Source organism: Megalobrama amblycephala, linkage group LG6 (genome assembly GCF_018812025.1).
Source record: "Megalobrama amblycephala isolate DHTTF-2021 linkage group LG6, ASM1881202v1, whole genome shotgun sequence".
In the NCBI taxonomy this organism is placed as follows: domain Eukaryota; kingdom Metazoa; phylum Chordata; class Actinopteri; order Cypriniformes; family Xenocyprididae; genus Megalobrama; species Megalobrama amblycephala.
This window is the reverse complement of record NC_063049.1, coordinates 28,115,017-28,259,195: the sequence shown is the minus strand read 5'-3', so window position 1 is coordinate 28,259,195 and position 144,179 is coordinate 28,115,017. Positions and strand designations below refer to the sequence as shown.

Sequence of the window (144,179 nt, the reverse complement as noted above, 5' to 3'; positions counted from 1 at the left end):
GAGAACGTCATTACCGTGGTAATAACTCAACGGCGTAAATGATTGCGGCAAAAATGGACGCGCCTCATTAGCCCCGTATCTCATTGCTTAACAAACATGTAATTGAGTGTAAACGTATTTGCCTATTGATGGGTCCATTTTCAGCTCAGAGAGCTCTCCCCAGCTTGATAAAGAAACTAAATGACACTAAGAAAAAATGGTGACAGTACATTTTTCAAATTTAAAATATGTCACTTGATTTCCTCTACAGCCATATGTCTTTATCACATTTTATCAGTAATGAATTTATAATCAACGTATACGGCAACATATCTGTCTGCATGTAAATGCATCGTAATAACTATTATGTTTTAAGGGTGTCTGCTCCAATTAGCTTCAAATAGAGCCATGAATCCAATAGAACTGCTGCCAAATGGCCCAACAGCCCTGGCAGATGCAGCCCATTTAAAAGCACATTTCTGTCTGTCTGTGAGGGGACCGCGACTACCGGGATGGACCCGGCTCACCGTCTTCAACGTTTATTTGGTCTCCATTATCTTTTATTTGCAGGCTGATGCTTTCACTTGGCACGCGATCAGCTGTAATTCAGCCTCACGGAGGCAGTGAGGGAATGCAGAACTGGTAGAAGAGCCTGTTGTCCCCCAAAAAGAGAAACACTGGAATAGATGAAACACAAACAGGTCTGTAAGGCTAAATAAACACTGTGGTTTTGTTTTCGATGATCCTCTAACTCACTCCAGATTGCCCCACTAACACCACATTGTAATTCATAAAACACACTTCATGATGCTCTTTTTTATCCCTCTTTTAGCCCACTGAAATGAAGTTTTCCCAGAGAGGAAACAAAGGTAAAATAAGTGCTAAAACTTCATGCACTAACATACTGTACTGTATATTTGAATATTTTATATTTGTATTCTGCCATGTGTAAAGATTAGGTTATTAAAAAAATGACATGATTATTTGTGCTCAAGAATTAAGCAAAAGACATCACAAATATCTGATTTCAGGAGAGCTAACATACATTTCAAACAACCAAAGTGCTAATGATCTTTATTTCTAGCATCTTGATGTTAAATCGACAAGTTTTCTGGATTAAATTATTTATTTATTTGTGCAAACATAAAACTGGCTCTTTGTATCTCAATGCAAGATAAGACTGGAATCAACAATATCAGCATAGGCTAGTTAATATTCATGAGATCATGGAGCCTTCTCTGTGCAGTGATGTCACAACAAGCATCATGTCTAGCTTATTCTAAAACTTATTCCTGCAGTAAATATACACATACAAAATCTCATGCACATTAACATAACAACATAGGAGATTGTGTTTGGAAACACACAATATGCAGGCATGTATGCAGTACATGATTTAGTTTGCTTTCCTGACATCCCACACATCCAGATATGACATTTAACACACATTCAGTGAGGATAAAATGCAAATCAAAGGACCAGAGAGAGAGAGAGAGAGAGAGAGAGAGAGAGAGAGAGAGAGAGAGGAGGGATGAACAATAAAGAGTGAGCAAAAGAGAAACATTAATGGATAGCAGTGAGTATCTCAGCAGCTCCCAAAAACATATTTAAGATATGCAAATGACTGTCATAGTGAGGCACTTGACAACATGTTATTATGTCTCAATATACAAACAGAACTAGACAGAGAGAAAAGAGAGTGAAGAACACGAAGGAGAGTAAGAAAAGAACAAACTGAGACAGAAAGAGTAGCTGTTTTTGATCAGCCTTACAGACACTGACCAAGCCACATTGCCCAGACAAAGTCTAAAAAACAAGTGAGATAAAAACTCTATATGATGAGGAGATGTGTTCAAATGTTTTCTTTTGGCTATATTATTTAGCTAAATCACTGTATCGCTGGGTTCTAGGTTTCGCTGGGTTCGCTGGGTAAATCACTGTATTCTAGGTTGTTGTAATGCAATTGCTAAGTGGTTGTAAGGGTGTTCGAAGTGGTTGCTATGGCATTGCTAGATGGTCAAAAGGGCATTGCTCGATGGCCTTAAAGGGATAATTCACCCAAAAATGAAATTTCTGTCATTAAAGGATTAGTCCACTTTTAAATACACTTTTCCTGATAAATTTACTCACCCCCATGTCATCCAAGATGTTCATGTCTTTCTTTCGTCAGTCGAAAAGAAATGAAGGTTTTTGAGGAAAACATTCCAGGATTATTCTCCTTACAGTGGATTTCAATGGCTACCAACAGGCTGAAGGTCAAAATTACAGTTTCAGTGCAGCTTCAAGGGCTTTAAACGATACCAGATGAGTAATAAGAGTCTTATCTAGCGAATCGATCGGTCATTTTCGGAAAAAATACAACCGTTTATGCTTTATAAACAAAATATCGCCTTGAACGTACTTTCCGCTTCCGCATTCTTCATAACGATTACGCTGAATGTCCTACGCCTTCCCTATTCTACTTACGGAACGAATGCGGCGCCAGTTTCGTTTTTTTACGTAACTTGAATAGGGAAGGCGTAGGACATTCAATACGTTCAAGGCGATATTTTGTTTATAAAGCATAAACGGTTGTATTTTTTTCGAAAATGACCGATCGATTCGCTAGAAAAGACCCTTATTATTCATCTGGTATCATTTAAAGCACTTGAAGCTGCACTGAAACTGTAATTTTGACCTTCAATCTGTTGGTAGCCATTGAAATCCACTGTAAGGAGAAAAATCCTGGAATGTTTTTCTCAAAAACCTTCATTTCTTTTCGACTGACGAAAGAAAGACATGAACATCTTGGATGACATGGGGGTGAGTAGATTTATCAGGAAAAGTGTATTTAAAAGTGGACTAATCCTTTAAGTACTCAACCTCATGTCGTTCCACACCCGTAAGTCCTTCGTTCATCTTCGAAACACAAATTAAGATATTTTTGAAGAAATCTGTTGGTATCTGATCCATACATAAGCAGCAACATCTATGTGCCTTTTGACATCCAGAAAGGTAAAAAACATGGTTAAAATAGTGAACGTGACTACAGCGGTTCAACCTTAATGTTATAAAGTGACGAGAATACTTTTTGTAAAAACAAAACAAAAATAACAACTATATTCAACAATTTGAACCATTGTCATACGTAGTGAACTCAGTGCAGGCTTCCTTGTTTACGTCCGAATGCCGGCTAATTATTGGCCGGATCCTGTGTTCAACTGCTCACGTGTTCAACTTTGGCCAATACTGAGTTGGCGTTCGGACGTAAACAAGGAAGCCTGCACTGAGTTCACTACATATGACAACGGTTCAAATTGTTGAATATAGTCATTATTTTTGTTTTGTTTTTGCGCACAAAAAGTATTCTTGTCGCTTCATAACATTAAGCACGTCCTGATATTGCTGAGTTAGATGCGTTCCTGGGTCAACATATTTTGTTGATCCTGGAACAACATTCTAGTCTGAAAATTTAGTCTTAACCCTATTCCTACCCCTAAACCTAACCCTACCCATAAGTTATCCCAAAAATCAGAGGGAAATGATAGATGAATAACACTGATGTAGAAGCACCAATTCATGATTTTAAGCCTAGACTTGACATAATCTGTAAACTTGTCCCTCAAATCTGATTGGTTGATTTGAATGTTGTTCCAGGATCAACAAAAATGTTGATCCAGGAACATGCTGAACTCAGCAAATCAGGTTATGCATAACATTAAGGTTGAACCACTGTAGTCACGTTCATTATTTTAACCATGTTTTTAACTACCTTTCTGGACATCAAAAGGTACAATGACATTGCTGCCTATGTGTGGATCAGATACCCTCGGATTTTAACAAAAATATCTTAATTTGTGTTCCGAAGATGAATGAAGGTCTTACGGGTGTAGAGGGACAAAAGGGTGAGTACTTAGTGACAGAAATGTCATTTTTGGGTGAACTTACCCTTTAAGTAATAAATTACTCACCCTGGTGCGTCATATATTCCAAGAGTTCTGGGGATATACGTATCGCATTTTTGTTAATCTTGATTTCTCACAACTTATGTGCTTTTTCTGGGTGAGATGGATTGAACTGCGGTGCTAACTGAGTCGAACACACGCATTGCATAGCCGTGCACAGAAGACCAAGGGCCAAGATCAGGATTTTCATTAAATAATACATTACATTTCATATTGTACGACATACAACAATGGGATAAATGTGATTTTTTGCCTGTTTTATCATTACAATAATAAATCTGATTGATTAGAAAAGTAATAGCGTACATAGAGAAGTGCACTGAAAGACAGAGACAGATCAAGAGAGAGGGAAAAAGTGTTGTGGAAAGGGTGCAAAACATGCTGATTCTGTAATGAAGAAATAATACAAAAAAAATTAAAATATACAATAACCAAAAAACATAGCTCTTAAGGCACTCTGGTGCTGGGCGGCTCAATGCCTAGTGGGCTGACCAGTTGCCTGGGAGACAAGCATCCAAGGGGGACAGTAGGGGGGACGGAGCAGCGCCAATAATGAAGCTCCAGCACCTGCCAAAAGCTTAAATTAGAAGGAAACGCTGCAGCCAAATCCAGCCATGGGGAAAGGTCACAGGGAAAATGTTCCAAAGCGCATGCAGAAAATGCTGCAACCCAGGAGTGTGTTAGATCTCCCTAACCTGATAATGCCGAAATGGATGGGACAGCACAGACAAAAGGACAATCTGCTGTACCTTGCCGCTTTCTTTAAGCCCTGTGTTTAACCCTCTCAGTAAAGCAGACGCTAGGCGGAGCTACTCAAAATGTCAAATGGTAATAGATGAGAGAAATTTGCTCCAGAAAGAAAATGAATGTGCCTCAGATTTGCTGGTCATTCTCAAAAGGTCACCAGAAAATATTAAACACTGAGCGATCAAAAAGCAACCGGTAAAGACTGGAGATTGTGTAATCAGTAGTGGAGAGCATCTTCGTCTTAAATGAAGGTTTGACGTTTATTAGGCGCTAAATTAATCAGATAATTAATTGATGCATCTTAATGGCTATTGGAATTACAAATAAGATTTTACGGCAGAATAAATGTCATGCTGCTGTTTGTTGGATTCTGACTAATGCTGGCGAGAAACCTGAATATCATTTCCAGGCAAGCTTTAGGAACAATACTGCATTCCCCTCTTGTTCAGCATCTTAATGCATACAACACCTATTTCATCATACTGTACAATCTTATGTTCATCAGTACATAAATACATTGAAATTGAAGGGATCATTATACAGTTAAAGCATAATGTGATCATTCAAAACTGAAACCTACTTCCCCAGACCAAAAAGACCATTTACTGAAACTGGCTGCAAAAAGGACTCATTCTAAAAGTCTCTATAAAGATATATGCAGTTGTAAGAAGAAGATAATAAATTAACACAAGATCATGAACATGTACGTGTCAACAACGCCTCAGAAACTTAAAATGTTAAACGCCATACTGTAATAACTAATAATATGGAAAATCGACCAAATCCTGTGTTTTCCTGGCTATGAGTCACATCTGCCAGCTGCATATTATTCCAATGGATACAACTGTTTGAAATAATTTTTAGGTACCTGACTGTTTGTGTAAACAGTTTGTGTGGTACATTTAAGTGTGGATTGTTTTGTGAACCTGTCACAATGTGATGCAGGCTTAGCAAAATGGCTACAATTGAAAAATGGAGCAGATTTGTCCATATATCAAACTAGATGTGATTTGACCCATCCGCAAAACTAAGTGGATCAAAGTTGATTTGTTGAAACTGCTAATCATTTCATATAAAAATGGCATCTACATAGAAGTCAGCAGTACCAAAAATGGCCCAGTTATTTCTAATGGTCATAAAAAAATAAAAAATAAATTATAATTGTTTTTGGTGCACATTGACTAACTTTGGTTAACATTATAAGTGGACCTTAGAAGGAAAAAAATGGAATAATGACAAAAGTATATGATCCCTTTAATTTATAGTGATGCTATAGCAAAATAATTTCACACTAATGATTTCTTGCAATATAATTTAGATTTAGACCATCTGAAATGTGGCTGGACATTTAACCAAGGCAGGGGTGGTCCGGCAGCGCTGTTTGTTTTGGTTCCTTGAGGAAGCATGTTGTGCTGATTAAACTCATTATTGTAGTTGTAAACTGCCAGACCTGAATGTTCTCAGTATTGATCGTCTGCTGAGTGAAAGTTTGCTCTAACACCCTCAGGGCTTTAGTCCAAGATTACTATTGTCCACAAACACTCTCTGTCTCAGTTTCTCTCTTGTCCTCTTGTGAGTGTTTAACTGACCATCACAGCAGCAAAAAAAATTAGCCACTGACCTTCATTGTCATCTTTCTCCCATCAGAGTTTGTTAAAGAAAACCAGCTCTATATCACTCAGGGTTACAGGCCTGTCTGCGAGCAACTTCATGTGAGCGTGACACGGGTGATCTGGGTCTTTCCGGACAATTAGCAACAGGCTGTTTGATGGGCTGTCTCCAGCGAATGTCAGGTCCTTCTTTAGCAGGGCGGTAGAAGATCTGGCTGTGGCTTCACAGTGTGCTCAAAACTGCAAAGGAGGTGTGAAGGCAGAATAAGAAGACGTGCTGAGGTGGGCACAGCAGGAGAACTAAAAACAGGTCATTCGCATCACCATGGGTCTGGACCTAATATTAGCCCTTGAGTCACGCCTGCACTGCAAAGCAATCCTGCATTTTTTAATTTTTCAAAACCTATGCTTCTCATTAATATGGCATAAGTGATGTTGAGCATCTTCCTTGAGCACTTGAAATTACATTCACTTGGAATCCAGCTGAGAGCGGGTCTATCAGGGCAAGGCTCTGGCAATGTGCCGGCTCTCACGGGCTGTTTTGCCGTATGGTTCTGCCATAAATAGCAAACTGAGGATCTTTCATTAAATTTAACTTAGTTGTATTGAGTGTGACCTGAATTAACATACCTAGAATTAAAGCATACTTTCTATAAGCAGATATGACATTAAAAAAAGCATCTTAAGGGGATATTTCCCCCAAAAACATGAATATCCTATCAACATGTACTAACCCTCGTGTCATTCCAAACCTGTATGACTGTTTCTTCTGTGGAACACAAAACACAAAAGATAATGTTATCTTGTAAAGTGATAAAGCTCAGAAGTAGCTCTTTCATAATGGGGTTTAAAACTTCTATATATCATATATAGAAAATAAAATTATTGGATAAAGTAAAACAGAAATATTGTGAAATATTATTACAATTTAAAATAACTTTTCTATTTTAATACATTTTAAAACATAATTTTAAGGCTAGCTGATTTGGTGCTCAAAAACCTTGATAAAAAATATTTTGTTTAGGATTCTTTGATGAATGAACAGCATTTATTTGAGACAGAAATCTCTTTATTGTCACCACTTTTGATCGATTTAATGCATCCTTTGAACTGTGGTGTATATCATTCACATCCCAAACTGTTAAATTTCAATTTTATTTCAGATGTTTGTCCTATAATGAAAAAAGTACAATTGTAGACAAATTACAGGCCAAAGTTTGGCCAAACATTTTACATTTTTCCTTGTTTTGTTCCAAACCTGTATGACTTACTTTCTTCATTGGAACACAACAGATGATATTTTCCAGTGTTGTTTTGGAACCCATTTGTTTTCACTGTATGGACAAAGTATTCTTCAAAATATTTTCTTTTGTGTTTTGCAGAAGAAAGTAAGTCAGAAAGAATTGGAATTACATGAGGGTGAGTAGAGATAAGTCCCTTTACAATGTTTTTATGATAGGACCAATGTTGATGTCACAGGAAATAAACGTTATATGTGTGAGGCAAGTTCTCTACAACTCTAGCTCCCAGAGGAGCCCAATCTTCTCAAAGTGCTCCTTATGGGACTGCACCTCGAGTCTGTGCTTGGGCAGCTTCAGTGACTATCTTTGCAGTCTAGCCCACATGACGCCACCAGTCTGCAAGCCTAACAAGGTCCCACAGGTCATAAAACATACGGGCCGTGAAAATGATGGGGGTGGTTGAGGGAGTAAGAACAATTCCAGTTGTAAATCTGAACTACAGCATAAAAGAGATGAAAGAGAATCACTGTTTAATTATTAGTTAATACTAAATTTTGCAGTTTGTTGGGTGCTTTGAGGTATGCAACATACTAAAAGAATAGAGAGAGCCTCATTTGCAATTTGTACTTAGCAATAAAAAAAGATTGCGTACTGCAAATAATGGCAAGGAAACGTGTCTTTATTTTGAGTTGTCCTTGCAGGCTGCACACAGTAACATACAGAATGACCAGTGTAGTCCAATTCACCAACAAATTACTCTTTTCAACTCTTTCTTTTCAGTAAATCAGAAACATACAACAGAATCAGTATAGCTACAGTATACATTCACAAAAAATTACCCTTACAAGTCAATACTTTTAATGAATCATTCAAAAAGACTCACAAACTCAGTATATGAATCAGTCCGATGCATCCTTGTGTAATTTATAGCATTAGCAGAGCGAGAATTTCTTGTAAGCAAAGTGGACATTATTTGAAATATACTAAATTGAAACAAATTAAATCTAGAGTCGGAATCAAATTGTGAAATCTGTAAGGACAGCCAGTCCTGGACATGAGGGTGATACGGCAGATGATGACAGAAATTGTATTTTAAAAAGAATGATGTGTGGTTTCAACCAAATTTAGATTAATGTGTGAACTCAGCCACACATTAATCTAAATTTTTTTAACCTACAATAATAGTTTTATTTAATTATCAAACATAGAATTTTGGGTTTTTTTTCACTTGACCCTCAGTTTTTAAATGGCACAATGCTTCTGTTTGTTATTGCAGCCATCGGCTGTTCAAACTCTAGCTCACCTCTCTAACTAAATGACCACTGCCCCAGTAAAATGGATAAGCCAAGAGCTCTCCTGTCTGCACTTGTCTTTGATGATTACTGCATCCAGTGTGGTTAAAATACAGCCATCTATTGTGATTTAGGTAGAACAGAAAAAAAAGTCAAAACCAGCCCAATGTACAGTACAGTCCAAAAGTTTGGAACCACTAAGATTTTTAATGTTTTTAAAAGAAGTTTCGTCTGCTCACCAAGGCTACATTTATTTAATTAAAAATACAGTAAAAAACAGTAATATTGTGAAATATTATTACAATTTAAAATAACTGTGTACTATTTAAATATATTTGACAAAGTAATTTATTCCTGTGATGCAAAGCTGAATTTTCAGCATCATTACTCCAGTCTTCAGTGTCACATGATCCTTCAGAAATCATTCTAATATGCTGATTTGCTGCTCAATAAACATTTATGATTATTTTCAATGTTGAAAACAGTTGTGTACTTTTTTTTTCAGGATTCCTTGATGAATAGAAAGTTCAAAAGAACAGCATTTATCTGAAATACAAAGCTTCTGTAGAATTACACACTACCGTTCAAAAGTTTGGGGTCAGTAAGAATTTTTATTTTTATTTTTTTGAAAAGAAATTAAAGAAATGAATACTTTTATTCAGCAAGGATGCATTAAATCAATCAAAAGTGGCAGTAAAGACATTTATAATGTTACAAAAGATTAGATTTCAGATAAACACTGTTCTTTTGAACTTTCTATTCATCAAATAATCCTGAAAAAAATATTGTACACAAATATTTTGTACAATTGTACACATTAAATGTTTCTTGAGCAGCAGATCAGCATATTAGAATGATTTCTGAAGGATCATGTGACACTGAAGACTGGAGTAATGATGCTGAAAATTCAGCTTTGATCACAGGAATAAATTACTTTGTGAAATATATTCAAATAGAAAACAGTTATTTTAAATTGTAATAAAATTTCACAATATTACTGTTTTTTACTTTATTTTTAATTAAATAAATGTAGCCTTGGTGAGCAGACGAAACTTCTTTTAAAAACATTAAAAATCTTAGTGGTTCCAAACTTTTGGACTGTACTGTATGTGATGCTATAATTCCTAATGTGTAATAACACTCATCCTGACTATATTACAGGAAGCCTGGCCATTTACAGGGCAAGGTTTAAAAAAATCCTTTTTTTTTTTCACAAATGATCCCTGACTTAACATTTTACGCAGACTCACCTTGTCACACTGATAGACCTATGAAAGCAATGAACAAATGTCATATGCTCATAAAAAGATGGTAAAATACCTGTCACAATAAAAATGGCAATGAACCAAGCCCCATTTCCTGGTCACTGTCTGGAAAAGGTCAAGAGCCATTTAAAATGCCCAGAAACCCACAGAACCTGAGCGCATGCAATAAACATTACTGACCATCGCAGTTTTGGAATGGCTGGATGGGCAAATGTCATTACTGCTGTCAAACACTATAAAGCCTGGTGTAATATGGTATCTATATAAAAATATATTGCCCTCAGGCCTTCAGCGGTACTGGCATTAAAAGTCCATTTTCTCAAAGATACTATTAAGGTTCAAATATTTTCTCAACTTAGTTCTGTGATACTTATTAACATATTCATTAGCGGAATGCCATAAAGACAGTAAATTTGAAGGATGTGGTTCGGAGATTAATACAACTTTCTCCTGCCAGTTTCTAATAGAGTATTTTGAGTCTTTAGTGAAAGCTAAAGCCTCTATATCTTTATGTGACATTAGCCTGATAAATCAGGGTTGAGCAGCATCCATAATCGATCGGAAAATGCATTTTAAAGGTGCCATCGAATTGAAAATTGAATTTACCTCAGCATAGTTGAATAACAAGAGTTCAGTCCATGGAAATGACATACAGTGCCCCCAATATTTGCATATGCCAGCCCATGATCGAGGCATTACACAAGGGCAGCCAGTATTAACGTCTGGATCTGTGCACAGCTGAATCATCAGACTAGGTAAGCAAGCAAAGACAATAGCGAAAAATGGCAGATGGAGCGACAATAACTGACATGATCCATGATTACATGATATTTTTAGTGATATTTGTGAATTGTCTTTCTAAATGTTTTGTTAGCATGTTGCTAATGTACTGTTAAATGTGGTTAAAGCTACCATTGTTTCTTACTGTATTCACGGAGACAAGAGCCGTCGCTGTTTTCATTTTTAAACACTTGCAGTCTGTATAATGCATAAACACAACTTCATTCTTTATAAATCTCTCCAACAGTGTAGCATTAGCCGTTAGCCACGGAGCACAGCCTCAAACTCATTCGGAATCAATGTAAACATCAAAATAAACACTGTACTTACGTGATTAGACATGTTGCATGACGAACACTTTGTAAAGATCCATTTTGAGGGTTATTTTAGCTGTGTGAGCTTTGTTTATGCAGTGATAGAGTCAAGAGCTCGGGAGGGGGCGGAGAATGCGCGATTTAAAGGGGCCACAGCATGAATCGGCACATTTCTAATTATGCCTCAAAATAGGCAGTTAAAAAAATTAATTAAAAAACATCTATGGGGTATTTTGAGCTGCAACTTCACAGACACATTCAGGGGACACCTTAGACTTATATTACATCTTGTAAAAAAACGTTCGATGGCACCTTTAAGTATTTGAAATAATATACAATTAAAATGGGTATTCTAAAGTGCAGCTTTATCATTTTAGAATTGTCATCTCAGTACACAACAAAATTGACAAATGCAACAGAATAAGAAATTTGTGTGTACATAATCGATGGGTTACAATTTTTATGTCAAAATTTATCTTTAAAGTTATTTAGTAACAATATGGTGGATATTGGCACTGTATGACAAAAATAATATCATTAATTTATCTGAATAAATTTATTTGCTTTGACAGTATTAAACTTGATGAAATATTTCCACTAATTTGAGAAAATAGATACTTTAATTTAGCTTTTCATAAACAAGGAACCATTGATAGCAGTAACACGTCTCCAAACTACCATTACTCGTAAAGAGCAAATAAATATAGCGAATAAAAGGGCATAGTTTGTAAAAACAAATTATGTAATTCTTGTGTTGGCACACAGTAAATTGTTTTTCTTGTCATTACCATTAAAATTTCAATTAAACATCCTGTGGGCCAGTTCAATTAATAAAACGAAAGGAAGCCAATTCTTAAATTCTGAATTTTGCACAACCCTGAAAGGTATACATTTTGATTGATATTAGTACATTATATTAGAAAGTATTCAACCAGTCTTATTACTCAAATAGCATGTTTATGTCTTTCAACAATCTAGTTTTCAAAATTATATCAAAAATTATTTCAATATATAAGCTACACATAAAAAATAAACTTAAATCTACGTGTATCTAAAAAGGTTGTCTTGGTTTCATAGTCCATTTGCTCACCTCCACTTCCTCTTAGCCAGATCAGAAAGTTCAGCTTCATTAGAAACTGAATGTTGCTTGTTAATGTGAAACTCACTTAGTGGAAACAGACTGTGGGTCTCAGCAGAGTTGCCACTTCCACAAACACTAAATCACCTCATTGAAACCTTGCCAGTTGTTCAGCGGTGAGAGACATGAGGTAGAGCAGCAAGAGAAAGAGGAGTAAAATAACTTGCCATGTTTTCTGATTTACGTGTTGAAGTGATTGCCTATTGCTGTCTCTGGTTGTGAGCAGAAAACAGAGAGTAACAGTACACTAATAGTGTTTGAGAAAGCAAGAGAGATGTGGGTGGGTGGATAAATGGAGCCTATACAGCATAAAACTGAAAGGGCGATTGATGGTCATAGCGATTAAGATGCTATAACACTCAACAGTTATGTCCCTTTAATGCATAAAAGCATAAATGAAAAAACAAAGATAGCTGTGCACTCATAGTAATTCCCTGTAATTCTCATTCATAAGAATCAAAGTGATATCAAATAGGGAAGAATACAGCTGAGGGAAAACAAAGACAGAGCAAAAAGAAAAGTGATACGAATAGACACGGCATGAAATGGAGAAAAATTCACCACTTGGATCTCATCACCTCTTGTCTCTTTCTTAAATTCACAAACAGACTAAAACGCAATCTCAAAAAAGAATTTTAATAATTGATTTCAAGATTTTATGAGGTTAGCATGTTGCTAAGCTAATGGATCAACAGTCCATTTTATTGATACTTTTCAGTAGTGAATGTAACACATTTATAATCGATATTTCTATCCACCTGGAATGAGTTTTTGAGCTTTTTATCTCTGGTATATAAGCCAAAAATGAGCCAAAAATTGTTTCTCAGCCTCATGTCATTCCAAACCTGTATGACTTTCTTTTGTGTAACACAAAAGAGAGAACTGTGAAAAATCAATCATATTTATTGTTGACTTAATAAAACCAATTAATTTAGATGTTACCACATGACACAGCACACAACACATTATTTGCAGTGCACCTTTGTGTAGAAGAGAGCATCTAAGATGCCTTAAAATGCTGTCTAGGTAGGTCTTCAGAACAAAGCTAATGCGATTTAGAAAAGGCTTCTGTGCACCATTCAACACTCCCACAAGCACAAGCACATCTTCAGCACCAAGGACAGTGAAAACACATGCGGCTGAAAGGCAGAAACTAGTCAGACACAAGTCATGATGAACAGCTTGGTCCACATGGAGTTCATCAGCGAGAGCTAAATAAGACATTCAGCCAGCCTTGAATGTTATACTGGCTAAAGTTAGAAAGGCTAATGTTGTTTTTCCTTTTGCTGTCATATAGACTTAGATTAACCTGGGCCACCGACATGCTGTGGCTGCTCGCAAACTAGCTGCTTCTTCTCATGCTGCAACTCAATGCCACCTGCAGTGACCCCCCACACACCTGCACCTATATGGATTTCATTTTTATGACACTGCTGGCATTGTCCCCGCAAACACTACTTGGTTCACATTAATGCAATTAAAACAGAAAAAAACAACATTTTGCATACCAAACACTTTGGTTTGATTTAATTTTCAAGGACATTATAAGCAATTCATTTTGTTTCCATGCTGCACATGCACTAAGAAACACACATTCACAAAGACATGCCAAAGCGATGCACAAATCACACGCACACACAATAGCACAAATATGCATATTCATGCTTTCTCACCCCTACACAATACAAAAGCCATAATTGCTCAAATATACCCTCCCTTCTCTAATTACAGGATTTTTTTCCCCTCAAAATTCCTCACAATTTGAAAAGCCAGAGTTATGAATTGTATCACCAAATGTTGGCAATCAAATGGTTGTGAAGAAACTGTTCACAAGAACAATCTGCAGTTGGCATCAGTCAGTCATCTCCTCTCCACAGGTGCACACATTTCTGACGGTGCATCCAAAGGCTGAAATTATGATCCGATATGATTGCATTACAAACATTTCCTCAAACAAGGGTATAGCCGCAGAGGTCAAGCACAGGATGTTGCAGTCTATCAGCGTTTACGTGGTGACAGCACACAGAAATGGTTATAAGACAAACTGTACTATTGATCCACTGTTGCCAACAAACACTGGCCTGGTAGACCATGACTAATGACTCGCTCAAATATAATCTAATGATTACATGCTCAATAATTAGATGTTTATAAATCTCTACCACGGCCTGTCTGTAAATACGGGCCAGTAAGAAGCCAGTAAAGGTTCTGTGGGGGGAAACAGAGAAACAAAGAGGCCTCGTACATTACGATGTAATTGAATATTTGCTGTCCACATGACATTTGGAGCCAAGCAACATATAATCAATTGTGAACTGTGGTAAATGTTGTAAAAAGACATTATACATATGTTTATGGCAACCTAATCTTGTGGTACAGCAATCTGATAGGCCATAGGTTAAAGTTCAGCTGCTCTCCTTGACAGTAAAATCGGGTGGGTAAGTTACAGATAAATGTCTTCCTCTGAAGGTTTTTCTCCAAAGGTCTTTCTCCATTGTGAAAGAAGAGGTGTCATATTACAAAACTGCTTTTTTTATTATATTATTCTAGCATGTGATTAAGATGTCTTTAAGAAGAGGAGAAATAAATAACCCAGAAGAGGCCATGTGTTACAGTGATTTTACTATGGGTAAAAAGTGTATTCAGGCACAACAAAAATAAGAGTGCCTAAAACTTTCGTAACCATATTAAAATTTTCACACATGGCCAATTGTCTGCCTGTTACTGCCTCAGATGAAAAAAAAAAAAAGTAATTGTAAAATTAAAATAAGAAATAAAGCCACAGTTTAATGTACAGTCACAATTGTGAAATGCAATTATAAATTACAATAATAATAATAAAATAATTTAATAATAAAGATAACAATAAAATTGTTATTGTTATTGGTAAAAGTAATTCACCTAACAGTATGAAGTTTATTGTTGGTGCAGTAATGCAGAATTTAATAGATGAGCGATCACAGGTATGTATATCAGCTTTGAACATTGCTATTCATTTTAAAAGTGTAAGATAAATGGAGAATCTGTTTAATTATTGCTATGAACAGACACTGATCTGCACATTGAGATTCTGATGGCAAATGCAGTTGCAATATTTCTTAATCAAGTTTCAGTGTAACTCCCATAGGCTATGAGCTCCCAGTTTCCACTGTACTGGTGCAGAGAGAGCGAGAGGAGGGGAGGAACACTACGTGATGAATGGAGAGAAGATGACTGATCGGATGACATGAGGCTTTAGGGTATATCTCCCCCCTCACTCTGGTGGGCAACTGAGCTCTTATTATCCATCCAGCTCCCAGTCCACACACACACACAGCACCGCAAGCACAGTCCAGATTACAGACAAGTATGCAGAAGTGTCATGTACCTATTTATTTTGAGGTGGCACCAGCGGCAGTTTTGACTCACTTGGTAGCATAGTTGAGGTAAGACATGACCTGAAGGTCTTTTATTTATTTTTAACTTTAAGAAAGAAAAGTCTAATGGTCTTGTTTAATGTGAAGGGGGGCCCAGATTGAAATCTAAACATGATGTATCAGCAAAACTAAACTTAACAGCCAGTGTTCATCACTCTTTTTAGAAGGCTGGAAGGTGCGACTTGACTAGACTGACCAAATTTAGATATGTGAATGTGTGATTTCTTACCTTAAATATAATTATATTTACATTTTAAATACATAAATTTAAAATCTGTATAAATCCATTGTCTCAAATGTGATTCATCTGCATGTACACACATTTCTGCGTTGAAGTCACATTTTTCATTTCAGTGAGTGTCCAGCTGTGCCTAAATCTTCAGTGCTCTTGCCTGTTCCCAAACACATTTTTTCCCACATCTCCACATCTGTCTTTGTCAAAATGGAAAGTTGATTCATCTCCTCCAAATCACTCATTCTTCTCTTGCTCGCCAAGCCCTAGGCTGCTCTGCAAAGACAAGAGAGTGAGAGAAGCAGCGAATGAGAGAAGTGACAGCTTCAGAGGAAAGATCAGAGGCCGGGGCGTCTTCACATCCGGAAAGGCAGCAATGCAATATCTTACCCATACAACCTCTCTGTCACAGTCCGCCCCAAATAGCACATAAAACCACTCAGCTGAGGAGAAATAAACTAACAACGGATGCAGCAAAAACAAGGTGTCAAGGGAAATGGTTTCATCAAGTCTAGCTCATAAAAATGGAATTTATGGACGCAAGGGCTTTTTTTGCACCGCAAGCGGTCTCGCTCTGATCATATGGACCCCCTGTACTGACCAGTTGGCCCGTTTGTGATATCACTGGGGTTGTAATCAAGGCCAGGGTCATAACTCACAGGCCAGCACAAAAAGAAAATAGGTCTGAATCCAGTAAAAATATATATAAAGAGAGCCATACGGCAAATCATTTCCACGTGAGGTTTGAGTCTTATTAAAAAATGTCCTGACAAACCTGTAACACCTGGTTCACGCTCCTTTTCATATTTTTCAATGTTCTTTGGTGCGGTCAAGATAAATACTTTTAGTCTTTACAAATTTTAAATGTTTGATTTCAGTCAGACTAAAACCTTTGTCTTTTTACAATGTCATGTAAATGCTTTAGTCAGGCTACAATAATGCCAGTCTGTTTGTTTTTGTGTTTGTTTTTTTTTTTTTTTCAAAGTCAAAGACACAGACTTTGTTCAACATGTAGAGTAGACGATTAAACTAAAATCACTATTGTGTACACGCTCTGAAAACCCAGAACGCAACACGAGCAAGGAAGAAATAACTGGAAACGTATATACTTCATGTATACTCAACTACACAAAAACACACAAACTCGATTATAACTGCACATGTAAATGTAATGTTTGGAATTTAATACAAGCGTATGGCATACTGCACAGTATATAATTTAGACTCTATAAAACTCTAACTCTATATACAGGTGCTGGTCATATAATTAGAATATCGTCAAAAAGTTGATTTATTTCACTAATTCCATTCAAAAAGTGAAACTTGTATATTATATTCATTCATTACACACAGACTGATATATTTCAAATGTTTATTTCTTTTAATTTTGATGATTATATCTGACAACTAAGGAAAATCCCAAATTCAGTATCTCAGAAAATTAGAACATTACTTAAGACCAATACAAAGAAAGGATTTTTAGAAATCTTGGCCAACTGAAAAGTATGAACATGAAAAGTATGAGCATGTACAGCACTCAATACTTAGTTGGTGCTCTTTTTGCCTGAATTACTGCAGCAATGCGTCGTGGCATGGAGTCGATCAGTCTGTGGCACTGCTCAGGTGTTATGAGAGCCCAGGTTGCTCTGATAGTGGCCTTCAGCTCTTCTGCATTGTTGGGTCTGGCATATCTCATCTTCCTCTTCACAATATTCCATAGATTTTCTATGGGGTTAAGGTCAGGCGAGTTTGCTGGCCAATTAAGAACAGGGATACCATGGTCCTTAAACCAGGTACCGGTAGCTTTGGCACTGTGTGCAGGTGCCAAGTCCTGTTGGAAAATGAAATCTGCCTCTCCATAAAGTTGGTCAGCAGCAGGAAGCATGAAGTGCTCTAAAACTTCCTGGTATACGGCTGCGTTGACCTTGGACCTCAGAAAACACAGTGGACCAACACCAGCAGATGACATGGCACCCCAAACCATCATTGACAGTGGAAACTTTACACTGGACCTCAAGCAACGTGGATTGTGTGCCTCTCCTCTCTTCCTCCAGACTCTGGGACCCTGATTTCCAAAGGAAATGCAAAGTTTACTTTCATCAGAGAACATAACTTTGGACCACTCAGCAGCAGTCCAGTCCTTTTTGTCTTTAGATGTTTCTGATGCTGTCTGTTGTTCAAGAGTGGCTTGACACAAGGAATGCGACAGCTGAAACCCATGTCTTGCATACGTCTGTGCGTAGTGGTTCTTGAAGCACTGACTCCAGCTGCAGTCCACTATTTGTGAATCTCCCCCACATTTTTGAATGGGTTTTGTTTCACAATCCTCTCCAGGGTGTGGTTATCCCTATTGCTTGTACACTTTTTTCTACCACATCTTTTCCTTCCTTTCGCCTCTCTATTAATGTGCTTGGACACAGAGCTCTGTGTCTTTTGCAATGACCTTTTGTGTCTTGCCCTCCTTGTGCAAGGTGTCAATGTCGTCTTTTGGACAACTGTCAAGTCAGCAGTCTTCCCCATGATTGTGTAGCCTACAGAACTAGACTGAGAGACTATTTAAAGGCCTTTGCAGGTGTTTTGAGTTAATTAGCTGATTAGAGTGTGGCACCAGGTGTCTTCAATATTGAACCTTTTCACAATATTCTAATTTTCTGAGATACTGAATTTGGGATTTTCCTTAGTTGTCAGTTATAATCATCAAAATTAAAATAAATAAACATTTGAAATATATCAGTCTGTGTGTAAGGAATGAATATAATATACAAGTTTCACTTTTTGAATGGAATTAGTGAAATAAATAAACTTTTTGATGATATTCTAATTATATGACCAGCACCTGTATATACTATTTATTAAAATAGTTGGTAAAACAGTAGACCATTTGAAATCATAAAAATGCCAGACAGAAGTATGCTAAATTGTTGTCAAATGATTCCCCTCCAACTGTCCTATAAACGTTTTTGGAAATGAAAAACAGAGTCAAGCACATTGCATTGTGGGATACAATGTTCCACACAGTATGCTGTGGTCGTATAGCACATATTTTAGAAAACGTAAGAAGGTCTTCCATGCATACAGAAAATTTGCATAGTGTACAAAGTGTAAATACTGCATATTGCAATAGCAGTACAAGTACTGCGGTAGTATGCTATTCTGAACATACCCCAGGTTTCTGAGCCCACAGTTTTGATAAGCCTCAAAGCGAGAGCTGCCAGCAAACAGGAAATCCCTCCTCTGTCGTCTTCACACCTCTAGTGAGGAAAACTCACATGCTCGAAACGGCTGTGACTTTTGCGTGCAGGGTCACATCCAATCAAGTCAGAGGGTGTTTGAATCTCAACTCCACACACCCTACAGGCCTAATATGTTGCTTCTTATTGATTGGACATCTCACCCAGTCAGACGGCCACAACATGGAGGAAACACATCACTCTCTGCTGGTTATCAATTGGTCGAGAGAGCAGCTGGGTCAGCTTAGGAACGTTAGCTGACATTAATGACGAAAAAAAGGATGAAATATTTATTTATTTGGTAACACTTTATTTCAATGGTCCACTATAGATATTCTACTGACAATAAGTAGAATTCAAACTACATGTCAACTAACTCTCTTTAGAGTATTAGTAGATTGTCTGCTTTATATCTGCTAACACTTTATGTTGATGGTCCCATAACAGACATTCTACTGACTATAAGTAACTTTGCAACCAGAGCTTGACATTAACACCCGCCAACCCGCCAAATGCGGGTGGATTTCAGCAGTAGCATGTAACGCAGTTACTCCTACAAGCCACTTTGGCGGGTTAAATTTTATATATAATACATTTTTCAATTGTAGTCTTTTAAAAGGGCATCTGAAATAATAACCTAAGTGCAAGTGTTGTCAAAAATATAAATTTTTCGATACATATCGATATTGAAATACCTGAAATGCTTCCAAGACTCATTTTCCACAGAATAGATACATGAAACCTGCTGCACTTTCTCGCTCTCTCATCTCTCCAACATCGAGTTGACACACAACTCGACACACAATGTATATATTAGTCTGCATCAGGTCAGTAACTAGTTAGCATGTCTGTTCTTCGTATTAAATTAATGAAAGTTTAAATGTGCTACTGTGAATAGCCTTTATATAGTATTGGTGTGTTTGTTTTATGTTTGTTCTGAGAATAGAAATGACTTTCTTTTCCTCACTTTCGGAATTCTTTCACAACTTGTTACATTCTAAAACAACATTCAGAGGCAATAAATGCTAAATTAAGGCAATACCAAGATAACATTTTATGCGCATGTTGTGTGTATTTAATGCCTGTCAATCAACATTAGAGCCTCCCTCAGGCTGAATAACGCAAGGACGTTAGACCTATGCCAAAAGTGTGTCTGCATGTGTTCAGCGATTAGAATATAAAGATATTTATTATAATCTTTATCATAAACTAGTGCTAAGAATCAGTATCTGTGCTACCTAAATTTACGGTCAGGAGCCGCTACTGTTTACAGAGCTTAAATTTTGGCATGGGATTGCATGCACTGTGCATAATTTTACTCATTCCTGCAGATTTTGTGGTCACACCCAAAGTGCACACACATAAAGCCGCCTCTCTACTAAATTTAATTCTTTTTCGCTGCTTATTGCACTTATACACAAAAATAATGTCAAAATGCCAGTCTTTGGCAAGTATTCATGTAAACTAGGCATGTGATGGTATAAAATTCATGTTGCGATAATTGCTGAAGCTTTTATCACGGTATACGGTATTATCACAATATTAAAATAAGTTGCAAAAAAAAAGTGTTGTCATAGTATAACAGGTTTAAGAACTCTTTTTCTCATAACAAAAAGAACTGAACATTTAAAATACAATAACGCAATACGCAATACACATATATATATATATATATATATATATATATATATATATATATATATATATATATATATATATATATATATATATCAACAAGTAACACTTTACAATAAGTACTCATTATTTAATATTAGTTAATGCATTAACTAGGTTAAGAATGAGCAATAGCATTTGTACGGTGACCGGGAGGGGACATGTTCAGTTCACTTAGTTTTATCGTGGCCACGACATATAAACTGGTGGGAACATGATAATATGTCGTGGCCACAAGATATTAATTCATGGAAACGTGATAATAAGTCGTGGCCACGAGATCGTTTTGTCGAGGTAACGACATCCTTATGTTGTGACCACGTGATGTAAAGTAGTGGCCTCGAGGTCATATGGTGAGGGAACGAGATATTTTTCTCATGGCCACGAGTTAAATGTGTAAACAACCTGCGCTACCATAGCAACCTGGAACTATACCATACCTACAGCAGCATTTGAATGAAGTTTATCAATAAATATTATTTCATTTTTTATTTCGTTTTTTTATTATGTCGATCCCTCAACATAATGAAGTCGTGGCCACAAGAAAAATATATAGTTCCCTCACCATATGATCTCGAGGCCACAACTTTACATTGCGTGGCCACGACATAAGGATGTCGTTACCTCGACAAAACAATCTCATGGCCATGACTTATCACGTTTCAACGAATTAACATCTTGTGGCCACGACATATTATCACGTTCCCACGAGTTTATATGTCGTGGCCACGACAAAACTAAGTGAACCGAACATGTCCCCTCCCGGTCACCGTACATTAGTTACAAAACATTTTTTTTTGTGTTAATATTAGTTAAGAAATACAACTGATATTTGTTCGTTTTAGCTCAAGTCCATTGAATAAGTTACAACCTTTGATTTTAGTAATGTTATTAAACATTAACTAACTGTGTGTGTCCCTTTGAAGAATACAGCGGTGTTGTGCATTTTATACGGTTGATGGGGAAAGTATTCTTAAAATGCATTATATATGCCCGCAATAACAATATCGTGCATATTCGTTATCGTAAATGACTGTCTATACACAGTCATTTATGATTTAAGTGAACGTAAACAGTTGAGAAAGTAAACGCATGTGTAACAGTATAATGAATCAGTGCGTTAGGTCTTAAAGTGACAGCAGCCTAATATACCTGCTGGCAAATTATGAGATAATATTAAAAATATCTATATGGCAGTTTTTCCCCATGGTATTGATGTCAAAATTGTGGCCAGTAAAAATGCTGAGTGGCTAGTAACTTTGGAAATCCACAAGCCAGAGTATCTGGTAAGCAAAAAAAGTTAGTTTTTGCAACTTCTACCTACCCAAACCCTAACACCTGACCCTAACCTAACAGTCTCATACAGTCAACTAATACATATATATAATTAATTAAAACTAATATGATAAAATGTGCTGCACAAGGAAATCTACCTTTTCATAGAACCCTCACTCTCACGGGCATTGTATCACTTGCAAAGACAGCCTTCCCAGCATGTCTGTTAGTTATTAATACCTCATTGTTGGCTTTTTCTTGAAAGAACCAAAGGAAGGAGATAAGAGGCACGCATTCGCTCAACACTCCCGAGCGAGAGGGGGGTGCATTAGCTCGTACTTCTGTCAAACCCCCACCCCCGCATGCCCCGATTTGACATGCAAATAAGAGCCACATTTGCATCTACCTGACTAAACAAACAGGAATTAGGAGAGACAATCAGCACACATAAGGAGTGAGAAATTAGATCTGAAAACACCTCTCCCCAGGCTTATAAATAATGCAGCATTGTGTGTTTTAAGAACTAGTGTGCTCATTTTAAGAAGAGCTCAGATTTGTGCTGACATGGTGAGATCCCTGCCGTAGTTTGCCTGCGGCATTATGGTGGTTAAGATTAATTCTGAAGGAAACCTCTACCTGCTGAGGTCACGGTTGGTGACCCCTCACAATGATCTGGGATCTTTCCGTTCGATGATTTTGCAGCAATGTGGTCATACGTATGAATTTATATGAGTGAGATCAGATGTTTTTTTGCACAGGGAAAGAAGCTGACCTGAAAATGGAGGTCCTGGAGTGACACAGCCGGGCAACAGCTCTTGTGCTCTTAATTAGAAATCAGCGTTCGTACGCCCGGTCTACCTTGGCCATGCCACAGCGGACTTTATGCTAATGCATCTCAACTTTAATGGAGCAGCTAACCCTCTCTTTGACAGAAAGCACATCCTGAAATGAAAAATCAGCAACAAGCAAGAGAAACTCACCTCTTTGAAACTTCAAGTAGGGCAAGTATTTTCAAACAAATGACACCACTGGGCTGAGGTGAAAGGTCAAAGACAGTTCCAGTCCATCGGAAACAAGGAGTACAGACCAAATTTCTTGATGACACGGGGGACTTGAAAAAGATAAAGCAGTGACAAAAAAAAATTAAATTAATGTTTTTGCAAGCTCACTTTGCTTCCAAAATCTTTGTACTGCATAAAGGCAATTTTACATTGCAACTGCAAATTCCCAATTGATTTTCAGAAGTGAGGCAGCACCGCTTGCCAAGCTCATGCACAAATATCCTGCCACTTTTTCGCACTGCAGAAAATAAGAAAAGATCTTTTTGTGGTTACTGTGTACCAATGACCATTCAGAGGTGATTTTAAACACACCCAATCAAATGGCATTTTGTTTAATGTGGTCAAAGAACAACATCAAAGATGTTTGATTGCTGATTTTCCTGAGCTCTGTGGTACATTTACTGGGGAAATAAATGATATTTTGTCTCAATTATATTTTTAGCTGTATTAGCTATCATTTGCGAGAAACATACAAAACAATATTTTAACTAATCACCTCATTCAGAGACACAGCATGCTTTTGCTTACTAGCATTGAGCTGAAGCAGTAGCAAGCAGGCATCGCAGTGTTTGTGCTGGTGTGTTCAATGTCTGTACACAGAGGAGTCAAGATCACAAGAAAAGCTTACTGCATAAAATGCCTTTAAGACCTTGTGCATAAATGACGGACAAGGTTTGCCAGGTGTAAAGCAAGCTATTAAATAAGTATACACAGTGGGATTGCTTTAATACTGTGCTCACAGCTACTACTGCTGACTGACTGACTAATTGCCAGCTCATAAAATTATTAAATTCAAAAGTAACCAACTAACCTTATAAGTCGCCTGTATTAAACCACCTACCTAACCTCTAACAGTGAACCTGCTGTTAAGTTTACATTAGTTTTAAACCTCCCAGTGTGAACAGAGAACCCTAAGCACAATCACTTCACCATCATTTCCTCTCTTTACATTACAGCAGGAGCTTTCAAGTCATGACAGCAAATCAATAGATTAGTTACCACAAGTAGCTATAGGAACAGGAAAGAGAGAGAGATAAGTTAAAGAGTTTTCGAAAATGAGTGCTCACTCCCCGATGAAGATGTTTTCCCTTCCGTCTTCCCACATTTGATGCTCCAGGCAGTGCTCGGAAACAAAACAGTCATTAAGGAGAGGAACTTGTCTCATGAAACTATGAGAATCCATCACACAATACATCCCAATTGTGCACCAGTCTGTCGTCTCTCACTCTGTCTCACTTTCTAGAAACTTCATAAACATCATGTGCTACATCAATGCATTTCTGCATAGGTCTAAAAGACCGAGACCACAAATCTCATCAAAAATCTAGGATCAAAAATAGATTTGAACAAAGTTTTAGATATTTGGGGGAAGAAAAAAATATCAATCAATCAATCAATCAATCTATCTATCTATCTATCTATCTATCTATCTATCTATCTATCTATCTATCTATCTATCTATCTATCTATCTATCTATCTATCTATCTATCTATCTATCTATCTATCTATCTATCTATCTATCATCTATCTATCTATCTATCTATCATCATCTTGTTACCAACATTCTTCAAAATATCTTTTTCAATGGCATAATGTGTAGTGCCTATTTTGGATTATTTTGCAACAAAGTGGAAGCTTGTTTAAGATATGGCTCATTGGTCTGTTCTTCAGATAATAATAAAGACATTAGCAGAAGCTTTGCATTGACTTTGTGGTTAGAATTTCCAGATCTATTTCTGTCCCTCCATAACAGAGACATGACTCAAAACTTAAAAAAAAAAAAAAACTCTGACCATTTGTGGTTCTTGCAAAACACTCATTATAACATTTTTCCATCTTCTAAACAAAACTCAAAGGGTTAGTTCACTAAAAAATTAAAATTCTGTTGTTCAAAACCTGTAGGGCTTTTTTTCTTCTTTTGGAGAAGGAACCAGGAAAAAAAAAGACTTTGTTGTGAAGCACACGTAACTATGAGTCACATTATCCAGAAAACCGACTGACCACCAGTGATTCAGGAATTTCCCAACCTGATGTAACCCACTGTGAAGCCACAGGCGGAAAACAAGTCACAGCTCTGAATTGCATTATGTATGCCTGAGCAAACATCCTCTCCTAAATTGAATTCATAATGCCTCCAATCACTGAGTACATATTTGAAGAGGAAAACAGCCTTTTGTGAATTATAGTGCATGCTGTCATAGCTGAGGACAGATGGTGTGTGAATGGAGGTCAGTTGTTTCTGTGGGAAAAAAAAAAGATGCCCCGTTGGAGAGGATGGGTAGCGCATGGCCTGCTCCGCTGTTGCAGCGATGAGGTTGTGTTCAAACATCACACAACATCTGGCCTGTGTCCTCACACACTGCAGGCTGGAACATCCTCAAGTGCAGAAGACAGACTGAGCAGAGGAAAAATTCCATGAGGTTGGACTGTGTAACTGTTCCACAAGATGGGGAAAGATGGGATGGCAAGAATTTGCAGCTCCACGTTCCCATCTGCCGTTTCTGGCAGGCGGAGGAAGCTTTAAAGCCACCAAGTGGAAAGAAAAGCGAACAGGAGATTTTAGGCAGTCAAGACGTGATTTAGCAATCTAAAGGTGGCTGATCTTTTCCTCTGAGAAGAATGACAAATGCTCAGAGTTTCTGGCAGATAATCTCTTTCAAAGAATAGCAGGATTAAAAGAAATCTATTTTGATTGGCCATATATGAAACATATCAGTATGCACTGGTCTATAACTAGGTGCATAGTGTTTTTCTTCTAGTAAATGTAAGTGTAGTATATCTGTTTATCGTCACACAACAGTTTCCATTTGGCTTCCATTGTATGGACAAAAAAAATACATTCAATAGGGATCACATACTGTATGTTTAGAACAGTGATAAAATGTTGGTAATTAAATGAAGGTGAGTAAATGTTTATAAAATCCTGAAGCTACCCCTGCCACCACCCATGACGGGTTAAAATTAAACCAGAGAGGTGGGGCTGGATTTTCAACAATTTCACTTGACATAAGCTAAAGTCTACCAGAAACCAGACAGCCACACTGAAAGGAAACTGAAACAGATACGCTTGCACACATAACCAACCATAATCATTTTGTGCCCCCCTCCCCACACTAGTCAAAACAAAACTAAGAAACAGCTTGAAAGCCACAGAGGACTTTTTACATTTTTTCCCCTTTGCTGCATTCCTTTCAACTGTAAGAAGCCAGTCATCCCAGCATATTTGCTACTTGACAGTGACAGAGTATTTCTTCAGTTTACAAACACACACAACTGGGAGAGTTTCAAAGCGCACGCCGCAGTCAACAGCATTGTTAGTGCCGAGCTCACATTATTCTGTGCATCTCCACCTCACTGCAACACTGCTGTCAATCTACCTCCTCTCTCTATGCCTTATTTATGACACCGGTTTGGGGAGCATGCTGCGCGGGGGGCTCGGGGACACCGTTCTCCCAACAATACACTGCATTATTTGCCTAATCAAACAAACGGGAGGCACCTTCATGCAATATGTAGCATAACTCATGGAAACAAATGTGGCTCTTGTTTCATCTGTTGCTACACACGTGTTTGTCAGGACACAGTGTGTCTCGCTGTCATCGACAAAGCTGCAAATGGAGGTGTTAAAGTCACTGCAGATGTGAAACTGACAGAGATACCCACACCCCTCCTCTATTATTTCCAAACAAGAGGCATCACAGCTGAGGGCGATGGCTAACCTTTCAAGTGACCACTTATCATACAACATCCAAGCTCCCTACTTTATGGCTCAAATCATCACAACACGTTTTTGCAGGCACCATTTTGCATTTTTACTTTTTTTCCATAGGGATTTAAAAAAAAAAAAAGTTTTTGTTAAATAAAAGTCATGAACCAAGCCAACCAGCTACAAGGTAAATCATAGTATTACAAATTTTTAAAAGCAAAAGAGTATTTAAAAAAAAAAAAAAAGGACCAACACATGGGACAAGACTGTGTTAATGGCTTTAGTGAGGGACTGTACAAAATTATGCACTGCACTGCACTGAACAAAATTATAAACGCAACACTTTTGTTTTTGCCCCCATTTTTCATGAGCTGAACTCAAAGACTTTTTCTATGTACACAAAAGGTCTATTTCTCTCAAATATTGCTCAGAAATCTGTCTAAATCTGTGTTAGTAAGCACTTCTCCTTTGCCGAGATAATCCATCCACCTCACAGGTGTGTCATATCAAGATGCTGATTAGACAGCATGATTATTGCACAGGTGTGCCTTGGGCTGGCCACAATAAAAATCTACTCTAAAACGTGCAGTTTTAACACACAGCACAATGCCACAGATGTCGCAAGTTTTGAGGGAGCAATTGGCATGCTGACTGCAAGAATGTCCACCAGAGCTGTTGCTCGTGTATTGAATGTTCATTTCTCTACCATAAGTCGTCTCTAAAGGCATTTTATTGATGGCATTTTGAATGCACAGAGATACCGTGACAAGATCCTGAGGCTCATTGTGTTGTGCCATTCATCCACGACCATCACCTCACGTATACGACAGTGCGTTCCAGTTCCTGCCAATATCCAGCAACTTCGCACAGCCATTGAAGAGAATCAACAACCACAATCAACAACCTGATCGACTCTATGCGAAGGAGATGTGTTGCACTGCGTGAGGCGAATGGTGGTCACACCAAATACCCCCCCCCCCCCCCTCCTTATAGTGGCCTTTTATTGTGGCCAGCCTAAGGCACACCTGTGCAATTGATATGCAACACCTGTGAGGTGGATGGATTATCCAGCAAAGGAAAAGTGCTCACTAACACAGATTTAGACAGATTTCTGAACAATATTTGAGAGAAATAGGTCTTTTGTGTACATAGTTTTGTGTACATAGAAAAAGTCTTTGATCTTTGAGTTCAGCTCATGAAAAATGGGGGCAAAAACAAAAGTGTTACATTTATAATTTTGTTCAGTGTATATATATATATATATATATATATATATATATATATATATATATATATATATATATATATATATACACATATATACACACACACACACACACACACACACATGCACACACATAGTGATACCGACTTGATTATGCCATCTGCGGTGCTTCATGAAGGAGGGTGTTTCCTGCAAGCTCTTTTGGCGCGGTTTGCTCAAAACAACTCTCTGATTGCTGTAATTTTCTGTACAGCATCATGGCTAATATTTTTCACCACAAATTCAGATGTTAATAAAATAAACTTAAATAATGCAAGCATATGGCTTCAACAAAAACATATACCATTGATTAACAATCTTGGGAACTCACAGTAGTAAGTAGTAATCTATTTCCCTATGGAGGAAATTAATGAATTTACTTCCAAAACCTGACTATTGCACTCTATGTCACAAGATCACAACATGCTTTTGAAAGCACTGGATAAACTTGAGCAATGCTTAACTACACGTACACCATCCCTATCTTACAGAGGACGTATCCACTCTATGTGTGGTTTCGCAAGTCTGTGTCAGCTGAGAAATGTTCAGGTAAGTTGCACCTGGATGACTGTGATTGCTAAAGGTGTCTGGCTGACTCAAGGCTTTGCTCAAGAGTACAGGCAGATGGGTAATAATATACCAATATACCACAGTCTGTGTTTGCTCAGTGTGTGTCAACCATGTTTTCGGTTCACTCCCTTTAATTAAAGGGGCTTTCTGATGCACTGTGCAATATTGCACAGATGTGGTAGGGTTTGAGTGTAAAAATAAAAGTAACTGAGGTGGGTGTTGAGGTTGTACAGGTAGAGACATACAATATGTATAGATACCGTGCATGCAAACAAACAAAGTGTGTTTAAGATTCTAAAGCTTTACTCAACTGTATGATTACTGTTGTAGACTAATTAGTGTACAACATCAGCATATATTATATACATATTTATAAAATAGATAGCTGTATTTTAATTCTTAATTTAATACTTTGATTATCAAGGGAATTTTTCACTAAAAATTCTATCACTCACTCTCATGTTGTACCAAATGTGTATGGCTTCACAAAAGATATTTTGAAAAATGTCAGTGTAGCCAATACAATGAAAGCCATATAAAGTTGTTTGGACCTCATCATTGTTCAAAATGTCATTTGTGTTCGGCTTATAAAGTCAAAGAGGTTTAGAAGAACATCAAGGCGAGTAAATGATGACAATTTTAATTTTGGGGTAAATTATCCCTTTAATTATAAGTAGAGTATATGCATGACTGTTTCATTCAAATACAGCCATATCATAGATAAACTACTTACAATAAAAGTCAGTCATACAGTACTGCAATTAATACTTTTATATATTAGATATACAGTACCATTCAAAAGTTTGTTGTCAGTAAGGTTTTTAAATGTTTTTGAAAGAAGTCTATTATGTTCAGCCAGGCTGAAAAAAATAAATAAAAAAAAAAACACACTCTAAAAAATGGTGCTGGCTCAAAGTAACCCAATGTTAGGTAGTCTGTGCCGATTAATACCAGTTGACAGGTTGAAACTTAAAATGTCTGACAACAAAAGTTTTCAAATATGAATATAAGATTGTCATTTAATGTATTGGAAAAGCCTACTGATACCAGTTGTCTTCCAACTGATTCTCATTGGCTGCTCTTGCTGCTCCTGTCAAGTCCTAAAACATTTACTAAATGTTTTTGAGTATTTTATTATTTTAAAAGACTGACTTGCCATTTAATAAAAATATTGTATATGAACTAGTCCTGTCCCATATTTATATAGCTGAGATTTTAGAGTGCAATTTTATTATTTAAAATTAAAAACTTTTAATCAGGTTGACTGACCCAGCACTATGTAAAAAACAAACAAACAAAAAAACAGCAAATGGGTTAATGCATAAAACCAAACAAGCTGGGTCAAAATAAACCAGCATGTGTTCTTTCCAATATTTACCCAGCACTGGGTTGCTAAATAACCCAGAAATAGTTGCTTTTAACCCAGCATTTCAATATCGTGAAATATTAGTGCAATTTCAAATAACATGTCTATTTTAAAATATTATTCCTGTGAAAGTAAAGTTAAAGTTTCAACATCTTTTACACCTGTTTTCAGGGTCACATGATTCTAATATGCTGATGCTTGGTGCTCAAGATTTCTTATTATCAAGGTTGAAAACAGTTCAGAATTCTAATATAAAGTTCAAATGAAAAGCATTTATTTAAAAAAAAAAATACAGCAGGTCGTATTTAACCCTGGAAAAAAAATAAGTCATTAGCTTCTTGAATACATTTGTGCTACTTTTAGCTTCCCTGCTTGTACGCAGGCTCCTGCTTATGGATGCCTGCCAAGCAGTTACATAAAATCGATGAGAACTTCGTCAATAACCCTTTAGACGGATGGTAACAGAATGTGTTCCTTATTTTCTGATTATTCTAGATTAATCTATCCACTCCATTTCTCCCACTTATTCATCATAGAGAAGACTGATGCTGTGTTAGTGGAAAGATCTGGGAGAATAATGTTTAAAAATGACATTCTTAGGGATTCAAGACTCATGGTCTCATGAAATTCAGCCCGAGGCCCAGCTATCTGCTCATAATGGCAAAGCCTGAAGACTACAGCATTCAGTTTTGTTTTTACTGGAGCTCTATAATTGAATATGCGCCTGACATCAAACAGCTCTGATCTAGGCGGTTGGAATTGCCATCTGGAGTTCTGAATCCATGTAGCGCTGCTCCTCTGAAATCTTGCTGAGGAGGCAAGACCAGCCTCTTACCAACTAGCTAGATCATCTTCTCTGTTCTCTAACATCAAATGGTCTGATCAGTTTAATTTGGTAATAGTGAGAGTATTTGTGATCCTGTGCACTGATTTATCAAGAGTACAGTATATGTGAGTACTGTATGTAATCTTGTAGGTTCATGGTGCAACCGGTTGATTATGAAAGCCACTGTGAAATGCAGAGCCATGAAAGAGTGGTAACAGCGTGTTTCAACATCATGTGCTGTAGAGCAGGAAGTTTTGCAGGATCTTTAGAATGCTGGAATGCTGGGAAGGTTTATGACTTCACCTCGCCCTAGGCTGAAACTCACACGCCTCGCCCACATTTCTGATTCAGCCTTCAGGGTGTGTGTGTGTGTGTGTGTGTGTGTGTGTGTGTCTGTGAGTGTTGTGTGTACGGTATGTGTGTGAAAGGGGCAACAGATATGTCAAGGAACAAACTTTAACCCTACCCTAAACATGTACTTTACCCTCAGCACCAGATGTCTAGAGAGGATGTATTCTGAGCACGAACCCAAATGCCTGTACACAAACACTCCCACTCACAAAACAGCAAAACATTCAGGGCACACATGTCCACAATCACCAACACGGCTGTATATGAGGAATGTTCACAAGGAAGGGTTTGCACAACCATGGATGGTAGTCAGAATAGACGCAAGGCTCAAAGAGATACATACAGAATTAAAAATTATGCATAATATGGAAGGAAAGTTCTAGAGAAATAAAAATAATTTAAATAAGAAACACACATTTTTTTTTTTTTTTTTAATAAAAGATTCCAATGCAAATAAATGGTGTTATTTTGAGATTTCTATTCATTAAAGACTCCTGGAAAAAATAATGCATCATAGTTTCAACTAAAATATTAGGCAGCACTGTTTTCAACATTGATAATAATAATTAATGTTTCTTGAGCACTAAACCAGAATATTAGAATGATTTTTTTCTTTAGTTTTGGTTAAATAAATGCAGCCTTGGTAAGAGAAAGAGTCTTCTTTCAAAAACCTTAAAACATAAAATATTTTCAACCACAAACTTTTGAATGGAAAATAAGACAAAGTAAATAATTAAAAAAAGCTCATAGTACTAATATGAAGACATTCTTCTAAAACACTTAAAATTAAAAATGTGACAAAAACTGTATTAAAGTAATGACAGGGAGATACGCCTTCCCTATTCTACTTACGGAAAGAACGCGGCGCCAGTTTAGCTTTTTTCCGTAACTTGAATAGGGAAGGCGTAGGACATTCAGCGTAAGCGTTATAAAGAATGCGGGAGCAGAAAGTACGTTCAAGGCGATATTTTGTTTATAAAGCATAAACGGTTGTATTTTTTTCGAAAATGACTGATCGATTCGTTAGATAAGACACTTATTACTCATCTGGTATCATTTAAAGCCCTTGAAGCTGCACTGAAACTGTCATTTTGACCTTCAACCTGTTGGTAGCCATTGAAATCCACTGTAAGGAGAATAATCCTGGAATGTTTTCCTCAAAAACCTTCATTTCTTTTCGACTGACGAAAGAAAGACATGAACATCTTGGAAGACATGGGGGTGAGTAAATTTATCAGGAAAAGTGTATTTAAAAGTGGACTAATCCTTTAATCTCATAATTCTGTGAATTAATTTTTTTAATTTTGACTTTATTTTAAAAATATTACTTAAATGTTGTAATGTTAAAAATCCCTTCTTTTGAGATATCTATTAAATTCTCATAAATAGAAAAAGCAAAAAAGAGAGACTTTAATCAGGATCATAACGTGAATATTTTATAAGTGTTAGTCTAAATTTTCTAGTTCCAGGCCTTCATGGTTCAATAGTTATTCTGCTGCCAGCAGAGCTCTGGCACGGTGCATCATCACCAACACATATTACCAGCCTCCTCAGCTGGCATCGCGCCTAACACTGAAGTGTTTCGAGGAATGGGTGGTGGGGGTGTGTGATGAAATGGGACGGGTACACATTTTCCCCTTCACTTGCCAAAGTGGGGTTAATGTCCACGAAGCACAGAGTTGTGTTTTTTGTGTATGTGTGTGTGTGGCGGATGTGAGCAATGCTAGTGCATTGTAGGAAAACTAGGTCAGCAATGAGGGCTCTCTGGAAGAGGATGTGAACTTGTCACCTTTGATTCCATTAGAGGGACTGAACTTGGTGGGAGAAGATGGGAGAGGGAGAGGATATAAGGTCAAGAGATTGTTTGGTCACTGTGCCGTTTCACCAAGAGGAAAACAAACACTGAACTCCAGCAGAAGGCACAACCTCAGTCAAACCTTAATGGACAGGAGATTATTTGGTGAAGATTCATGACCATAAACTTCAAAACAGATGTTGACATGGGTTAAAACACAGGTTTGGGTCATTTCTTAGAGTGCAACCTGTGTAGCAAATGCAAGTGTTTTGAAGAGTTTACATTATATAGGTGTTACTTCAGTTTAGTGCACTTACAAATCATAGGTCAATTTTTTTTTACATATGTACATTAAGTAATATATATACATATAGCCAAAATGATGTAGCATACAGAGGGCATATTTGTTTTTAATATACAAGTTGGATTAAAACATCAAAATATGAGGAAAATATTAAACATTTAAAGGTGCCATCGAACATTTTTTTACAAGATGTAATATAAGTCTAAGGTGTCCCCTGAATGTGACTGTGAAGTTGCAGCTCAAAATACCCCATAGATTTTTTTTAATACATTTTTTTAACTGCCTATTTTGAGGCATAATTAGAAATGCGCCGATTCAGGGCTGCTGCCCCTTTAATTGCTCATGCTCTCTGCCCCCTCCCAAGCTCTCGACTCTATCATTGCATAAACAAAGTTCACACAGCTAATATAACCCTCAAAATGGATCTTTACAAAGTGTTCGTCATGCAGCATGTCTAATTGCGTAAGTATGGTATTTATTTGGATGTTTGCATTTGATTCTGAATGAGTTTGATAGTGCTCCGTGGCTAACGGCTAATGCTACACTGTTGGAGAGATTTATAAAGAATGAAGTTGTGTTTATGCATTATACAGACTGCAAGTGTTTAATAATGAAAATAGCGACGGCTCTTGTCTCTGTGAATACAGTGAGAAACGATGGTAACTTTAACCACATTTAACAGTACATTAGCAACATGCTAATGAAACATTTAGAAAGACAGTTTACAAATATCACTAAAAATATCATGATATCATGGATCATGTCAGTTATTATCGCTCCATCTGCCATTTTTCGCTGTTGTCCTTGCTTGCTTACCTAGTCTGATGATTCAGCTGTGCACAGATCCAGACGTTAATACTGGCTGCCCTTGTGTAATGCCTCGATGATGGGCTGGCATATGCAAATATTGGGGGCGTACACCCCAACCGTTACGTAACAGTCGGTGTTACATTGAGATTCGCCTGTTCTTCGGAGGTCTTTTAAACAAATGAGATTTATATAAGAAGGAGGAAACAATGGAGTTTGAGACTCACTGTATGTCATTTCCATGTACTGAACTCTTGTTATTCAACTATGCCGAGGTAAATTCAATTTTCAATTCGATGGCACCTTTAATATGAAAGAAGAACCAAACATTAAACTTAGTTAAGGAAATTATCTGACAAAATTATTTGGCATGCAAAAATTTGTTGGCCATACAAAAAATGAATAAAAAAGATTAAAATTTCAATTAAATGTACATTTATTAGTTTAGCACTTTTCACAATCGTTTCAGAGCAGCTTTACAGAAAATGCATTTTTTAAAAATGAAATGAAAATGCAATAATACAAACAATGTATTAATTTAAGTCCTCGCAGGGGTTGGGGTCAAAAGAGTCTATTTTCAAAAAGTCCACAGTACCAAAAGTGCCCATAGTTGAACATATATACATATATTAATTTGACATCTAAGATTCTTTAAAGTTTGTGGCCTCGTAAACCAACCGTATGCTGGCAAGGAAAGCATCACTCACTGGTTATCTATTAGCTATAATACTGACAAAGATTAAAGGGGGTTTTGGAACATGACAAATCCATTTCCATAAAGGTCACTGGACGCCCAAGATAATGGATTTGTTATGTATGTAACCCAACCCAGCCCTTCATCTCACTGCATCGACAGGATACCGTGGAGACACACTCAACCACACGTAGCGTTCCCGCTAAGCGGCTAACACTTCATCAGCCGCCATAATTTCATACGGCAAGCCCTGCTGACAGCTTAGGGAAGTGCAGGAAAGGGAATGTGTCTCAAATGTGTGCTTCTTAAAGCTTTCCGTTTAGTTTGTGGCCACACACACACACACACACCGACTAATGGAAGACTAGTGCAGTCGTTGCGATGGCTCTCAGCCCATTGACGCAACCGAGCGCACTGTGAGCCCCTCGCTGGGCCAAGGACAAGCTCTGTCTCCACTTCTGCCAATAGCGATGAGTCTGAGAGCATACCTTCTGTGAGAAGGAGACTAGTGCGGGGGATTAGACAGCATCAGAACTTTCCGGAGCGATATCTAAAATTTGGAGTTGTGAGCTCAGACTTTGAGGGAAGCACAAATCCACAGCTGCTCGCTAGAGGATTAGCCCCCTTGCGCTCAAACTTAATGAGGACGAGTAAGCCCATTCCTACAGCTCCACGCGAGACACGATCATGAAGTGTGCTGAGGAATGACAGAGACAAAAGAGAGAGACCGGAAGAAAGGACAAGTCTGAGTGCGCAAAAGTGAGAGGACTTGTCTGCCAAAGGGGGACTCTTTAATTCGGTCTCTGTTGAGGAGCGGGTCGAGTGGAACGCTGGCCTGTCTGTCACCGCGAGGCTCCAGTGACCGCCTGACAGATCACAGCACAGCACCGCATCAGGGGGGCCAGTAAATTGGCCCGGGGGGCCTCCTTCGCCTCCTTTCTCCAGCTGAATCTGCAGCGGTTTATGGCAAGGCTGATGGGTAGTGTGGTACACAGGAGGCTATTTATGAGACATATTTGTCCACGGCAGCATTTTCAGCAAAAAGTGGTTTACATGTGTTCAGGGTTGTCAGGGGGGAGCGAGCTGCTCTGGGAGGAATACAGGTACAGCGCTTTATTCAAAACAAAGTAACATTATAGCCACAGCAAACTGTCTGATACAGGACACAAGAAGAAGCAGGCTATTTTCGGCAACTCTGAACTCTGAGATCTGCAATATAGCATTGCTTCAAAGGAAGCTATTTGCTAAAGACTTGGTTCTCGAATTGATTCCTGTTCATGGATGAAGAAACTAATTAGGCACTGGTCGGTTTACTGTCCACTGACACAATGAATAAAGCCCCCAAAGGACCCTCCTGTGCCAGACTTGGAGAACTGAGCTTTAAAATGCAATCATATTATCAAAACTAGACTTTTATAATTTATGAAGAAACTGTGCTAGGGTGTTGTGGGTGGATTCTTGCTGGGCCACCCACATGTATCTATCATATTCTGGCCCCTGGATATGGCTCGGGTTCCTCATTCAATTGCTTAAAAAACAATTATTTCTCTTCATTATTCACAAGCCATCATTCACATGGTGAAGTTTAAAGTCAGTATGAAATAAAAAATCATCTATTTAGTAAATGCATGTTATAGATCTCAGAATAATTCATCTACGTATGCATATGCTTATTTTTTTTTTTCAAACGATAGACTTCCTCAATCGTTTAGTCAATTTAGTCACATTCACAATCAGCTGCTTCGCATTCATGAGTGCAATGGCCACATCTTAAAATCCAATCAACAACCAATGGATAGAACAACCCAATCTCACAGCAAGTCGCACTTATTTTACAAGGTGGCTAATTTGTACGAATTACCCCTAAAAAACCTACCTCTCACTGGGGTTCAGACAAATCGTTTGAATTCGTACAAGTGAGGTCATACAAGTGAGGTTATACGAATTAGCCACCCCGTAAAATACACAAATTGGTCGTGAGATAGCGTTGGATAGAACCAAGTCCCATTCTTCCTTTTTTATTCTTTCTGTTAATACTTCGTTAGACCCGGATATACGTCACAGCATGGAAGAAAATATCTGTTCCGTTTCATCATGACTTTTATCATAACAGCTTAAATAGACAATATCAAATAAATAAAGAGTCAAATAAACATATATTGAAATTTTCTAACAAATATTGCAGATAAGAATGTTAACTCTGAATAAATTCTTAACACTACTAAACGTCAGCACATAAATGATAATGATGATTACATTATTAAGAACCAAAAATTAGTTGATAACCAAGCCACTTCTATGTGAAATGAGGTGGGCATTTGGATAACAATAAATCTGGCCAAGTGTAATGCCACTTAATATCAAGAAGTGAAAACATAAAATCAAAACATGTTAAACATGTTGCACTAATTTGACCCTACAAGAGCTCATTTGCTGGAAAAGCAAAGCTTAATGGTGTTCATTTAAAGTACAACTGTTTCTCTCCCACACAGATTATTAGACTGATGTCTGCTTTTATCACTAGTGCCCTAGATGTAAAAATTAGATTTTTGTTTTTTGTTTTTTTGTAGTCTGAACAGGAAAAAACACATGAAAATCGATTTTCAAAAAACAACCTTGATAAGTGGTTTGAAATCTGATTAAACATGGTTTTTAATGCATCTCTGTCTAAGCGGTCAGATCAGATTTCATGTGGTTTTTTCGTCATTCGTTGTGCAAAGGGATGTTACGTCAGGTGTTGCAACAAGAAGACTTACAGACATTTCAAAATTGCATTCATCAACCTTTCCTATTGTATATGTTGCTGTCTTCAACGAATGTGTTCAGATTTGGATACTGTCTTGATGAAAAACAATTTATGGCGAATAATCCATTGTTAAAGTGTTACACATGGTGAACCGTAACACAAGTTTGCATTCTTACAACCAGTTTGTACAAACTACAAAACGTCACTGCAGACAGAAAAGAAAAAAAAAATCAGATCTGTAACAAAGCCATATTGCACTTTGATTGTCTTTATCAAGGGCTTCACATTGCTGTTCACATAAAGTTCCTTGAAAGAGTTAAATTTCAAAGACAGAAGAGGCTGCTAGTACAAGATTTGATGTATGAAACTAAAATTACACAAATGACAAGCTGGAAAAGGAAAGTAACAAAGTGAGACATTAGTCATCAGTCATTAGGTAAAAACTCTAGAAAAGCACTACATCACCCTCCTTAACAAACTAGGATACAACTAATCAGAAGCGCTCTTTATTTGTATTGAAGAACTCACTTCTGCCATGTCATTTCCACAGAATGAGGCAGGCGTCCTGCTGAACGCTGCATGTGTGCACAATCAAGCCAAGAGCGAAGGGGATTCAATTCCAAGCAAAGCAACCTTTCCTGGAGCGTACCCATTCATTACAGACATCCCGAGGCAGGGCATGGAAGTGCATCTCCACTTGCTAAGACTCAATTTGAACAGTGGGGGATCTGAAACAGAGCCGGGACATATGGCTGAGTCACCGCTCTCCTGAGCTCCGTAACCTACAGCCGTGCAGCCTATCATAGCAGGTAGAGTGGCAGGCCGCTTCCACACGATTAAGTTGCACCTTTCTATGCGCAGGGCTATAAAAAAGACAGCGAATAACTGTAATCCACGTGATAGAGCCCAAAATAGCAGTCATAACGTTTATCACCTCAAGTGGTCCCTGCCTGCATACAGGAGGCGCAGAGATGAAGAAGGGCGGAGTATTGGGCGAGCTGCAAAACAAGACAGAGAGAAAGAAAATCTGTGACAAACGGGATGAGAAATCCTGACTGACAGGCAGTTTACTGTAGCAGAGAGAAGAAAAATTCACACTTAGCCACTGCTAAACTGGAAAAAAAACAGGTGACTAAAGTGTTTGAATCTGTCCAAATGGTAAACAGAGAAACTCTCATATCACACATAGAGTTGATCTGAAACGACTGGCTAAGTTTTGTGATTTTGAGTCGGTGTGAAAGTGGGTGAGAACGCGTCGGCATGTTGAAGATATAAGCTCTTCCAATTCTGCACTCCGTCGAGGACGGTGACTATTATATTCCATTGGGATGACAGAGTCAGCAGGGCTAGAACCTTTGCGAAGGGGAGAGGTGTCAGAGGGATTGGCCGATGCCGGTGAAGGGGACGGGTGCTGGGGTGACAGGCTGTCAGAGTGTCTCACAGTGAGGTGAGCAAAGGGAGAGATGGGTAATCACAGGTAGCCAAATTTCTCTTGAGTGATGGACAGGAGATGGGCACAAAGTTCACAAAACCAGATTCTGGAGGGATTTTGTAGTATAAAATGTTTGGAGTAGGGATGCACAATAGAAAAATTTAAGCCGATAATTCATTTCATATTATGTCAAATATTGAAAAGCTATACTATTTGGTCTAAAAACAAAAATAAACTAAAATCAATTCAAATAATCATACATGATATTCAATATCTATACAACTAGCTAATACAACAAAAATCAAAATATTTGCTGATTACAGTATGGTACAGATTGTGGATCCCTAGCTTGGCATGAGAACAAAATACATTACATTACAAAATACATACAAACTATTGTTTAAAATGTGATTTTTTTTTTTTTTTTTTTGACTGAATTGGTCAGGTGACATTAAAGACCTTCTAATTACTAATCAGCATATTAGAATGACTTTTGAAGGATCATGTGACACTGATGCTGAAAATTCAGCTTTGCCATCACAGGAATAAATTACATTTACTTCTTTTTAAAAGATGTAATATAAGTCTAAGGTGTCCCCTGAATGTGTCTGTGAAGTTTCAGCTCAAAATACCCCATAGAGTTTTTTTTATTAATTTTTTTAACTGCCTATTTTGGGGCATCATTAACTATGCACCGATATATAGGTTGCGGCCCCTTTAAATCTCCCACTCCCCCCGCCCTGGAGCTCGCGCTTGCCTTGAACAGCATAAACACAGTTCACAGAGCTAATATAACCCTCAAAATGGATCTTTACAAGATGTTCGTCATGCATGCTGTATGCATACATCGGATCATGTGAGTATAGTATTTATTTGGATGTATTACATTTGATTCTGAATGAGTTTGAGGCTGTGCTGCGTGGCTAAAGCTAACATTACACACTGTTTGAGAGATTTATAAAGAATGAAGTTGTGTTTATGCATTATACAGACTGCAAGTGTTTAAAAATGAAAATAGCGACGGCTCTCTTGTCTCCGTGAATACAATAATAAACGATGGTAACTTTAACCACATTTAACAGTACATTAGCAACATGCTAACATTTAGAAAGACAATTCACAAATATCACTAAAAATATCATGTTATCATGGATCATGTCAGTTATTATTGCTCCATCTGCCATTTTTCGCTATTGTTCTTGCTTGCTTACCTAGTCTGATGATTTAGCTGTGCACATCCAGACGTTCTGCCCTTGTGTAATGCCTCGATCATGGGCTGGCATATGCAAATATTGGGGGCGTACACCCCGACTGTTACGTAACAGTCGGTGTTATGTTGAGATTCGCCTGTTCTTCGGAGGTCTTTTAAACAAATGAGATTTATATAAGAAGGAGGAAACAATGGAGTTTGAAACTCAGTGTATGTCTTTTCCATGTACTGAACTCTTTTTATTCAACTATGCCAATATAAATTCAATATTTAATTCTAGGGCACCTTTAAATTATATTAAAATAGAAAACAGAAAATATTTCACATTATTGCTGTTCTTACTATATTTTTGATCAAATAAATGCAGCCTTGGTGAGCATAAGACACTTCTTTAAAAAACATTGATTTTTTATTTTTTTTTTACCAACCTCAAACTTACATTAGTGTAAACAAATTTTTTTTACACTTTCCACCAAATGGAAGTTGTGTAAAATCTTTAGCCTGAATAGGAGGGATAAAAAGTCATGCTCCAAAGCATTGCAGACAAAAAGTGCATCTATTATGCAATCACTGTGCACTTTAGTTTTATCACCCCACCATTAAGGGGCTGGCAAACACCACCTGAATGAAAGAATCAGCTTATGTCAGCCATATGCGTTTGTTATTAACAAAGCAACACTGTAACTGTCCACCATTTGATCCTGACCCCGCAACAGATTAGGCACTTCACAGTCAAAGAAAAAAGTCACTCCCACAGACACAAAAACATCATTCAAATTACTGTCCAAACAGCCAGACTATAGTGGTAATTGTGCTCAGCACTAAAAAGGAAGTCATTAAACACACACATATGCAGTACAATAATGTAAACTGTTTACACAGTAATGGCTGAGGACAGAGTACTGCAAAAAGCTGAATAATAATAGAGGATAATGTGACACTACAATCAGTGTAGAGGAAGAGGAAAAGAGGAAAACATCATATGGTACAGAAGAGAGTTATTCAGTACAAGACTATTATGTGCTATAACACCAATGAAAACTATATTGAATTATAGAGAAAAAATTTTTTTTAGTTTTTTTTTACTTATACAGTATTGGAAGGAGTCATGTAGTAACACGTTTTTTTCTTTAATGGGATGTAAATAAAAGGTTAAATCCAAATTTTAAATGGTCAGTCAACTGGTGATAGCTAAGACAATTAAGTGTGCAACAAAGTGAGAGTCCATTAAGCAATGGCACAATAACAAAAAAGAAATTAGTATCACATACAGTAAAGCAATTGTTACATACTGCCTCAAACAAAACATCTGTGGATTACTAAACCTGAGTGATTCAGTCAGCGCTGCTGCTGAGTCATAAATGCCCAAGAGATACCAGAGTGATCTTACAATTTACTGGTAAATGAAGAAGCTATAGCACGTTTACTGTAGAGCACATTTTGTTGTTTTGCAGTATGCCGTGATGGTAATTTGGTATTACTCTGAGCATGATGCAATTTCTGATAATTTATTGTGTGCCATCACAGGCTAATGGAGCATTTTGTGTTATAAGGCATGACAACAAACTAATACTGAATAAAAACATTTCTTTTCAAAAGATAAAAACAGAAAAGTCTATATTTGCTCCATTTAGATGCATTGCAAATGATGAAACAATCTTCAGTTCTTCCTGTACACCTGCTGAATGGCAATAAAGTGAACCTTATAACCTTGTATATATTTTTGTTTAATTTCAATCTGTTTTATACAAGGTTTAAGGTTCACTTTACTGCCATTCAGCTCTACAGCTATATATATTTCTTACGTTCAATATTAGAGTTGTTAATAGCCCTAGATTAACTTTCTATTAATTGAATTGCATTTTGATGACAGAAACATGCTCTTTAAAAGCCTGCTTTCTTACGTGGTCAGGAAACAAGGGTCAGCTACACTTTTCTAATGACACTCTTTAATTTGCATTTACTGCACTGTAGAGAGTGCGAAAAAATTATATATCAGAAAGTTTGTGTTATTAAAGCATATACTGACACAACCTGAGTTACACAGCTTACATTACGGTTAGTTCTTGTCCTTGATTCTGATTGGTCAATAGCTGTGTTTTATTCACGATAAAACAGCTATGACCGCTTCACCCAACAGTTCGATGTATCACTACACAACACCCTTAGCAACCACTCTTAGCAATGTAAACTGTATGTTTTCAATTGATATTGTTCGTTGAAACTTACTGTATTATGTAGAAGAGTATTGTGAGAAAGAGACTGAGTGAGCGAGTTTATTACCTGCATTCAGATTTAGCATTTTCCTTCAGGTCAGTCCTATGTTCATAATAAAAAATCTGTTTAAATGTCCAATGTATTATCTTGTCCTTTTAGCAGTTAAGGGGTTTTCCCGTGACTGACAGCACTAGTCAAAGCATTTGTCAGTTGCATCTTATTCACAACAATTCAGTCTTTTCAATGTAAAAGTCTTCGCTACTGACTGTGACACACTCATAAAGACAATCTTTGCCGCCATCTAATGGCATAATAATGTAACTTCTGTTGCCGTTCACTGTCAGGGACTATTTTTTCCGGCGGAAGGAAGGCTTTTACTAAGAGTTTACTTCATGAAAGTTGCATTGTTACATATTTTTGGCTTTAATATTTGTATTGTGTGGTAACCGTTTTATAAAAGCGATAAGGTACTCGAGGCTAGTGCTGTATCGTGAATAAGTCACGGCTGAAGGGGTTGCAGCCGTGACTTATTCACGATACAGCACAGCCTTGAGTACCTTATTAGGCTGCACAAAATGTATAACTGGTACCTATAAACGAGTAAAATATTAGGCTGTGATACTATCAATTTCATGATGTCCATTTAAATAATAATAAAAAATGGTTATTTATAATACTAAACAGGATGCTTTGATAAGAATAGATCAACAGTTGCTAGAATAGACTTCTGGCTGCTTTCACCTTAGTGTATAAAGACAGTCTGACCTTGTAAATGTTAAATAAACCTGCTCAAGCATACGTTCACACAGCAGTGGAATACAGATGTCAGTCCTGTATTTGAGTCCTTAATACAGTGACATTCACACACAGTCCAGTTATTTAAGGGAGTAACAACCGCATTATATAACCAAACTCACACCTGTAAATTTTCAGGACTCACAACCGCATTCTCTGAAAACCCGCGCTGTGCTGTCTCTACCATGTGATGTGGGTTTTTTTGTGTGGTTTCTGTTTCTTACAGTGACTGAGATATGAGCTGTGTGTCATCTGAAGGTATTAGATCCAGTCAATGTTCTCCACCGGAGCTGCTCCTGTCAGTTTTGTGTTCCATGCGCGACTCAAATGATCTACTCTCCGCCCAGATATAAAAGCTGCTGTCGGTTAATGAAGATTTGACGGATGAACTCATGGCTCAATTGGACTCTTGTCATGTCAAAGTAATAAGACTTTTCAGTTGTCGCCATCTTTGATATTACTTTGGTCGCTGTTGCTATGGTTGCTACAGACAGTATTCGAAACACTACTACAAGTTGCTGTATGAATGACATTTCGAGACTAGCATCTTTAAGTGAATGTGGTTGTCCATCCCATAAACTGACAGCGTAAACATAGCCATACAGACCGGTTGCTATGATGTCAACTCAAATGAACTTTGAAAAATGGAACAATCTAGGATTGTTTCAAATGGTAAACAAATCCAGCTAACTAAGCAATCCACATATGGAGAACGTAGTCCAGGTGCTAAATTATTGCACATTTCTCTAATTGCATTTTAATAAGCTGCAAATGTTTACAACGAGGGACATTCATAGATCGTGTCCCCAGTGCTCTCTCCATTTGGCTGGCAGGCAGAGACTGGTATGATGGAGAAGCATGCTTCATTGTAACACTCCGTTTGTAATTACTCTCATTTAGAGGGGGAAAAAAACATAAAAATGCGAGACGAATGAATTATGCGCTTCCTCCGTCTATATATGGCAGAAAGGAAGAACGTAAAAAGCGAGAAAGAGAGAGAGAAACTGCAGAAACTAGCTTTTTCTTTTCTATTTCTCAGGCTGCTTCATCGGACTCAACCCGGGCAAATGTGGAAATCCATCGCTCTGACAGGAGCCTGTCACATTCCATCGCTCCGGGCCGACAGATCCCTCTGTCTGATTCTGAAGGGTTGTTATGTATGAAAGTGCCGGCTGACTCCTCAGCCCCAGTGCCAACACTCTGATAAGCAGGATGACATCTGCACTACATTATTCTACAGCGGTTCTTTGTGCATGCTGGAGATTGGGAGATCGGTTCGGTATATAGGGGAGGAGGAAGGTGCAGGATGTGTTGGGGAGGAAAGCAATTACCCACATTTGAGGGGAAGTCTTCGTCTGGGACCCAGAGAAGGGATTTGATGTGATGGTCTTGCTCTCCCTTCTTTTTCTCTTTCTCATCTTCTGTCTCTCATCAACTTCACTAGCTGCATCTTCCATAGCAAGAGGCTCTAGAGTGGCTCAAAGCCTCCTGGTCCTCCCACAAGGCCTTCACTCTCGCCTCCAGCTCTCGGCACATATATAGGCGAAACCTTGTAAAGCTGAAGAAATTGAGTTCCCTCCAAGTGCCTCTCATTATTCATGTTGCCATATATGAAGCCTCGCAAACATCTGGGAGCTGGGTAGTTTATGGTATATTTAAAGGGAAATTTATGGTATCTTTAAAGGGTTACCACACTATCTTCTCCTTATGACTCCATACAGTTTCGCTACCCCTAAATCTGCTCTTACTCCTGAAGCTTTAATAAGCATAAAAATACATGACACAAATTTTAAGTTAAAGCCACAATATGTAAATTTTCACCGCTAGAGGTCGCTTATTCAAAACAAAGGCGTAGCTTGATGACACCTTGATTTCACGGAATCATGGGATGTGTTGTCTTCACATCTACAGCCGGTGGAAAAGAATCAGGATGGGACTCGGCAGAAATCATGTTCATGGATATGATTATTAACATTACTGTAGTATGAAGCAGAGCATGGCCAAGCGCTGCAGGAGTTGAACGAGGCAGCTGGAGCAATTGCTAATGAGAGACGATCGCGACACACATAGATTTTATTAAGCCACAGTCGCCGCTTCCGCTTCTTCCGGTCATGAGAGTATGTATGTGGGGTAAAGCAGTGCTGTTTTATCATACATAGATACATTTGTGTGTTGAAATTTATTATAATGCTACTCTGTGCGTTCACTCGGCAGCTACTATGAGATACTTTGTTGTACATTGCAGTAAGCTAGATTGATATTAGGCATGGAAAAACATGGTACTAATTATTTCTCTGGATTTAAACATTATTGGAAACATTTGGGATAAAGTACACAAGTCAGTAAATACACAAGTCAGACTGTCACAGTACACAAGTACACAAGTCAGCAAAATATATAACATTGTTCTAGTTGTTTTTGGATACTTTAATCCAAAAATCCTACATATTGTGCCTTTAAAAAGTCAATTTTTATTAGATTGCAACTGTTTGTATAGTCTTTTATATTGACATTTTTCTTGCTTTGTCTGTCAGCTCAAAGCAATGCATTATGGGACTGCCCTCTCAACAAAGCATAAATGCTTTGATAATCTCGGCCAGAGAGGAAGAGGCTTGGGAGTTGCTCAGAGAGAAAACAGAGGTAGTGAGGAGGCTCAAAAGCAACAGTAAAGACATGCATAATGTTACAAAAGATTTCTAATTCAAATAAATGCTGTTCTTCTGAATTTTTTTCTAAAAGAAAAAAGTGTATTATGGTTTCGTGAGCACTTAATCAGCATATTAGAATGATTTCTGAAGGATCATGTGACACTGAGAATGGAAAAATAGCTGCTGAAAATTCAGCTTTGCCATCACAGCAATAAAATATGTTTTAAAATATATAATAATAAAATTGTACATTTAAATTGTAATAATATTTCACAATATTACAATTTTTACTGTCTCAAATTAATGTAGCCTTAATATGTGTGTGTGTGTGTGTGTGTGTGTGTGTGTACATATATATATATATACACACACATTTAAATTAAGTAAATAAACTGCTAATAATTCTATATATATATATATATATATATATAATTGTATATATATATATATATATATATATATATATATATATATATATATAATTGTATATAATTCTGTAGTTTATTTAGTTTATTTACTTAATTTAAATGTGTGTGTGTGTGTGTATACCTAGAGGAAGCCACAAGATCATAGAGGAAGCCACAAGATCCCATTGCTGTTTGTGTGTGCATGAATGTGTGTCAGTGTGTGTTTGCACTAACAGCACCGGTCAATTTCTGTCAGAGACCTTTTTAACATGCACAGACACCAACAAATTAAACATACAGCTGTGCTTATCAGGGATTTCAAGGCCGCTGGGTTCATGAGCTCAGCTCCTGTTTAACTGTCAATTTTTATGCATTTCTGGCATTTCAGGCATTAATTTACGGCACAGTCATCAGAGGTAATCAGGCCTTATTACGGCCGGAAAGAGGTTTATCTCCTCAGCCCTTAATCCTGATTCACTTCAGCTGCTTCCACAATTCTTAGTTTTTTTACAACAAAGGCATTAACTTTACCCCATTTAAATAACTTCCCCATATTGCTTTACATGCATATAGACCATCTGATCGCTTTTAAGCTGCATTTCACGCCGTCGCGGTCTTCAAAAGGGCCAGTGACGAGGCCATTGCGATGAGATGAGATGCGAGTGTGGGTTGCTGAGCTGCTTGATTTGATTTGGGGAGATGATACTACACCCAGGAAGTGCAGGGGAAGGGTTGAATCAATATGCATGTAGTAATTAGGCCCCATTAAAAAAAAGAACTTCAGAGGAAGGAAGGTTATAAAATGTTAATGAGACTTCAACCCCAGATCTCTCTGAGCATGTGCGTCTCTGTATGTGTGTAGCATCCGGGTCAGTGCAAATGGAGCCAGCCATGCACGTCATACCAAACTCAAACTAACAATCTTCATTCATTTCTGAAGCATTTCACACAATGTGCACCTGAACAGGGTTTTGAGGTGAAACCGTCGCAGGTAAAGATGTTCAGTATGTGCTCTGATACACTGTTCCTGTGGCAGGCCCTGTATGGTAATTTATTGGCAGTGATAGCTCCCCACAGACATTCTGCCTCCTTCAGGGGCAGGCAGGGGCACTAATGGAGGCGGGTGCAGGCCCGATCAATATGAGGATGGCAAGCGGCCCAGCCTCACAGCTGTTGCCAGGCGAAAAGGCTCCAGTAATGGAGCTCTGTTAGACAACACTAGCGGAAGGTATGGGATTGTCTTTATATCCCGACGCTCTCAGCTGTCCCACTTTGTGACCTGCTGTGGAGGAATATGAAAACGGCTGGAGCAAAAGCCACTGCGCCCCAATACTTAAACCATCAGCACCTGATTACATCCACCTAGGCCACACCAGCCACCTACATCCAAACCCCTTAACCCTAATCATGCTCCTGTCAAAGGTTCTGGAGAAATGATTCCCCTTCACAGTCTGAGAAATGTGCAAAATTGTACCTTTAGTTTGTCAATGGGGCAGTGTTCTCAAAGGCAGTGGTCCGTGAAGAATTCCAAGTGGTTTGCGAGTTGATTTGCTGGAAAATAAAATAAAAAGCATAAGAATGATAAATAAAATGACAACAACAACAAAAAAAAAAACTTAAATTAACATTAAATGAACAACATTGAATTGATTAGCTAACAATTCATTTCAGTCAATTAGTGAACAGACTAATAGTAGTTTTCTGTTGCTAGCAAACCGTAGGATTATTCAGGTTCATTTAAGTAGCAGTCTAGTTATTTTTAAAGAAATAATCATAAAAAATAAAAATAAAAATCTGGGAAACAGGATTGTGAAACAGGATTGGTAGTGTACAGACTCTGGCGGGACAGTTGTACGATACAACCTTCCCACCCTCCAACTCCATGCAGATGAATGGCTGCCACACTCCACCAGCAATTGGATTATATGGAAAGCTTTCTCCTCAATGAGTGCTTTGGTAATGCAATCTGCTCACACTGCCCACTGCAAAGATGAGCAGAGTGAGCAAAATGCCGTGGCACCGAGCATACGTCCCTCTCGGAGGTGACGGATGACTTTGATAGCATAGTGCCTTTGGAGACAGGCACTTCCTCGCATGACAGCAGGGTAAGTGATATAGAATGGCATGTATATTTTCCCAAACACTGACACGTCTCCTTGCCACAATAGGGTTGGAGTTCTAGAAACCCTTGAGATCCATCTCTCACCTGAAAGCAGGCCATTTATTTAGTTGCTGTATAGTTTTGTTATGCTAGTGATTTATGATTCCAATTTGTCATTTAACTACATGTGGAAACAGGTAGCCAAAATGCTCTCAGGTATTTAACAGTTCAAGGAATCTGTGAACAAACCATAAAACATAAGCTTGGCCATTTTTGGTTCCTGCACAACAACATGATGCCAAAAACCACATACTTGTTCATGCTAACAACTTTCTAAATAACTTAAATACATCTGGAGATGCCTGAAATGCACAAAAATAGCTTTTTACAAAAATCATCATTAGGGATGATTAAACTACTTAATAGAACTGTTGCTTTCATGCTTGGTTCCTTAATTGCTGCTTGCAGCTATATTTACTTTCAGCTCAAGTAATACTGAAAGATTTGCTGATAAAAAATGACTATTAATAGCTGATGTAACATTTCAAAATGTATTTTGCAGCAGAGCATACTAAATACATCAAAATTATTAGTCAAAAATGGCCCAAAAATCTAAATTAACCTCTCATTCATTTAGAATTATTATGTGAAACATGAATATGAATTACTGTGATAGACTGGCCATTCGTCCAGGCTCTTTCCCTGCCTACAGCTCAAGGGATAGGCTCCAGCATTCCAGCAACACTACAAGACAAGATGATGGATGGATGGATGGATGGACTACATTAGGTTATACCAAGGGATTCCCAAAATTTTTTGTCAGCCAAACCCCTTAGATGTAAAATATTTACTTAATGTACCCCCTGACATTTTAAGTTAATATTTCAATAATTTATGACACATTTGCATGATCACTCTGATGTTGGTTATTATTCAAATGACATGGACATGTTAACAGATAAAATATTATATTTTAATATAATATTAAAATATAATTTTATTATAATGTTAAAATATTATATTTTTAGAAAGTGTTAGATTTTTATTTTAAATGTTTTGATTTTAAAATGATTTACATATATAGCGCTGCAAAAAACATTGATTATTTTGTAATTTATTGCAATTTGAACTGCAATTTGACATTTTTAATTTCATATGAAAATGTGTCATATTGTTACTGCTGAGACATCCAGACACAAAGAACAAAAACTTTTTAAGTTCACTCTTTACAATAACCAGCTAACACAAGTTACAATTCAAATATTTTTTTTCCCTAAATTCTTCGCCTTCAAATGTTCAAACCCTCAAGCTTTTATTTTGGTGAAATATTGGTGAAATGCTGTAAACTTCTGTCCACAGAAATATATGCAAATGTGAATGTAAATAAAGTGAACCTACAGTAAATGCATGTCACAATGCTTGCAGATATGAAGTTCATGAGAAGCAGCATTTACTGTGAACCGAGCCGCTCTGAAAACAGTATTATAAGCTGCATGTGTAAATGAACACTGTGCCACTTTTCAACACGCAGCGCAACAGACTATATTTCAATTTAATTGCCTTTGATCTGATAATTGTGATTTGATAAGATAAATTACTATTTCAGTTTTATTTCAATTACTTGTGCAGCCCCATTTGTTTATTTTAATGTTACATTCACTTTAATTAATTTTAATGAACTCATGAACACCCTGCAGTTCTCCCCCCATTTTGGAAACCCTTAGTTCTACCAACAAAAGTCATTTTTAAGGGTCAGGTACAAATCAAATTTGTACCAGATCAGGTACAAATATCACATTATGCTAATGAATGCACATTTTTACAAATATTCATTCATCCTGGAGCCGCCCTTGGTCACTTTTTTCTTTCCCTGAAATCTTCTGAACGGGAATAATGACTGTTGGATCTGATTTACAACACTACAAAAATGTCTAACAGAGGAGACAATTCTGCAGTCGTGACTTCCCCATCAACTCGTGTCCACGCTTCTTTCTGTCGCACTGGGACCAGCCTGCCCTCGCATGGTCATTTTCCCATTAACGTAAAAGACATTCTGACATCCTACGTAGAATACAGAATGACTGAGAGCTGTAGAATGAGAGCTTATTTATTCTCTTAAGAAAATCTGGCACATCTTCCTCTCCGGCAGCAGCAGATAATACGCCAAATCTCATTCTGCATCAAATCCCTGCATGTGTCAAATCTACACTCATGAATGGATTCTCCTATCAAGTCATCATCTGAGTTTTTTTTTTTTTTTTTTTCTCCCTAAATGAATATGATTTGACTATACAGGTGTCTGACAACATGGCTACAAATCTTCCTCAGAGAGTATAAGGACGTGGCCTGATTACTATCTACAGCTGGCATCCAGCTGTGTGGTGGGCAGGTAGAGACCTTTTATCACCCGGTGGGAGGTCCAAGTTGACCTTGATTTCCTTGCAGAGTGACAGGAGAGAACTGTGCAGCATCAGGAGTAAAAAAATAAAAGCCTCACTCTCCAAATAGCATAACTGCTCCAGAATTGTTCCTTAATCACAACTTTTCCATATGGAAAAAATAAAATACTAATATATTTATTATTATTATTTAGTCATAAAATTATATATATATATATATATATATATATATATATATATATATATATATATATATATATATATATATATATATATACTCTAAAAAAATGCTGGGTTAAAAGCAACCCAAGTTGGGCTGAAAATGGACAAACCGAGTGATTGGGTTGTTTTAACTCAGAGGTTGAGTTAAATGTTTGCCCAAAGTGTTGGGCAGTTTTATTTAACTCAACTATTGTTTAAACATTGCTATATGGCTGGCTTAAAATGAAATTTTAAAATCAGAGACATAATTACTAGATGCAACAATAATAATCAAAAGGTGAACATTTATTAATAAGCAATTTAATTAATTAAACTTATTAATAAATGTTCATTTATTAAATATTAAAGGATTAGTTCACTTTCAAATAAAAATTTTCCTGATTATTTACTCACCTTCATGTCATCCAAGATGTTCATGTCTTTCTGTCTTCAGTCGAAAAGAAATTAAGGTTTTTGATGAAAACATTCCAGGATTTTTCTCCATATAGTGGACTTCAATGGCCTCCAAACGGTTATGTTTGGACTATAGTGGACTTCAATGGCCTCCAAACGGTTGAAGGTCAAAATTACAGTTTCATTACAGCTTCAAAGAGCTCTACATGATCTTATCTACATGGTCTTATCTAGAGAAACCATCACTCATTTTCTAAAAAAAAAATAATAATAATTTTTATACATTTCAACCATAAATGCTCATCTTGAACTAGCTCTCTTCTTCTTCTTCTTCTCTATTAGAATTCCAGCAGTGTAGACGCTGCTAAGTGTATTACTGCCCTCCACAGGTCAAAGTTTGAACTAAATTGTCATATACAATATGCTAGTGCAAGTATATAACAATTACTTCAAACTTTGACCAAGAAGAGAGCTAGTTCAAATTGAGCATTTATGGTTAAAACGTATAAAATTTTAATATTTTTTTTTAGAAAATGAGCGATGGTTTCTCTAGATAAGACCCTTATTCCTCGTCTGGTTTTGCGTAGAATGCTTTGAAGCTGCAATGAAACTGTAATTTTGACCTTCAACCATTTGGAGGCCATTGAAGTCCACTATATGGAGAAAAATCCTGGAATGTTTTCATCAAAAACCTTAATTTCTTTTCGACTGAAGCGAGAAGGACATGGACATCTTGGATGACATGGGGGTGAGTAAATTATCAGGAAATTTTCATTTGAAAGTGAACTAATCCTAATAAATGTTAATTTCCAACATATATTGGGCTCATTTAAAGCAAGCAATACAGTAATTTTTAAACAATAGCTGAGTTAAATAAAATAACCCACATAATAACCCATTCGCTGGGTTAAAACAAACCAATTGCTGGGTATGTCCATTTTCAACCCAACTTGTTTTTTTTTTTAACCCAGCATTTTTTTTATATTTTCAGATAGGCATATATTTACATTTTCTAAACTATATATTTTTTTAAAATATACATTTGTATATATGTATATTTAGCCACAATGTATTTTAAGATTGGGCATATATTGTCTTGCCCCTTAAAGTACAGTGCATTTCCAGCCACACTGTTTACAACACATATTAAGCATATATCTATAATATATTTTGGCCAGAATATATATATTTGCATCAATCTAGTGGGTCATTCTGTTTTTTGGAGCTGGTACTGTCCTGACTCTGTTGTCCTCTTTCTGCCTGGCTACACACTCGCAGTCATGCACAGGAGTGGAATAAATTATTCACAAAGAGTCCATCCCTCCCTCCCTTTCTTCTTCCATCTGCAGGAAGGGCTGAGAGGCTGGAGAAGGTGGGCACCAGGAGCGGGAGTACACCCGTCCCAGAGCCCACAGCTCAGCAGGAGACCAGTCCAGAGTAAAGTCTTCCAGACATCACAGTGTTTTGGTTATACACTGTGTGCAGAATTATTAGGCAAGCTAACTTTCTGATCATATTTTTTTTCCAAACACATTTTACCAATTTCAATCCACATCAATCTTAATAACTACTATTAATAATGTTTTTAATCATTTATAAGTGATATATAATTGTTCATGAAGGCTGGAAATGAAAAATGCCTTATATTCAGGTGTGCAGAATTATTAGGCAGGTTTGCTTTTACAGGCAAAATGAGCCAAAAAAGAGATTTAACTTGAAATCAAAAATGATTAAATACTCACGAGAAGGACGCAATACTAATGCAATACTAGAAATTGCAAAGTTAAAGCATGACCAATGGACAGCAAAATGCTCATTAGGTCAGCGGGGTCATACAAAAACAGGTGGAAAAGAAAAGACACATGTTAACTGCAAAAGAGTTAAGAATTAAGGTGAAGAGTTAAGTGTGAAACCATCAGGAACCTTTTAGTCTCCAGCGCCACCATTTTCCAGAACTGCAACCTACCTGGAGTCTCCAGAAGTGCAAGGTGTCTCAGAGACTTAGTTAGGTTAGGTAAAGAATCCTAAAAAATGACCCGCTCTTAATAAGAATCACAAGCTGAAGTGTTATAAAATACATGAAGACTGGGTTTTTATAGGCCTTATAGACAGACAGATTGAGAGTGACTCCTGAAGGACCAGCACCACATCCTCTTTTCACCACTGTTTGAAGAATTTATCTTCCAGAATCTGGCAGTAAGTTTTGGAAGATCATTTTTAGTCCATCTCTGCAAGACGGACATTTCAGGATAAGAGAGGGACTAAAAGTGAACTCCCACACCTTACTGCCAGATTTTAGCTTGTGATTATTATTAAGAGCGGGTCATTTTTTAGGATTCTTTAGCTAACCTAAGTCTCTGAGATCCTGACACCTTGCACTTCTGGAGACTCCAGGTAGGTTGCAGTTCTGGAAAATGGTGGCGCTGGAGACTAAAGGGTTCCTGATGGTTTCACACTTAATTCTTCACCTTAATTCTTCAATCTTTTGCAGTTAACATGTGTCTTTTCTTTTCCACCTGATTTTGTATGACCCCGCTGACCCCATGAGCATTTTGCTTTCCCTTGGTCATGCTTTAACTTTGCAAATTCTAGTATTGCATTAGTATTGCGTCCTTCTCGTGAGTATTTAATAATTTTTGACTTTTCAGTCTGAGTTAAATCTCTTTTTTTGGCTCATTTTGCCTGTAAAAGCAAACCTGCCTAATAATTCTGCACACCTGAATATAAGGCATTTTTCATTTCCAGTCTTCATGAACAATTATATATCACTTATAAATGATTAAAAACAATATTAATAGTAGTTATTAAGATTGATGTGGATTGGAATTGGTAAAATGTGCTTGGAAAAAAAATATGATCAGAAAATCAGCTTGCCTAATAATTCTGCACACAGTGTATGGCTTCCTTTCTTTCAATGGCACTCATACTAATTCAAAACACTTTTAACATACACCTGTGTCAGTAGGACAAGAATGTTTATAACATTTCCACTTTCTTTCCTCATCCCTTTCTCACCCCCTCATTCTTAACTCTGGTGTCCCTAGTGGGGCCTCTGTCACTAGAAAAGCCCTGTTATTTTGGTGTAAGATGTCCCCTTAAGCGAGATTTTACAGACTGTCCCTGAGTATCAACAGCAGACTTCTGTCTAGCCCGGACGCCATCCCGCAGGTAATCCCATAATGTTTTTCTTCTGAGCTTAATGCACACAGATGCAAAAAACCCTTGAAGACTGTGCGTAATTAAAAGTGCATATGATCATGTGGTCTTGCTCACTGTTATTTTTTTTACATGCCTCTGGCCGTACTTCATCCCTCCAGATTTTCAGCTGCCGGTTGGTCGCAGCCAATTCAGCATGTATCTGCTTGGGGCCACAACAGGATTCCAGTAACACCACATCTCAGATCAATAGAGACATCCAGAAGACACAAGCTGACAATAACATGACTGGTAACAGCACTGTTCAGCATTGTGGGGGGAAGAAACAACAACAACTGGATGAGCATAAATAAAACAGGCTCCCTTCTGCACAGACTGATTTGTAATTATGCTGAAAACAAAGCATTTTTGTGCTTCATTCATTGTGTATTCATCAATAACAAATGGGACTGTGCTAATCACAGTTTTTTCTCTATATTTGAATTCTGTTGTAGAAAATTAACAAAAGCAATACGAGCACTCTTTATAATCACACAGTGCTTTATTGAGCGTGTTTGTATTCGCAATCTTATGCCAATTATGCTTAATCTGACAATGTGTAGAATCATGTAAACCCTGTGTTCTTTTATCATGTGAAGGTCATAAACAATCTAAACTTGATCATGCAAGGAACAGGAACTCAGAGGGTGAAGCTGCAATATCATGACAAAACTATTATTGTTGATTATTGCTCTTGATATAGTAATAATGATTATTGATGTCGGTTAATAGGAAGTTTTTCTTTTTTGTGGGGATAAAGTAAGTCATATTCTGGCTATAGATGAAACAAGCTAAGAACCGTTCATAAATTTGTTTATTGCTTTTTATGGATTAGAAAATCAAGACTTCACATTTGTTATTTAAGTAGCATGAAAAACAAAATGGTTATTCAAACTGGGAATAAATTATATAAAGAAAGAGAGCAAAGAACATTGAAGCGGTCCATGACTTTAGCAAAAACTCTGTTGTAATCACTGAAGCTGTCTGCAAAATGAATCTCTACTTATATCATTTCTGAACTTTGTTGTTTATAATGATGAGAGAATTCGCAAATGCAGATTCAGAATTTAGTCAGTGAGCATGCGCACTGAACAACTACGGCGTTCAAAAGCCCCCTGATTGGACACTGCATTCATAAGCTCAACAGAAACGTTTGTGATTGGTTATAATGATCAACACTGCTAAAAACCGCTTGTAAAAAGAAATGTGATGCACCTTAAAGGGTTAGTTCACCCAAAAATGAAAATAATGTCATTTATTACTCGCCCTCATGCCGTTCCACACCCGTAAGACCTTTGTTAATCTTCGGTACACAAATTAAGATATTTTTGTTGAAATCCGATGGCTCAGTGAGGCCTCCATATCCAGCTATGACATTTGTGACCCGTCACGGAAACCAGGGACACAAGTCGGCAGCACAACTATTGAGCAAACTGAGAAAGAAGCGGGGTTTTTTTTTCAAAATTGGTGATTTTCGTTTTTTTGCAGAATCTGTTAGTTGAGATCACGAAGATGCATCTCCGTGTTTTAGGTAGCAGTATTGGTTTATTTAAAAGCGTACATTTTGAGGTTGAAATCGGCTTGTTTTTCTGGGATTCTATCTCACAGTAGGGGCGTGTCATTGTCTGTTTGTATTTCCATACTGGAATCGAATACGCCGGCTTTTGTTTCTTTTGTTATTGCCGCTGCCCTCCAAGGGAAGCGTGGCTACTTATTTATGCAGCGCTCTGGCCGGCTCTAGCTGATATCAAAATTTAATGAAGATGGACGGCGCAAAGAATATCGCAGACGAGCTGAACCGTGGCCGTTACACCGAAAATGTTTTGAAGTACAACATACGGCTAGATTCTTTAGCTGCAGAAAAAAGAGTGGCAGGACATGCGAATTATTGGACATTTAGAGGCAAACAGACGCATAGTAGTGCAAACTTCTGAGATGGTTACATCCACAAAGAAGACCCCGACAAAGAGAAAGTGTGCCCGAACAACTTATTTCATTGGAGGCAACGAGATCTTTTCTGTTTGTCATGGGGTGAGTTTCCATAAACATCAAAGTTTGTCGTTTTGTGTTCATTCTAAGAACACGTAGGCTACACGTTATCTCATGTGTCTTTTGCTATTAGCTAGCTCAGGAGTTTCGTTTTAATTGTAATCGTTCGCATCGTATCACTTGCCAAAAACCCCCATTACTATAATGGGCTTTTAGATGGTAATGTTAGCATCTGCTATTAATTTGAATAACGCTTCAACTGCTTGAATTGACTGGTGTGAATGACTTAGCTCATGTAAACCTTACTATTCTTGAATTGAATGTGACGCTAATAATTTTAGCCAGTTACTACTTAATATTCTTAACAAGGATTTACTAATGTAATAGTAAATGTATCAGATTAAATTCCTACGTAAGTAAAAGTATAAAGTATCCGTAGCCGTAAAAGTCAAAAGTAAAAGTATTTATTGAAGAGTTTAATGTACAGGATTTTTTTAATCCTTTGACTCAAACCTGGTCTAACCACTAACTGAGGTCTAAACCAGGACTATACGGTTATCACAGAATCCTGTTAAAAAAGTCCTAATGTCAAAAAAGATAAATTACTGACATTTACAATGCACATTATCCTTTATTATTAATAGTATGCGGTCCGATTTTTCCCGTTGCGTCTGTAGTTGCTATGCAACCATGCAGCTTTACAGGGGGTATGGCTTATCTAAATGAGAAGTAAATGAGCCCTTTTGTCACTCCCAGCAGGTGAGAACAGGCGAGAACTGCAAAATTAGAGGTCATTTTCTGCCCTTTGAGCATTTTTGAGTGACTACCTTCAAATGGCCACAACTTCTCCAAATATTATCAGATTTCCATGTTTTACACATCGTTGGAAAGCTTGGAGACTACACTTTCAGAATCTGTGAATAACTCAAAACGCCCCAGAACCGACTTGTGTCCCTACTTTCCGTGACTGGTCACATTTCCTCTATCAAGATCCATTAATGTACTAAAAACATATTTAAATCAGTACATGTGAGTACAGTGGCTCAATATTAATATTATAAAGCGACGAGAATATTTTTCGTGTGCCAAAAAAACAAAATAATGACTTATATAGTGATGACCGATTTCAAAACATTGCTTCAGGAAGCTTCGGAGCATAATGAATCAGCGTATCGAATCATGATTCGGATCACGTGTCAAACCGCCAAACTGCTGAAATCACGTGACTTTGGCACTCCGCTGCCCCCCTTATCTTGAATTATCTTGATTTTGGTGGCATTTTTGTCATTTTGCCATTAATGTCCAACCCAGAACACCAGTGTGCTGGTGTTTTTTTTTTTTTTTCAGTCAAAACTAGAAGAAAAAACTTTTCAGTCAGTCAAAACTAGAAGAAAATCTTACTAGGGCTGGGTATTTATACAGATTTACAGATTGACAAGCTCTCGATTTAGAATCAAATTGAATCATTCTCATTCAATTATAAAATGTAGACTTTGTTTAGATATGAAAAAATTTCTCACTGCTAACACTGTGAATAGTACAGTCAGTGTTTCAGACTGATTCAAAATGGTAACTCGTCTTTTTAAACTATTCATTAAAAGGGCATGTGATGTACGCCACTGAAAATAGGCATAGAGTAAGAGATCAATCTTAGAATTTTAAGAATCAATACTAGTAAGTCCACATCAAGATCTATATTTTGATCCAGTCCTAAATATGACTGATTTCAAAATCTCATGCATTTGTTGTCAAAATAGGCCTATAATGAGCTGATTCTTCATACATTTACAAACAGTATAATATGTACATTTAAAACACTTGTCTTAAATTAAAATATTACAGTTGAGGGCTTAATTTGTATTCATTACAATAGATACTAACATTTTGTTAATAAACTATCATTCAAAAGTTTTTGGTCAGAAAGATTTTTTCAAATGTTTTTGATTTCTCTTATAGTCAAAATACAGTAGAAACAGCAATATTGTGAAATATTATTAAAATTGAAAACAACTGTTTTCTATTTTAATATGTTTTATATGGCAATATGGCAATTCTGAATGTTCAGCATCATCCAGTCTTCAGTGTCACATGACCCTTCAGAAATCATTCTAATATGCTGATTTGGTGCTCAAGAAACATTTCTTATTATTACCAATGTTGAAATGTTGTGCTGCTTAATAATTTTTGTAAAAACTGTGGTTGATTTTTTTCATGAATAGAGAGTTAAAAAGAACAACATTTATTTAAAATATTTTTATAACAATGTAAAGGTATTTACTGTCACTTTGAATCAATCTAATGCTGAATAAAAGTATTAATATCTTTTATTAATCTTACTGACTCCAAACATTTGAACAGTAGTGTATACTGTATTTCTCCCATGATAAAACACTGAATATTGCTACAAGAGTTTTCAAACAATTGGAGGGCAACAGTAGAAATCAAACAGCAAAAGATATAAGATATCTCTACTCAAAGCAAGCCATACCATATGCCCTTTACAATCTCTTGTGCCTCACTATAAATTTCTAAGGAACAAATGGTTGCTAATAGTTAAATGCTCATATAATACAACAAGTCATAGTGTCTGATGAGAGAGTGATAGATGAAATGAGAAAGGCTGTTCTAAGCTTTAAGGGTCTTATCATGTTGTCACATGGCAGGTAAACGCTGACGGACTGGTGGATTGGGCCCTCCAACTCGGAGATAACATTTCTCGTTCTCTGGTCTAGCACCGGATCTCATTTTCCTCGACAGGGCTAAGGTTCAGTCATTCGCTCAAACAAGGCAAACAGGACGCGATAGAATCTAAGAGGCTGTAGCTTCCTGCCTGGATGTATATCACACAGAGGAGATAAGAGAAAATCCAGGAGAGTGAGGAAGATGTAGAGACTCGACTACATGTGGAGAATTTGTCAGACAGAAGACAGTCTTGGTGGATGTGAGTAGAGGGTTGAGGGTGAAATACTTGATAAGAACATTTTGTGAGGATTTGTGAATGTTTGGATTCCACAATGAAACAATCCCACTCTTACAGAGCAGTACTGTGGCAGAAAAATGGTTCTACAAAGGTATCAGATGGTAAAATCATGGTATATCATATCAATATACAATGAAAAACAGTATGGTAAGGTATACCATTGTCTTTTCATCAGGTAGTATCCAACAAAAAATGGTAATACCTTGTATTTTATGATAATACTGTGTTATTTCTTAAGTGGTGTAGGATTAATTGTGATAAAATTATGAAAAAAGACATACTGACTAAATGTACTATGACTCAATTAAGTTTTTTCATAGTTGAAACAGCACATTATTATTCTAATAATCTATAATTCTAATAATAATCTAAAATGTGCATCACTTTGGGTGCAGAAGTACTTATAAAGTCAAGAAATGCCAAAATTAGCTCAAAAATATTAAATTCTATATAATTCAGCATATTAGAATGATTTCTGAAGGATCATGTGACACTGAAGACTGGAGTAATGATGCTGAAAATTCAGCTTTGACATCACAGGAATAAATTACGTTGTGAAATATATTCAAATAGAAAACAGTTATTTTAAATTGTAATAATATTTCACAATATTATTGTTTTTTACTGTATTTTTAATTAAATAAATGTAGCCTTGGTGAGCAGACGAAACTTCTTTTAAAAACATTAAAAATCTTAGTGGTTCCAAACTTTTGGACTGTACTGTACACACACACACACACACATATACATATATATATATATATATATATATATATATATATATATATATATATATATATATATATATATATATATATAAAGTATTCAGACCCCCTTAAATTTTTCACTCTTTGTTATATTGCAGCCATTTGCTAAAATCATTTAAGTTCATTTTTTTCCCTCATTAATGTACACACAGCACCCTATATTGACAGAAAAAACACAGAATTGTTGACATTTTTGCAGATTTATTAAAAAAGAAAAACTGAAATATCACATGGTCCTAAGTATTCAGACCCTTTGCTCAGTATTTAGTAGAAGCACCCTTTTGATCTAATACAGCCATGAGTCTTTTTGGGAAAGATGCAACAAGTTTTTCACACCTGGATTTGGGGATCCTCTGCCATTCCTCCTTGCAGATCCTCTCCAGTTCTGTCAGGTTGGATGGTAAACGTTGGTGGACAGCCATTTTTAGGTCTCTCCAGAGATGCTCAATTGGGTTTAAGTCAGGGCTCTGGCTGGGCCGTTCAAGAACAGTCGGAGTTGTTGTGAAGCCACTCCTTCGTTATTTTAGCTGTGTGCTTAGGGTCATTGTCTTGTTGGAAGGTAAACCTTCGGCCCAGTCTGAGGTCCTGAGCACTCTGGAGAAGGTTTTCATCCAGGATATCCCTGTACTTGGCCGCTTTCATCTTTCCCTCGATTGCAACCAGTCGTCCTGTCCCTATAGCTGAAAAACACCCCCACAGCATGATGCTGCCACCACCATGCTTCACTGTTGGGACTGTATTGGACAGGTGATGAGCAGTGCCTGGTTTTCTCCACACATACCGCTTAGAATTAAGGCCAAAAAGTTCTATCTTGGTCTCATCAGACCAGAGAATCTTATTTCTCACCATCTTGGAGTCCTTCAGGTGTTTTTTAGCAAACTCCATGCGGGCTTTCACGTGTCTTGCACGGAGGAGAGGCTTCCGTTGGGCCACTCTGCCATAAAGCCCCGACTGGTGGAGGGCTGCAGTGATGGTTGACTTTCTACAACTTTCTCCCATCTCTCGACTGCATCTCTGGAGCTCAGCCACAGTGATCTATGGGTTCTTCTTTACCTCTCTCACCAAGGCTCTTCTCCCCTGATAGCTCAGTTTGGCCGGACAGCAAGCTCTAGGAAGGGTTCTGGTCATCCCAAACATCTTCCATTTAAGGATTATGGAGGCCACTGTGCTCTTAGGAGCCTTAAGTGCAGCAGAAATTTTTTTGTAACCTTGGCCAGATCTGTGTCTTGCCACAATTCTGTCTCTGAGCTCTTCAGGCAGTTCCTTTGACCTCATGATTCTCATTTGCTCTGACATGCACTGTGAGCTGTAAGGTCTTATATAGACAGGTGTGTGGCTTTCCTAATCAAGTCCAATCAGTATAATCAAACACAGCTGGACTCAAATGAAGGTGTAGAACCATCTCAAGGATGATCAGAAGAAATGGACAGCACCTGAGTTAAATATATGAGTGTCACAGCAAAGGGTCTGAATACTTAGGACCATGTGATATTTCAGTTTTTCTTTTTTAATAAATCTGCAAAAATGTCAACAATTCTGTGTTTTTCTGTCAATATGGGGTGCTGTGTGTACATTAATGAGGGGAAAAAATGAACTTGATTTTAGCAAATGGCTGCAATATAACAAAGAGTGAAAAATTTAAGGGGATCTGAATACTTTCCGTACCCACTGTATATATAGAAAAATAAATGAATAGTCTATAGAGTGTATTAATCCAGGATCAGGACTGGGTTTCCCAAGCAGAATGTCAGTCACATAAAATTAGTACTTAATCTTTACAGCATGTTACCCAAAAATACATAAAACATTTGTAAATTAACAAGTCCCTCAGGCCACTCATAGATTTATTATGTGCAATTTAAACAGTTTTTCTCACACATTTCATAGTATATCATACAGAAATAAACATTATATAAAATATATTAATTCAGTATTTCCAAGAAACTGAAAAATGACTAAATTACATTGAAAAACAATACACTGCAGTCCAAGTGCATTCCAAGTGATAGGCCTGAATGTACATACTGTATTATGTAGGTCTACTTTTATAGGCATAAGTAATGGTTATATAGAGATATGTTGATAAATGATATTAAATGAGCACTTGCCTCTCTCTCTCTCTCTCTCTCTCTCTCTTCCTCCTTCTCATCATCCTCTTCCTCCTTGCTTCAAATTGTAGGTGAAAATCTGCTCCAAGTAGTCTGATCTGTAGTATGGCAGTCTGTAAAAGAGTTTTTGCTTATTTCTAAGTCAAAACTACACAACATTGACAATAACGAAATCCAGAACGTAGCGCTACTCATTATAACACAACTCATTATTAACAATTTCAAATGATTATTCCTGTATTAGATAGACTCACAAGATATTTCCTAAAGCTGTGAGGACAAAATCAGCTATGGCAAAAACTGGTGAGAATGTCCTTCCCATAAATGACAGCTATAGTCTTATAGATACCTCATTAATAATTTATCATGGATCCTTCATACACACAAAATGACTGAACCTACTTGCCACTGCTTCCGTTTCAAACGCAGTCCCGCTCTAGACTTGCACATCCGCTGATTGAATTTGATGGAGCTGTCTGCATAATAGCATTAGCATTACGGAGGAAAATGTTCATCATCATAATGCAATTTGTAACATATTTTCATGAACGCGGCTGGATTTCCGGCGGGATCGATAGATAAGCTGCTCGCAACAGTCAACCTCGGCCTCAGCATGAGTTAAGGGCACAGAAACGGACAAGGTGACACGGCCCAGGGGAAGCAGAGGCTAAAAGGGCTGTGTAATACACTGAGAAACAATGAGTTTGCAGGAGCAGCACAGACCCGGGGCTCTTTTTCTCAAGAAAATAAGAAACTGTACGGTCAAGGCTTAACCTAAAGCCCAATCCATAAGTGTAAGAAATGCTCCAGCCGATACCATTTGCTTCAAACGGCCTGCAGAGAGAAGTCAGCATTCTGCTACTTAGCTCAGACACGGTTTTAGTCATAGTTTGAGCTCTCTTTTCTTGGCGCGTGGTGGAGCCGTTCCCTCTGGATGCCGACTAACAAGAGCGTGAGAGGGGACGACACAAATTCATCTCAGCCTTGGATGGAGAACGTGGCTACGACAGAGTTCTGTCAATTTGTGCTGCCAGTCACCAAGGGCAAAGCTATGCTTCTCTTCCTCTCTTTTCTTCCCTCACTCACTCCCCACAACTCTCCTCCCTTGCCCAAAAACCCTCTGCCAGCCCTCCAGGGAGCAGCTGAGCCCCTGCTCTACAGCTTCCTCAATCTCTGCCATCTCTTTCGCGTTCTCTCTCTCTCTCTCCTTCCTCTCAACAGGCTTCAAACAACTCTCAGCTCCCCTTTTGTTTGTCTCTTCCTTCTGCAAGGCCAATCGGGAGGTTTTCACAACTTCCATCTCCCAGAAGCCATGCTGGAAACATCAGCGCTGCGCAGAGGAGGGGGGGGGGGGGGTGATTGTGGAGGGTTGGGGAGGAGTGAGGGATCATGGGAAGACAGGCAGTGTGAAGAGACATGAGGTGTGGAGGCGGAATGCAGTTTGGAAACGTTCTGCCGATGAACAGTAAGGAAAGTTGCAGTGGCTGTGGGTAGTTTGCTGGGGTTTTTTTCTTCTTTTTTCTCACGGATTGCCTCTCATTACTGTCTGCGAATGTGTGTGTGTGTGTGTGTGTTACAGCGAGTGGGTGGATTCTTCAGAACAGGCAGGGGCCTCCAAGGTTCACTAAACTGAAAAGACAGAAGCAGCAACTGAGACACACAAGCAGATGTGAAGCCCAGAATAATTAGGCTACACGGTGTCTGCAATAGAATCTGACTTAAATTTGGCCACTCGCCCTTGAGGCTGAGCAACTGCGCTGATCTCTCGCTGTCTCAATTAATTTGCCATATCTCATTCACTTTCTATGCAGAGGATGATCCATCGATGTCTAACATTCTGCTGTTAGGGTTATAAATACCCATGTTGCATGCATGCAGCTCTCAGCTATGTTAACTAACCAAACTACATCAGGAGTCATTTCTTGAATCTGTCTGACACATCATCAGTGTTAGGGTAAAGTGTTACAAGTAGAGCTGTCAATTAAACTCATTAATTAAAAAAACTACATGATTAAAAAAAATTATGCAATTAATCATGCCCAATACGTTCTTGTGTTCAAAGACAGCGAGATGATATGCAGCAGAATGATGCACAGAGGATCCATTTTAAAAACTTGACGCAGCCTTTAAAACGGGGCTCACAAGATGTAACACGACAGCCAAAGACATCAATATGCATGTGTATATAGACTAACTCTGGGAAAAAAATCAAGAATGATTTTGCAAGAATGAATTTTCTATGAAAAGCCCTAAGGCTTCCTCGGACATATTGACAGACGTGTCAAAACACGATATGGGAATGAAACAAATAATGTATTGCCTTCTACAGCCACTTTGCGTAGTCTATCCAATGAATTGCTGTTCTGACACAATTATAAAATAAATACTTAACATATAATAAAATAAAAATAAAATATTAAAATAAATATTACAATTTATCATTTTTCTCATATGGCATATTAGCAAATATAATTAAATTTACCAACTGACAGCCCTAGTTAGATGTAAAGTTACCATATTGCTATTTAAAAATAATATTACTTTTTGAATTTATTTCAAGATGCGGTTTCAAATAAATGCTTGATAAATACTGATAAACTTAACTGAAAGCTCTATGTATATGCTTGACACTGCGTCGACATTGAAATTCCCTTTATAATCAAAGCTGTCTGCAAGGCAAACCAGCTAAAATTCCACTATGAATAAAACACATACTCAACACTGCACATAATATGATAAATGCTTTGTTTTCCCTCTTCCCATCTGCTGCCAAACACACCTTGTCAGATCTTATACACCACAGAGATCAGTACTATATACAAGAGACTCCGACATGATAAACCTGCATATTCCAATTTTGTGATCTCAGAAGGCAGATGACACCAGTGCAATAGAAATGGCACCATGATGGCCATTATGTATCTAGCCAAATAATATGCTCCAGCAATCTGAGATCAATATGCCGTTAATATGAAAACACAGTCAGGCAATTGGAACGCATGGATGAAAATCTCATCACCATAATTGTTGTGTCGAAGAAAGTAATATACACTGTAAAATATAGCAGCATTATACTCGCCTTTCTACTGTAGATCATACTGACCAGACTGAAGCACTACACTGCAACATAAAATTGCAATTAGAGATTTACATGACAATTTTACACTGACTATAACAATCCAGCAATTAGTTCAGTTTATACATGCGATATACATCCCATTGTTGGAGAAAACAGATTCAGCTTTGAACTAGAGCAGCATTACTCAACGCACGACCCCTCAAGACATTCCTTTGCGTTTTATGTGATGTTTTCATCACTGTGGCAACCATAAGAACAATAAATCACAAACATGGTTTAATACAAAAATGTAGAATTTAAGAATTAATTTGAATTGGACACAGGATATTACATTGGAATTTTAATTTAAATAAATGACTGGAAGAGAAATTTGCTGTAATACATTCTGGAAAATAAACTAAATAAATTAATAAATCTATTCACCCATCCATCCATCAGTCTGTAAGGCCTATATATAAAACTTTAGGTAAAATGACACTTGTAGTTATAGTATATTAATATCAATATTAATATAATACAAACAAATTCAATTCAGATTTAGAAACTGAATTAAAATTTAAGGCACTCTCAAACCAATTCTGAATGGTGCGCAATCCTGCATTTATACTGTGGTATATCTGCGGTCAGTGTGATTTTTTTTTTTTTTTTTTTCAGAAACAAGTTATTAATATAAAAGACATACTATAAAAATAAGGAGTGCAGCCCTTGAGGCTAAAAGGATCTTGCTTTGTGGCCTCTAAGCTTTCCGAAGTAGTCCTGTTAACACTCATCCTGTCAAAATAAGACTTTGTACTCTCATATCCCAGCATGCTGTGTGCCCAGCATAGCTGTTGGATATCTCTGCTTCAATGTCCTAAGCGTGTATGAGTGGTTTAAATAAGCACTCATTAGCTAACAGAGTCAGGACGTTCCATGCAGACAGATCTTTCAGAGAAATGTTCGAGCTCCTCATGAGTAGCCTTTGAACAGCAAAAAAAAGAAAAGTGAACAACCCTTGATTTCTTTCACCCTGGGATGCTTTTCTAAAGCCTCAGCATGCACTGATAAGTCACGGACGTTTCTAATATGGGTTTGAGGCCAAAAGAAATCTGACTGTGGCAAAGCTTGTGACCGCCCTGCTGAGGATATTATCTGATCACTTGGATGTGTTTTTCTTTTACCCACCTTCACAGGTCATTAAATGCTCTTTTTTTCCAGAAAGCCTCAAAGCAAAGGACAGCGCTTAACCACAGGAACATTCTTCTCACCATGGCCTGAAACCTTCCTCTCTGCAGTGCTAGGTGGACATCCAGAGAAAGATGAAAATCTGACATTTTGAGGACACAGAGCAAAGAGCAAAGAGATCCCTACTGTGTGAAGGGTAGTGTTTCGAATGTTGTCATGGCTTTGATTTCATACATGAATTAGGCTTGGTGTTATTAGGCTGAACCGCTGACTGGTCTTGTAACAATGTACTCTATGACAGACCTTTACAGATAGTTACAACTTAACCTGTGCACATACATGCACACACACTCTCATTCTCTGCTGCTGACATAAAGGGCAGGTTTGAGAGATCTGACATTTAAAAACAGCACAATGCTAAGCCTGGATCGTTAACCTCTGAATCAATTAAATGACTCATTGTTCAGTTTGTGGCCAGTCCACTTGTGGGTTCATATTTGGGATGGAAGTTTAATGACAACTGGTTAATTTCTTATGAAAAGAATATTAATTTTAAAAAGTGTAATTCTATTAGAAGTAAAATATTGTCAAAGTTGTTTTCAATTAAATGGATTTGGCTTAAAGGGACAGTTTACTTAATGAAAATCCTGTTATTTACAACTTTAGACCCGCAGGACGTTTTCTTCTGTTGAACACTGTAAGAATTGAAAATATCTTAAGATATTTTAAAATGAACAAACACATTTGCTTTACTGTTTCAACCCCTCTCTCTTGCTACAAGGGCCATTTGGAAGGCACAAAGGTGCTGATATTGATCAAGCCCTGAGGGGCCAAGACATTGGGGGTCTACAAATGGTCACACCTTTAGTACAGTGGGGGAAGTTTAAATCTTCTGATTGGTCAGTTTGAATGTCTCACATTTGAGTTTTGGTCACATGGTCAAGGAAGGGATAAAAGAAGATTGTAACTGTTGCTCTGGTCTCTTTGATACTCTGCTCTTCTTTCTTGGATTCTTGGGCACTCTCTGGCCCTCTCTCTCTCTCTCTCTTTCTCTCTCTCTATCTTTCTCTCTCAGGTAACTTTTTCATACATGCTGTGTACGATTAATGGTATATGATTTTATCATCTCATACATCTATTTTGTAATTATTTTAAGTGTAACCATAATCAGATATTGTCATTAAACCCTTTCAATTACAATTGATGTGCTAACTAGTTTTGATTTAGTAACATTAATGTGCTCCCTATTGCAATACAATATTGTCACACTATAGCAACGCTCTCCCACATATTTTGCTATTATAACTGCGCTTATTTCCGTCGTTGGTATAAGTTGCAGTGGGTGGTAATAGACAAGAAATGTACAGTTTTCTAACATCTTACTGATAAAGTTTCTTTAGTCGCTCGGCAAACCTTACAGTCTGAACCGCTGTAGGAGTTCCACCCTTACAACACAAAAAGAAATGTTTACAATTAATATTAAATTGCTGCACTTTTCCAAAGATTTTCCATAATTAAATGGAAGTGAAGTGGGAAAAATTATGTTAAAGGGATAGTTCACCCAAAAATTATTCCATGATTTACTCACCCTCAAGCCATCCTAGGTGTATATGACTATCTTCATTCAGACGAACACAATAGGAGTTATTAAAAAATATCCTTGCTCTTCCAAGCTTTATAATGGTATGGCACTCCTGATTATGAAGTCAGTGCATCCATCCAAATAATCCATATGACTCCAGGGGCTTAATAAAGGCCTTCTGAAGCAAAGCGATGGGTTTTTGTAAAAAATAAATAAATAAATAAACTAAATAAACTATATATATATATATATATATATATATATATATATATATATATATATATATATATATATATATATATATATATAGGCATTTATATTATAGGGCTGGGAGGCGATTAAAATTATTAATCTAATTAATTACATGATGTGGCGATTAATTAATCTAATTAATCGCAAATTTATCGTACATCAAATTTGGCTGAGAAACTATCCCACAAAGATAATTTGAAGTAATTTTTATGTAAAGAATTAATAGACATTAGAAAAAGTAGATTAAGAAAGAAATATTTTATTTGATTCAACAGAATTTATTACACAAACTTTTGGACCATGAGGTTGAATAAATGACTGAATTTTAATTTTAGGGTGAACCATATGTTGATTATTTTTATCAATACGGAAATATGAAATTGAAAGTGAACATATGGTCAACTGATGTTTTATGAATTGTTTTCTTAGAGAAGTTAATTTAATGAAGGCTACCAAGAAAGCTAGGTTACTAAGTCAATTAATTTAATTCACAATACAGTTGTGGCTAGAATTAGATGACTGTAAAAATAAATCTGCATTGTTTATCCTTTTGATCTTTAATTTATAAAATTAGCAAAAATCTAACCTTTCACTGAAGGAAAAGAATTGAAAGTGGGGGGAAAATAACTATAAGAAATAAATGTTTTTCTCCAAAACACGTTGCCCACAATTATTAGCACCCTTTTATTCAATACTTTTTGCAACCTCCTTTTGCCAAGAGAACAGCTCTGAGTCTTCTTCTATAACGCCTGATGAGTTTGGAGAACACCTAACAAGAGATCAGAGACCATTCCTTCATGCAGAATCTCTACAGATCCTTCAGATTCCAGCTCCATGTTGGTGCTTCTTCTCTTCAGTTCACTCCACTCATTTTTTTTAGGGGTTCAGGTCAGGGGACTGGGATGGCCATGTCAGAAGCTTCATTTTGTGCTCAGTGACACATTTTTGTGCTGGTTTTGATGTTTGTTTTGGATCATTGTCCCGACGGATGATCCAACCACAGCCCATTATAAGATTTCTAGCAGAAGTGGTCAGGTTTTGATTTTTTATCTGTTGGTATTTGATAGAATCCATGATACGATATATCTGTATATATAAGTTGTCCAGGACCTCTAGCACAAAAATAGACCCACAACATTAAAGATCCAGCAGTATATTTAACCGTGGGCATGGGGCACTTTTTATCCATGTGTGCACCAAACCCATCTGGTGGGTTTGCTGCCAAAAGCTCTTTTTTTAGTTTCATCTGACCATAGAAGCTGGTCCTGTTTGAAATTCCAGTCTTTTCTGAAACTGAATATGCTGGAGATTGTTTCTGGATGAGAGCAGAGGATTCTTCTTGAAACCCTCCCGAACAACTTGTGGTGATGTAGGTGCTTTTGATAATTTTTTTTTAGGCTTTCTGAGATTCAAGACTCAACTAATCTCTGCAATTCTCCAGCTGTGATCCTTGGAGAGTCTTTGGCCACTTAAACATTCCTCCTCACCATGCATTAGCACGATTTAGACACATGTCCTCTTTCAGTCAGATTTGTAACATCTTTAGTTGATTGGAACTTCTCAATTATTACCCTGATAGTGGAAATTGGGATTTTCAATGCTTTAGCTATTTTCTTACAGCCACTTTCTATTTTGTGAAGCTCGACAATCATTTGCTACACATCAGAACTATATTCTTTGGTTTTTTCTCATTGTGATGAATGATTAAGGGAATTTGGTCTTTGTGTTTCCTCATGTTTATACTCCTGTGGAACAGGAAGTCATTGCTGGACAATTTCATGTTCATGATCACCCCGGTGAGCTAAAAAAATTTAAATATGAATGGGAATATACTTCAGAGATATTTTACTCATTTTTGCTAATTTTATGAATTAAAGATCAAAAGGATAAACAATGCAGATTTATTTTTAGAGTCATCTTTGATCATATTTATGAAGGGGGCTAATAATTCTGGCCACAACTGTATGTGCACATTTATTATTATTTATGTGGGGGGCGACGCATCACACAGGCACAATGACGCTGTATGACAGATGTATCACTTTTATTTTGTTTTTCATTTTTTATTAAGAATATTCACAAACTTGTTAACCATAGCCTATCATGAGCTATATAGGAGCTCAGCACCCAGGGAAAAATATGAGATATTCTCCATTCATTTTAACCAATAAAAAACGACTGCAGCTTTCAGACGCAAACTTCGTTTCATTTTTTATAGTTCACTTGAGGCAGTTATTATGGCATTTTTTAACGACGCATGTCGATGTAATACATTATAGTGAGTGCGCATCAATGTAATGTGCAGAACGAATCCACAAAACTCACGGCTCTCAAATATAGTGTCCTCATGCCTCTACTCTGGCTCAGATATTACGTGTGCGCGCTCGGTTATGGATGGTTCGGCTGTGGGCACCAACCGACAGAAACATAATTCGGCGCATAATATTTGAATGTGATTGTCATTTAAATCATATCAGTTGATCCTTAACGAGCGATGGGTGCAGCCAAAGCACGTTTGAATTTAGCAGTGAATGTTCTGATCTTACCGGTGTTGTTGTACGCTTCAAAGGGTTTTGCTTAACTTCAAGAAGGCCTTTATTAATCCATGTGGATATCATTTATGATGGATAGATGCACTTTTTGGTCTTCGAAATCAGGAGGGCCATTCACTATGATTATAAAGCTTGGAAGAGCCACGATATATATATATTTTTTAAAGGTCCCATCTTTCGTGGTTTTTTGAAGCTTTGATTGTGTTTATAGTGTGCAATATAACGTGTTCATGTTTCGCGTGTAAAAAAAACACAGTATTTTTCACATAATTTACTTATCTGTATACCGCTGTTTCCACATAAAAACGGGCTGATGACTTCCTTGTTCTATGAAGTCCCTCCTTCAGAAATACGTAACGAGTTCTGATTGTGCCAGCGGTTCCTGTGTTGTGATTCGACAGCAGCTTAGCGAACCTTGCCTGGAAAGGTCACGCCTCTTATAACGTGGAGATGCACGCGCTCAGTGTTATTGTAAACATGTCTTTAATTTTACCCTATCAATTTGAGCCGGAATCAGACCCGGTGATTGGACTGCGGGATGAAAATAACAGCGTTTCGACGACATGGCGACAAACACACTCTACAAACGCAACTCTTGTGTATTCCTGTGGGTGGAGGTTAGTCAAAAAACTGTTTTAGTGACGTCATTAAAGAAGGAAGTAGAGGGATGTAGTCCAAACTGGCCGTTCGATGTAGGCGACTTCTGTTAAATAAAATATCTCGCTTGGCATTGAACTTTGAGCTTTAAAATTTTACAGAATTTATTTATACTCTAACAACAACATTACACACTAACTAAAGTTTGAAACATGGGATCACGAAGAACGGGACCTTTAATATAACTCTGACTGTGTTTGTCTGAAAGAAGATAATCATATACACCTAGGATGGCTTGAGGGTGAGAAAATCATGGGATGGGATAATTTTAATTTTTGGGTGAACTATCCCTTTAAGCTCCAAAAATGTCAAATAAGCACCATAAAAGCACCCAAAAAGTAGGCCACATGCATCTATCTAGTGTGAGTATTTATAAAGTCTTATAAAGTATAGTAAATGATGACCTATTATTTTTGAGTGAACTACCCCTATAAAAAAAAAAAAAAACCTTCTCAAATGTCTTTTGTTCTGAAAAGTTCTTCATGCTAAGCTAAAAGACAAAGCTGTTACCATTTACTCATCATTTTGTTCCAGACCTGTATGTATGATACGGAGCCCCGCACATGACATGCAAGGGAATTACCACAGGCACCCTATCTTCTTTTATATTCCACAGAAGAAAGTAAGTCATACAGGTTTAAAACAACAAACAACGAGAGAGTGAGTAAATGATGACAGAATATAGATTTTTGGGTGAACTACCCTTTTAAACCCGAGTTTGCAGTCACCTCTTATCTGGATATGGTCTATCACTCATCTCGCTGTAATAATTTAAAGGTAGAACGTATGGAGGTTTTGCCCTCTGGAGACTACGCTTATTCATATTCTCATGCCATCCCCGAAGTATGCCTTGAGCAGGAAGTCACTGGATCCATCAGCCCAGCGTTAATTACAGCTGCCCCGCCACCCAACTCCCAACAGAACGGCAGCAAAATAATTACCACAGGCACCATGATTCCTCCAGTCCATCGCATTAAAGCGATACCTGAGACTCCATTGGTCTCCAAGCCATCCAATCACTCCTCTTCAAAACCTTCCCTTTGGATGGGGAAGAGGGATGGGACTTGGCAGCGCCTCAAGTGATGTTACCATTGCTTGCGCCAAATGGTCGTGTAATTAAATTTCCCATTTTGCTCAAATAGCAAGGACAGCCTCCTCCCAGCTCCATTTGAGGCACTAATGTATGTTTTATACTGAATATGCATCCCTAGCCCATTATTGTTGATGGACACGCATTCCTTTTGTTTTCTAAGTGGCTGTAGGCACATTCAGGCTCCTCTTATCAGCAGTGATTGCCATTTAATATCCACATGATGGATAGGGAACATTAGCATAGATCCACACCCTCCCTTTTAGCATGATCATGAGGTATGGATGCAATAAGAGACACATATCACAGATCTTGGACAAGAAGTCTCCATTGTGAAAAAGACAGTGGCATCATGCAGAGGCTCTTGAGGCAAATACCTCCATGAAGTCCATCTGTAAAAGGAGCTCCAGTGGAACACTTGCATCTGTACTAATCCAGCTTTGGCTGAGCGGCATTTTACAGTCATTGTTTTTCGTCTGCCCCCGTTCACAGAGGTTGTCAAGTGTATTGGGTTTCATCATACGAATCGGGCAGATTACAGGGAACACCAATTCTGTGGCACACTTGAAAAGGATTACGGCTTTAGGAGCGTGTGGTAGGGGGCTCTGGTGGCTCCTTGGATTCGATGGGACTTGCTAATCCCTTTAAATCAGTTCTGTTAATCCCTCTTCCACTCTCCTAGCCACTGCATCTGCACTAACACACACAGTCTTCCTTTGTACCCCCAGTGGTTGTCTAAGTGCAGCATTATTTGGTTCCCTAATTATCTCATTTTACCATCCTCCATTAGCACTACACTAAGGGAAGCACTGCCAAACCTCAACAACAAGTGTTGACAGCACAGCATCAGATTGCATTTGAGCTCATCAATATATGCACATGGTGGGACCCTCATGGACATTAGAAAGGGGAAAACACATTATGAATTAGTTAGATTTGCTTGCTAATTTGCCAACAGCTTTTTCCGTATTGCAACCACGACATATCTATTATACCAGCTGTTATTACTTAAATTCTTCCCTGTTTCAAGTTGAGTCACTGCACTCTATAATTCATATCATTATCAGATCATTTTTCCATATGTAAGCAAAATATAGACATTATAAATGAAACATAACAAAATTAAAACAAATTTAAATCAGAATCAAATTGATTTGAGAGCTTGGGAATTGGAGTCTAAATCGTAAATCTGCATCAGTACCCAACAGTACTGTGTATGTATTCATCACATAATAATAATAATAGTAATAATAATAATAATCATGACATTTTAAAATGCAAAACCTACTGTTTGTTCTTCATCAACAACAAAAAATAAATAATTACTAGGTACAGCAAGCCCAATGTATTGACTCACAATCTGCATGTTTCTTGTTTTTGAAGGCAGTTCTTGCACAGAGATAATGTCTGATGACCCTCAATCCATTTCCCAGAGGCATGCATTTCTGCATTAAGTCATATCCAGAAGCATCATGCGCTTCATGAGCCTGGACAACTTGATGAATTTGCAAGAAAACATCTGTTTGCCGAGCTGTGAACAAAAAAGTTGAAACAGTCACACCATTTTCGTGTTAATGGAATCCGTTGGCCCAGCGGGCCCACTCAATGGAGCTCTTCCCACTCATTACACTGCTGGACCGAAGATAAACTGTGTACATGGCCGCAGATCATTAGGCCTCAGATGGGTTCTTGTGATGGCAAGAAAGATCCAGAAAATTCAATAGGCAAAAAAAAAAAAAAAAAATCAAGCACATTGAAGGTAAAGTTCAGTAATTGTAGGTAAAAAGTTGTCTACTGTAAGATTCTTATTATTGTAGTAAAACAAAAACAACAACAAAAACAGTAACCAATACTGCACTACAAATATCAGGATGGTGTACTTAAACCAAAAAGTGTGGAATATTGGACACTATGCACTCAGCAGCAATAGCTTTTCCTATGTAGCAGAAAGGGAGGGGCTAAGTGCTAGTGCCAACCCATCATGAGCGTTTGAATCATCATTTCCTTTCTGAAATGTGAACACTCTAGTCAGGGGGCCTGTCTGTGGATAAGTATTTAACAGCCCATAATCCTTAATGTATACATCTATCAATAAGTAATCTAAACTAAGTCACACTTGCCAAAATTCAGTCTCTGAGCATGAAATAAACCACTACTTATTTATATATGGGGTCCAATATAAATTCCCTGAAATTGAGAGCTTAAAGGGTTAGTTCACCCAAAGGTTAAATTTCTGTCATTAATTACTCACCCTCATGTCGTTCCACACCCGTAATACCTTAGTTTATCTTCGGAACACATCAACATTTTTGATGAAATCCGAGAACTGTCTGACTCCATAGACAGCAATTTAACCACTGCTTTCAAGAAAGGTAGACATTATTAAAATAGTCTACGTGACTGCAGTGGTTCAACCTTAATTTTATGAAGCCACAAGAATACTGTTTACTGCATGTCAGAACGCCGACTCATTATTAGCCGGCTCCCGCTGAGGTAGAAGGTACACTGAGCCTGTGTTCTGACGTAGAACCTGGAAGCGCTAAACGTGAACAGTATTCTCTTCGCTTCATAAAATGAAGGTTGAATCACTGCAGTCATGTGGACTATTTTAACGATGCCTTTAGTACCTTTCTGGACCTTGAAAGTTGTGTTTAAATTACTGTCTATGCAGAAGACAGACAGCTCTCGGATTTCATCAAAAAATATCTTAATTTGTGTTCCGAAGATGAACAAAGGACTTAACGGTGTGGAACATGAGGGTGGGTAATTAATAAATTTCATTTTTGGGTGAACTAACCCTTTAATTTTTAAAAATACACCAATTCAAGCACTAAATACTATATACTAAGCATTAAAAATAATTAGAATGTAAAATAATAAAAGAATCATTTTACGGCCATAAATACATAATGGCTTATTTAGATACTGAGTATTGATCAGTAATATCTTATGAAGGTGATCAATATATAGTCCAGGCCAAATTAATTTCAATATACAGTACAATACATTATCATTCTGCTCACTGCATATTGCACAAAGAAAAAAAAATCATACTATGCAACAAAAACAACATAATAGCATATATGTGACATATATGTGATAACAGCATATATGTGTAGGTCATGCATGTTTTTATGCATCAGTATCATGTAAGAGCAGCACAAGTGTTGAATGTTGGGCACTCAATATAAATGTTAGGCACTGCATGAACAAAATTACCCACTGAGTTCAGTACAGGTTACCAGCTGCATCAGCAGCACTTACTATTCGCCTTTTCATCTGCTCATGTCAGTCGTGATTAACCTCCGCCAAATAGGTCTAATTACCACAAATTTCCATGGCTACACAGAGGCGCTTTTAATTTAAGACAGGGTCAGATGGGACATTGAAGTGGCTCAAAGCACGACTCTTGCTCTCAATGCTAGCAGTAAGGGTTCACAGTATAAGTCCAAAGAAAATGTATTACAGTCAAAGACTTGTGCAACCCATCTTTTATTGACAAATTCTGATTTGCATTCTAGGATGACATATCTTTGTCTTTGGGAGCAAAATGACATGTGGAGGAGAGGAAATGCAGAGATTAAGCCAATAAATAATTCACATTATATTATCAAAATGCAGAAATCCCTCCAAATTGAAGAATAAATAACAGAGGGGCTAATCACATATTAGATTGCAATCTCACAGATCCCGTAAATAGTGGGGAGAGGAGCAACGCATCCTCATGCGTGTCCCTCTTGCACAGTTATTCATTATAAGCCTGTCACCTAATCATCTCTCATCAAGCTCTAAATCACTGCAAACACTGTGTATGGAAATCAGTGAGGCCACTTTATTACCAGGCCACTACAATACTCCAATATCAGAGCCACAGCTCAAGCCCCCACAGAAACACATACATTAGCACTATTCGGACAGTAATTCTCAGGGAGACATCTGTAAAAGAAAATTTGCATGGCTCTACTGTGATAAAACGCAATCGGATGACAATTAATCCACAGGGTACGAGGGAGTTCTGTCTTATGAACTGGAAATTTGTTTCTGATGTAGTCAGCCACACGGCCATGTTTAACATGGCGGCGAGTCAGACATTTCTGACTTGGAGAGCAATAAAATCACAGACTAATTCATTTAAATGCTAAAATTACCTTACATCCCCATGTGCAACAATACCCATTCAAATAGGGATTGAAATTCACTTTCTATCTTTCTCAAACACAAAATACAGTAAAATACAGCCCTAAAATATAAATATGACCTGATGTTTTCATTCATCTATATGGATTTAGCAGAATTTAAACAACATGGAACCCAATTGGGACTGCTAATAGAAAACGAAGGCCCAGATGTACCAAAGTCAGCAGGGGGCTTTATCTAAATGAATAAACTCTCTGCTGGGGGGAGAGTGTGAAGGGGGTGAACGCAGAGCAAGGAGCCACTAAATGATCAGAACGAATGGCAACCCTTCCACGCAAGAACTACGATGATCTTTTTCCTTTCTTCCCCCTCTCTCTCTCTCTTTTTCCAGGGGATCTGTTTATCCAGGCAGGGTGGCTTTGAACCCTGGAGCCTTTGTAGTTCTAAAGCTTGCGGTGGCATCTGCTAATGTCAATGCTAATGAAATGAGCACCGTTCCCCTGCCTGTCGACACACTTTAAAAGAACAGCACAAAAAACAGGGGGGCACACAGGGAGCACAATTTTATTTTTGGGCAGGATCTGTGCATTTATTTATGAATGCATCCATGCACAAGAGAAAACAAGGACCAAAAAAAACCAGGCAAAAAGTACCACAAGAGTTGCCAAGTCTGGGACTGGTGCAGAAACCGCTTCAATTGACAGCACCACATTAGCACAGAAGCTAGGAGATGTGCGTCCCATGGGAGCGTACTGGAAAGCCTTTTTTCCTGAACACGGCTGCAAGGAACAAAATGATGAAATAAAGAATTAAAGAAATAAGCCTGGCTTTTGCTTTCATCCAAGAGCTGCTCAGAAGAGGGCCACATGTGACGCACACTTGCTAGGCCGTCGGGCTCTGAGGTGAAGTCCACTAAACGATTTTGTGGACCAGTAAAAACAAAGGTACAAGAGAGTCAAGCAGTGTCAGCAAAGCTTCTTGTCAGATGATCTCCTGCAGAATGGAGAGACAACAGTTCCCACTTGAGAATCATTATTTTTGTCATGCATTTGAAGCACTTTTCTTTGGATTGGAACAAAGCAAGGGCAATGAAACCCCCCTCCCTCACCCCACAGGAGAAAGAAGCCTTTTGATTAAGCCTCCTTTCTCCCAATCACACCTTGTTTCAGTTCTCGAGCACATCCGCTCTGCCTTGCTCTGAATTAGCAGCTGCCGCTAACTGGCTCTCATTTAGCAATTAGCACCAGTTTGCACAATGAAACTAACGGCAGGTCTCCCTCCCTAAAAATATAAACACATCAAAAGCGATTCAATTAGCTTGCCCACAAAACACAAATGGGAGATCATAGCATTAGGCAAATTAGAATGCGATGAAGGAGCAAAACAACACGCTGGAACATGTTAATTAGAAACTTTCAGGCATAACAGATATGGAGAGAGATGGAATTGACCTGAAACGGGAGGATAATACCAGGCGATTAGATGCTATCTCTGATGCAAACACCAATAAGTCTACCCATTCTAGTGACTTAGTGAGGTTTGGTTAATTGATTGTTTATTATGATATGCATGTGCTAATCATTGAAAAACAAGAGAATTTGGTTTTGAGAACTGCAAATTAAAACCAGAAGACGTCTGACATGGTCCTATTTTCCAACAATGCACAACTTGCTTAACCTTACATACCTATTTTAAAATAATGTGGCATGTTGATGGAACAACATTTCTGACAACCAATTAGATTTTATGGTTACAGTATGGGCTTGTATACCAGTCCTTTAATTTAAGACTCTAATCTGCCCCAACACACCAGCCTGGACACTTCTAGTAATCTGGAAGACTTTGATTAGCTGGTTCAGGTATGTTTAATTGGGGTTGGAGTTAAACTCTTCAGAAAGTTGGTCCTCCAGGAGCAGGATAGGTCTTGGTTTAAGTGTTAGGTTAACGTTAGGGTTTGGGTTATAGGTTAAGGATATATAGGGATTGGGTTAGAACTTATTATTTTTACAGGACTGATGTTCCAGGGCATACAAAACATGCTGACCATAGAACATGCTTTACTCTGCAAAATCAGGGCATGCTGAAGTGTTGATTTGGATGGTTTGCATCAGCCTGTCTTGCAGCAATGTAATGAGTCAACCTTACTTAATCTTGTTTGAGAAAAACAGATCCACATTGTAAATGACACCTAGGAAACATCCATTTATCACCTTTAAACCACAATGCAAGAGTATTTTTCCTGAGAAGCAGCAGTAATGCGTGAGAACCATTGTGCATGGAAGGAAACAAGCGCGGATGAGCAAAAGCGGATCTTTATCTGCCTCGTTTGTGCTGCTCCAGAGGCACTCAGCTGGACTGCAGTGGTTATCGATGTGGGCAGCAGCATTTGGTCGATACCTGAAGCAGTGTTCCGGCTGAGATCTCTACCGACTCATGTAACACCTATGTTCTGGGTGGGTGCAAGTCATGGTAGTCATTAAACAACAACAGCTTTAAATCTAGTCTTGACTGTATATGTTGACCTGACCTTTAAATTTTATAATTTGACCAAATGTAACTTGAACTTAAAGTCACTGTGAACCGGAAGTTGCAACTGACTTTACTTCAGCGTTGTGACTTATTTCCAAGTGAAACGGAATATTGAATAGAGGACAGGGTTTTATTTTAGCGCACCTCCTCTCCATCCCTCGCTCGTAGCAGACTGACGGTTGGAGAGGAGTGGTTAAGGATATTCATCCCAAGCTGTCAAACTGACGTCATCAGAGAAGGAATTCCATTCATTCATTAATTTCAAATTTTGATGAAAGATTACCATGACAATTTTTTTTCTGTATTAACGGATTAATTGTTCACCACAAGACTAGTAATATTCGCTAAAAGTAAATAGGGTCAATTTTGATTTCATGACTACTTTAAAGGGTTCCGAAAAATAAATCAAATGCAAAGTCAAAATTCTTAACCATTATGTGAAAATAGCATTCTGTGATCTTTGAAAATGTTGTTTTCCATAGATCTCTACTCACTCATTCCTTCTCTATTTCTTTTGTCCACCTGGCTCTAAGTACCTCAGTGCTCTAGGGTGAAAAACAAAGGTGCGATGACAAATTAAAGTTGAATCAAATCCAAACTGACAGTGGTTTTGTCTCTGATCAACGGGTGAGATTGAGTGTGATGGTGAAGAGTTACCTGTGGGCTGACAGTCAAAAATGATATTGATGGACTGCTCCTTTGATCTGGGCTGCTTCTGGGCCAGGGCTTCGGCAGCTTTTAAAGGTTCTCTACCAGTTATTGAGGTCGATACCTGGCAGCTAACATGCTGTGTGTTGTTGCCATGGCTCCCTCATTGAAAGACCAATCCTTACGCTATTGACCCCAGTAACCTCAGTATAGTACCAACGTTACCCATATTAGAATGGGAAATGCTATCTTCTGTTTGGATGAACCAAAAAAAAAAAAAAATCACAAATGAGAAATTTCCAATGAGAATCAATGAGTACAGCAAATAATGCTTAATATCCAGAAAAAGACCACAGTAATCTTGCGTGTCTCCACTAGAGTTTCATAAGGAAGTCTCTACAATTTCATACATTTGCCTCAAACACTTCTCATCAAATTCTTCCAAGACCAAATTATCTGAGCTATGGCATCCACATTCATTTTATAGCACTATACAAGAGGTATTCAATCAAAGTTCTAAGTTCTAAATTGGCTTCACACCAAAGGTCCAAACAATCATAACTTCATAATCAGGAGCCAATATGTAGGAAATTATACAAAACACATTCCAGGAAAATTAATTGTTGAAGTGATTACAGGGCATTGAATATTAATTGTAGGGGCGATTTCAGCAGTTGGGTGGGGAGTTCTCAACCAATTTTCAGTTTGCCAGACACAATACCAATCCTTGTATTCTCCAAGGACACGGATATTTTATGTGATTCTACTATGTAATCGAAATGCTGCATCAAACATTAAAGGTGCCCTAGAATTAAAAATTGAATTTATCTAGGCATAGTTGAATAACAAGAGTTCAGTACATGGAAATGACATACAGTGAGTCTCAAACTCCATTGTTTCCTCCTTCTTGTATAAATCTCATTTGTTTAAAAGACCTCAGAAGAACAGGCGAATCTCAACATAACACCGACTGTTACGTAACAGTCGGGGTGTACGCCCCCAATATTAGCATATGCCAGCCCATGTTCATGGCATTACACAAGCCAGTATTAACGTCTGAAGCTGCACAGCTGAATCATCAGACTAGGTAAGCAAGCAAGAACAACAGAGAAAAATAGCAGATGGAGCGATAATAACTGACATGATCCATGATATCATGATATTTTTAGTGATATTTGTAAACTGTCTTTCTAAATGTTTCGTTAGCATGTTGCTAATGTACTGTTAAATGTGGTTAACGTTACCATCGTTTCTTACTGTATTCACGGAGACAAGAGCCGTCACTATTTTCATTTTTAAACACTTGCAGTCTGTATAATGCATAAACACAACTTCATTCTTTATAAATCTCTCCAACAGTGTAGCATTAGCCGTTAGCCACGGAGCATAGCCTCAAACACATTCAGAATCAAATGTAAACATCCAAATAAATACAATACTCACATAATCCGATGTATGCATGCAGCATGCATAACGAACACTTTGTAAAGATCCATTTTGAGGGTTATATTTGCTGTGTGAACTTTGTTTATGCTGTTCAAGGCAAGCGCGAGCTCCGGGGGCGGAAAGCACGAGAATTTAAAGGGGCCGCAGCCTGAATCGGCGCATTTCTAATTATGCCTCAAAATAGGCAGTTAAAAAAATTAATTTAAAAAAATCTATGGGGAATTTTGAGCTAAAACTTCACAGACACATTCAGGGGACACCTTAGACTTATATTACATCTTGTAAAAAAAAAAAAAACATTTGATGGCACCTTTAAAGGATTAGTTCATTTTAAAATTAAAATTACCCCAAGCTTTACTCAACCTCAAGCCATCCATGGTGTATATGACTTTCTTCTTTCAGACCAATATAGTCTGAGTTATAATAAAAGTCACCCTGATGCTCCCAAGCTTTAGAATGGCAGTGCACAGAAACCATGTGTTTGAAGCTCAAAAAAGTGCATCCATCCATCATAAACGTACTCCACACAGCTCCAGGGGGTTAAATAACATATAAAACAATTAATTTGAATTAGGTTTCATCATTTATAACCTAACAAGAATTTTTTTATTATTTGAGTGTTTGTGATACCTTACACACAACCAATCCGAATCTAATATACTCTGTCTAATATTTTAAGCAATTTTCAGAGAAACATCTGAGACAACATTTAACTGAGCGATCGGTTAATTCTCCTGAGTAAAGAAAGAGGAACAAAATCTTTCTCTGGGGAAAATATGTACAAGTTAGAAATGATAAAATGAGATACATTCTGTATATGCTTTAAAGTCAAATTGTCTTGGTTTTGCAATTGACAAAATGTTTCTTAGAGCCCTTATTTTACAATACCTCAATCATACCTCAATCATGAATGCACAGGTGTGTGTTTTCTTTCTTCATGATTACTCTTACAAGACAGGTCACATTAGCATCAAATTCACATTCAAATGAAAAGAGGTTAGAGGAGAAATGGTCAAACTTCCAATCTTATCTATCTCTATCTGTCCTTCCCCTCCCTCCGTTCCTGTTTAATGCACTGTAAATGCATGCCCTTCTTGGCCCCCTGTGTGTACTCCATTGCCGTTTTTTCCACGTTCTTTCCTCTCTTTTTCTGCTGTTTATTCTTTTTCTTGGCACAAGAAACACCAACACAGCACTAATACTGACCCCGCTGAGAACGCACTTTCTGACTGTCTCTTTCTCACACTTTCTCTTCCCCCTCTTTCTTTCTTTCTTTCTTTCTCTCTCCATTTCTCTCAACTTCACCCTAAACCAGCCGGCGTTTTGCGATCTCGTCTAGGTTGTAGCCTGTGACCTTCGCTCTTACCCCTGGGGAGCAGTGAAAATGACTGGCTCCCAAATCCCTCCAGCTGAGAATCAGTGAGTGTATCTATAATGCTCTGATGAACTCCTCCTATGAATGATTTGTAGCCCTCTCTCCATCAGTAAATATAGGTCTTATCGACCCACGCACACCCCGTCTGCACGGCTATTTGCTCAAAGACTCCCCCCGCTCTGCTCACATTAGAAATACATTTGAGTTTCTGGTTTCTGATGAAAAACAAGAGTGATCAGATTGGCCACTCTCATGCAGCCTGATCTCATTAGTATTCATAATGTTTGCACATACATTTTTGTACATTTGTATAAACAATGAAATGTACAATACTGACAGCATCTTTGTAAATGTATTTATGTATACACATCTTAGGAAAACTAATATAAACCACTTCAAATACAAAGTACAAAGACACTAATTTCAGTTACATCATTGCATGGATATGCTTTAAAATTAAAAGACAATTGAGTAATGATTAAATTGATAAAAGCATTTTCTTTTATTTTAACATTTTTAAGTTTAAACTAAGGAAAAGTAATAAAACATTTTATATAATATTGATTAAATACAAAAAATATAAACCTATTAATTCTATAAAATCTTCTACAAACCTACAAGGATTCTTAAAGCAACAGTTCACCCAAAAAAATTGCTGTTAATTTACTCACCCTAAGGTCATCCAAGATGTAGGTGACTTTTCTTCAGTAGAACAGTAAAGATTTTTTAGATGAAACCAAGGTCCTCTGTGATTTAAATAATAGAAGTCAATGGGTGCCATCAGTTTGAGATAATAAAAAAAAAAACAACAACAACAAAAAAACATGCAGACAAAACAAAATTGATACTCGCGGCTCCTGGCGATACATTGAGGTCTTAAAAAGCAAAATGATCAGAACTGAACATTATATACAACATTTTTACCTCTAATCCACAGCCTTGGCAAACGGTCCTGAGCGAGTTCACGACAGTTTGGAGCGCAAGCTTCCTGTGTGAGCTGATGCTGTGTTTGTTTACAACAGCGAGAAAATACACATATGTTGTATTGTTCATCAAAGCGGTACTTACTTGTGCTTATACGGATGCCACAACCTATATACAAAGAATAAGATTACATTAGCTTGCACGATCTCAGTCGGGAAGACTCACAGATTCCCAACGTTTGAGCTCATACGTCATTATGCGACAGGAAGCTCGTGCTCCAGACTGCCGTGAATGCACTCAGTACCGTTTGCCAAGGCTGTGGATTACAGGTAATAATGTTGTAAATAATTTTCAGTTTCTGATTGTTTCGCTTCTTACGACCTAGCAACGATATTAATTTTGTTATGTCTGCATATGTTTTTTTTTTTATCTCAAACTGATGGCACACATTGACTTCCATTCTAATGAATCACAGAGGACCACGGTTTCAGCTAAAAATGTTCTTTACTATTCTGCCGAAGAAAAAATGTCAACTACATCTTGGATGGCCTAAGGGTGAGTAAATTAACAGCAAATTTTCATTTTTGGGTGAACTATCCCTTTAAGCGTATCTGCCCCTAAACTAGCTTATATGTCAGATGATTATGTTATAGATATTGTCAAAACATTTGTAACGTACGTGTGTTAGAACCATTTATGTACAAATATCTGATTACTAATGAGATTACTGGCTTTATATTAAAGAAAGGTGCCCTGCATATAGCCTACCATGCCTTAAGGTAAATGCACTGAATATTGTGTTTTGTTCTCCAGTGCTCAATGATATATAAAGAAAATGGCAATGCAGCCATTTGTTTTCCAGGTGTACAATTATCGACAGAGTAGACTTTAGGTTTAGGGGTTTGTCAAATTGTCAGGCAATAATCAGGACCCTTTCTCCAATGGACAACATAGTGAAAATGTCAAGCTGATGTGCTGATGGTCTCATTTGACATCAGTAATCAGTATTTAGAAGGTGTTGAACACATCCCTGTATCCTCCCTCTATTAGTGAAGCTTTAAAACAGTCCATGATCACTGCAGAAACCTGTGAGGAAGCCCTCCCGCAGCCCCGGACATACCACACATAACCCCTGCTGTTATACACCAAAAACACACAGAAAAAAATGCTAGAGACAAATATACAGCCTAGCAGCTAGAGCAAACCACACAGGCTCAGTTGCTAATGAGAGACGAGCGTGCTAGAGCTACATGCTAAGTTTTCCCAAGGCAACTGGGACTTCCTACTGCAACACTTCAGCATCCTTCTCCATCAAAAAATACAACGCAGGGCACAGTACAGCATCGCCACCACCAAGCAACAAACCCACAAAACTAAATTCAATCATTGGCGCAGCGCTTGTTTCCCAGCGTGAGCCCCGCGTCCAATTATGAATTCATTTATTTGCGATTTATTTTATGACAAACACGCGCAGCGCTCTGAACGTAATGGTGCACGAGTCTGTCGTGTGGTGAACGCCTTGCTGAGTGACTGAAAAGAAGCAAAGCGTGATGGGATTGCTCCAACCTCTAATGGGAGTTTGGGGATGCTGGGTGAGTTAATGCTGCGGGCTAATCCTGGAAAAATCGCTAAAAAAACAGTCAAAAGAAACAAAAATGGCTTTACTGCAATGAGATTTCAAGGCTGAAAATAGACTGAATAACCATGACTAATAAGGGCCTGGTTAATGCTTCGTATAATCTCGCCAAATTAATACGTTAGACACAATTGGCACGTAATTAATTCCTGTGAGTACACCCAACAAGAAGATTTATTTTCAAATGTCAATCATGCTGTAAAACCCACCCCACCAGAGGGATTACACTACATGGCCACATAATTCTAATTATATGGTTATGTGAAATTACATGGTTATATTGACCATATACACCATGTATGTATAAACAGCCATTACCTGGGCAGTAAAAATCACCACTGACAAGGGCCGATCATCAAAATGAAGGTCATTCTAATAGATGAACAGTCTGCCCGTATCTTTCGTTTTTATGACTTCATAAAGAACGTGTCTCAATGGGACCATCAGCATCCCGTCTATCTCACAGTACGATCTCTCGCCCTGTTTCTCCGAAGTGCCAGGCTGTGTGTCCGTGGTGGCGCGGTGGCCCAGCGTCTGGCTTGGAGTCAAGAGTCAAGGTTGGGGAGAGGATAGAGGCGAGGGGGACGAATGACCGGCTCTGAGGGGGGAGGGCTTTGATCAGGGAGCAGATTTAAGCTGGAGTGACAGTCCACCAGTGCACAGCTTTGTTCTGGCCCCAGCTCAAACGCCATCCGACTGCAAGCACAGGGTGCCAACGCAGGGCATGTGTGTGCGTGTGTATCAGTGTACCCAGACGACATGCTCCCACACGCTACCACTGACACACACACAAACACAAACATCTGTTGGTAAACAAGCACAAACAGTCAAGGCAAACAGAAACAGACTGAAAAATCTATACATACAAATATGATCATTCAATGTTTTTTCATACACAAGAGTTTGAGAACCTACTTAGAAACCGTAACTTGCCAATCTTAATTTAAAGTAGTTCACTACAATCAAACTAAAATGTACTTTGATGTTACTGAAAAAGGAGCAACGTGGTAGTTATTTAAAGAGATTCACCCAAAAATTAATATTCTGTTATCACCTGTATGACTTACTTTCTTTTGCAGATCAAAAAAGACAAATTCAATACAATGAAAGTCAGTGTTGTTCAATAATGTTTAGGACCCGTTTGACTTTGTCATTGTATAGACAAAAAAGGTTTGGAACGGCATGATGGTGTTTAAATAATGACAGAATTTTTATTTTAGGGTAAATTCTCTAGCACAAAAAAAGGCACTTAATGAAATGGTTCATCCAAAAATGAAAATTCTGTCATCATTTACTCACACTCAAGTTGTTCCAAACCTGTATAAATTTCTTTTTTTCTGCTGTACACAAAGGAGAATATTTGGAAGAACGTTTGTGACCAAGCAGATCTTGCCCCCCCGTTGACTACCATAATATTTTTTTCCTACTATGGTAGTCATAGGGGGCAAGATCTGCTTGGTTACAAACATTCTTCCAAATATCTTCCTTTATGTACAGCAGAACAAAGACATTTATACAGGTTTGGAACTGAGTAAATGATGATAAAACTTTTATTTTTGGGTGAACCATCCCTTTAAAATGAATCTCAACACTACTTAAGAGAGAGAAAGAGAGGACATTCTGCAGTACACTTGTTTGTATGTGTGCATTACAATGTCACATAAAAAACAGCAATCTACCATTTAAGCTACACTTCAACGATAACTGACAATGAAAAATTGTGTAGCTGCTCCATTAACAAACTATTTTCAAAGCTCCTGAGCTGCTGTCACCACATAAATTTTCCTTCTTATCGACACCACCTTAAAGAAAATTGGAAATGTTCAAGAAATGTTGTTGTTCAATAATGTTTAGGACCATTTTGACTTTGTCATTGTATAGACGAAAAAGGTTTGGAACGGCATGATGGTGTTTAAATAATGACAGAATTTTTATTTTAGGGTAAATTCTCTAGCACAAAAAAAGGCACTTAATGAGATGGTTCACCCAAAAATGAAAATTCTGTCATCATTTACTCACACTCAAGTTGTTCCAAACCTGTATAAATTTATTTTTTTCTGCTGTACACAAAGGAAAATATTTGGAAGAACATATGTGACCAAGCAGATCTTGCCCCCCATTGACTACCATAATATTTTTTTCCTACTATGGTAGTCATAGGGGGCAAGATCTGCTTGGTTACAAACATTCTTCCAAATATCTTCCTTTATGTACAGCAGAACAAAGAAATGTATACAGGTTATACAGGTTATATCGAATATATACAGGTAAATGATGATAAAACTATTATTTTTGGGTGAACCATCCCTTTAAAATGAATCTCAACACTACTTAAGAGAGAGAAAGAGAGGACATTCTGCAGTACACTTGTTTGTATGTGTGCATTACAATGTCACATAAAAAACAGCAATCTACCATTTAAGATACACTTCAACGATAACTGACAATGAAAAATTGTGTAGCTGCTCCATTAACAAACTATTTTCAAAGCTCCTGAGCTGCTGTCACCACATAAATTTTCCTTCTTATCGACACCACCTTAAAGAAAATTGGAAATGTTCAAGACACAAATGCATCTCTGAGGAGTGTTTTAAGAGGTTCACAAACACACAGAAGTGAGAAGACACTTAATGCTTGCACATTCCCAGGACATTAGCCCTTCCTTTTAATTCTATGTAAATACCAGTCGTAACAGCTACCATTATTATCACTATTCAGCCAAACGCGTCTCCCCGCATGCTATTTGCACTGCAGTGCCTCTATGACACTGGCTTATGCATCTTTTCTTTATTAAAATCTCAGTGTAGAATTAGCAAGAGAATATGCTTAACCTCATATACCTTCCACAGTAGAAGGATATATTGCCTCTTCTCTATTATTAATAAAATCACAAGCACAGGGGGGCTGGGGTGTAATATCAGTGGCTGTAGGCTGGATGAGCACTATATTGCTTTAAAGAATGTTTATGTGTGTATTTGAGGCAAGTGTCAGGTCTCATATCTAGAGGCTCAGTGCAGTCCTCATTGGTAACAGCACAAAAGTGAAGGGTGGGGGGTGGGGGGTAGTTATGACTGCTTTGAACAGCCTAAATCCCACCTCACTCTCCCTGAACATAACACATGATGACGATGGCAAGACTGTGGTTCTCTATGACTGCAAATTATGAGGTCTGACCCTCCTAATTAAAGCATGGACCCCCCCAAAGGAAGTAAAAACAAAAAGGTGGGAGGAGAGTCTTTATATAAGTACATGCTTAAACATGGTTTTTAAACTTTTCAATAAACAGAGAAGTTGAAGATTTGTGTTCGCCTGAGGTAACCATAGCAACAGCAGGCTGCTCGAGCACCTTAGGATCATTATTGGACTAAACCGTGACAAAACTATAAACACTGTCAGAATTTTTCATTAGCAACTATCAAATAACATTTAAAAAAAAAAAAAACACACACACATTTAAAGGAATATTTCACCCAAAAAATCCATTTTTTTACTCACCTTCATGTATGACTCTTTCTTCTGCAGAAAATGAAAGATGATATTAAAAAAAAAAAAATGTCTCCGTGTTTTTTGTCCTTAAAGTGAAAGTCACTGGGGTCCAGTGTTGTTTTTGATCACAAATGACTTTCACTGTATGGACCAAAATCATTCATACAGCTTTGGAGTAAATTAAGACAGCATTTTTATTTTAGGGTGAACTATCCCTTTAAAATTGTAAGCCAACATGCTAGGAGATGATTTAAATGAACCTAAACAGAAATTTCCTATAAAATTTTCTTTAAAAAGTCGACCACCCTGAAAGTCATTGTTAAATTTGCACACAGGGCTCTCCATCATATCGCCTATGGATAGTGTGGGCAGTTGGGATGTGGGGGTCTGCAGAGATGCTACCAGCGCTGCTCCTGGAGCCTTCTTTAAATATTTACACTCAGCAGAGCAGAGATAAGGCACTGAGACGATGCGATGGAGAAGGCAGCCACCTCCACATGGTAAAGCGAACATGCATAGGGAGGCAATTCGCCATCAGTGTGTTACTGTGTGTTTTTATCTTGATTCTCACACAGTAAGATTGAGTAAGAGAGACTGATCAGGATAAAAGGTGTGAGATAGAAAGCGCGAGAAAGAGGAGAGGTGAGAGACAGAGAGAAAGACAACATAGACGCTTTCAGTGACAAAGATGGAGTTAGTATAGCAATACAGGGGGATAAAAGAGGGAGAGATAAAAGTGAGATTAGATGCAAAAGAACAAATACCAAAAAAAAAAGAAGCTTCTAGATGAGCAGTTTGAATGTGATTAAGGGCTTGATATAAAAGGAAAAAGGAGGAGAATGTTTGAGGGGACAGTGTGAGGGAGTTCTAAATGTGTCAAATGGATGGATGTGATGCCGGGCTGTGTGGCCCACTCTCCTCTCCACCATAATGCCGTGAGCATGGCGAGCACTGCCGGGTCAGCCTCATAGCATACTAATGAGATTACAGCCCAGTGTGCCACATCAATAGAGCTGCACTGAATCCCCCTCACTCCGTAAATGCTAAACCAGAACACAGCTAGATGCTCCAGTGCGCTCTCTCTGTGTCGGATCCATTTGGAGGAATTCCAGACTACATTTGTATGGTCCCATTTTCCTAGTATAAGAAAAGACGACAGTAATGTTCAGCAGAATTGTTTGGCCAATAATTCAGGTAATAAACACAAGTTTCTGGAAGACATGCACTCATTTTTTAATTTGCGACTGGATTTACGCAATACCTCAAGGTTTCCTAGGCTCTCCCGCACGCAGTCAGAGACAACGGGATGAAAGCGAAAAGATAAATGTATTCTCTTTATCATCCAAAGTATTATTCCTTGTGCTAAATTAATCATTCTGTTCTCAAGCGGTCTGAATCTGAAAACCTTCTTTTCAAAGAGGACCTTTTTTGTGCCATAGCAGACCCCCCTCAAAAAAACCTGATAATGATAGTGAGGGACCGGGCAATTCTCTTCATTTCTCATCTTCTCCTCTAGCTCCTTCCATCCGAAGCCACATAAAAGGTGTTCTCTCATGCAAGAGCAAAGGTGCTATAGGTCAGGGTCATTTTGGTGTACTCGCCTAGAAAAAGAAGCGAGGCTGAATGAGACAAAACAACAGGGGCTGAGAGAAGGGGAATCTCAGCACGTCTACAAGAGGGCCAGTCTAATGCGAGTGGACGTTTTCATCTCTGTGGCAGAGCTCCAGTCCAACCTAATTGGGACAATTCCCACTAGTGATATAATTTCATTCCTACCTCAGTGTGACTCCTATGATCTCATGCTGCAACCTCTTACTTCTCCTCTGATTCCCCTTCCCGCACTCTGCCACGTAGGCGACCAATGCACTGCCAATTGGAGTTTGATCTATAACCAAAAGAAAGTCCGGCGTCTCGCATAAAATCAGCAATGACAAATTAATGTGCTCGTAAAACATCGCATGGCTTATGAAATACAACTTTTGGTATCGTCTTATCTTGGTAAGCTTGTGTTGTCACAACTGAGCAAGCAGGATTCATCATAACTAAAAATGAGTCTGTTTGCCTTCCTGTTTCATCTTACTAACATTTATGTTATGCAGCGAGCGACTCCACTGTGTTGTGAGCTTGCAGCCGTAAGCGCCCGCTGTGCAAGAACACTTAAAAGGATGTCAGAAAGTCGAGTGTGATCACAGGTCACAGATGAGAGGGTGGAGGGCTGTGATGTAAGTGCTGGAGGCTGGGTGGGATGTCGTTGATGAGGGGTACTGGGTGAAGAGCGCCCCAGGGTCGGCTGGTAGGGGTCGCTCTGGGAGTTGGACTGGCTGAGCAGACAGGAGTGGCGCCAGGCTCTCCCCTGTGAGTGTGTGGAGCAGCGGGGTGCAGTAATGGTACAACCCTGTAGCTGCTAGGATCTGTGAGAATCCTAGTGACACGAGGGACCGCAGGGGAGGAGAGTCAGCCCTATGTGTTTATGCAAACAGATCAGTTGCCATGACTATCCAAGCAGCGGCAGATTCACATGATGTCACCTTGACGGCGAGGGAAAAACAATAACACTGAAACTAGGCTAATTTAGGACCATGCACAGCAGGATTAACAACATAACACCCACAAATCAGAGACACTGGTGATGTCTTGATCAGTGGTGGCCAGGCAGGGGCCAGCAACCAGTCTGGGGTGGCACAGAAATCTTTATTTTTTTTCAACATAAAAATGACTATAAAGTACTGGACTGTTTTAGTGCCTACAACACAACAGAATACAATTAATTTGTACTTAATTGTAATGTAGATAGTGGTGGAATGATCAAATGAACTGTTTAAAAGAACAGTTTACTTTAAAAATACAATTCTAACATTGTTTGCTCACCATCATGTTGCTCCGAACCTGTATGACTTTTTCTTTCCTTCTCTCTTTTATGATCCAAGAATGTTCATGTTGCTCTTTTCCATACAACAAAGGCATACAGTAACCAGGGGGCTGCCTAGATACAAAAAAGCACCATAAAAGCAATCCATATGACGAGTGTGTAGCATTCCAAGTCTTCTGAAGCCATAAGATTGCTCTTAAATTATTTAAGGCTTAGCAATAACCTCGTTCATTGATCTTGTACATGCATTTTAATGCTTTGCAACCTTAAACGTTTGGTTTTCTAAGATGTTGTCTACATTGTTGTTGCAGATTCTGCCTGCAAATTCATCATGAACATAATGTAATCTAGATGGTCAACATAAATTAGGTTTTGCCAAAATTGCTTAAAAAAACTTGCAATATTCTAGAATGCATCAGTTTGATTGTGTTGAAAATCAGTTATGTTTTCCATTATATGCCATTTTCCAACAACAGTGCATTTCTGAAATGATGCAGTTAGGCTACATTATAGCTGTGTAATTTCAGCTTGTCACAAAATTTCTTTTTGCAAAGAAACAAAAATATATTTGTGATGAAAAAATAAAAGAAAACTTAACATTCAACAAAGAGAAATCTAATACAGCAAAAATAAAAAATGTGTTCCGTATATTTATTAATTAATTCATTACATTATTGCTCTATAATGGGCCAGTCAACGTTGCCACAGTAAGTAAAAACTGTGGGGAAAAAATAAAGAGTATTTTCTGGGAATAGTTAAAGAGCAGTGTGAGCATTCTTTTGTGTTATACATAAGAAAGAAATCACACAGGATTGGAACAGTAAGATTTTTAAAAAAAAACATTTTTTAACAAAATTCCCATTTCGGGATAAACCATCCCTTTTCATTTCTGAGTGTATGAAGTCAAGAAGAATAATTTCTTATGCGTAGACACAACTACATGTAATATCATGCATCTTACATGTAGTTGTGTCTAAGCATAACAAATTATTCCCCTGTTGACGTCATACAGCCTTTAAAATTGAACACTTCAGACTTAACAGTAAATGTGTGAGGTAGGAACTGGGGCAGCCTGAGTGTGTTTTGTTCTGTGTCCATGGCCCAGTTTGGAAGGTGCAGGGTTTGCCCCGGTCAGAGCTAGGCTCAGTGGGAACCAGCTGTTTCAGACTTGGTGAAACAGCGGGTTAGCCATAGGAGGGAGTGATGAGCCAGTCATCAGGGCTTACCCTGCCCAGCTGTGCCACTGAGCCTGGCAGACTCACACCTGCCCTTAACCCACCGCGCAATAACACCAAAGCACACACCTGCTTTTTCTTTCCAGCATCCTTGGTCCCTCGGTAATGCACTCTGGCCAATGAGGAAGAGGCAGGACTCAGCCATGTCCCCTCGGCATCTGTAGCTCAGGAAATCATATGCACTTCGACATTCAGCTGCAAATCTTTCAGTGTATATTTTTGATAGAGACAGGCTAGCATGTCTTGTGGAGCAGCTTCCACCCCTCCATCCAACCCCCACTCTGGCTAATTCTCTCTGGCAGGGAGACCTGTAAAAATCAATAGGGAAAATGTCCTGAAACAGTCAATCTAGCAACCATCTGCCCCAGTACTCCACTGAGACAAAGACCAATGTCCCCTGGGAAAGTGACGGAAGAGACAGACAGCACAACGCACATACAAACTCAATTACTCACTGCAACTAAAACACTTTCGCATTGCAAAGTCAGGCTTACACTTTTCTACTGCCTGTCACTAATTTTAACTGAAGTAGTGTTTACAATTATCTAAACATTTGGTGTTTTTGCCGTTTCAAATTTCACACATTTTTCTTACGAACGGTAGCAAACAAGAGCAGAATTAAGTTAAATTTTATGTGAACAATAAACCTGTGTTGGTCGCTGTTATGCTATCAGAACCGACTGAATGTAGCATTTGCTTTGTTCATCAAACATGTAATTAAATTATTCTTTATCATGGCATTTTCTCTCAGTCAGTCCACAGATTTTAGTAATTTAATTGCCACATGTTACTGATTAATTTTGAAAAGAAACTGTTTGATTTCCAATGTGATGATGGAGGCTTATAGTAAAACAAAAAAGCAAAGTCAGTACTGTTGATTCGTTACCTTCAAAACACACAAAAAATACCAGAACCACAACATGCCAAAAATATCTGGTTTATTATAGACGACTACTGAAAGAAAATTAGGTGAGTTTTCAGTGGGACACACTGAAAACTCTGAAAACTGGTATCTCTCTCTCTCTCTCTGTGTATATGTGTATATATATATATATATATATATATATATATATATATATATATATATATATATATATATATATATATGTGTGTGTGTGTGTGTATATTATATAATATGCAAAAAAAAGGGTAAACACTAAGCTTTTAATTGTCTTAACCACAAATTATTGGTCAGGAAATTAGCATAATTGCATAATTTAAGAAAATGAACTACTTGAAAAGCCATTGCTGTCTCAGAAAAACACCAAATACAAAAAGACAAAGTTTTTGGCAGAATACGGGAAGTAGTATGTGGGGTGATAAACCATAATAAAACACGAGTTGCATGGTGAAGCTCCACACTGGTGTCTTTGAAAATATGGTGAAATATTGGTGAGCTACTTCACTGTGAAGTGTCACTAAATGCTTTGGAGTACAGAAGAACATTGCAAAATGGCTTGTTTACCACAAATGAAAAGCTGTTAGAGGAATCATCAGATGTTATTTTTCAACAAGACAATGCTCCTGGAAGTCAAAATTTGAACCCTATGGTGAATTTTTGGTCTCACATTAAACTTAAACCAACTGGGAGACCATATGACTACTCATAAACTGTTTGAAGCCATTAACATTGAGTGGAACAACACTGACTCTTCTTCCTGTAAAAAGCTGTCTGCAAGTTGGGGAAGGCTATTCCGTGCTAAGTTACTTTATTTACAGTATTTGTGCAATTCTTCCTTCTATATATATATATATGAAGAGTTTCGTTGCAAAACGAGATAAATCCGTTTTTAACATTTTTGTCAAAACATGTTTATTATTATGTTATCATGTTATTATTTTGTTTTATGGTGCTACTTAGCTGTATTTTTTAAGTTATGAAGGTTTAAATCAAAACAAACCAACTGCAGTTGAATTGATATTAATTGGAATGCACAACCAAAAAACAAGATTTTTGAAAAATTAAAAAAACGGATTTATCTCGTTTTGCTACGAAACTCTTCATATATATATATATATATATATATATATATATATATATATATATATATATAGTATTGTATATAATCCAATTGTATATAAAGTTGAAAAAAGATCTGACTTGTGAAGTATGTCATCCCACACTTCTGTTCTGACAGAATTCAACATCACAAGTCTGTTCATAGATATATATTTAAATATATGGCTTTATTCAGTCGGCTTGATGGTTTGCTGGGTTTCACAATAATTGTCAAAATCTAGGATTCATCTATTAAAGACAGAAGTGTAAATAAGACTTCAGTGGGCAAAATAAATTTTACAAAACAACAAAATAGGAGAATTAATCTCCATGTTCTTCATGTTGTCAATTTAAAATGGTTTATCCATATTTCACAATAAATTAAGGATAATATACAGACAGACAGACAGACAGACAGACGGATAGATAGATAGATAGATAGATAGATAGATAGATAGATAGATAGATAGATAGATAGATAGATAGATAGATAGATAGATAGATAGATAGTGGTCACTTATACAGGTTTGCCATGGGCACCAGTCATTATTCAGAAATGAGTAATGTATTCATAGTATATGAATTTCAGGAACTAGCTGCTTATAGAAGCGTTTCTGGCTTGACCACATGGGTGAAAAACATAATGATGAGTCAATTACCCTTTACACAACAATAACCAGATCAGTACTGCAAATCAATGCCATCAATTGCTGAAATAGTTGCAATTATAGATGCTCTTTGTGGTAATTTGTGCCGTCAGAAGAGCTAAAACTCTCATTTCAAAGTGCTAAGCCTCTTATTTCAGAATTCAAATATTTATAAAGTATCCCTGATCTTGTCTGTGAACCTCTTAATCCTAGTGATTGTGGAACATCTGAGAGGATCTTCACAGACTTTTTTTTTTTTTTTTAGCACTTGCCTGTGCCTCAATATTACATCACAACATCAATCTAATTTTCTGAACTACTGTTTCTAACTTTATCGGCAGTCCTGTGGTGTAAGTTACCCGTAATGTATAATTTCCAACTGATATGACTTCAGAAAGTCGTCGAATTGCCTCACGTTACAACTGCAACTTCTACTTCTGTTTGTTGCGTTCTCCCCGGCCGTATGAGCGACGCCAGCGAGCTGCCGCTGCTATATAGCACTCTAAAAATAGCTCACCTTTCACTGCCTTCTACGGCCCGATTGACAAGTGTCATGAGCCAATCGCGCTACATTATTCAAATTCTACTCCTCCTCTTTGGCCATTTTAGCACCGCCTTACTTGGACGCCAGTGAGATCATCATCCCTATTTACCGTATATGGTCACGCACGGAATTGATTGACAACAAACCACGCCCCCTCAGTTCCCTTGGCTTCCTCTCGCTCGCGAGACAGCGAGCCCAGCAACTTGCCTTGGTGATCCACGGCATTCAAGATAAAGGCTACCTGGAATTTATAGCGCAAAAGAGACAGAGGCAATGCGGAAATAGGTGGACAATTCATGTCACCAATTTTGCATCCCACTCCAGGCTGAGGATCTGAGAGTTCGCGGGGATTGCAATTAAGTGACAAGAATTATTTTTTATTTTTTCTCCTTCCTTTTTCTCATAGCGCTTAAATTACCAGATTTAAACTACACTTCACGGAGGATTTGAAATATTCTTTTGCGTTTGACAGTGGGCTGAGAAGAAAACAAATTATACCCGAGGGTCAAAGCAACACTTTTTTTCTTGTGAGCATCAACATGGACGTGTTGGCGAATTACAGTATTTTTCAGGAACTTCAGCTGGTGCACGACACGGGCTACTTCTCGGCGATGCCGTCGCTGGAGGAGAACTGGCAGCAGGTGAGAGTTTGCACGTAACTATTTGGACTGTTAGTTCGCATAAATAAGCCGTGCGTATGTGCGCACATGTATCTAATGGAAACACTCACAACTTCACAGTGCACGCTTATGTCCAAACACGCTGCTTCCTTGTACAAGTTATTACGGGTATTGGGTTCTAGTGATGAAAGCGCTGTTTTGCTGCTTTCATACTAAAGCGTGGCTTGAACTCCGGTCTGTTTTATTTAGCCAAACGAAAGTGATTATTAGTCAGAAGAATAACCTATAATATGCTTTAAGGAATGAGACGCATATTTAGTACACTTCTCTGTCGTATACTCAAAGCAAAATAGATGTCAATGACAGAATGAGACACGAGATGATTCATGTGCATTATCGTCTACTTCTGACTGGAACTGACTGAATGGCGTTTTGTTAAGGCGCACGTAATGTGGCCAGAGAAAAGAAGGGCTTGGCTAACAATAAGCGACTTGTTATTAAATAATGCATTCGTCTGTCAGATAACTTCGTGTTTTTTAGCCCGACGATATCAAGAGCAGTTCCCGATAGTCATGTATTATGTATTACCTCCGCCGCGAGGGTGCGCGCGTGAGTGGATGTGAGGAGAATGCATCCAAATCACCCACTCCTGAGAGCTGGTGTGCATCTGTATGACAATTTGCTGACTCTTGAAGGGGTAGAAGTAATCAATGATAATAGTGGTGTTTTAATTTTTTTTTTGAAATCCCACTTAAGCCTTCTGGAAAATCTGGAGGTGATGCATATACATGCCATTGGAACATATCTGTCATAGTTATGTTTTTAAGTGACAAGGTCTTTATGTGATCAATGCAAATCAACTGTGTTGTGTTGATTGTGGTCTTAGGCAATAATTGTTTTAGCAGCCAAACAGAGTAATAATAGCACCAACATTTGGAAGTTTTGTAAATTAAAAGGCAGCGATTTAATGACAAGATTTATGATTCGAGGTAAGAAGGACTTCTGGTAATCAATGTGGCGGAGGACGCCTCTGCACGCATCCACCGGCTGTCTTCAGCTCATTGCAATTCCATGTGCTCAACTGCAGGGAAATGCAGAGAGTGGTTATTTATTGCTGGTGTGTGGACTTGAAACATATCTACCCCCACCAGCAATTCAACCAGCACTTCTAACACAAATATTTTTTGGTAGCAAATGCAAATACAGACAGATTGCCATGAGTATAGAAGGAAAATACAGGTCTGGCAATCTCATCTCTAAGATTAGTCATGCAGGAAGACAGACAGGTCTGGTTCATCTGCTAATTCTGGCATTAATTAACTTAAAGCACCATGGTCATATCAAACAATGGCCTGTGTGCCTTGTGTCAATTTTTATATATATAATTAGTTTACTCTTACTGTTTTATGAAGTAAAACAAATAGACAGAGCTAAGATTATCTTGCTGGCCTAATGATAACTCGGAAAAAAACAAGCTCATGTTGTGAACCTGCAGATGTGTTCACTGGAAAAGACAGTTTAGAGACAGCAGGGAGAGTATCAGCTCACATCAGAAGAGGAGGGGAACAACCACATGGAATCAGAAAAAATGAAAGTTGATTCTGAATGCAAGAAAATGAGCATGAGGAGAAAAAAGGCCTAGCTTTGTAGATAGGCTTTTTTCCTTGAGTAACATCATAGTTAAAGTTTAATTCTTTTACAAGTTGGGATAGTTTTAAAGTGTAGCCCTAGATCTGCCAGTGCAAGGTAAACAGCACCCTTTGAGAGGGAGACAAGATGGATAGCTGTGTTCAGCCCCTTGCGAGTGGAGCATGAATCAGAACTTAATGGATGCGATATGGGTGAATTGAGTTTCAGAGCTCAGGCTTCAACCAGGGATGGGGCACAGGGGCTACGGAGGGAAGAGTAACAGAGGTGATGTGTTTGGGGATGACGAGAGGTTGTCCACCGAACGTGATGAAGTCCTGACGTGCACTGCATCCATTCCCCACGAGGGACGCTGGCTGCTGGCACAGTCTCCCCCCAACTTGAACAAAGACACTATCTTTCACTGTCAAGTAGAGACACAGAAGAGAGAGAAAAAAACACAGAGGGAAAAGACAGAGCAGGCAGCTCGCTGTAATCACAGCTCGCCAACCTTTCTTGGGGTAGAGAAGGGAGGAATTATTTCAGCGATGACCCGTAAGCAAGGTTAATTCAAAGAGCGGCTGTTTGTGCAACAAGAGAGCCCCTGTTGGCTCTCACCCCCTCCCTAAACAGTGCCACCCAGTTTGACTCTCAGAGCTCCACACTGGAGGCTGGAAGAGCAGGTGGAGTGGCCTGGGGAATGAGGCAGAGGCAGTAAACACCACCATTAGAGGCAGTCAAGGCAGCCTGGCCAATTAGTAAGGATCACCTAAGAGACTGGTTGGGGGGCTGAGTCTGTTTGTCTGCATCCATCCATCTGTCCTCCATCAGCTAGCACACCACGTGGGCCTTTGTTGGTGTGTCCTCCTCTGACAAGCAGGCCTTTTTTTTGGGTCACATCGAAAATGGGTCACTCTCTGTCTCTTTGTCTACAAAGTCTGGCAGACCTGTCCTTACTGAACTCTTCTCCTCGTCGTCAAGTGTTTTGTTCGGAAAGTTTTCACTGCCACCAGTAATTCCAAATGACTTCATTCAAATTTCTAAAGCAGGGATTGATTGTTGCGCACCCATCCCAAACTTAGGACTATTACTGTAAGTGTTGCAGTCGGAAACCCATGAGACCTGGTTGTCCTGATAATCCCAGCAAAACCTAAGACCTACTCTTTTTTTCCTCTGTTCTATCAATAGCTTTCATGCTAAAGGTTGAAAAAAGGAATCTGAGAAGTGGTGAACTTCTCAAAGCTCGCTGGCAGCTGGAGGCCACACGACTGACCCACAGAAACGCATCACAGTCAGTAGAACTGGAACACGTCTGAGCAGGGTCATGTAAGCCCCTGAGAGAAGCTGCAGGAAGCAGCTATCTGAGACGAAGGCAGTGCAGCGCTCATATGTTGAGACCGGTCTGTCCCAGAGAAGCCCAGTTTGACAAGATAATGAATCGCACTGCATGCATATTCTGTGTTGTGAGTTTTTGCATTTCACAGCCCAGTAATTTTTCGAAACAAAGAGCTGGATGGTTAAGTCGGTGGATGGGGGTTGAGAAAGAGGCTGTGTATCTACATGATAACATTAAAAAATGGATTTCAATTGAGTCGGGCTACATCAGTGCTCCTGTGAAGGTTCCATACCTGACTGCAGGAGCCTAACATCCTTGCCCCTACGCTTTCTTGCTTTCGTGTTCCCCCTGCAGCCCATGGTGCAGGCAGTTGGTCTGCTTTAGCTTCCATCAATGCTTTTTATCACGTTTCTTCTCTGTCCACATTGAGTTCGCGCCAACTGAAGGCATTCAAGCTTTCTCTGGGCAGTGAACACTGAAATGTGCATTATGTAATACCCTAAGGAACACAGCTGCTTTCTCACAGTGTATCTTCTGACATCACAGAGGAATCTCAAGCCCCTTTTCTGGTCTCTTCTTGCAATTGGTAAAGCTCCAGGACTCCAAAGTAATGGGCAAACACATTACCTTGTTGACGGCACCAGAGAAAGCTCCCTTGAAGCTGTAGAGCGAGTGGTAACATTGCAATGTCTTCAGAGACCGAGATACTGTACTAAGCTCCTACTTATCTACTGGGAGACTTGCAGGTTTAGGCAAAGAAGGATCCTTGTGCTGCATTTTAGATTCAGCAACCTAAATTTTGTCAGAAGTCCTCACTTGTTGACCTTACTCTGGGGGAAACACCTTGGCATTCAACCTCAAACCTGTTCTACCGGCCCCTCTTTGAAGTGTTAACAGGTCTATCAGTACACGCTGATGCTCAGGCATGCGTTGAAATATAAGGACTCCCACGTCAAGATAAATAAGCCATCTCAAAGTTATCTTAAGCAGATATGCAGTGCCTCTGTGGAGGCTTGGCTACTCTGACACCTCCCTTCCCCTCCTACAGTTTTGACCTCAGTGGCCCCTGCTGAACCAGTCAACAAGCTCCATTAGTCATTATGTTGGCGGTACATACTTTGTGACCCACAATGGAAAGTGCCTGTCACTTTGTGTGATCCTATTGCTGATATGAACTTTTTATAACTTAATTGATCTCGTCAGCTGTTTGGTTTCCACTGGATTATCGACTGGCCCATATAATGGAAGGGATCAGCGGGCAGACTGCACTCATAAGTCACCACTGTGTTGGTATTAGTGTGACATCATAAACCAACCTCTTTGTTCTGGGCATTTCCTGTACACTGCCCTTGCCAGTGACTAGACAGGTCAAAATCAAGCACTGTCTGGGTTTATTATACAGTTTGAATCACTGTCAAGTCATCATCTGAGATTACAAAAAAGCTGTCTATTTTTTTTTCCCGCCCACCTATATCTCCCTCTCTTGTCGAAATGCACTTTGAAAGTTTGGTGTCAGACAAAAGCAATAATTTTTTTGAGAAGTTGGACTAACAGACCTGGATAATACAATTGTAGCTCAGCTTCATTCCAGTATATACTGGTTAATCCGACTACAATTGGCATCAGATTTGTGCACTTGCTCCAAAGGTGCAGGTGACATGCAAAGTGTACCCTTAAAATATTTGGTTACACTGTGTCATGTATACTTGGACAAATAGATGAACTACATAACTACTATTCAACTACACAAAAACCCACTCTAGCTCAAATATAACTGCACATATAAACATTCTTAGTGACTACTGCAAAAGCGGAGTTCCCAGACACAGCAGATCACTCAGCCCCCAGACAGCTGACAGTAATTAGGCAGTAGTGAGGTGCAGCAGAGGCTTTCATGTACAGGGCTGAACTAGGTCTCTCTTTGAAGTGGGGACCTTTCAGTCATGTTCTCCTTTTACGTTTGAGTAAAGTTCATACTATGCTTTAGCTTCTGACGCAACCTAGCAATTTCATGTTGAATTCCATCTCTTTGTTAAAAAAGCTGTAACCACAAGCTTGCTAACAGGTCTGGGCAAACTAATAAGCAACAAGGCTGTGGAAATTATAGGGAAAAAAACTCTACTATTATTCGGTGATTTTGAGTTACTACATTAAAGTGAAACGGCTTTCACAAGATCATTAGCATTTGAAGCGCAGCCCTAGCTTACCTTCATATACACGGTGTGCTCTGTTTACCAAATATCGTTCACCATGAAATCTGCCAATTGCTCTATAATTTATTCTCCGCACTAGAGGTAGATCAAAGACGGCATCAAACTGGCAGTTGGTAGGTTTTTGAACAGTCAAACATAGGTTTGGTGAAATGATAAACTGGAGGATAATTAGCATCTCCAGAGAACACAACCTTCAACAAAGTCATGGGCTGAAAAAAAATAAAAAAGTATATAATAATGTCATCAGTTAAAAAATATTCCATGTCTCTAAAAATTTTAAGAAAGGAAATTTTATGGGATGTGTTTCCATTAAAATGACTTGTAATGTGCAATGTCACAAGAGAAGAAACTGCAGCATTTTTTGCAAACACATATTATATAATGGTATGATATAAAACACAGAAGTGTATAGAAGGCATGTAGTATGCACACACAATCAGACACATAAAATAGCTGAGGAAATAAGTATGAAAACAACAGACTACTATTATAAGCTGGGGGAGCCGAATATTTAGCTTCTGACTACATTTCAAGGAAGCACTGTAATTTCCTTAAGTTGGAGCCAAATATATCCCTCAGCAGTCTCCACAAACCAGTGCATTAATGATGAGATCATGTAAATGAATGTTATGAGAAACACTGATTTGCTGAGTAATATACTGATTATGTTAAGCAGCCTACCCGTTTCCAGTAACCACTGGACATGATCTCGCTCTCGATCTGGCCACACAAGCTCTGAGGCACTAATGGGCCATGCTTATCTTCACTGAGGGTGTATGTTGTTTGTCTAACAGAGTGTCACCTACAATACGTAGCTTAGGGCACAAGGAAATGTGTGGTCGCATATGCTGCCTAAGGAACTGCAGATGATTCACAGCATGGAGGTTGATTCACAGATTCCACAGATGCTTTCCAGATCTTTCTGCAGGAAACATTTGCACAGAACCTATAGTTTCTGGGGTTAAAGTTTATGATTATTTGACCCAATAGTATTGCTTGCTATACTGAATATACCTACCGTCATCCATGCATTCAACATGCTAATTATCCCCACGCCTGCGAGTGATTGCTGATGGGGGTGGTCTTGTTATGGTAGGGATCAAGAGCTTTTCAGGGGCCATGATTAAGGAGTTGTTGGATGGTGGGGACGGTGAGGGTCATTTGTCTGCCGTCTCTCGAGAGTCTATCAGCCCATGGAGACGAGAAGCAGTACTAGGATGGACAGAGAGAGAAAAAGACAGAGAAAGATGAGTGTTTGGAATGCATCTTTATGCATGAGGCCTGTCGTCCCCCATGGTCTCGATGGAGAGGCAGTTTAGCCACTCAAGGATTTGATTAACAGGCTGAGAGGAACCAGCCATTTTTCTCTAAGTGCAAGTGCACACACAGGCATACAAACTCCGACTAACAGCCTGATGATATCTCTCACACCACTCTGAAAAAAAAAAAAAAAACCAAGGAGATTGGAAATCAATACTTTCCCATTGCAAATGGTACCTCAATGCTGTTTGAGACTGCAGCACATAGTTACATAAGCCAGGAGGGCATTTGATATGAATAATAAATATGATATTTTGTGTATTCCAAACCAGCTATAAGTAGCCCTGCAGAATGTCAAGATAAAAATAAAGAAATGGAGAGAGGAAAGCGCAGGAGAGCAAGGCAGAGGAGGAAAGTAAAGGATGTCTTATGTTTATTCAAGTGCTCCTGACGTGAGACGCAGCACTGATGGTCCTCCACTCCTTCTAGCCTCTTTTGGCCTTCTGGAATTTCCCTGCACTGACATTGTCCAGATGGGAAAAGCGCATAAGGCCAACCCAAGACTCCTGCCAAACTGTCTAATGTTCATATTCTGCAGTTAGCTAATGACAAATTCAAGCCACGTCACCTCGTTTTTATGAGAAATTTGTACAAACAATACAAAAATACACTTAGAACCAAAAAGCACATTATGCTCAAAAACAACTGACAATAATTGAGAAGTTAGTCAGTGCAAACAAATCTTGTCACGTCACCTTGTTTGACATCACAGCACTAAAATGTACACAGCCTACTCTCTCGTGTACACATCACAGTTCTTTGTATCCAGATATCTTTCCATCGATATCATATTGTCATTTTTTCCATGCAGATGTTGTAGCAACACTACTGGTTAATCCGATTCATATAATGCATTTCCTCTAGAGGAATTTGGAGTCTTTTGTCTAGTGGAGATTGTGATTTTAGATTAGGTTTCAGAGTGGCAGGAAGCTCAGGTCTGAATCACCCAACACCTGTTGTCAAGCTGCCAAACAGGAGTGGTGAGCTCATTGTTTGTTTTGGTGTTGGTGACATGGTCACAATAAGGACAGGTCACAAGACCCATTAAAACACTAGGACCGACAACAGGTACTTTTCCACTAGGTTTAACGTGCCTTTAGGGAATGTTTTGTGACCTTGAAACAACTTGAGGTAAAAATTTGTGAATTGGCTTGATAATGAGATGTAAGTTTACTAAAGTACAAAAGAACGAAACTGGGGTTTGAGAGATTTTGATTAATATTATATTTTGGTTAATAACAATACTAGTTTCGATCAATCATACTGCTGTAGTATCACAGTGCTGTAATCATACTGCATACTTACCAGCTGATACTTGACAGGCCCTTCACAGATCTGCGGAAGCAGCATCTAAAACACCACAATAGTAACATTTAGAAGTTTGAAAATCCAATTCAAAGCACATTGATACCTTTTAATAAAATATGTATGAATTTGGAACAATGTAGTCCATGATAAAACTCATCAGTGTAGAAGCACTTGTCTGGTATGATTATTGCCATGATTCTCAAAACTGCTAAATCCAGTGTTTCTGAAAGGAAATCAAGCTCAAGACTATAAGGGGAAACAAAATAATAATTCCAGAAAAATGCTCTTTTGTGCACAGAAATAAAAGTATAATAAAATGTAGTAGACACATCCTCATGGCCGCTGTGGGCTATGCAATAGTCTTATAGACGCAAAGAGACATTAAAGTTGCAATAGGACATTTGAAATGAAACATGGAAAAATATCAATTTGAATAAATAAATGTTAATAGTTTAAATTTCTTGAGGGCACAGAGGGACAGTTTGAGAACCACTGTAGCCTATCATTCCCAGTTTGCCTTTTTAATTTGGACTGAACTATATTGTTTCTGTATTGAGTTATAGAAAACAGAAAATACCATTAACACAATGAAAAGTCAATGGAAAGTTCCCACCATGGTAGAAAAACAAACATCTGTGTTTAAGTGCATATTTGCATATAGTCTCTCTCCTTTTGTGCCAGTCCAGTTTTGCTATGCTTGCTCATTTCCACTAGCTCATTCTTTTCCTCCTCTCGTTCATTCTCTCTCGCCCTCTTACTCATTTTGACCCTGTCTGCCATTGACCTTTTAAAGCACATTCACTGATTACCAGACATTTTGCATGATGCGGTCTGTTCAAATGTGAATATTACAACAAGATCTTATGCATATCTAGATACATAGAGTTGTATGTTGCAAAATAGAAGGCATGTCAATTCATAGAACGAACATCATATTATGCAATTGAGATATTTTATGCAAAATAATGAATAGTATTAAAATAGTAAAGCAGTAAAGCCGTGTGATGCTATCTGTTCATGTGGAGGTCAAAGCAGGTGGATGCTACTTATGTTGAGAGGTGTGCAGGCAGTGCAGGCAGGATTGGCGTACATCACCCTCGCAGAGCCCTCCACCTAACTAACAGCTCTGCACAGTAATTACATGGGGAGAAAATAAAAAGGGCAGATGCCCCCCTGGCACCGGGCACACAACCGGTGTGTGTCCAACCTGGCGGTGTGGAAGAGCATACTGCTCCAGCGAGCAGAGAAGCTTGACGTAAATACACTAGAGAGTTGACTTTGAGCACAGTTCGGAAGGCAGGACCGCCCCATCAAGCACACACAAAGAATGTTTGTGGTTCTGCTCTTCGAAAGCGAGTTTCTAAGTGTGCTGTTACCACTTCCTCTCTATTCGTTGCCAATTCAGTGGAGGAAACCAAGCCCTTGTTTACTGATGGGATTCTCCACTATAACCCCCCCCACACACACACACACACACACACACACACACACACAAGCCTCCCTTTCCTTCCCCCTGCCCCAAAAGTCGCTCCCTCCACATGGACAACTGCCAACATCCTCTCCATTCATCAACCCAACAGACGTACTGTTACAGTTACACTGGTTGCAGCCCCTTGTGATGGTTGCTAAGCTGGTGCAAGTGCCATATTGTGTAAGCTTTATTTTAAGCCTTTTATTTTAGGCAGGCCAGACCCTCTGTAAATTGTGCCAGGTGCCATACTGTATACCTGATATAGCTCTGGCTAAGGATCTGCAGGCTCTGCTTGTCTCTCCTTGAGGCGGCTCTGAGCTGCTCTGCTGTGAGACCCACCTGTTCACCATTGCTGGCATGCTCCAATTTTCTACCAAACTACCAAAAGCTGAATCCAAATAAAGCTGAGTAATTTTAAAACATAGTTGTTAGATTGAATATAAAATCACAGTGTGAGAAATGAAGTCAGAACACAAGTCGCAATTAGTATAAACAATATTACTGCTTTTTTATTGTATTTTTAATCAAATAAATTATCAAAAAAAAAAAAAACTTACTGACCCCAAACATTTGAACGGTAGTATTACAGTGGAATTAGGATTCTATGCAGTCCATATCGTTATGTATTAATTAAATACTCCTTAAGTTCACTAAATCGATTTATTGCAAAATATATATACTTATTACATAGCTTCCCAATTGTTCTTATAATTTCTTATATTTCTCATCTTATCAAGTAATGTGTTTAGGAGTCTTTTAATGTCTTAATTTGGAGCTGCCCTAACAAACACAATAACCTTCTCACCATGTCCACACTAAACTCAAATGTGCTTTCGTCCTGAATGTTGTGCAATGCGAGTCCTGCTGAGTGGTTTTGGGGAAGGAGACAGAACAAACATGCGGCTCTTAGTCCTTGCAGTTTGTTATGGCTCAGTTAAATGGGTCATGTGCTGAGGACCAGCGACCTTGGAGCATTTGTCCTGCTCATTGAGACATTCATCCTTCTCCCTTTGTTTTGCACAGAGAGACCCACTTTCGACCATTTGCTGCAAAGTCCTAATCATCGTAACATCATTTCTACAAAAATGCCTATAATTAACCATTCTCTTTAGTGTTTTTGGTGGAGTTAGCAAGTTATTTTAGCACCGTTTTCTCAAAGCACCTGGATGCTATGACAACGAAGTGCAAAAATGACAGCAATTGTGAGGTGTTTGCAGTCAAGAACGTAAAGTCTGCCTTCTCTGAAGGGGAGGCTGAGCCAGTGTACAGCTATGTGGGTCGGCTGCTATTTTAATCTGTAATGTTGCCGGGAATACCTGAGGGAACAGCCCGGCTCTGTTGGAATGGGGACTTGTCTGTGTGCAAGTGCCAGTTTTTTTGTGCATGCAAAGGTATGGCGAGTTGCAGCGTGCAGATCAGAAAGGTTGTTTAAAGATTTGTGTTAGTATGAGAGATGCCTACTGGGCACCTCTTGTACCCTCTTAGGTTCAGTGGAGCAGGCGGCGAATAAGTGTGCTTTTAAGCATGGGCCACTGCACCAGGCAAACCCAGCAGAGACTAGCCAGTATCTACACACACGTGAGCACATCACGCTGGCACTCCTGCTCTTACGGTACCCTCCCCCTCAGGCGATCCCTTAGACAGGCCAGCAGCTCAATTGTACATTTTGAGTGCCTGTGACTCATCTCTTGCGCTACAATATTCAGGATGAGATCACCCACTTTGTCAAATGCAAAGTGCTAAATGCGCCCGACTGGACTGTAGATTCCAGTTAAATGATGAGGTAATGCCAGAGATCCATCATGGAGTCAGTACCTAGTCCTAGCAATGATGCTGTCATTGCGTTCGTGACCTTGTGATTATCAGCAAAGGTTTGGGGAATTTTGGCAAGGTGTTGCTGGAGCTCCCGCACGGGGCCCCCTGCAGTGCAGACAGGTGTGGCGGCAGCAGGAGCACCTGCCGTTCAGCCGTCCCACCCCGTCTGCAAGCCCGGTAAGCTTCAAAGCGTGGCAGTCCCAGAGAGAAAAACTCAGAGTTCACAGTAAAGTGCAACTCTGGATGCCCACATACGCCATTGCACACTTGGCAAAGGTCTCCCTCTCTGCAGCTTCCATTGTAGTCAGGAATTAATAGACTGCAAAGGCATTCATCAAGTCCCAGTTAGGTTTCCTTTTATGTCACTGTAGCAGTCTTGTCAGATGCTGGTAATTGGGTTCAAAGTGCCATCACAGTAAAAGGCTGTGTGGGAGTGAGTCAGAAGGGGCGGGCCCTCGCCGTCTCAGGTGACCTCACTCTCGGCCCAGCTGCTCCAGAGTGCAGGGAGTAGGGAGGGAGGAGGTGGGGGATGAGGTCATTCTTTTTCTGGGAGTGTGTGGGCTGGATTTGCGTAGGTGTCTTTGTGTGCGTGTCTGCATGCATGAATGATAGACACTGGAAGAGATAAGGCTGGAGATTTCAGAGCCTACTTTTTGTGATATTGAAACAAAAAGAGAAAGAAACAAAATGCTAAATGAACCTGGTATCGGTCTGATATCGGTCAGCAACAGATTTAATTTAAAACACGTGCCAAGTCTTTGTGTTCATGTTGGTTTCATTTTTTTTTTTTTTTTTTTTTTTAACAAATTTCAAGAAAAGATTAATTTTAGTAATAAACTTAATTTAGAGTGTATACATCTAATATTTTAAGCTAAATAGTGTGTATGTGTTATATTCATGAATATCATGAATTATTAATTCATAAATATCATTACATTTTGGGTGAGTCAAAGCTAATTATATTTTACAACCTGAACTAATCGCCTTAAAATGTCAAATTATCTGATATTTTTATTATTTTTATTATATTGAACTTTTTTTTGCAGAAAATATACCAAAATTCATTTTAAAACAAAAATTAAAACATGCTTATATAAGAGGACAAAAATGAGTGTGACATCATTGACCCATATGCTCACACTGCAAAAGGTGCACTACAAAGAAAATAAATAAATTATTTTATAATTATTTCATAAAGACATTGTTTCATTGCAAAAAGAAAGAAAGAAAGAAAAAAAAAAAACACCGCCATCCCCTGGTTTCATTCCTCACAAAAAAAGCTTTTATGCATCAGTTCATGATCAAATGCTCCCTCCCACCTCACTCCATTTATGGCTGACTGGCAGAGTGGCAGGGCTTTGTGTCTGTTGTTAGAGAGATGAGCCGGGCTGATAGCCACGTGGAGAAAACAGGACAGCCTGCAAGGATTGAGACGTCACAACACAGTGGCGGCTTGCCATTGCATATTCCAAGCATGCACGGTAGCGCTATCAGATCATAGGAGGTATCGGTGAAACAGACATCTGATTCGAGGTGTCTATGATCGATGCCAGCATTTTAAAAGCTAAGAGAGGCTATTGTTTCATTGTAAATTCTCCCGTACACGTCAGTAATGAGACCTCTAGATGGAAAGGACAATTTCTCTGCTAGCATGTAACAAAGTCACAGAAGGCTTTCTGAGAGATTGCTTTTGCGATTTTTATTGCAGTCATCAAAGCTCTAACTCTCCACTCATGACAGACGACATCCTCATCACTCCAGCTTACATACTTCGGAAGTAACCAGCAAATAGCAATACTGTGATTTTCGTAAAAACATCCCCAGAGATGGGCTTTCAAAGACAGGATTCGTGTTTACCTTCCTCGTGCATGAAAGCAGGAGGAAGAGAGACTAGAAAAGAGCAAAGGAGTTTGTTGTCCCATAAAATACCAGTTGTGCAGAGTCTGTGTAATTACCACACTGCAGGATAATTATAAAGAGGACAGATGCAGGGATGAAAAAGCCATTTACGTGCACTTAAGTGAGCGATGGCAATTAACTGGGATGCCTATCCCGGTACTGAGAAATTGGGCTGGAAATCCTCGCAGTCAGTTATCACACAAACCAGAAACGACCGGCCTTCTCCTATCTCTTGGAGGTGAGCCTCGCAAACAGGCTCGAGCAAGTTGTTTAATTTTTTAAGCGGCTTTGCTAATCTGCATTCTTCATTTTGTTTTGGACCCTTTCGTGCGTGAAAAATCCCTGCAGCACAAAGACTGGTGGGGGCAGCTGCCGGGTTGGGAGGGGTCTTGAATTCCTGTTATCATAACTGCCTTTGTCCATCACTGCAGCCAGATCCAGGGGCTAAGTTGGAGATCGGACAGGTTACCATATCCATTCCCCTCAGGGTAGCGTGCCCGCACTTGTCCACACGGACCAAGCCAGAAAATTTGTCCTGGCCGATCTTTTTATGTGTGCTTATCAGCAGGATTGCAGCCAGAGGATGGAGGCCCAGTGGGGTTACATAACTTCTCTCTTCTCCAGTCATAGCATCTGCAGCAAGGCATGGACCCCTGCATCCCATCTATGCAATTTCCTTTTCATTTCCTTTCAGCTGGCTAGCAGAGCAGTTGTGCGTGCTACTCGCATCGGACAGGAAGCTCAGATAGATGTAGTGGTTCCTCTCTGCGAGGGCTGCTTGTAGAGCCTGCAGCTTACATCCTGTGGTTTATTACAAAGAATCGCCCAGGGTTATATATAGCATGAGGTTACAGTGAAAACCAAGCATGGTCAAACATATGGGTTTAACAGACTGATGCACCCAAATGAAAATTCTTGGCCAAAAATGAAAAGTCTGGATACATTGGGCCGAAACAAGAAACTGAAAATGGCAAAAATAAATAAATAAATAAATTTGTTTGGGGGAAAAAAATAAATAATTATCTATATAATTAAATAGTTTAATATTATAAATTTATTTATAAGAGATTACAGCTGTCATTACTTCAACAACATATTTTTTATGATATATTATGTCTGCATTAAATTGATCAAAAGTGACATTAAAGACTTACATGATTACAAAAGATTTAAAAAAGAATAATAAAGATTTCAAATAAATGTTCTTTCAAATTGAACTGTCTAGTCATCAAGGAATGCTGGAAAAAATATCAAGTTTCCACAAAAATATAAAGCAGCACAACATTGATAATAATAAATCAGAATATTAGAATGATTTCTGAAGGATCATGTGACACTGAAGACTGGAGTAATGTTGCTGCTGAAAATTCAGTTTTCCCATCGTATAAATAAATTACAATTTAAGATTTATTAAAATAGAAAATAAACTAATAATATTTCACTATATTACTATTTTTACTGTATTTTTGATCAAATAAATGCAGCCTTGGTGAGCGTAAGAGACTTCTTTCAAAAATATTCATAAATCTTACAGACCCCAAACTTTTGAACAATAATGTAGATGTAACAAATGGCTAATAACTGCATATCTGTACCCTACAATAATTATTAGTATTATTAATAGTAATTATTAATAATTTGTTTTCTTTTCTCTTTCTTTATCACTGTTTATTTGTCTTCAGTAAACTTGAGAGATTTTTAGGCTAGTATAAATTTTTTGTAATGATACTGAAATTGGTGATAAAAGAATTAGGAAATTTCAATGGTATGAAAAATTTTGATATCATAAAAATCTTATTTAAAGCAAAAATAACTATATCGTGATATAAAATTACTCATATCGTGATATAAGATATTGGTCATATGGCCCACCCCTAATTCCTAGATACATACATTAAATATGTTGATACAAGGGCAATGCAACGACACTGAATACGGCCTGTTTTTAGTAGCACTGCTTTTTTCTTCTTTTTTTTTAAACTTACCAAAGACATTTATCAGTCCATTTATCAGACAGTCCCTACCACTGAATCTGGTCAATGAATAAGACTGGGCGCTTCACTTCTCCCCTGCTGTTCCTTGACTAGATGTGAATTTCCCATGGTTTTATGCCACACTGCAGAGCATAGAATGCAGGGAAGCCTGACTGATAGTCCCCACAGTGGGATAGAGGTAATGAGAGCACCTGCTGGGTCCCTGGCTGAGGCTCTGTCCTGCAGAGACAGACAGACAATGTTAGAGAGCTGACACAGTGAACCTGAAGTCCTTGCAATCTGAAGTCATGTGGTCTATTGCTTTGCAGTGACATAACTGAGAATGAGAAAACACAACTCTTTCACACCAGTGCCAAAGTCATCACACAAGGGTAATTTTAATTGTCTCTCCATGTGGCTTCCCACTTGTAATGCACAGCACAGAAGTGCAGATGTGTGAGGTAGATCCAAAAGACAGATCTCAAAACAAGAATATCTGATCCAATAACAGCCTTAAATCCAAACAGCTTCCCTCAAGAAGTTTTATTTTTAATATGAGGACAGTAGGAGCTCATTTGCAAGAATTTGAGGGAAATATCTTCAACTTAATGGGCACAATCATTTATAGTGTTTGAAATACGTTCCTGCGTTTGTCGCCACAACAAAGATAGGAGACATTCTTGGTGAAATAAAGAGACCTCTTTATGTCTCCTAGGGGTATAGACCTTTACCGGTGCCTGATAATGGGACTGCAGCTGAAATTGACTCCCTTGGAGAACTTGGCCTATTAGTCATGTCTGTTGCCTGTTACAGTATGGTATGTAACCGGAGATCTCTATACAATACCCAGAGGGCCATGCATCTTATGAAACAAAACGCCCTCCAACTCAGCCCCCACTTCCAGCTCGCTCCTTGACGGCCAGCTCTCTTTTGTTTCCTCTTGTTCTCTTTTGTCTCCATGTGTTGTATCCCACCCTCCCCCCCCCGCACCCATGTGGCATTCTCTTTGCACTGAGTAATGAAGATTAGCCTGGCATCAGTCACAATAGAGCCCCCCCCACCCAAACCCATCACTAGTATCCCTTACTTAGACTCCCCAATCTTATAACAAGCTGTTAACCCCATTTAAAAATGTCCCCTTTCAATCGGCTTGTGACGGGGAATAATCCAGCCCGAGCGATTTAATGAAAATCGCTGTATCCTGATTAGATTACCCCAGTGCCGCCAGCCAGTGGCCATTAGCCGACCCCGTACACAGATAAACAGCAGCCCCGCTCCACAAATCCAGTTAAAGGAAGACGGAGAGAGGTTTTCTGAGGCTCAGCTCGCCTCTTACCAGCCTGCAGTCTTACTGCCTTTGTCAGTGGGATTATCCCCCATTTGGCACATCTATGGTAAGGGCTCATTCATGTCCTGTACCCACTCTATCCATTATTGCGCTTGTCTCATTGCTGAATCATTACACTGAGCATGATCTTCTATGGCATATCTGTAAGGAAGATTTAAGTTTTATGTGATTTGTAAAGAGCTTTTATATTGGTAAATCGTAAGGATGCATTGATATTGAAATTTTGACCAACGAGATAGAAGGATGTATATTTATTATTATTATTTTCTGTTAATTATGACCTAAATCACTTAATGCCCAATTTATACATATATTTAAAAAAAATCTTTTTGAAATCTGCTATAGAAAAACGTATAGTTTAAATTAGATACAGCTCTGCAATCCAACATGTTCACTGTATCTAACACCGACATGAGTTCTTTATGACCAACATACAGTCTGGTTATGGTTAAACAAGAATCCAGAATCTTTAAAATACTTCAGCTTGGTTATTTAACCAAATCGTACTTTGTCATCTCACAGACTTCACATTGTTGTACATAGCACAAAAGCATCTTCTGTGAACCCCTCCCCAGTGTAAATTCACCAGGTGTTCTTCACTGAGTTTTATGAAGAGTTAATAGTGACTTTGTTCATTTGGGAACATGATCAAGGTCGCATTATGTCCTCTTCAATCCTGTGCTGATGAAGTTATTGAGAGAAGTCATAGTGCCTTTTCAGTTCCTTCACAGCTTCTTTGTCCCTTTTGTGACCTCTGTTACTGAAGTTCCACAATACTTTAAAAGCTAAAGCAGTGTTTGTGTACACAGAAATAGCTCTCAGCAGCCCTATACAGCACACCCAAAGGCTGATTGGCAACCAAGCCGCCTCTTCCATCTTTAAATGGAGGTATTCATTAGCTGCAGCTGCACCATGTCAGGCTTAAAGTCTCCTTGTGCGGATGGATGCAGATGGAGAAGACAGCAGACACTGTCTTTCACTGTCAATCCTAAATTATTGAAAGTCTCCTATCAAGTAAAAGCTTTGAGAGACGTGGCACTGAAGGCTGGCTTGGAAGAATCTAGCCTAAAAGTTTTTCAAAACAACTAAAACAGAGAAGTATCCCAATAATGAGAACGAGTTGATGATAACCATGTCCTGGCCCTTTAGCAAGAATGCAGTTTCAAATGCAATTATTTAGTTAGCTGATGCTCAAAGTGGGTATGCACTGGACAACTAGCTTGCTAGTTGCTAGTAGACTTGGCATGTGTCATAATGCTCTCAATAACACTTCTTTGCTTGTAGTAGCATCCATCTGTGAAGTAATCCTGCCTCTAAGGGTACAGTGCACAGATAATGCTTGGTTGTTATCTTGCATGATTAGCATTGCTCTTTGTTCCGCATTACATGCATGCTCACTCAACGTATTGTGGAGAAATGGGCCATGTGTCTGTAGAGAAAAGGCTCAGTGATATTACCAGTTGTTTTGATGGAGTGGACGGCCACGGCTGAGTATTTCCTGTTCCTGACCTCCTGAGTGTTCTTGTCATAATAAAGCTGTCTCAGTTATGTCGTGAACCTGATCAGGGCCCTAATGTTCCGCCAAGAGCTGTCAACGAGGATAAACCCGTCCACAGCTATGGCTAATGAATGCTTTTTTATCCCTCCACTCCCTCACTTGGTGAAGAATCTGCCAAATATTTTTATTAGCTTGTATTTTCTCACCAAAGATGGTAAGGTGACTTCCAGCATCAATATAAGATGACTAAAAACCTTGCTATTCAGTGCAAAGAAATGTACCTAAATATTTGGCCAGCAGACATGTTCACAAGTCTCTGATGCAGAGTCTATTCTTAAGTGTTTTATGTCATGTCAAGTCAAGTCCCAAATCCAAGCATTAACTTGGGATTTTGCAGTTGGGAAAACCATATACCGTTCAAAAGTTTGGGGTCAAAAAGATTTTTTTTTTTTTTTTTTTTTTTTTTTTTTTATAAAAATAAATATTTTTGTTCAGCAAGGACACATTAAATTGGTCAAAAGTGACAAAAAAGATATAATGTTATGAAAAAATTCTGTCAAACAAATGCTGATCTTTTGCATTGCTGCAAAAAAAGTTACTGAAAAATATTAAGCAGCACAACTGTTTAAGATTAATAGTAAGAAGTGTTTCTTGAGCATCAGATCAGCATCATTTAACGATTTCTGAAGAACCATATGGCACTGAAGACTGGAGCAATGACTGCTGAAAATTCAGCCTTGCCATCAGTGGGAAAAAAAAGTACATTTTAAAATATATTAAAATATGAAAGAGTTATTTTAAATTGTAACAGCATTTGGCATTTATTGCTGTTTTTACTGTACTGGACTGCTGGACTTGGTGAGCATAAGAGACTTTAAAAACATTAAACCCCAAACTTTTGAATGGTAGTGTGTATATTGTAGCAAACATAAAAGCAAAAAGTAAATGATCAACCAATAAATAACTAAATAAACCCATCTGTTAATTGTTTACAGTGGTATGAATCATGTTTTTTGATTATCGTTATTATGCTCCTTGATTGGCGTTTTTTACTAGTCTCTAATTCAAGTCGAATCTAAAATAATTTTGGAGATGTGTGTCCGAGTTGCCATCTCTGTTGTCCAGTTACTTAGACATTCTACACTTCGCCAGACTCTGGTCTCACTGTTCTGTCCCTCACTTGATAATGAAAACAGGAAAATGTGTCTTTCTGATACAGGCAGCACACACAATAACGTCCCAAACCAGTGTCCTGCTGTCTTTTCACATTTCAAAACCCAACAATGTGGCTGCTATGGAAACAGCTGCCAAGCCTGTTGTGCTCATCTCTGGCTGAGTTCCTGTCTGTCTGTTTCCTCTCATTTCCCAGAGGAGCTGGTCTATGTTTACCAGCCAAAGAGAGAGACAGGAGCAGGAACAGCACTGGAGAGGCCCTCTCTGTCACAAGGTACAGCTGCAAAAGCAAGAAGTAAAGCTAGGAAGCAAAATGGAGGGCAGGGAAAGGATGAGGATTTCAAAACAAATTTGCAAATCGCATTACACGGTCAACATGTAATTAGCTTTGTGTGCGAGTGTAAATATTGACACACAGTAATGAGTACATGGAGTTTACACTAATCTGAAACCCAAAGCCAAGCTTAGCCTTTCTAGAGAGCTCTCTGTACGACCATTATGCTCAACGGGATCATCCTTACATTGTATTTGCATGGTGCTTTTTATGGTCTTCGAGAAGAGGGACATTACAAACACTTAGATGCGGTCTTGTGTCAAGTATCTGATTTCTCAGTGGAGTCACGTAATATTGTTTCTGAACAGATGTGAACATGCTGAGACAAGAAAAAAAAGACTCAACGGGAGCGACGAACAGAAGCCACATCAGGAGAACAGCTCCAGACATTACCTTCATCAATATATAATAAACCAAGATTGGAAACATGATAGAAATGAGCCAGACAAATGAACAGATCATTGAGTAGCACAGATACCACGTTTTGTTCTGGGTCAAAGAACTATAACGCGATGATCTTGATACTCCTGGTTCCAGATGACAGTATTAGTACAAGTATGCTTGCCTTCTTAAAATAGGACTTTGGACTGGCTGATCCTGTCAAATTTGTTGTGTCTAAATAATGGCAGATACAAAATACTCTGGGCACTGGGACCGGGCCAGTGATTCAATTACTCTAAGTACACATTTGAGCAAGGTCAAGTTCGGCACACAGATATTCAAGACATAATGGTTTAAACTGCAGCCAATGTCTTCATATTAAGCAGTAGCAGTTATTACGTAACAGAGCACTCACTTGTTCACAGGTTTGGCAGACATACAGGCCACTAGACATAAAGGAAAAAAATCTGTCTATAGCAGCGAACCCAGCTGGTAATGCATACACACACAGGCTATGTTTCCACCCAAGCTGCAAATTTAAAGGGTTAGTTCCCCCCCAAAATGAAATTTCTGTCATTAATTACTCACCCTCATGTCGTTTCAAACCCATAAGACTTTCATTCATCTTTAGAATGCAAATTAAGATATTTCTGTTGAAATCAAAGAGGTTTCGTTTAACCCAATAGACGGCAACGTAATTACCGTCATTCAAGGTCTAGAAAAGTACTAACGACATTGACGCATTTGACGCAGTGAATGCAATTCAGCTCTTCCTTGTTTACGTCCGAATGCCGGCTTATTATTGGCTGGCTCCAGCCTCACATGCATCACATGCATGTGTCGTGGTGCTCACGTGAACAGTTTGGCCAATACTGAGCCGGCGTTCGGGCGTAAACACGGAAGCACTGAATGACAGTAATTACGATGCTTTCTACTGGATAACATTTTTTTTTTAAAAACTCTTGGATTTCATCAGAAATATCTTAATTTGTGTTCCGAAGATGTACAAAGGTCTTACAGGTTTGGAACGACATGGGGGTGAGTAATTAATGACAGAAATTTCATTTTTGGGTGAACATTTTAAATAAATTGTAAACATAATTTGGAACAGGCGGCATTTCCATTGCTTGTGTTGAGTGGAACAAATATTAAAATATTATTATATTATTTTTCTCTGAATTAAATTAATTAAAAATACAATACTAAAAACATTTGAATGCAACAAGTGAATTTAGACATAATAACATTATAATGCAAATGGATATTAATTTTGAGATTTGCTAAAGATTATATTTAACCATTTAGATTAACCGTTAGATGTATTCAAAGGTCATCTACGTGTAAAAAAAAAAAAAAAAAAGGGCAAATGAACATGCACAATTAAAAAAGAAATATCCAGTAAGGGCAGATAAATTATAATAAAAACAAATTCAGTTGATATATGATATGGTACTGGCACATCATGCATTCCTATGCTCTGACGAGCTTCATGTTTTCTAGCGTTCTGTGACAGATGCCTTATGTCTGGAAGCAACAGCGTCCCAGACAGTTCTGGGAGGTAATAGTAGTCAATCATCTGACTTTTTTATGCACATTAAAGCATTTATTCAGTAAATGTGCTTATAGCATTGTTTATGTGCATGTTGTCCTATCAAATACACAATGTATCTATCCACCTCAAACGAGTGTTTATTTATATTTATCTATTTATCTTGGTGATTCCATCCAGCATTTTAATGAATATTCATGGAAAAATCCCTGCTACTGAAGCCAGGTTTAACTCGGCATAGCTACAGCATTGAAATGTTCACTGTAAGGTATAATTTAAAATTAGGATGTACAATTTGAAATGCCATAATGAAGAACTACACTGCTATTATATAAATGCCACTTGTTTGTAATCAAGTTGTGTTGTTTCTAAAAGAGCGACCCTGTGTAATGCAGAGGTGGTTTTGAACAACTTGATGACAAGCCTGTGTAGATGCATTTGCAGCGTAAGCCTACCGAATCTGGCTTTTTGTTTGTGCAGAATGCCTCCCTGACAAGCCATGCAAGTTACATTTGCAGATATACACAAGGGATTTAAATATCATCTGGTTCCCAGGCAACCACAACAATAATGAAACCTATATGTAAATGCATGACACAAAACTAAGTCTTTTTCTCCAGAGAAATCTGGGGCAGAGGTTCTTCCGTTAAAGAGCTGCTCAGTAAATCTGGCCCTGAAAATGTTCAGGCAGTTGGGTTGCCAGAGCCTCAGGCTTATTTGCTGTGGCCCATTCGTCACCGAGTGTCCAGTTTTGCCAACTCGCTAATAGGACACCATCCTCAGTGAGTAATTGGCCCTTTTTTATTTTTTTGCCATTATACCGCAGCTCTGCTCATTTTAATTTCACCACGGCATGAGCTGCATTGTTTTCTCCTGGGGTTTTTGGGTCTCTTTTGGCAGAAACAGGATATTAGAGATCTTTAAAATGGATCATTCTTAACATGTTACCAGCGTTCTCCCGATGACAGATAGTCAGCTCCAATCTATATAGCCCATCTCAGTCTACTCTTCAGCTATGCAGCAAAAGCAGCAGTGGAGAAATCGGTGGCAGGTGGCCATTAGCACATCACTGAAGAATGACAAATGGTTTAGCCATGGCATTCAAGCATCATACTTCTCACCAAAATTACACAATTTTCAAGATCGCTCTCTGCTGCTCAAACAAACAGATAAGCTGAAAGTATGTGATTTTACATGTGTAAATACACCCTCAAACTGCTGGCTGACTGGCAGAAATTCTCAGCCTGCTATAAGTAAAACGTTTCTCTTGTATCCTCTATCTTACATCTTTTTCCTCAGCAAACAAATGCTGCACACTGGAGGACAGGGACCCTGACTTGACAAACGACCTGCGATGAGCTTCCATCCACTGCAACAGTGGCCAAGGGCCAAGGGAAACGGGATTAAATTATCCACCCAAATTAAAAGAGCATATCTGTCTTGTCCCTGCTAACAGCTGTTAGCATTTATCTCCCACATGTGTCAGTGCCATTCATTCATTTTATAATCTGCGTTTATCAGACTGACTAGGCCGAAGTGGGGCAGAGGGGACCAAGGAGAGGCGCCCGGGCGCTAATTGCCTTGCCATGCTCGGGAACGTCTCTGTGTGTGTGTGTTTGTGTGTTCCAGAGGACCCCACCGTTTTGGCAAAAAGGGGGCGGTGGAAGTGTAAGAGGGGGTAGGGAGAGATGACACAGGTGCAGAAACAGGAAAAAAAGAGGGCTATTACACAGCGGGAGAGTCTGCAAAAAGTCACTCCATCACAGACCGCTGATTAAAATTTCATAGGAGGGGGCCAGGGGGCGAGTCTGCTGTAGGTAGTAGTAAAACAGTAGAAGTGGATGAAGGCCAGTAGAAGTAGTTGGATTTCCTTTATTTGTTTAGTGTTATGGGTCAATGACAAAGAAGTAACCACAATAAAAAAAAAAAAAGAAAAAAAAACGTTTAAAACAAATGTGCAGAGTTTTAGAAATGTACTCTTTGCATTATGTTGGTTTCATATGGTTTAGGATAAATAAATAAAACACTCTTATAGTATATAACTTATATAGTAAGTAAGTTATAGTATATAATTTAATAAGTTATAGTATATAACTTATTAAATTATATAATATATAATATAATAAGTTATAGTATATAACTTATATAGTAGTTTCAATTTTCTAAAAATGTCATGTTGTGTAACCACCAAGTAAAAATATTTTTCCTTATACCTGGAATACTTGTGAATGTGCAAATTATTAATTATTTAATAAAATATATATTTTTTTAAAAAACATTAATATGAATTATGGTATTAATTGTGGTAAAAACATTTTACAAATATCACAAATTAATTCATAAATATTATACTTATATAAATAACATATAAGTTTTTAGGGAGTCGCCCCACATGACATTTTACAAACTGAATTACAGTAACTTTGCCTCCATAAAAAAATGTATATTTGTATATTTTACTAAATTAATATATTGGACTGTAAAAAAAAATTATATATATATTATATCATGTCATTGACCCATATCCCAATGTTTTCTCTTGTTGTACTTCTTGGCAAGCAGCATACGACTATTTTCAGCAGGTGTCGGGTGCAATTGCTAGCCACACAAATTGTTTGTTGTCCAAATGTTGCAGTTTAGTGAGAGTGACGGGTTGTGGAAAGGCTAGGGCTACATTTTCAGATGCAATCGTGTCTCCGTAGACTCCTAACAAGTTGCTGACATCTCTTTTGTGAGAGTGAGGTTGCGATGGAAGCGGCCGTTTATTGACTGTGCTTGCTTTGATGGGAAGAATCACGAGCGAGATCAAAAGGAGGTGCGGCAGCCGCTCAGGATCGTACCACACTGATGTTTACTTTTCACATAAGGGCTCTTCTATTGGTTATTAACTGCTTTACTGAGACTCTTTTTCATGCTTTGGCCCTTTTGTTAGGATGTCTGCTTGTAAGAGATTGTAGTCATTGGCTTTATGGCCACTTATCAATTGGCCATCCTCAACACACACATGCACACCAAGGTCTGCAGTAAATCACAAACTCTGCACAGCCCCATGCTGTAACTGTATTGTCTAAATGTCAAGAGTCCAAGAGCGGGGGTGCAGGGGGATGGGACGATGACAGTAGATGAAGTGAAGAGATTCAAGCTTCACTCTAGTGTGTGTGTTTGACAGCTGTTTTCTTCCACACTCACTTCCCCCTCCCTGGACCCCTGTCAGCCTCCCCTCCATTATTCACCCCAACACTCCAGCACCAGGACAGCAGTGACAGCTCCCCTCCCTGAGCTCAGCCAGCGAGGTGCAGGAACCAAACAGAGAGAGCAGTTGAAAAGGCACGCAAGATCCGTGAAATCCTATCCATGACGGTGAGGGCCTCAGATGACTCTGATGTCCACCCTGCTGTGATGATGGTTTATATGTCATCGGGACAGATAGGATATGCCTCTGACTGCAAATTTGCAGGCGGCTTGGTATATCTCTCGGTACATGGATAGACAGATCCTGGAGGGAGGTCCTTATGGGCTATAGAGTTTCGAAACACTTCCTGAGGTTGATGGTGAGTGTGTGTCACTTGGCACAAGTTGTCTCCGAGGGTTCCCGGGTAATTGTTGTGTCATTACAGAGGTAATCATGCAGCAGCCATGGCGCATTCCTAAAAAAAAAAATACTTGAAATAATATAGATAAATGAATGTGGTGTGCAAACAGGCCAAAAGCCCTTCAATACATGAAGGACGCATATTCAGTCTAGCTTGGGTATGGTTATGGTCATAAAAGTGCTAATGGCCATGGTGGAATCACAGCACCCTGGGAAATTATTATGAACACTGCAGGGGACGGAATGATGGCATATAGACAGATTTCATCGCAAGATCATTGACAATGCTTGTGCTTTATTGAACAAAACATTGCGAGAGCTTAGGACAGGTTTTGCTGGAAGGAACAACTGATCTGCTCATATTTCTGCATGACATACAATCTTTAAAAATGTTAGGTGCTTCAACCCTTTTCTTGGTTTCCATTTGACTATACATGGTTCTTGAGCTGACTATAATTACGAAACAAAAATAAAAAACAAGTTATTGATGTTTCATTATAGGTCCTTCAAATCAGCATATTGGTGGAAAAGGGGAAAAAATGAAGCTCTTCTGGGTTCTTTGAAGCACCAGTAGAACCACAGAACCTGTTTAGGTTCTCCTGTTCCTATTGGTTTAAACCTCCTGGTTTAAAAGGGATTTGGGACACTTTTCAGCTGGTCAGCTTTGAAGACCAGCTTGGCGACTTGCTAAACTAGCTGAAAACCAACTTGTGCAGATTGCAAAACCAGCTAAGAACATGCTTGGGCTGTTTTAAGATTGCTTTTCCAGCAGGTATGAAAAACTAAAAGGTTCTTCTATTGCATTACACTCTAAAAACCCTTTTTGGAATAAAGCAGCAGCGCTTCATACGGTCCTAAAAAAATGTTAAATAAATGTATAAATATGGCACTTTTAACTCAAGTGTTGTTCTTGTGACTACATCTTACACACATACAAGCACACAGACGCACACATACACACTTAGGCTTCCCATCAGCAAATTAACTGAATAAAGAGCCTCTCTTTGCTGGGTCGTTTGAGTGGCTAATTAGTCATCAGCGCATGCTGTGTAGGGAGAGAGAGAGAGAGGAGCGCAGAAGAGAGATCGGTTTTGCATCAAGAGGTAGAACTTCAAACGACATCTGATGAAAGCCAAAATGCTTAATTAAAATCTATTTGTATGAGCGAAAAATCATCATAATTTCAACCTCAAAAATAGAGAGGGTGCGAAAAAAAAGTCTGTTTTGTTAGATGCGGGTGGAGATATAAACACATTAGTTTAGATAATGTGCCGACTTTATTATCCAAGCAGGGAGCGGAGACAGCGAGAGGAACTGACTCTGAGATTGGCGATAATTTCCCCTTTGTGTCTAACTTGGACTGCATCCACATTTGCTAATAACAGTTTTGCGATTCTCCCCCTCGCCTCTCTTTGCCTGCTCTTTGTCTGACATTGGCTCTTAGCGCTGCATGCGAACCCCCTGGCACTGCATTTATAATAGATGGAGCTCAGTGCGCAAGGGGCTTTCTACACTAGCAGCCAGTCCAGAAGAGTCAATTCACCTCATCTACATTTTCTTTTTCTTGTTCATGTGGTTGCTCAGATGTGTGTGAAAATATAGTGTGCTTATGCCAAGTTCTTTAAACCCTCTGCCATCTCTCAATGGCATGTTGCTTTAAGCTGCATTACATAAAGAATTTATCTATATGCTGCTCTGTGCTTATCAATGCAGATTGGGTATGTCTTTAGAGGATCTATTAAAGTAATAAGACCTACAAAATGCACAAGAATGGAATAATTTCAGAGATGCATGATCCCTCTTGGTTGCTAAATTTCCCCTTCGCTAAAACATGGCTAAAAAAATCTTCAGTGCATGGATAATTCATGCACTTTCCAGGTAGTGCTCAGAATCATAAATGAACGCAGAGCTGACGGGCAGAGCTTGCAGTGGTGAATTGTAGCTGCTGCAGTGGACTGTGTTTCAGTTATTTTAGTCTTCGTTGAAGGCTGTGCTGTATTGCATAACATGAGTCAAATTGTAGCTACAGTATTAGTGCCTTTCTTTCTGTGTCACCAGTGAGGTCAGAGAAAGTGCACAGGAACCATTTGGCTTCAAGTAAATTGAATGGTCAGTGTTTCACTTAAGCAGTAGCTGGGATTAGAAATGTATCCAGTACTGTTTCTTACACTTTTCTGTGTTTAGTCTGAAATAGTAACCTCAAAGAAATCCCTGTATGCACAGTGGTTTTCAAACTTTTTGATGCCGATATATTTTCATGTATTAATATATTTTCCATGTATAAAAACCCATTTATGCTGTTAGAAAATTATTAAGAGTGATAACACTTAGATAAGACAAAATTAAATAATAATTAACTTTGAAAAATACACATTGTAAAATATTTTTCTCAGTTTTTTGCAGACGCCCTAATAGCCCCCAAACCCTAGTTTGAAAACCCCCTGTATGCGTATACATATTTCAATTAAGTAAAATAGACTAAAAAGTGCAGCTTATCAGCAAACAACAGATGCTAGGAAATACCTTCATTTTGGACAAATTATTTAAGTCTGAGCTAAAGGAAATTACATAAGTTAAGATAGGGCATGTATAGCAACTGTAATTTACAGCTGAAATGAAGTAAAGAGCTGGAAGGTTTACTCTACTGCCATTTGACTGCCAAAGTGCTTTTACCGCAACACACTGAACAGAATTCTCTAATATCCAAACTGGCCACTGTGACTGGGGAACAATAATGTTAAACCACTGAAAAAGAAACTGCTGAGTGAGCAGTCAGTGAGCCATGATAGTGCCGTCTTTCTCTTCCGTCCTCCCTCTGTCTGCCAAAGTATTCATCAGAGGAAAAACCAGAGTGAGGGGAAAGGTATCTTAAGTAATAAGATGGTCATTTCTCGCTCAATAAGCACCGTACGAAATAACCTACGCTACATAGATAAATACTATTCCCTCAACCGCAGCAAGTGTAATAAAAATTCCACGGATGTTCAGCTTCTCTCCCAGAAAATCTTGCCCCCCAGCTGCACTCAAAAATTTTTCTGTGCAAAAGTCTCTATGTAGCAGATGTAGTCGTTTACAATTTCCACAGTGCGACCAACTGAACCAACACAAACTGGAAACATGTTGACACGCCACGTGTTTCACTGTGAAATGTTCAGCTGTGACTGCATTTATTAGATGATTAGCTTTCCCTTCATAAACGTCACTGGACTTATTCTAAGAGTATTCTAAGTCTTACTGTCTCATTTTTATGCATTTCTGTTTCTCCTGCAGACATGTCTGGAACTGGAAAGGTACCTACAGACGGAGCCCAAAAGGCTTTCGGAACTCTTCGACGAGGAACTTGACTGCCTCCTCACGCCAGCCTTCATGAAGGGAGACAGCGACGAGGACCTGATGGACCCTCTGCTGCCCAATTTATCGGATGAGCCCAGCCCCCCACCTCTGCTGGTATCCCTTCCCAAAAACCTCCATGCCCCAGCCAACACCAAGAGTACTGACGCAGGGCTAAAAGAAGCCAGCGGAGGAGTTAATCCCGCCCAGCTAAACGCAGTCACGTCCCTCACGCCACCTTCCTCCCCTGAATTGGGACGCCATCTTGTCAAGCCCACGCAGACTCTTACCGCCACAGCTGATGGCACTCTCACGCTGAAACTGGTGGCCAAGAAAGTCGGACTTGGGGCAGCAAAGTTAGTGGCGACGCATTCGCTACCTTCGCCACCAAATCGTGGTGCACAGAGCGATGGAGAAGGAGGCCAGGGAACGGTAGGCGGAGGAGACATCCCAGAGAACAAAAAGAGGGTCCATCGTTGCCAGTTTAATGGCTGTAGGAAGGTTTACACAAAAAGCTCCCACCTAAAGGCACACCAGAGGACACATACAGGTGATTAAATGCACCAATAACATCATATCATATACGTTTTAGCATTTAATACCACATATAGCATTTAGCTTTCCTGGAGAGAGGCTTCTGGTATTGAAAGTCTAATTCTGCATGTAACAAGATAGTTTCAGAGTTCAGAAAATCTTCTTTGCCAAGGTTCTGATACTATAGAAGGGTCACAAGAGATCTTGTGAAGCTAGATTTTTGCAGCACAGCCCCAAAGCAAATTATCTGGTTTTCTCTCTCCTGCACCTTAATCTCAGACTAAAATGTGCCTAGCCGCACCATTCAAAACCTGCCAGTGCAGTCAGTAATTGCAAGATGATTGATAGACTGACTGAGCTGAATCTTGTTTCCAAGCTAATTCGAGCTCGCACGCTCTAGTGCCGTAGTTTCTGCCCTCTCGCTGAACCTGAGAGTGTTTTGCACTCTGCTGTGGCCCCGAAACCTACTGTGACAGTGGCCTCAATGCAGCGTATCTGGCCCCTGTGGCCAGCTGTTGACTCGACAGGTTCCTGTGAGAGCTAGTAGTGCTAATCGCTTTTGGGCTGATTCTAGCGTATCAATGCTGCTTTCGCTTTTGAAGACCGGTGGAAATAAGCAATAAGCAGGAAAAAGTGGAAAATAAAAACCCTGAAGGAACATTTTGGCTTGCTGGATCATCACATTATGTATTTATTACAAGACTGATTTATTTTTTTTTAATTAGCTTAATCCTGTTCTTTCGGTTATCATTTCCTTATATTACTAAAACGGAGATTAAAATTACAACAGGATTTAAGAGAAACTTACATGCTATAAGACTCTATGCTAATATGTTTGTTTAGGACCACTCATGACCCTGAAAAGTAAATGAAAAATGTCTACAGAATTCAGAAAATGTTGTACCTTTTTTCAGTTTCAATATTTTAAGCTAACCTGAGAGATGGCAATAAACAACAGCAGACTTGACTGATGCCCATATGAATAACATTTGTCTTGAAAAAACATAAGGATAAAAATAGGATGCTTAACAGATTAGAAGTTCATGAACATTCATATCATAATATATATCATATCATATGAAATATTATATATATATATATATATAAAATATGAATGTTCATTTATACATACATACAAACACATATCACACAGTAGGCTTACCTTATTGGCTGAAAGACAGATGTTGTTAAGCATGCATTAATCACTTGGTGGAATAAATCTTATGGCTGGATTTGACTGGACACCCCCAAAGGGCTACCTACAAACATCTGCATGACCAAATTATTATACTCAGAAATAATTTCACATTATGACTCACATAATTTTGGTGAGAAATGGATCTCTGATTTGGCATACAAGGCATACATATAAGGTTAAATGCATTATGGAGCTTTTATTTTGTTTTAATTGCATTAGGGAGTTTTATTAATGTATATCAATACATCTGATTGTGTGTCAGAAGTCGCTAAAGTATTTTTTCACATTCACGCAATCATATACACTCATAAATGCAGCCGTGGAGCCCTGTGGTAATGACATGGTCCTGCTTTGCTTTGTCAACAATGTTTGCTGAAGTTAATAACACATCCCTGAATGGGATTTGGAGGATAAAAATGGGTTAGAATCAGAGAGCTCATTTTGAAATGCAACATGAGCCACTGGAGAAGACAAAATGAATGGATGATAATTGGGCCCTACCTCTCAAATCTAAACTTCGGAGACAATAATAGCTTACCAGCACTCTGTCCTGAGGAAATGTAATTAACCGCACCATACACACCTAGGACACTGGTGCGAGGGAAGGAAGTTGCAGTTTTAGAGGGGGTCCGTTGCTAGGAGACCATATCAAAAGACTGTAATAGGTTGATTATTTGCAGCTCTAGATACCAATTGAAGCTCCAATATGCCAAATCAATCCCACCTTTCCCCATCCCTCTTTGGGTACAGTTGGGGTTGCCAGGCAACTACATCATGCATATCTAAAGCAAGCAATAATTGGTTGGTATTGCGGAGTGTCCATAGGTTGCATACCGACTGAATGGCTCTTTCTCTTTCTCTTCTCTCCTTTTAACACTCTCTCTCCCTCTCTCGGCTGGTTGCTAGGCGACTCCATCATGCATCCATGACTCTCCAAGTTATAATTGGCCTGCGTTATGGTTGCCGTGGTTGCAGGTCCAAGCCTGCCTCGCTGCTGTCAGACAGCAAGAGAGGCAACGAAATAAAGAGGGGGAGGAAGGGGGCTACGGCATAAGGATGGAGCAAGCGCAAGGGGGTCTTTGGCCAATTATTGTGAGTGTAGTGCGAAACGTTTGCCGTCTCACACCTGCGGCCCCGCCACTCTCCAAATGACAGAGAGATGCTCTTCCTGCACACTTGTAGCAGTCACAGACACAAGAGCAGACATGGCAATATTTTCTCCAACTGATTTTATAAATTGAAGGAGCTCAAGGACAGGCAAACATAATAAAATAAACCTCAAGGCACTTTGACCTGCTGTTTGTCTGTGCGCGTCTTGCCTGGCAGAGAAAGATGAGAGATGTCAAAGAAGGCCCGCTGCTTGTTTGCAATATTCCCAGAGGTGAACTAGTGAAAAAAGGCCAAGTACATTGTATTATATTTAAAAATCCTCTTCTATTTGTTATCAAAAGTCAAAAAATGTCTATGGGGAAAGGAAAGAGGAACTGGTCAGGCATCTTACGTGGAATCGTTTTCCTCGTCACTACTGCTGTGTCATTCTTTACTTTATGTTGCATCATAAGAGACTTTCAGGACAGACTGAGCAACGTAGTGGTAAACCCGACATTATGTCATCCTTTACTTCATCTTGCATCATAAAGCTAAAAAACGGGACCTGATAAATAGATGAACAGACTTTGATTTTATAACAGTAATATGAGTGCTCATAACAACTGCATACATTTTTTGGGATATGAAATATTGCGACAGCGAATACCTTCCACTTTCCGCACATCTTATTGGATCATATTTTCCTTACAAAAGAAAAAAGAAAATAACAGTCTCTAATCATTTCCATTCCTCTCTATGATTTTCTTCGTCAGTATCAAGAGTCAGTCATGGAGGTCTAGGCACATCCTTGCTGAAAGACTAGCATGAATTTCTATGCTGGTCCAAACTAGTTTAAACTTGTTGGTATGGTCTTTCAAGTAAGGCAGGTTTCAAGTTTTCTGTCCAATCAAATGGTCTCTAGAATCTAAAGTGTCCCACCCCCACATTATAAATAGACGCTGAAGCTGCGGCTAAAATCGGTCACTTGTTCACACATTTACCATTTTCTACATGGTAAATGGCACATTTTAAAGCAAGGAGGAGATTAGGAGGAGAAACGGTTAGAGATTAGGAGGAAACTGCGGGTTTCCCGAGCTCAACGACTAAAGCCGAGCTGTGATATAAACGAAACACTATTGGCTGTTTTTAAAAAGGGGAGGGGCTGTTTGATGTCCCGCCCTATCTTCCTGTTTCAATGGAAATTACGTCAATACACTGAATAATGCTGCGCGTTCCAAGGCACTTCAGTGGGCCTTTAAATTATAAAGTAGCCTACGTGCAGAATATGGCATGCATGCGTTTTTATTCAACAATCAATTACAAAAACTCCTTTAAATCACCATCCCTATTTGGTGGTCAACTGAGTTTAGAAGTGTGGTCGGAATCAATTTAGTGAACAACTATTTCCAATGGAGAAACATCCATTTTAATGGAGCTTTACTCTAGTTAGGAAGATTGGTGCACTGCACACAGCATTTGCTGGAGTAGCTGGCAGCTCTTTTACTGTGAATATGGCATTGTTTCCCATTAAGTGTCATTAAGACCCCAATTATCATTACCACCTCCAGATCTGAATCAGTGCCATCAACACCCTCCCCATTCCCACCCAGGCCCCAGGCTGAAGCCAGTTCTTTTCCCCAGGAACATTGCCACTGTGCCGGGACCCTCTCTTCGGGCGTTGAAACCCCCCTTCCTCCCTCACTCATGGCCATATTTTAAATCTGAGGCATAAAAGTACAGCATGTGGAACAATTGGTATCTCCTTTCCCATCTGTTTAACTTCAATTGAATTTCAGAGCTCAATGGGAGGGTGGAGAACATTTAACACAAATGGCTTCATTTTGGATACTTGACTTTGGGTTATGAATTCATTCTGTTATGGTGACTGAGCACATTTAGGCAGCCCCTCTTCAATTTAAGAAAAGGTGGAAAATGACCCTTTGATCGAATCAATTTTTGTGAAAATGATCACCTCTGTATGTTGCCTGAGAAGGCAACATTTTTCACATTTTGACTATTGAGAATACAGGAGGTTTGCATTACAGACATGCGATTGGCTGACTGGGAGAGAAAGCAAGCAATCTGATTGGATGGCTGGGATGTGTGATTGAGAGAAACGGTAATGAATGATGTTCATAACGGAACTGCTGACGGTGCTCACAGTGGCACAGTGGCTGTTTCGCTCCAGAGGTGCACCATCTGTGTACAGGTGTGTGTGAATGGTGAAGCATGGATTAAATGATGTGTGTTTGTGCATGCAGGTGAGAAGCCTTACAAATGCTCCTGGGAAGGCTGTGAATGGCGTTTTGCACGAAGCGACGAACTGACGAGGCACTACCGCAAACACACTGGTGCCAAACCTTTCAAGTGCAACCACTGCGACAGGTAAGAGACACTGCAAAACCTGCAAAGCTAGCTCACAAAAAATGTATGAGCACATTTAACCCTTCTTAATTCTTTAACACCTCTACACGTTCAAAAACACTAGTCCACAGTCCTCAAGTGCCCATAAACAAATTCCTCTAGTTATGAGACCACAAGACCAAACTCTCCCTTCACTCTTGTTTTCTCTAATTTTCTCTGATGGCATGCACATAGCACTACTACATCGGGCTTATTGGAAGTTAGTACAGGCCCAGTTCCCTGCTGAATAACTCATTCAGAGTCTGGTCCTGTGATACCCATTACCGAATTACTGTGAATATCTCATTCTCACATCCTGTTCCACTTTCCTCCATCCTCCCATTGGTACAGCATATGCCCACAATGTGGCTTGAGTGCCGGGAGAAAGAGAAGTTAAAGGCATGGGTGTGCATTCCATGGTAAGAAAGTTATATAACACTAATATAAAAGAGCTGTGGAGGGCACAGGAGGAAATCTATGCACGTAGAGCTCTAACGGAAAGACAAAGCATCTTTGATGATTTTGTTTTTTCTTTTTTTTACTGCAAATATTGAAACATCAGCATACTGTAAGTTTTTGTTTTAGGACGTGTATAGAGTAACAGTAAGTCACACTTTACATTCTATTATGGATGCACTGATATTGAAATTCTGATCGATACAATAAACCTACAATTATTTTGATTTTATTGCAGATAACAGAAAAATTAGCAATATAAATTTTTTTATGAAAAAATATTAATTTATTTAGTAGAAAGAAAAAATCAACCATTTGAATTTGGCATCACAACATTTTAATGTGTGATGCCAAAAAAAATGAATATTAATTTAGATTTGTTAAAGATTACATTTAACAGTGATATTAAATTATTAGCATTTTTAAAGATTAATTTTAAATTAGAGTTAGATGACCTCAAAGGTAATCTAAAATCTAAAAATAGAGATAATGAGCATGCACAATTAAATATATGCTGATAATCTCTAATATCTGCTGATAACTGATATAGTACCAATATATTGTGCATCTCTACATACTTCCCACTTTTTAAAGTATGCATAATTAGAATTAGTGCATCCCAAATAATTATACATTTAAAACAGGTGTACTTGCCTGGATGGTTCCCCAAGCTGACAGCCACAGTTTACGGCAGCCATAACTTTTTCCCAACCAATGGCAGACAACAGAATGTCCAAGAAACCCGTTTTAAAATAGTACATTTTGTAATTTTGTGTAGTTATGCTAGTGGGACGGAAAGTACACACTTCAGTAGTAATGAACTACAATAAATGTAGCAAGATGTAAAATGCAAATGGAAACCGTATACAACAAAGTTTTCCGTGGACTAAATACTGACTTCGCAATCACCAGCAAAGTCCTATGCTTTGACTACATAGAAGTATGCAAATTGAGATTCTTACTAATTATTTAAAACAATGTTCTCACACATTTTGACCACTGAATGTTCATGATTTTGCCATGAATTTTCAATGAATTGCTCAGGATCGCGATTGCACTCACAAAGAGCAATTAAGCTGAGCATAAATATACTTATATTTAAACAGTCTGCATGTTTAACTTAGTTAAACACTCAGTCGGGGAGAAAGTCATTGAAAATTTCTAGTCTGGAAATCACAACTTCCCTCATGACTGTGTGAACCCTGTTTAAATCTTATGGGCTATATTTTAGCACGAGCACACACACGTTATGTAGAGGCAGCATAGTGAACGTGTGTTGTCATTGGTGATAAAGAGGTGAAGAGACACAGAAACAGCAGAGAAAAAGGGAGATTTGCATTAGCATGGGGAGAAAGAATGATAGCCTGTCAGGTGACAGTATTAAGAAGCTGTCACTCGTGCCTGGCATGCGGGCAGCAATTACACAGTGGAGGCCGCGTGCCCACTGAGCCAGCTCCAGGTGGAAGCACAATTAGACACGGCTCCCTGTCTCGCCGTCGGCATCAAACCAACCTTGCCGCAGCCTTTTGAAAGTTGTCCATTGAACATTTCTCTGCTGCTCCATCACAATGAAGCTCCACTGTTCCCAGCGGACAAGTTGCGGCTGGGACGGCCTCTGTTCTGCAGACTGCTGCCGACACCTGAACAGCGCCGTTCTCCCTCAGGCGCAGCCAAGCACATGAACTCTCTAGGGGAAAGCATGGGGAAATCTGTGTCCCTACACTCATTACTCAATGTTTGGCAGCTATTGCATGACAAAAGGAGGAGGAGCTAGCTTGGATAAGCAAATCTACATTGACAATTCTTTCTCCCTGTCAGGTATAAACAAGGGAATCTTCTGAATTTGGAGTCTAGCCTAAGCAATTTAGTTCTGCTGCAGAATCCCACACACAGATCCCCATCATTCTCTGGAAAGCATTTATAAATTGAGCCCTCCTGTTTCTCGCTTTTAATACTAAACCTTGAAGAACCTCTCGGGGAAGCACATCCATTTTTGGTTGTGCATTGCATTATGGGTGAATATAGAATGAAAAAACTAGTGTGAACAGTGATGCTGCTGGGATGTGAAAGAGTCCTTGTGCAGCATTATTACCCTTGACTGGGAGAACAATCAAGAGTAATGTGTAGCAATGGCAGAAGGAGACAGTATTGAAATTGTCCAATGGCAGGAAGGATGCCTAGTTGAATCTGGATGGAATAAGCCAGGGGCTAAAGTTGATTCAGAGTACACACCGTTGAAAAGATGTGCAAAACTGCCCATTATGGTCTTTAATTTTGGAACTGTCTTCTTCTCTGGCAATGCCTCCAGTCAGTTCAGGATGAGACCTGTTACAGAGCTGAACTTCCTGATCAGTTTGCCGAATGAACCCTTAAAACTGTCTAGGTGTCATTACAGTTGAGTTGAATAGCTAGCTACTGCTTTTTATTCAATTGTATTTAAATGTCCATGTGTTATTAAACTAAGGCAGCTGCAGATGCCATTAGAGAATAGAATAGAATAATCAATACATAATACAGCATTTCTTCCATGATTTATGGTATAGTGCCAGACATGTGTATCTGTCTTAAGTTACAGAGATGGTTACTCTGAGGCAACCTCAAGTCCACAACAGTAATTAAGAATTAAGTTTTCAAAGAATTAATCAAAAAGTAAAGCTGACTAAAATTATTGATACCAAACTTTGGAGAAAAAAACAAAAAAAAAACTATAGGTAAATTTTAGGGTATTTCTCAGCTAGGTGTAATTACACAAACGTGTTACCATCACAATGGGTTATGAGTAGCTACAGTCAAGGGCAGTCTAACAGTAAATACAGTCAGCCAACACATACACAGTCATACTGTCTCACAGTCACACACACACACACACACACACAAGTGTATTGGGCATCATTAATCCTGCCTAATCAAGCACAGCCCCCTGTTGGGTGTTGAGAGGGGTTGAGTGAGAGGTGGGGGGAGGGGTTATGAGATCTAAGGGTGTGCCAGCTGGTGTAGCAGCCACTTACAGTGAGTCACAGGACCATCTGTCCAGTCGCTCTACCCTACCTCACACACACACACACACACACACACACACACACACACACACACACACACACACACACACACACACACACACACACACAACCTTATTTACACCTAGATAAATGAAAAACAAAAAATTAACCAAGTGTAATATACAGTGTCTTCAGGCTCTGCAAAAAAAAAATCACATACCTAAAGTGAAATGTACATCTGTCATTCACATAATGCAAATCCACAGCCAGATGATGATTGGTCAACAAAGAGACAAATCACAATATTACACATTTTGTGGTTTTGTGGTTTTGGTTTTTATGAGGGAATGAACTACAATCCCATGAAGAACTGTGTATGGCAAAAACAATGGTACATTATATAAAAAAATGTATTTGTAGTCCAATTGTTGGCTCTGCCTCTTCCAGATTCATGGGTAGTGTGCTTCAATTTTTCACCTGGACAATGTCAAGTAATTGTAATATTTCAGCGGTTTTTATTTAACCTTATGGTATGTCTGTCTTAAAAGGTTTCTATGTAATCAATTTTATCAAACATATGGGATTGTTACTTCTAAAACCCAGCTGTTGCCTTCTATAGACATTATTCCCTCACTGGGCATACAAGTATTACTAATCATTGGAAATAAGCTTGAAAGATTTTCCTTGAAGAGCCATACAAAGAAAGAGAGAAAATATTAAGAGAATGATGTTAAATTTGTTCAATGTTCAGAACAGAATTCTGCGAAGCAACTGGGGAAAACCAGAAACCGTCCGACTGATATATAATGTAGAAAAACCTTAAGATGACTCATTTGAAAACCAGCTGTGTATACCTGTATATATACACACCCTCCACCCACCCCATTTTACATCTTGGCTGCTTCCCATCCAAAAAGCAACAGAGGAGTTAACACTCTGGCTCTCGACTAATTAATAATGGATACAGCCAGAGGCAAATTGAAATTATAATTCTCCACTCCTTTCCAACTCTCCAAGTTTTTATTCATTCCAGTTAAGATTCACTTTTAACACTTTTTTGGCTGTAATACAGTAATCCTCATAGCCATATAAATGTAAAGTAGAAATGGCATCACAACACTGTATTTTCTAAGCACGGTTATGTATTACTCCTACCAGCAGTGGTTACATGTGAGCTTAATTGATGATGACACAAAAAAGCCCATGGCCCACTACGAAAAACCAACCGCTATGACTCAAGTGCTACATAGCTAATGCAGCCACACAGTTTAAACAATACCATATCACCTCCAGCCTCGAAATAATTTCCTAATTCAAACAGGCTCACTGTGATTTGTGGTCATACTCCCAAAAAATTATTTCTTGCGCAAGGCTCAGCACAGGCTTTGCTGCTAACTGCATTGGCAAGATACGCATTCAAAACGATCTGTCACCAGTTTTAGAGCAAAAAGCTGGCTATGCTTAAAAATTCATTTTTTCCCAAATGCCAAATGTTGTTTTCTCTGTTCCATCTGCAAAGCTGTCACACGTCTTCCAAGAAACTTAGACCGTGGTCCTCTTTAGCACAATCATCACTCTCTTTCCTTAAGTGATTCCAAGCTAACTCGCTCTCTCTTTCTCTATTTACAGATGTTTTTCCAGGTCTGATCACTTGGCTCTGCACATGAAGCGACATATCTAAGGCCAAGGGAGACGGGAGAGAGAGAGAGTGAGAGAAAAGAGTGAGAATGAAGAGAAGAACATGTGTGCACCGCCCATTCGGGAACATTCACAACAGACTTTGGGTGCACACAAGGGGTCTGGCCGCAAACATCACCAGTAGGAACATGCGAGGCAGCGTGGGCAAGCGTTGTTGGATTCTACACCCTCTCAAGACAGTCCAAAAGCCTTTTCATCAGCGATTAGCCATGCCTTACCGAGCGTTAGCTTGGAGGTCAGACACTGCCAAACACCACCTTTTTTTTCCCCCCTCATTCTCTTTTTGTACAGTAAATCACCAATAGCATGGGACGGTAGACTAAACGCTACATGTACAAAACCGAAACGCACATGTCATTCATCACTTAACATAATGGTTCTACTAGAGAATCAACGTTCATTGTACATTCTGGAACTTCCTTCTTTTTCTTTTTCCAAGGACACATCACAATAACCAACCTGCAGCTATGTCGTATACAGCAAGCAACCAAACACGGAAAACAACATTGCCAATACGTTCTGAGGAGTGACCAATGGAAGTAGCGGCCAAACGCAATGCACGGCCCCCGGAGCAGTCTCTGCGTGGGAAAAATGAAAAACAAAAAATACGGCAACGCTCAGGATGTGTGCTGATTTCTCGTACTCTTCGCTCAGGAGCGAACTCTTCTCTGCTCTTCATGCCCGTCAACTCACGGGCGACCGAAATGATGCGCAGCGACACTTTCTTGCCTTTGTTGTTTTGTTGTTTTTTTTGTTTTTAAAAAGACTGTTAAAAAGATGGTTTGTTTTCCTTCTGAGCTGAAATGTCTTAAACTTCTGAAAAGTGAAAACTTTGCGAACACAAGCATTAATGTGCACATACGGGCGGGAACTGTGAGCCCTTCTCAGTATGCACAAGGTTCAGTGGCTGCTATCTGGCACTGAAATGAAACGTTTGAAGCATAAGATGGGAACAGAAAGACGGGGACTGCTGGCTTTGTATGAAAGGACAGAAGTCTTCTATTTTTCATTTTGCTTAGCTCAGACTTGATCCGGGAAAAGCGAACCAGAGCGCGTCGACACGGACCTTGTGTGATGCTCTTGACACTGGAAAGAGTTCTTTTGCTTTGTGTTGATGCTGGCACCCATGTAAGAACGTAGTAGTCCGGTGCACTGGAGGAGACCAACAGAGGAGACGTTATGGCGGGGAGGGACAGTTGGCAGGATGTTTGACTCTCAGATTAGAGCACCTGCTGGGATAGGGATCCAAAAGAACTCAGTGGCATCAGCCCAGACAAACTTTGCCTGTTTCGTATCCATTGTCTGCACTGATTTTTTCAATGTTCTCTGTGCTTTTTTTCATACAGTCAAAAAATAAAAACTCAAAAACAAAACAAAAAAAATCATAAAAACAAAAAACAACTTGGAGGGAAAAAAAGCAGAAAACAAAACAAAAAAAATACATTAAAAAACTCTTTAACACAGACACACACACCACAATGCAGACAGAATGGTTTCTTTGCTCTTGGCTTTTTCCTGAGAAAAACTCGAGGAGAAAAAAAGTAGAACAATAATTACCAAGTTAATGAACAGCGTTAAAACAAAACACTGCATGGCAGCCTCTTTCAGACAGATACACGCACTTGCACACATACATGCGCAGCTTGCCTCTCAGCATTATTTGTTTTGCACCGAAATCTTCACAGCAGGGTTTTAGCAATTGTTGTTTTGTAGGATTGCGTTCCATCCAGACGTCAGACGTTAAATCGAGAACTTGTTGATACACTTGAGTAAATTATGCTAAACCAGGCCTAGGTCTAGCTCTGTGTTAACAATCAGCTTCCAAATAGCGGGTACAAAAAATATATCATCGTTCCCAAGGTTGTGAAGCCTGCCGTGGCGTCGCAATCAAGGCGTTTCCCTGCCGGCCCTCCTCTTCTGCATTGATTTAATGGCTGTAAGGGTGGAGGGGAGATTGAAAGCCATTACGATTCAGCGGTAACATGTTCGTAGTCATCACAGACTCTACTAAACGATCCCAGAGTATCCCTCAGGGGACCGCCAGAGCTTAACGTTCGATACCGAAACTCTCAGCGCAGAACTGCCTAAGAGTGAAGGGTTGGTGCCTTTCTCTTGGTTTTAGGCCTGCTGAAGGCAGCTCCTCTATCACACATACACCGATTCTCACACACACACAGTCACTTTGGTTTAACCACAACTACACATTTGATTTCAGTTGCCGTTTTCAATTGATTTCCTTTTATTTCCAAGTCATTTTCTCCATTGAAATGCAAAGTCATGCCAAAATTTTACACAATATAGGGGATGAATCAGTGCATCTCCATTAATGTACAATCAGTTGTGGTTTGTGGCACTTTTTTCCGTGAGAAGCGGCTCGTATATGTGACGATTGTATGTATGAGTTTCTGTAAAGCAAGCAAGCAGGATGTATTGCTATAGTGTCATAATAACATTGTCTAAAGTCCCACAATTCCACAAATGGGGCAACTATAGACAGTGTACATCATTCTACATGTTACATCAATTATAAAGCTTTGAAAGGGTTCAATTTCCACTTTACTCACATATAGCAGTGGTGAAAAGATTTTGTTTCACACTGCTCGGCTCTCCTGTTTTTGCTCCATGACAAAACGACAATTCCGCTTATTCCTTTACTCACCATATGGGATATAACAGCAGGAATGCAGAGACCAAAAAAAAAAGCGTCATATATTTTTCTTTGACACAGACAAACAATGAAGCCAGTCTTCAAATTAACACTGAAGATATACATATAAATATTGTCTGTTTAAACACAATGCGAAGCAACGTTAAATGCAAAATTACAAACGAAAATCCTTTCTTTTGCCAACATGCTCCAGACGTTACTAAATGAATATGTAATAGGCCAATCAGACTCATTAGCAGGCAACATGCCATACATATCCCATCACATATCAAGTGCCATTTAAAACCCCCGATCTCTCACTCTCAGAACGACAGCAGCAGGCCAGTCAATTGCACAGGCGTCTGATACATACTTTGCCCAAAGATTTACACATTTGCAAATAAACTGCTGGGTGTTGAAAGAGAGAAGGAAGAAATTTGTGTTTGATTTTATTCTCACAGTATCTCTTCTACCCTTCACCAGCTTCCCATGATTCGTTCTTTAACGTCTAGGTGGCCATTGGCTTGGTCTCGAGTATGTGTGCTTGTAAAATATGGTTTGAATGCGAAGTTGAGGATGAGTTTAGAACCTAGCCTTGAAAATTCAAACAGCGAATTAGTCGCATCGGTTCTAGTGCTTCTATAGTCAATGCAGGTCACGCATGTCTTTAGAAATCAACATCCAGGCGATCGTCTCTAAAACGATCGTTCACGTAATTCCTAACACGATTTTAGCTGTACAGAAGTCCACCTTATCTACCACGAGTTATCCGTATGACTTCAAAACGAAGATAATGCTGTGGCTGAGTGTTTTCATGACAGTAAGAATGTTTGAAAACATTCTAAGGGAACAATTTTAAGTGTACTAGATATGGGCACTCTTCCAGTGAAGCTCCCTTCCCAAGCCGTTTGCTTTGTTGCTTCAAAGAGGCTTTTGGCAGCTTAAATTTTATACAAAAAGATGCTTGAAACACAACAAGGGGATTTTATGATAAATGGTCAGAGGTGACAACTTTTTCGTTTTTTATTGTCCGTATTGGAACAACATTTCACTGCATAACTAACACTCTTCATTGTTACCGTTAGCTTAGTCTGTTTAAATGACACTGCTGTCGATTGTCTACATAACATTTAGTGGCATTTCAAGATGCACTTATCACAAGATCATGGGAACAATTCATACTTCAGCTTATTAGATTTAGCTTGTAGATTCATGGCACAACTTTAATGGTCTTTTTCGGTCAACGATGCATCAAAATAAAGTCTGCTATTCTGTGTATACACTCAAATACTCATCTATATAGTTCCCAGTCACCCGCAAACAGATATGAGAACTCTAAAGGACTCATTTGACTTGAGATATACTGCATCTTGAAGTGCATCTGTAACCGTGTTTGTCCAAACTTGATATGTCAGTACGTAAGGTTTTCACCAGGTTTTTCCCTTTGGATTTTTGCGTTCTTCACCTCCCATCCCCATTCTATCCCACCCTGCACCTGCAGAACCACGGTCACTTCCCGAGAGCGCAGTCACTTCAGTTTCATCCTGCAGTTATATGTTACCAGCTGTCAACAATCTCTTACCTATGAATGTCCCTAGACATCACTAACCAGGGAGCAACCGGCCAACAACAGACCTCAATGCTTTTACAGGTGCTCTCTCTAATCCAAACACGGATCTTTCAGATGGCCACCAGTTGGTAGAGCAGGTACAAGTCTGAAAAAGAAAAAAAAAAAAGAAAAAATAGAACAGTTATGTGCCATCTTGATTTATCTGTATGGAAGTAGGACGACATTTTGCCATTTGTAGGCTGAAGCATGTAGTTTCTCGCTAGAGCAGGGACCCTCAAATTCACTGTCCTCTCTTTCCCTCACCACATCACTAACACTCCACCCCCTCACTTCCTGTAAACTTCACACTCTTCCTCTCCGTTTTTTTTTTTTCTATTCTGTTCTTTCCTTGTGTGTTTTTCTTTATTGGTTCTTTTGCTGTACAAAGTGTTTAAAATATTATTATTTGTATGATATAATGTTAGTATGGTAATGTTCTTTATTAAGGAAGAAGATGAAATTTATTTTTGTTACTGGTCTGTTTCATAATTCTTTTTTAAATTGGTATTGTAAGATATCTATGCAAGAACTGTTCAGTGGAGCATTTTTATTTAAGAATGTAATAAGTGTAATAAATGGTAGAATCTGAACACCTCAGACTGATGTTTTCTGTGACCAGAAAGAAGAAATATTTGAGAGATTCGCTGTCTTTTCATAGCCTTTCATAACCTTTGGTGCAGTGCTTTCAAATAGTCAAGACTCATTATGAGACCATTTTGTCCCAGAAATCACTACATTGTGACAATGGCTCTGTGTACATTGGCTCAAAATGACTTTTTTTGTGTGTGTGTCTCCACGGTTGACTGGAATTGGAAAGCCGAACACCATCACCAACAGAAGCACTGTGAAGGTCAAAGACTATCACGCATTTTTTGCAGAACAACAAAAAAATTTAAACAAGCAGTGATTTTACTATTGTTCACAGCATAATTAAATCAAAATTATAAAAATATAAAATTATTAATAAAATAAAAAAATATATATACAATTAAATTTAAAAAGTAAGTAAATAAATAAATAAATTCATCAAGAATGCAATTTCTGGTTGCTGCTTTAAAGGGTTAGGCCTAGTTCACTCAAAAATTTAAATTTTATCATTAAATACTCACCCTCTTGTCGTTCCAAACCCGTAAGACCTTCGTTCATCTTCGGAGCGCAAATTAAGATATTTTTGATGAAATCTGACAGCATTCTGTCCCTCTATAGACTGCCTTCACAACTAGAAATTTGACACTTCAAAAAGTTCATAAAGAGATTGTAAATCTAATCTATATGAATTGAGTGGTTTAGTCAAAGAGACTTGATCGCTTTATATGATGAACAGATTTAATTTAGGCTTTTACTCACATATACACACTGATCAGCGTATATGTGTATGTGTATATATATATATATATATATATACATACAAAAGCTCAACCAAACCTGAATGATGCACAAGAACAAACCTCTTTCGGAAGCTCAAACATGCTGTGTAACCAATGAGGTTCATTCTCGTGTGTTACACAGCACATTTGAGCTTCTGGAAGAGGTTTTTCCCAAAAATTTTCATTTTTGTGTGAACTAACCCTTTAATAATACAGTTAGTTACTTTGTGCATTCAGTATTGGAAGTTTGCATGAACTTAAATGCTTGTTGGCCCAAGTAAATAACAAGTGCCTGTACTTCTGAAATACACTTTTTCCTGCCAGTAAAGAAGACCTGTTGTCCCCGTCCTTTGATGAGGGCAGCCCACAAAGGTCCTCTAGTACAGCTTACTCAACCATAAAAATATGTCCAACGGAGAATTTTAACAACAGCCTTGCAGGTGTGTGAATATCGGCCATTTTACAATGACTGAAAACTCATCCAATCGGATTTTTAAGCCAGAACTATATCATTTTATAATTTGATTTTTATTACAAATTAATGACCCTGCCTCTCAAACTTCTCTCTGCGGGCCACTTTGTGCATCACATCCTTTAATTAGTCGTCACAGGGCTGCCAATGACTAAGCCACCATTTAGAAACTCGTACCCATGACTCAAGGATTAAAAGGGCTAATCGAATAACTAATGGTTAATTAGAGAGTAATTATGTGAAAGAAAAAGGTACTTCTAGCGCACATTCTCACAGCCTTGTAAATGTCTTCCAGTGAGATTTTCTCCATCAGCTTCACTCCATTATAGCTGATGCTAGTAATTGAAATTCACATTGTCATCGCCTCAAACCAAAAGAAAATGTGATATTTATGCGTCATCCACCTCCTGATGCAAGCCTATCTCCTGACAGACACTCAAACACCAGTACGTTTCATCTCAACAGAAGCAACCCGATACACTGCACATCTGGTGTCAACTGTGTAGAGTAAATCCAATTAATTGCATTGTTAATTTGTAAGAATAGACGTGTCAGTGACTGCTGAATAATCTCACCTAGGCTAATCAAGAAAAAAAAAAAAAAGGAATTCTGCAGGCTGCAAATTTCCAGCTCGGTCTCTCGGGATCCATGTCAGTAGCTTAATGTGCATATCCAGCCCCCTCCATTCACCAGCCCGCTCACCCCCTCTGCTCTTGGCACAGGGGTCGAATCGTCTGGGTGGCGGAGAAGACATTCATCCATGCCAAGTTTATTAATGTAATACGTCCCCGTGCCCTTGTGTGCCGAGACAATGGTACTAAAATTAGTGTGTTGATTAAATGGAAATTATGCCACTGATGTGATTATTGCTTTAATAGGGCTAAACCACTGTAACTGATGCTAACTAACAAAAGGTCACTTAATTAAGGAAGTGATAGCAGAAGATAATCAGGAATTTACAGGACTCTCGAGGTGGCTGGGGACAGGAAAACAATGTTTTGTTGTGCACAACATGTTCGTGTGAACCCCTTGATTGTGCGGTAGTAAACAAGCTTGGATTTTCCCTTAAGACTGCATTCTGGGATGTAAGCAAACATTACAGCAGACGGCATGAGCTCAAGGAATTTCCCATGATTCCATTTGCTACCCTTACACAAAACTACTGTGACTGTAGTTTGTATCAAATTATAATATCACTGTACTTTGATATACTTTGGTACTGAATAATTAACGTATTCATTTCCCATGATATTTTCATGATACTCCAAAGGCATTATAATATAATATAGCTTTATATTATATATAAAATCTACATAATGTAATATATATATATATATATATATATATATATATATATATATAGGCAACAGGCAATATTCCACAATATTACTCTTATTACTGTATTTATTGTACTGTATTATCAAATAAATGCAGCTATGGTGAGCATAAGAGTGTATATATAGATATATATGCCGTTTATATATATAAGCTGACATAAAATAAAGTCTGAAATGAAAAGATGTGAAATGATTTCCAATTTATAAATGCTAAAGAGGCCAAAATATGATACCTTTCATTAATAGTCTTGAATTGTAAAATATTTTTACTGCCATCACAATGAAACATCAAACTTGATTAAAAATGGTGAAAATGTCAAAGGACTCATAAAAAACTTCTCAAAAGCCCTTTAAAAAATTCATTGTATTAGGCTATAATTTAATGTCTGCTTTGCTGTCTGAAGAGGGATGATCACATTTTGTTAAACCTTTAATCTTAAGATGGCAATAAATATGCTTTTGTTTTATTAGCTCACACATAAAATATCTGCTGTTAGGGCACAATGAGCGCTTTCCCATAAAAGCCAGCAATTTATTTCTAACCATGGAGGAGGGGAATTATATTAACTGCCAGAGGAGATGGTATTTGGAGTGGGATGTGGCATAAATTGAAGGGTTTCATGGTTGTCCCAGCACAGGAAATACTTGTATCCTGACAGGCTGGAAGCAGGAAATGATGGCAAACAGTTTAACTAACTTGTGTTTGGAACAATTCCTTCTCCGTGTCGACGGATGCTGCTTATTTATGGGTACTCCAATTGGGAGTGATCGAAAAATAGGTTTTATGAATTGGATTTGATAGTCATTTGTTGAAACATTGTCAGATTGACTGAATTTTTATATTTTTAATGAACTAACCACCTGACAAAGATACAGGAAAGCAACAATCTTGATAGCTCAGACAAAGAGAGTGAGAGAAATCCCTGTGAAATGACTTCCTCCTAAGAATAGAGGGAAGGAAAACTATGATCTCACAAGCAGCCGTGCAAACACAACATGATTAATACTTCCCCACCGGATTGTCAAGCACATACACACACAGACACTTTTCTAGTACCCTCTAGAAATATCTGTTGTGATTGCTCCTGATATGAATGTGCTAAATCTGTCTGTCCTTTGCCACCGTTTTGCTGTAAATAGTATTCATTACCCCTCTGCCAACCATAGAGTGGGGAAAAAAATATCTGGTCTGGAAATTTTGAATCTGAAATAGGACTATCTGAGGATTACAACATAATTAAC

At 38.6% G+C, this 144,179-nt stretch overlaps 1 protein-coding gene and 3 long non-coding RNA genes across 4 annotated transcripts; 1 reads left to right on the top strand and 3 right to left on the bottom strand.

Moving 5' to 3' along the window:
- Positions 1 to 15,667: 15,667 nt before the first annotated feature.
- LOC125270272 lies at positions 15,668 to 24,586 on the bottom strand. Its single transcript, XR_007185311.1, has 3 exons — positions 24,266 to 24,586; positions 23,118 to 23,248; positions 15,668 to 16,234 (listed from the first exon to the last, which is right to left on the bottom strand). It is a non-coding gene; the product is annotated as an uncharacterized LOC125270272 (long non-coding RNA).
- A 13,534-nt stretch (positions 24,587 to 38,120) lies between these two features.
- LOC125270271 lies at positions 38,121 to 47,887 on the bottom strand. Its single transcript, XR_007185310.1, has 2 exons — positions 47,812 to 47,887; positions 38,121 to 38,626 (listed from the first exon to the last, which is right to left on the bottom strand). It is a non-coding gene; the product is annotated as an uncharacterized LOC125270271 (long non-coding RNA).
- Positions 47,888 to 96,500: 48,613 nt separating this feature from the next.
- Positions 96,501 to 140,351, top strand: klf7b (Kruppel-like factor 7b). Its single transcript, XM_048193665.1, has 4 exons — positions 96,501 to 96,983; positions 125,069 to 125,678; positions 130,211 to 130,334; positions 135,437 to 140,351. The coding sequence occupies exons 1-4, from the start codon at positions 96,882 to 96,884 to the stop codon at positions 135,486 to 135,488; spliced, it is 888 nt and encodes a 295-aa protein (XP_048049622.1). The 5' UTR covers positions 96,501 to 96,881; the 3' UTR covers positions 135,489 to 140,351.
- On the bottom strand, positions 102,921 to 104,811 carry LOC125270270. Its single transcript, XR_007185309.1, has 3 exons — positions 104,763 to 104,811; positions 103,156 to 103,349; positions 102,921 to 103,059 (listed from the first exon to the last, which is right to left on the bottom strand). It is a non-coding gene; the product is annotated as an uncharacterized LOC125270270 (long non-coding RNA).
- Positions 140,352 to 144,179: the final 3,828 nt, after the last annotated feature.

Coding starts and splice junctions, on each gene's coding strand:
- klf7b (XM_048193665.1), top strand. CDS start 96,882: ATGGACGTGTTGGCGAATTACAGTATTTTTCAGGAACTTCAGCTGGTG. Junction 125,679..130,210: donor ACACCAGAGGACACATACAG/GTGATTAAATGC, acceptor TTGTGCATGCAG/GTGAGAAGCCTTACAAATGC. Junction 130,335..135,436: donor AAGTGCAACCACTGCGACAG/GTAAGAGACACT, acceptor CTCTATTTACAG/ATGTTTTTCCAGGTCTGATC.